Source organism: Cyclopterus lumpus, chromosome 3 (assembly GCF_009769545.1).
Source record: "Cyclopterus lumpus isolate fCycLum1 chromosome 3, fCycLum1.pri, whole genome shotgun sequence".
NCBI classification, from domain to species: domain Eukaryota; kingdom Metazoa; phylum Chordata; class Actinopteri; order Perciformes; family Cyclopteridae; genus Cyclopterus; species Cyclopterus lumpus.
Window position 1 is genome coordinate 7,428,107 of NC_046968.1, and position 121,896 is coordinate 7,550,002.

Here is a 121,896-nt window from a genome sequence, read left to right on the forward strand (position 1 = left end):
TCTCTGCAGCAATCTGTTACTATTTCTTTTACAATCCAGCAATCAACTTCACCCGATGACAAAACAAAGATTTTTTTTTCTCAATGAAATCTAATTAGGAAGTGATTTTCATTTTGTTAAAAAAAAAAAAAAACACCCACAAAGGCCCCCACGGGGGTTCAAATGATATGTAATTGAAGTTTAATGGGTCTCGGTGACAATAACAAGCAGCAATGAATATTCATATTTTAATAAAGACAATAGCGGTCTGTATGGGTTTTAAAATCCTAAGTGTTGCTACAGTTTAGCTCACAAGAGACTGGGGGGGAAAAAAAGAAGGCATCCGCAAGCAGCAGTGTGGACTGCTGAGTGGGAGCCGGAGCACGCAGGTTTATTCAGGCTCAGTGTCACAGTTCAGCCAAACTCAATGGAGAACCAGATGGTGCACTTAGGAGTAGAGGCGGCACGGGGAGACGCGGATCAGCCATTGCGGCAGCCTCGCACTCGCATGCCTTTCAGAGCGGGCTGTAATTACACAGGGAGAGGCTGCTGAGCCCCGTGCAGTTTGTCAGCTCGCTTCACGTTCACACACTTCCACACATTCACGCCGCTAGATGCTCAGTAACAACCCTGAGCTGCTGCTGTCAGCCGTAGAGCCGCCTGACCGGAGGGTCTGGGCTTCGAGGGCCTTGAGGGGACGCCGAGTGTTGACTCTCCGAGCTCGAAGCTCTCCAAACCGGCTACCTAGGCGAACATTTCCAATCTCTTGATTAGTGATTCCATAACAGGGGCAGTTGTACGCCAGGGGATACTTCTGGAGTTGCATGGAGTACTTGATATGAAATATTATAAATTAAATACACAAAAAGAAATCATCGATCTCATAACACCCAGAGTTGCAATTGAAAGTGTGTGTGTTGTGATAGGGAATGCTTTTTGGGAAGTTGAACAATAGAACGAAAAATAATAGATAAATTGTTAAAATATAGAACGAAAAGTAATGTATGAAATGGTTGAAATATGTATAACTAAAAGTTATGTATAAATGGTTGAAATCAAGTTATGTATACATTTTTGAAATATATATAACTAAAAGTAATGGATAGATGGTCAAAATATATAACTTAAAGTAGTGGATAAATGGTTAAACTATATATTACGAAACATATTGGATGAATGGTTGAAATGTCCAATTTCTTCTAAAACATTGACACTTGACCTTAATTGTAGATAGGTTGCTTTATTCTGCCCAGAATGTATTATAAGTTCCCTCAATATTAGGATCACTTGAATACTTTGAAATATAGGGAAAGATTTGCCAAGACACTTCAAAACTTGCCTTTAAAAAAAAAAAAGTAATTCTCTATCCCCTCCACCTTCTTCTAGGCAGCAGCACCCTCACATGCACCGAACTCAATCAACATGCCCCTGACCCACTTCCCTAGCAATGAGCTCGAGAAGTGTCTGACAAATGCACGTCTGGCTGTGCCGGGAGGATTGCGGCTTCAAGGAGAACACCAAGATCACAGCTCTGAGGGAAGCATGATCAGATGCAAACGTCTTACTGCAACAAGCTCAAAGAGACAGCGAGAAGACCCTTTTCTATAATATAATAAAGTCAAAACCACAGGCTAATCACCACTTAAATCAATTGCTTAAATCAAACACATGTATACTGATTAATAAGACAATAACTTGCACCGGCAGAACCTCTCCTCGTAGAGAAAGCAGGCTTCAAAGAGAATCTATTAGCAGATGAAGCGGTAACGATTTTTAGGACGCGCGTCCATTAAAAGCCATTTTCTTTAAAGCGCCGTAGAGAAAGCTCATGGGGTCTGCGGAGTCCAGTCCGGCTCCCATCGGCGCCCCGTGTGGACAAAACAAGAGCACTGGGCCACTGGGACATTCCCGCGAGCGTCATCAGCCCTCCTTAACTAGTCTACACTGACATCAAGTGCTGTGCCGGCTTGATCCCGGCGGACCTTGTTAGCGCTATTTAATGGCAAAATGAGCCAACTTCTAAGTCCTGCTCCGGCACCGGGAGCCGGACTGTTCTGTTAGGTAGAGGATGTAAAAAGATATCACACTGATTACTAGAGGGACACGTGTGGGCTTGGGAAGGCTAAACATTTGTACATTTGTTGGGGCGCATGGAGTTCTCCTCACAGAAAGACATTCCCACGAAGATGCTATAGCTGTCATCTGATATCATTTTGATCATGCATCACCCATGATTATTATATATGGTGCACGTCTGACTGTCTAAACGGCATTAACGCGTATGTCTTAATCATGAGCTTGTGTAAGGTGGTGAAGGAATTGAAGACACTTAACCTGATGCATTATACAATACTAGTATTGATAGTGTAACGTACACGTTACGCCTGCATCCTGCAATTATGTATTCAATGCTCCGAAGAGATTATGATGCTGTAACCAAAGGCCTCTCCTCGGAAAGAATCAAGTGGAGGGGAGTCATAAAGTCAGCAGAGTGCCTCAGTGATATAAGTAACATTACCCCTTTGAAGCTACTGGTCGCACAGGACCACGTTTTAGGTGATTTAGCAGATTTTGTGAAGGCAGAGGACCGACTAGCAGGATCCTATTGACCCGGAGCAGCGTCTGGCTAAACTGTTGTACAGCCTCAGCTACCATACGCTATCTTAATATCCAAGTGATATTGGTGTTCTGTGTCAAAGTATTGTGAAAATGCAGCAGTTTAAAAAAAATATACATTGTCTCGCCACGGAATGTTAAAATCGCCGTCCGAAGTGTGCAAGAGGCCTTGAGGTTGTAAAAAGACGATACACATGGTTCAGTCCACAATGGCGAGCAATGAGCCTCAGGCTAGCGTCGACGGATTAATCATATTTTCATCGCAATCACAATATCAACATTTTGCGATGAAGATTTTTGCATTAAGACTATGACTAACAACACGTTATTTGATTTAGGCGTGGTCAAGTAATCAAAAAAAATCAGTCAAGTTGACGACAACTTCGCTCGTTGCTGTTTGGAAGGGCAATAAAAAAAGTATAAAGCCAATGATTTATCAACACACCTGTTTTCCTCATATCGTGCGCCATAGAAAAGCAATGGAAAAAAAAACAGCAAAGAATGTGGGCAGTGTTACCGTTTGCTGTTGACCCTAAGAGTGCAGAACCGTGAAGAGTAACACGTTAATATGCGATAGTTCACAGACGTTTTCAAGCCCCTGAGTTCAAGACAACTCCGTGCTGTTACGCGGGAGACAAAGGCGGAGATGGTTGAGAATATAATGACAATTTGAGGAAGTGAACTCATTGCTGCCCTTTCCTCTGAGAGGCTGGCTGACATTTCCTCCATTTTGCCAATTGGATCAGCACAAATGTCCTGAGGGTGGCGGCTTCTGCACTTCAGTCAGCTTCAGTTTGAAGGATGCGATCCCCAAGCAGACGCTTTTTTTTCTTAAATCAGGCACTTTGTCTTCACAAAGTATGCGTGTGAACTAGGGGGCAGGAGCTATTTATCATAAAACTCAAATCACGGTTAACTTTCTCCTCCCTCTGCATCTGCTGTTGACGTGTCTTTGAGCAAGGCACCCTACCCACCAGCTGCACCAGTGCAGCTTCGATAACAGCGACGGTACTGGACCGCTCCAAGTTTGACTGGAAATTATGAGAAAATAGGTTATTGCGGAAGTGGAGTGAAGCAATAATGTCCGTAAAGATATAAATCTCACAAAAGACTTATATTGATATATATATATATATATATATTAATAACTGTGACTGTCGTCTTGGTAAACTCTATCGGTAAAAATATCAATGAAGATATTTATTTTAATTATTCCTGCCTCCATCCCTGGCTTCTCTCTGGTGAAACCTGTGGGGAGCCGAGGGGACTTTAAATAGAGCTCAACAGTGAAGTCAAAATGCCCTTCATGTTCACCCCATGTCATAACCATCCATGGGAGACTGATAACCATGGTGTGTGCTCCTGTAGAAGCCCCAAATATGTATGCAATCAACCTTGCTATGTGGGAAACATGTTTATTTGCGACGTGATGGATAAATACTACACTACCCACGATCCTTCAGTGTCACAGCGACATCTCTTGACTGGTCGAGCTCGGTGTTACCGTGGAAATGTTTTACCGTCTGCTCCCGGATTTGAAAAGAATTGGACCAATAAGGCAGCTAGTTTGGAAACTCTCTCTCTATGTATAAGAATCTATATATAATATTAGAAAAGAAAGTTCACATAAAATGTGTTCCTGAAAACGAGAAATAAAGCATGCAGTTGCTAAATCTTAATCTTTACATATGAGATCAAGAGTTATTTAAAATAAAAATGTTGGGGAGTTTCCAGAGCCGATGATTGCCATTCTCAGTGGTTTATGGTATGAGTAGTAAAATACTTAAATATGCAGTCTTGTACCGTTGCCTTTAACTTAAACTGTAACATTACATACACTTTATAATTGCACTTTATCTTACACTGTACATTTTACATTGTATTCTATGTCTCGTCTGCACTTTGTTGATTGTTTATTTGTTGTCTACTGTTGTTGCTTGTTGTTGCTTGTTATGTCTGATGTCCTATGTTGCACCACCCACCACGCTAAGTTCATTGTAGGTGTAAACCTATTAAAAGTTTCTGATTCAGATTCAGATTCTGATAACGCTCCCCGTGTGGACCATCGCGCCAACGTTTGCTAACTAGCACGAGACACAAAGTGGGCTACAGCTGAGGCTTCACTGAACAGATGTTCATTTGGTCACAAACATGGACGCCTGAAGTCTTGTATTCCGGTTCGTGGGGGTAACTTGCCAGCTGGGCCCCCGACGACAGCGCGGTCCTCAAGAGGGCTGGTGGCGTTCTGAACAGTGCGTGAGGCTTCTAAGCGCTGAGAAAAGTGTGTGTGTAGGTGTGTGTGTGTGTGTGTGTGTGTGTGTGCATTAAGGCAGGGTCACCGAGGAGTAATAGGATTGCTCAGCCCCGCTCCCTCTCTCAACACCCTGGCAAAGACAGGCCTCCTAAATCATCCTCACATCTCTGATCAAGATGAAGGACCTGGCATACCCCCCCCCCCCCCCTCCCCCCCTCCATCCCCTACCGTGGTACAGATACTGCTCACGGCCATGATTTCAACTCAAACCTTTCAGAAGGACTGGAATAATATCTACTCAGCATTCTGTAAATATCCACTGGGAGAATGTACTGGAGACCATTGCGGCTGTGCCACCGGCTGCTGATCCTCATCTTCTGCTCTCTGTTCTTGAACTTTTCTTTCCTCGTGCCTCCTAAAAAGGGAAGCAATGTGTGAGGCGGAGGAGATAGTATACATGATTCATCATCTGTGCATGACAGCCATGACAGCCTTTTCTCAGGTTGGAAAACTGAAATAGTGTATTTGTAACTAAGTTACTTTGCAGGACATTAGGCTAGTCCCATCAAATAGTTCAGAGAGTTTAATAGAGGACGTGAGCCACTATATATATATATATTCTTTTTTTTCACTTTTTTTGGAAGGTCCCTGAACACCAAAGTTCACCGAGAACAAGATGGCCATAACTTGCCATAGTAGGTGAACGGGAAAATGTGGTCGGAACCGCCTCCTAAACGCACACGGAAGGACTCACAAATGTATTTTGTGATTTATATAGAAATGTCTCTTTTCTTTTCTTCTTTTCTTTTTACTTGTGAATAAATCGCGCCGCGTGCGGGCCGGCGCACCGCGCCCGTCCTCATGCCAAAGCGTGCCACAGCCCCAACGCTGCCTCCATCACAAGAAGAGTGGTATTGAGAGGACAGACGGAGCTTTCACTGGAGGACGGGGAACAAAAACATTGAAATCACATTGTGACACCATTGTAAACCACTGCAGCACAACGTAACACACTAGTACAGAGAGCGACAACAGCACAGTTAACGAGCTCCAAAACATTTAAAAAAAAACAGCGGGACATTAAATAGCACTACCACACAGAACTAATGGTTTATCACACAAAGGCACAGGGAACCTCACGGTGGGCATGCACAAAGGCAAAAGTAAGCAATCAACACGTACAAAGCACTCGACTGATCACATCTACGTCGGGCCACACTGCCCAGTGCTCACTACGGCTCACTACGCTGAACACGACAACCCCACTGAGAAGAGAGTAGAGTCCAAATGAAAGCATGAGCACTTTGTTCTCAAACTGCCGCTTGCAAATGTTCCAGAAGGACACGACTCTCCAGCCGAGCGCTTACCACGGAAAACTACGGAAAAACAATATTGCTCCAACAGCGAGGTGCGTGAGAAGAACAAAGAGTTCCTCCGCGCGCCTTCACTGGATCAGCTGTTGACATTTCTTACTAGCTTCCCCGGTCATTTCCATCTAACCTCCAACCGTCCCCGTCGGCCACCGCTCCAAAACCACCCCGGTGGTCACTCCAGGACCATGTTGGTGTTGACTCTGGCAGGAGAAAGCTACCTCAGCATCAACAGAGTTTTTTGAGGTCGCTTTTATCAACTTAATTAATTTGACCAAAGAGTGTGACAATTGTACAAATTCATCGATTTTATGAAATTACTCAAAGGCCATAGTTACTTTCTGATCCGAATTGGATTGGCAGAGAGCACCTGACTTGACGGCAGATAGCTTATGAATATTTCCGGTGGCATTTTTCTTGGCTAAGTAGTGTGGAAACATGCCGACGCTTGACATTAATGGGTTTTTACTTTCCACATCACGGTGGATGCCCGGGCTGTGTCAAGTGGATCAACTGGATTGATGTTGACAAGAAAAAAACAAAGTGCAGCGTTCTACAATCCCCACTCCCCCCCAGGATGACTGCAAGACATTCACCTTGGAGAAAACGGAAAATGACCTCTGGAACGATCTGATGAGGTTCATTTCGCGGCGGCAAGAACGTACATATTGTAACGTAGTGGCCGTGTTATGAGGAGGTCATTATTTCGGAACACCTGTAGTTTTCGGACGGCCTTATGGTTGACCTCTCAAATGTATTGTCTATTCCCTGTCATCATGACCAAAATAGAGCTCTCTCTCGCTCTCTCTCTCTCTCTCTCTCTCTCAGCCTGGTGTGTAATGTCCAGAGGCAATAAGCAACGGCCACTGTAAACCACCTCAGGAGTAAATTGTTGGATGTCCACATGAAGTCCAGAAGGCTGGGAAGAAGCGATACTCGCCATTCATCCGCCCATGTAGAGCAGCTGGAGACACAAAGGAGAGAGAGAGAGAGAGAGAGAAAATGACTCAAGCAAACCTTTGAATCCCTGGTGTGAATTGCAAGACACACTCTGGAAGTGAGTTCATTTTATTCTGAGGTATGTTGCTGTAGCAACATAGAGAGGAATAATTACCCCCTTTCATTTAAAGGTGTTGCAACTTGCAAGTCACAGTTTGCCAATAGACAGGAAGCCATGCACATCCCTCGTGCTCTACCCTTTAATGCCTGGCCATATCATACATCAGACACAAAGGTAGTTGTGTGTGTGTGTGTGTGTGTGGGGGGGGGGGAGTTTGGGTCTGAAGATGAGCACAATGTCAATGAGCAGATGACAAGTATGTTGCGTATATTTCAAAAGACAAGAGAAGTTGAAGTGAATACCCACCTCGTTGGGTCACAGTCGACCAAGATGGCCGGCATGTGAATACGGCCGATCTAAGGCGCGTTTGCCTGCGTAGAGACGTGACTTTGGCGGTAAAGAGGAAGTGCTCGGCATGTGGCTGGAAGTGGTCGCCTCAGAGGTTTGCTTTATTTGGAACCCTCTTTAGTACCGCAGGAGGGGTGAACTGTGAAGGGGAAGCAGCCACAACCTGTGAAGCAGTAAAACGTTGCAGCACCTTTCACCAACGCTCTCTCATATTCACGACTTCAACAATCTCTGAATCATACAGTACATTCTCTCCATCCAAAGGTCAGTGAGAGCAAGGCTGCTGTAGAAGGGAAATTATATGTTCAATTGATTTTCATGTGATTTTCATGTCTAATTAAGTTTGCCCGCTTGTTGAATGGGAATATTTTTAAATCAGCGTGTGATGCTTGATAATGTCCATTGACCTTGGCCACTTGATATTATAATGCTCTAAAAGAGTTTGAGCGTCATGGACACTCATTCAAACCCCATGCCATTATTATTAATTCAATGTTTCAAATCTTTGGGCTGCAACTGCATCACTCCAAAAGGATATTCACTCTCAAACGTGCACAGTTTTGTTGGGATGAAAGGAAATATTTCATGTGTGCTGTGTTTCATATTCATTAACTCTGACCCAGTAACATCTGCTAACGCTCACACCTCTGCAGAATCCTCGAAAGGGTATAATTATTATAATACCCAAATTATTCGAAATAGACCCTGTAGTTGCAGAGATACACTCTATTCATTTTGGGCATGTCATTTTCCAGCATTCATTAATACATAATTGTATTTGATGAGACCATGTTTCCTCAGTTATTCTTAGAAACTCTCCCTGCATGTGATGCTTGTGTCTCTAAATCGGTGGAATATGTTGCTATGAGCCGGACGAACGTAACGAGTAATGAGCCCAAATACATTTATGTAATCGTGAGAGCATTATTTAAATTGAAGCTTAGAATTGGTAACACCGAAACTAGCAGAAGGCGCTGCTCCTGTTGCTCCTCAATGGTGGTCAGAGAAGACGCTCCTCAGCACCGAGAAGGGATGCTCTCTCACTTCCCGAGACCATCTGGAGGCTGAAGCTGTGGTCCTCTGACGGTCCTCTGACGCGGCGGTGCTGCAGCTGCCCGGCTAATTAATAATGGCCAAAAACTTTCTTCCTGTTCCAAGCTGGATGTATCTTTTATTTTTGAGCACCTTTATTGTATCCACCCTCACCAGCCCGTACATCAGGCTGCAGTTTGCTGGGCTAGCTCTCAACATTCTCTGCACGCCGCGTTAATCTCGCTGTAACGCACAATAATTAACGACTATTAATCCTAATTTATGCTGCCCAATCCATAATCGCCCAAACTGCTTTTTCTCTGTATAATCTCTAATGTGACCGCAAACGAAAAGCACACACATTTATATGATCTGTTCTTTTTATTAGAATGTGTTGTCGTTTGTTGTATATCAGATTCTGTAGTTTCTGTGCTGGAATGGGACAACGTATTTACTTCAGTACTGTGCTAAAGTAAAACAATTGCACTTGTACTCTACTTGGGTATTTATTATGTTGTGGTATTTTGTATATAGTTACTATTGTTACAAAAACACGACACAAAGTAGATGAAATTAGCCCCAAAATAAAGTAATATATGATTTAATTAGAGGGGCCCCTGCATGAAGCTCCTGGAATCAACATGTTCATATTAACAATGGATCCAATTATTAATGTAAAAGGGAGCATTTAGCAGCTAAAGAAGCATAAACGGCCCTCGGGAGTTGGTGGAGACCAAAAGCGGAGCTAAAAGGAGAGTAGATATTGTACTTACAAGCAGGTGGCCAAATAGACGGCTTGTGTTGCTCCTCAAAGTCTAAATAGGCAACATTTTGCCAACACGACCGCCATATCAATTGAAAAAGGTGATAATATGGCCGCGTTGCATTTACGGCTAGTTTCTGCTGCCCCCAAGTGGCCAAAATCACTTAATGCAGGTGTAAGAAATCTTTAAATGAAGGACTTTTGGCTAGAATTGTGTATTTCTACATTGAGGTATTTCTATTACTTCATCCACCACTAAGTTTATGTCAAGGAGACGGATTTCCGCTACGATGAATCGAGGATTGCGTCACTGTCACCATCGCGGCTCAAATCAATTAGACGGATTTAGTCAATTATGATATGAGAATAATTGGTTCAACAATGTCACATGTTTCTTATCAATGCCAGATAATTGATCAATCTGAGTGTGTGAGCTGATCGTCATTAGTCATTCAAGCTGCAGTGTGTTTTGTTCTTCTAGGACACGACGGGATTTTTTTAATTTGGAATAATTGTACAGTCGTGATTTCATTTCGCTCCCTCTCCGTCTCTCCAGCAAAACCTCACCATCCCCATCGCCATGACGACCAGAAGCCGATGAGACCATCTAGCTTTCTGCCATCGTGGCTCGCCGACAAACTTGCTGCTGCACAACTTTGTGGGAATAATCTGAAAAGAGATGAGATGACTTTTGTAGTGCTTTGCTCCGTTGAACCGGATTCAACCCACCGAGCTATGCTGGCTGTCTGTTTGTCCTCACCAGCTGATGTTTTGTCTCTGGGGTTCATGTGTTAAACGAGCCGAATGGGGAGATGTGTAGAAAGGGCCTGTGAAGAGATCACATGGTACGATCGATAATTAGAAGAGCAAAGAAATGGAGGGGAGAGGGACTGGGATGGGGATGGAACTGGTAACCATATAAGAAAAGTAGTCTTCACAGTCGAGGTTTCCGGAGGCAAAACGGTGTCTGAGGCAGGAGCCATTAAAGCAGCTGGTGCTTTATTTATCAGGAGGGCGGGACGCCGCTGTGCGCTGCTGTCAATCCATCAAGACGACTGTCAGCTTTTCTTTTTTTTTTCCCCTCCGGTGCTGGTGCTCAAACAGCAGTGCCACGACTAAATGGAGACAGGAAATCAAACCATTAACAGGATTTACTGATGGCCATTTTAATTGCGACAGAGACACACGGACAAAAAAAAAAGAAGTGGATTCATTAAAGGAATTGTTTATTAAAAAGTGTCCAAAACAAAACAGACAAAATAAAGAACGAAGGTGTTTAATCGCTGGAGTTATGGATGGGATCACAGATCAGACCGGAAAGCTCAATGTGCGGCAGTGGGTTTGGGTTTGTGGTCAAAGTCTCGCTTTTTGTCTGTTGGTATTGTGCTTGTGTGGTCAAAATATTTTTTTTATTAATCTGTTCCTATCAATGTGACAGAGAACTTGGGTGCTCTTGACTCACGGGCAGAGCGAGTGGTTTTGTAAAGAAGACTGGGAAATCCAGATGTGCAAAGCTTCAAAGAAAATCATCATCGATTCGTCTGCTGATGCAATTTGTGAATCGGTCGAGATGTGTGAGAGAAAAATAAGTAGAATAAATAGCCATAAAATCTTTTTAAATGAGTCCGTTGCACTTTTGAGTTTCTCATTTTTGTTGCAATTTGTTTTTTTTTTTTAAAAGCAATTGACAGACAACCAACACTCAAAATGTCCATTATGATTTTGTTTTTCTTTATTATGAGAGAAATGTGACTTTACATCACCCCATGGGTGAGAATAAAACATAAATAAAACATTCTTACAAAATGTTGAAATAGATCACAAATGAAACTTCTTTTTTTTTCCTGTTTTTGTACATTTGATTTGTTTTATACATGAATCATATTTACATATTTGTCTTTGCCCTTTTTTTCTCTTGTTTACATTGTTGGGAACCAACACAAACCTTCGTTTCAAAGCAGAGGTACAAATGATCTCCTCTCTCTCCTGAGAAGATGCTCGGCTCTACTCTAGTGCATTTTATCGTTTAAGATTTAAGGCTACGCAGGGTTCACCTGATGGACACACTGGCCTCATGGACAGCCCTCATCATCCTCATCATCCTCATCATCCTCGTCGGGGCTGGAGTTTCCAGTCTCGTGTCTGCTGATTGTCCTTTACAGAGAGAGGTTTGTGGTTCTGCCCGGTCGCTCCCTCCGACCGCAACGTCTTCCTTTGCTTTGATTTTTCTTTCCCCACATTAAAGCTGCCGCTGACTGGTTTCACCGAATAACCGATTTACAATCTCCGACAACGTCTTCGTGTTTCGGCAGTCAATTACAAATGCAGTGGCAGAAATGTCACAGAGCGTGAGCGCCCACACTCTCAGCACGTTATCTCTGTACGCCGATGACCTGCTGAGAAAACTGTGTCAATTCCTCACAGCAGGGAGAATATGTAAAAAAAAAAAAAAAAGAAAGAAAAACATTGTTTCTTACTTTCTAGTTATTGTTGTTATTGTGTGAGTGATAGATGCAGTGCTCCCTAGTGGTCAAAACACACCTAAAGCAACCGAGACTCAAAACAAGAGGCCGGTTCCTCTCCACAAACAAGCGACATGGAGCCCCTAATTGGCCGTCCCCCGTTAGCCTCTTGGAAGACACACTATAATAAAAGCCTGGACATAGAGCACAGTTCACAGAGCAGACCAAAGAGGCAGCCAGAAAAGCAGTTCGGTGGCGCTGCTCTCTGTTCACTATTTCTATGTTGCTGTTTTTTAAACTTCGTCTTCCGTTTCTTACGTCCTACCTGTCCAGCAGGTAGCGTGTGCGGCCCACAATCTGGGCTTGGATTAGTGGGGATAGAACACAGGCTTCAAAAAAAGGTCAGACAGGTCACCGTGGAAACCTTACATAGAAGCTACGCCCCGCCCCTCCTTTCCGTTCCAGCGCTAACAAAACGTAGCGTCTGTTATGTACGTCAACACGTTATCTCGCTTTGGATCATCGTTGCTTTCCGTGAGCATCTGTGCCCTCGATTTAAAAATAATAATAATAATAATAATAATAATTTCACAGAATACAAAGATCTCCTTGATTGATATCTCACACTGATAACAAAAAATAAAAAAGCGTGAACATATTTTGGACCAAAGTGCCTCCCAACACCGCTGTTGTCGGGTTCATTTGAAATGATCAGACACTGAGCCGCCATCCCCGATCAGGTGTCCAAACAGAGCGTCATTTCGGTGTTTATTTCCTCTAGGCAGCTGCTTTGTCCCCAGATTAACACACTCCTTTAGTCTCAAAGCGCCAGCTGCGTGCATCCACAGTCTATCATCGGAGCCGCTGAACTCTCTAACACACAGAAGCCATTAGTATGCTACCTGCAGAGTTACACGCAATAAAAATAATAAAAAAACGCCGAAGGAAGGCTCCACTCGTGGGCGCCGGGATGAGCGATGAGGGCCGCATAAAAGCCCATTGACGGGGAGATAAAGCAAGGATCAAGCTAATATCTATCCACGGCTCTAAAACACACTAAAGGATATGAATTGATCCATTAGACGCCTGGAAGATATGTCTCAGTCCTTTCTTTTTTATCACGGCCGCGTCTGGAAACGGAGACGCACGCATCTGAAGCGCTTCACTCACAAATGGAGAAATCCATTCTTCAAAGAAATTAAAACCGAGCCGGGGAACAAGATTGATGGCATAACGTCTCTGTAGAAGATTGCCCAACGTATTTGAATTCCAGGAGGCAACATCTGCTTTTCAAGTAGTCAGTAAAGGAATGTTTTCTTTCAGTTTGGATCCATACAGTAGCATTTTGGACTGAAAGCACTTCTTGGTTTGGGCTTCAGTCCTCTGATTAATTGTCGAGAGTAAATGAGCGGGAGTGATGTGTCTCCAGTGGCCTTCTGGGTATTGTCTGAGTCTTTGTGTGTGCTGGTGTGACACTTTACACCCGAACACCAGTAGGGCAGTGGACCCGGAGACGTACCTGGCAGAGCTTGTGAGGGCGGCCTGCCGTGAAGCGCTTTCGATTCGACGCGCACAAACTCAGAATTCTCCCAAACGAAGAGATGAATCGCCGAACCGTGGTGGCTTTGGAAAAGGAAACCGAATACCCCGAAATGTGCTGTTACTCCCCCGTTGCCTATTTTTTTCACGTACTGCAAGTATGCACGTCTACTTGAGCACAGAATCCCTAAAACATTTGACTTTCCAGAGACTAAAAGCAATGCATGTCTACCGTACAATTCAGAGAATAAAAGTATTTTCAAGGTGATGTTAAAGGTCCCAAAAAGCGTATGGAGATGAATGTATTACTACTTGGCAGTAACACATTCCTCCTGAATGGCTGTGACTGGTTGAGGAGGAGGAGGAGGAGGAGGGCCACGTCTCTCAGCAGAAGAAGATCTCTCCATCCAGAGGAGGCTCCGGGAGGTCTGAAAGGGAGGAGGAGAGGAGTCAGTGTCAGTGTCACAGCAGGGGGTTCTGACGGCCCACTTGTTGTACCTTTTGTTTTCCAGGGAGAGTCAGTGAGTGGGCGGCATCAGCCCGCTTCGGCGTCTTTGAGGTGCGTTCAAGGACTGAACAAAACAAAAAAGAAAAGCTGCCTCGGGGGGGAAAGCCCGATGCTCTGGATATTCGCGCCCCCCCCCCCCCCCCCCCCCCCTGCAGCCGCCACTTCCTACCTGGACGTGTCGATGCGTTTCATTCTTTTAAAATGTGCTTTGTATGCATCCTCTCTTCGTGTATTGTCGCACTCAAAAGGTTGATGTTCTACATCTACAAATACACGGAGACGCGCAGAAAGAACAATAAACGTACTCGACAGCTCAGCTGGGTACCGCTTAACAAAAAGTGACGATACCGTCATCAATAACAGAACCCTCAAAAGGGACACCGACACCAAGAGTGCGTCATGCGATAATTCTAATAACTAATCAAATGACGCAAAGACAAAATCTTAACTGCATCTCAAAGTCAGTTTTGAGTATGTAATAACAAAAAAAGTACATGCATGTTGAAAACAGTTCTACGATTACTAAAAGAATAAAAACACGAGGATACTGACGGCAATGACATTTCAAAATTGCAGTTTGATTGAAGTACATTTCACATGAGACTGAACAGTACGCTATAGAGCATAGAGTTTAGTACACAATGTGTATAGTGTTAGTATGTACTATGTATTCACACTATGTATTAAACCAGAGCCTCCCAGGACGTAAACTCAGCTGGTGCTAGGACCCGGCGGAGGCGGCCCCTTGTGACCCGGGGGAAAATGGTGAAAGTACAGCCCGGTGGACTGAGTCTGATAAAGGAGAAGCAGAAGATAAAGAGGAAGCCTGATGCAAGCTGACACTTAAAAGCTAAATTTCTTTCAAATGCACCACCAGACGCCCATGACAGGCTGAACCGACACTGCCGAGTACTTTTTATGGAATTGTTAAAGATGAGGGTCAGTTTCATTGGGTAACAAATGTCTGTATATTTCACACGCTGCCGCTGTGTCTCGTGTGACTTTAATACAGTCGGTTTATTGGGGATGTTATACTGATTTTATGACTTTTGTCATTGGCAGTTATTCAGAAATATAACAATCGCAAAGTGTATTATTCAGTTGGTGTGCGAGCATTGGCTATATAAAAGTTGGATTATCGAACACAGAGTATGCTCATGTGCTCTTTAAAAAAAGATGGGATACACATACCATTTGCACACTTTTATAGGTAACAACAGTCAAATTTGACAGCAAACAGAAAGCCATTTTTTTCCCCTGGTTATTTGAAAGGCTTTCACTGGGAACGCCACTGGGCTGAAGACTTTTCTCTGTACAGTCCCTGGTCATACATCATCCTATAACTACAGTGGATTCATCATCCCAGCATGCACTGCAACATTAAACACAAAGAGAGACCGTGACAGTTTGTGCAGTTCGATCTCTCGCTCGGAAATAAAACTGAAACTGGACGCAGCTATTCTTCCAATCTGAAGAGTCGTTGACAACAGCGACACTTAACTGCAGCCTGCTGAGCCCCTGTGAGACGCTTAGTAACTCAACTCAATGTAAATCCATCCACTCCCTCATATTCACCATTCTCTACCTGCTTCCGGTGTGCTCCCCCCTTTGCCCTTCTCCTTCTTCTTCTTCTTCTCCTTCTCCTTCTCCTCTTTGCTCTTGTTCTTGGCCAGCTGCAGCATGCTCTTTGAGAGCTGGTTGTTGGCTTCGCCGCCTTTGAGGTTGATGGAGGATGAGGTGAAGGGATTGAGGCCTTTCCCTTTGGGCTTAGACCGCTGGGGCTGCAGCCTCAGCAGGGTGGAAGAGGAGGAAGAGGAGGAGGAGGAGGAGGAGGGCTCCGGCAGGTCCAGCTCCAGAGACTGGGAGCTGCTGGGGATCTGGGATTCATCCCACGTGGTGGAGGGAGTCCCCTGGAGGGAAAGGTAGAAGAGATGCACAGCTGTTGTCAACATCTGTGAGCACATGCGTGTGAAAGGTGCATATTTCAATGTGTTTCAAAGCTTAACGACCAGTTTAACATTTTCTGTGATGCCCATGTTTATAATGCATTATAAACATACGTTTAATGCATTGTATAAAATAAAGATATATATAAAGCATTATATAATGACTTATACGGTTAAGTGATAACTGGGGACACTGACATTTCTTTGGGCTAGGATTATAATGTATTATAAATCCCATAGTTATGATACATTCTACTCTATATAATGCATGATAGTCACTGTTGCATTATGCATCATTATGTGATAAGTCAATATAAGTGCTAATAATTACTCCGAGAACGTTTTGTGTGTTGATCTAGATTTAATGATATTATTTCACTTCACTCAAAGTAAACAATGACCCCCAAAAGTAACTTATACATAGCTTACAACTATATTTGGCTAAAAGCAGATTTGTATGCAGTATGATGAGTGTGTTGGTAATGAATTATTGACTTCACAGAAAGTGCTACCAAAAACCCACTTTGGCATAAAAACCTGGGGCTATAACTTGTTATGGTTGTTTACTCATCAACGAGAGTCCCAAGAGCGTTTTTGAAGAGGAGCCGGGTTCAAGCCTCCAACGCGCCTGACCCCGCTGAAGTGTCATCGAGCGGAGCGCGGCATCCCACACAACCCACCGAGTGTCGGGCCGTGGCCGCGGGGGAAAAGCGTCACGTTGCCATTGGCTCACCTCAGACAGGCGCAGCTCCTCCATCTTGTCGAGCTGCCGCTGCACGGCCTCTCTGTCCCTCTCCAGCTTCCTCTGGGCGTCCCTCAGCCTCTCCAGGTCCTTCTGGTACTCCTCCTTCCTACTCTGCAGCCCGTGCTTCTCCTCCTCCAGCTCCTTCTGCCGCTTCAGGACCTCCTCCTCCTGCAGTGGTTGGAGAGGCGCGGTGACGGATTTATTGAAATGGTAGAGGGCAACTTGATCGCAGAGCACGCTGACATTACATTCAGTCCTCGGCAGAGAGTGAATCTAAAAACACGTTCTATTAAAGTAATACATGATTTGATGTTAACGGCTCAAAAAACTGTCAGCTGATTGATGCCCATTCAAGCTCACGTTACATATACATGTAGAGTGAGACTCTTTCACTGAAGGATCTGTATTATCTATAAATCAAAAAGTCTCAAATGTGGCTTGTCACAAATTCGTACAAAAGCTAAATATGATCGTGACTGTATTCACTGCATCCCTTTACCTTGTTTTTCTTGTATATTAAACATCACAAAGTGAGTTTCTGGTGCTAAACCTGATTTAAATGCGCTCCAGTGACACTGTGAAGCCCGGAAAGCACACGGAACCACAATCCACACGGTGGCACTTTGATTACCGTCAACGTTTTAAAAGTAATCAAAAAAGGGGAGAAAGTGCTTTTCTATTGTAGCGAGTGAGTTCTGCTCCAGGCATTAAAAAAACGGAGCCAAGGCAATTATAAAAAATTAAAAAAAAAGAGCTGCAAACACGGTTCGTCTGACAGCGGTTCAGAAAACCAAACGGAAATAATGAAACGTTGAGGGTGCGGCCTGGAAAAGCCTCCACCTGTTGTCGTTTAGCCGTTGACAAGTCATCGGCAAATTCCAAAACAAAGCATGTGAGTAAGCCGTCATAGCATGCTAACTTTAAGCTCAGCTTAGTCCACTGGGATGAACCCTTCCCCTGTCTTGACATCCGCCTCAGCTTTTTACTTTGTTTTTTAATGTTATTTTGGTCCAAGATGTGTTTGAAGGCAGCCGGCCGGCCCTGCACGTCTCGCTTAATCCCACATTGTGCTCCACCAGGTGAAATACAGTACGACGTGAAGGACGACAGCAGCACACAAACAGGGTTACCATGAGAACCAAAGCAACGAAAACACAGAAGTCAGAGTCACCTGCACGTGAACCTGCCCCTCCCTCTCCGTCAGCCGCTGTTCCCTCGTCTCCCACTCCTTCTCGCGCCTCCTCTTCTCCTCGGCGTGGGCCGCCTGCTGCCTCTGCAGGGACGCCAGCTCCTGCCGCTGCTTCTCCAGGCTGCGCTGCTTCTCCTGTTCAATCAGCGAGCTGGGCCGCGAGGAGGGCCGCGGCAGCGACGCGCAGGACGAGGAGGAGCGCTCGCTCAGGGCCTGCCGCTGGTCCTCGATGAAGCTGTCCTGCTGGACCACCACCGCCTGAGAGGGGAGGGCGCTCGCGTCAGAGCCATCGCAACCCGCCTACTCTCTTAAACACAAGCTTCCCAGAGTTGTATGCACGGCGTGCAGGCCAGGTCTTACCTGCAGGGTGCTGAGCAGGAGATGCAGATTGGAGACACGGTGGAGGACCTGCTGTTGGAGAGGAGACATCTCTGAGCAAACTCAACTCAGAACATGCGTTTGATGTTTGTTGGGCTTCTCGGTGCACTTGACTCTGCTTGTTCTATCGGAGACGCTACAGAGGATTTCACGTAATGTGACTTGACCCGCTGGACTCTGAGACAAAGCCGGGATTAAACCCGACTCGGTGTGCCGGAGTGAAGTGACCTTTTCTCCATTCAAACGCACGACAAAGAGACAAGGCCACGGAGCTTTCAGCTGCCAGCGATGTTTACTCGGACACAAAGCGCTCCAATTACCGATCCCTGGGAACTGCAGAGAGACGCATTTAAAAGCGAGGAACATCTGCGGAAAAAAGGTTGTCGCATCAAATATGAATGCAGCCGTAGCTGTCTGTGTAACAAGTAGAGGGTAGGAGAAGTGATCAGAATGTACCGGGGCAGCTTATTAGTACTGCAACTTTTCAGAACGTCGACATTGTTTATTTCCTCTTAGTGTTAAATATTTAGAACATGGAGTCCTTTTTTTTTTTTTTTTTTTTCCCGTAAATGCGGATCTTGAGAGAAATATCGTCACAGCATCCGGATGGAGTGCCAAGAAATGTCACATAACGTTGGATGAATCTTAAGGACTCAAGAGGTTATGGCGTTTTCCTCGAGCACGCCAGGCATTCAACGTTTTATCTCTGAAGTACTGAAGTATCTTTACATCTACTGGCTGGATTTTGTACACACATTCGGGGTATTTTTCTAATACTTTAGGTTATGACTGTTGCAAACACACTTAACTTAAATGATAAATAAGATAAATGATTCAGCTGCTACTTTACTTGCGCTAGTTCGCATGTGCGCATTATTCTCATGAATAATTCATTATAATTATTTTAAAAATGTGTCTTTAAGCTTGCTCTCAAAAGACACTTCTTCCTTTTTACAGTTTACGATGCCGGCCACATGCTTTGCTACCAACTAATGCCACTGGTAACACAAACATCCACAGTGCAACCTCTGCTAGCGCTGCTGCCATTACTGCCGTTTCAGCCGATACATTCATGATGATGGAAACGCACAGTTTGCACGGCCCCCCCCATGTAAGCAGCAGCTGTAATTGAGTTAGAGACAGGAAGTGGCTGTTACCTCACTGTTCCTCTTCAGCAGCAGCAGCATGTTGGCGTTTCCTCCCTGCACACGAGCACAAACACACACTTAAGTACTCTACTGCCAGAACACAGCGATGCCACCACATATACACACACACACACACACACACACACACACACACACACACACACACACCATCTTGTGTGTGTACATCTTCTGGACAGTGCAGACTGTACAGTGTATAGGAGTGAATGTGTACATCTGCACATGTGGGTGTGCTCTACCCGGGTATGATTATGCACGACTGATACGGGAACACAGCGGTCTCACACTTACTGTGTTTCCAATAAGGAGGGCTTATTATAACAATGTATTTTCCATTTACAAAGACAACCCGAAACTGATGCGATTATAATAGAAAGCTTTGATGAACTCTACATTGTGTCTTTAATGATCATTGAGACTTCTGCAAACACTCCTTTACTGCCGAGCCGCCCCTCTGAACTTTGGCTCTCAGGACGAAATGTAAATGAAAATCAAGCCCGACTCTTTTGTTTCAGACAGCAGGACGAACATGGAACGGCAGCACAGCAGACGCACTCATGTGCAGTCCAGCTGCTGGATATTTGCAGGACAAACGAATACGGAGGCTAGCATCCGGGGAGGAGGAGCAGCAGCAGCCGCCGCCCATTCGCTTTCGGCCACTATTCAAGTCTCATGCAACCGATGGTCGCCAATAGCAACAGGCCCTTTGCAGCACGAGTCAAGAGGCTAATTGGCTGAGGGGGAGACGTGGCTAAATTCATCTTAATGGCATTGTTAATGTTGGAGGACAAATGCACCCCTGCACACACACACACACACACACACACACATGGCCTACGGGTTCTCATTGAGGCGCAGGGGAGTTGCGGGATTTCGGTGTCAAGAGTAATTGAGATGCCGACCTTCTTTAAAACGCTGTCGGACTCCGTCCTGCGCAGATCTCCCGCCGTGTCGTCGCTCTCGTCGCCGTCTCCACCTGGCAGAAGGGGAAGTCACAAGAGAGTCCGTGAACCAGGCGGCAGGTTAAGCCACGTTCAGGTCTGCTGAAGGCTGTACACAACGCATTATCTTTTAATTAAGAAAATAAACATATAGTGCCGATTTTGTTTCGTCTCATCTAGAAATGATGCCTATCATGTTTTTATGTATTAATTTATTAATCGTGTTTCTGTTCCTTGCTCTTTGTTTGCCATTTCTCTACTCAAACAAATCATATCGCCTCTGCTGAGCCATCCTTTTCCTTTTTGAACCAAATGTATACTACTTACAGTATCTCTGACATTAGCTTTTATAATGTATTGATTGTTTGACACAATTAATAATTGTAAATAAAGGGTAAAATGTGCTTTTAAAGCATGCCACTGATAAAAAGTAGTTCTGCAGGTGCTGCTACTGATGTGAAAGTCTGGCCCGCTTATGGCTCAATATCTGCCACAGCGTCCCACTCTGAGCTCCCAGGCCACCAGTTCAGAGGGATCGCCCCGGGCATCGGCTCTGCTGCCTTGTCGAGAAGACTGCACTGAACAGAGGCATTGTGGGGAAGAGTGCTGGGTGTGGTGCCCTGTTGCACTAAAACTCGGTGGCGCACGTTTCAGCCGCTCAGTCACTGAGTCGATGAGGTTCTCGAGGTTCAGGCCACTTGTCCGCGCAATCTCAACCCAAAAAACAAGCATTCAGCGGCGCACTTACCCTTACTGCTGTGCATCTGGTGGCTGTCGAAGCCTCCGAAGGTCTCGGCTCGCCGGGGCAAACACACCGGCCCCGCTGCCCCTCCCCCTCCCTCTTGGACGCTGGCCATGGCCCCGCCCAGGCTGCCGTTCACCAGGCCCTGCAGCGTCTCCACTGTCACACACACAGAGAGAAAGGGGTTACACATCAATGCCAGTAAGTGAATTATCCCGGCTAACTGCGTTACAGTTCAGCTCTGCACTGATGAATCCTACGAGCCACTTCTGCTTTCAACCTGCTATTGGCTCCTGTTGCTTAGCAACTATTGACAACCTGTTTGAACCACAGAGCTCTGTTGCTGAAAGTTAAAACATCCTAAACATCTGAAATGATATCAACTCTGGCAAGACACAACCGCCTTGGTATCCACGTATGTATGTAGACCAGCGGCTCCGTGACCTCTCCAGGGACGACAACGTTGCTGGTGGCTGTGAATGCGCAGAAGAAATGACATCACTGCCAATTCACATATCACAAAAGTGGTAGTTTCAAAAAGACCATTATAGAAGTTCTCCTTCATACAGCTTCCGTGCATTAGAGCTTAGACCCGTCGTTGAATGCCAGTTGCACAACTTGTGATCGGCTACTTCAGGGGGCGCTGCGTCTCTGCGTCTTTCTCAGTTTATAGTACCAAGTATGAACTGTTTGTTTATATTCAGTGAGTGCGTCTTATTTAGAATGCCAATACAATCCGCCCATATACCAAGAAATAGTGCTTTATTATTGCACAATACCATATAGCAAAAGACTGCCTCTTTTCCTGAGAACAGGAAATGCTGTTCTGACTAAATAAAACCACAACGTATTTTTGTCTAGTGAATCTTTCATGATCCATCTACTGTAACACAGCAGGTTTATTCTTCAGTCAGTCAAACATTTCCAGACCCAATTGTTTAAATTGAATGTAAACTTTTCTCCCACATTTTATTCTCTCTTTGTCAAAATCTACTCCGTTCCCTTCTCGGCTCATGCTGCTTCCCTCTCATACACATTTGATGAACGGGGCCGCCGAATAAAAGCCTAAACGCGACTCCTTTAATGTCTCCCTGACACAGGGGGGTGTGTCTAAAAGGTTTTGGCAAATAAGTCCGTGTGTGGTCGATGACAGAAATGTAATTGTGCACTTAAGTGATGAGAACCTCATGCGCTCATGTGACTATAAGGAAGTTTCCAGCTCCAATCATGTTCCATGAATACATGGATGGAAAAGGAGATGAGGTACAGCCTTTTATGTTCAGTATGATCATTCTGCGTTATTGTTCAGAACGCATCTACAGCACATAAATCATACACACGGTCTTACCTTCCTGCAGGGCGTCCGACATGATGGACGCCCCCCTGGGGGGCTCCAGACTGCAGGCCGACCTGAAGAAAGGCTGGACCTGCCGGTAGACCTCCTCGCCTGGGTTCAGAGGCTCCCACATCCCCCTGAAGAGCTGCACCTTCTCCTCCAGCAGAGACAGGATCTCTGTGTCCTTCTGCCTCAACAGACCTGGCCAGCAGAGAAAAAGAGATTTTAAAAAAAAGAGACGGCCGTTGAGGAGAAAATTGTGGTATTTGGAGCAAGTTTTCCCTTTTTCTTTCCCACGAAACCCAGTACACGTGTTTCCCTCACCTCGCATCTCCTTGGCTTTCGTCTCCAGCTGTCTCTTGTCATCTTCCGTCTCACTGGGAATCCCTTCGTCCTCATCCTTCTCCCTGTCCAAACAAAGAAATGAAACATGATGCATTACATCTGTTAAATAATACAGGAATAAACATCTACAAATCCTTTACATCTTTCTAAATCACTTAGAATATCTACAAGCAGAGATGAAACCATTAAAGTCACAAATGTTTGATTTTGATAACGAAAATGACGCTATTTCTTTACTTTCGGAAATTGTATAGACCGACCAGTTCTTTTAGAAAGGTTTACTGAAAAAATAATAATTGGCCACAGGACAACGCTTTGAGTAGACAGGGATTAGACAACACTGAAAGAGTCAAATATTTGATGAATATGATGTTTCTGGTGGAAAAGACGGCGGCGCATCAGTGGGAAACTGTTTTTGTTTATATCTCCCCCATTCCTGCCAATAGCCCGATCTCAATTTTGTAGTTTGACAGAAGACAGACGGGGGTGTGGGGTGGGTGGGGCGCTAAATCTCTCTCCTTCCCGCTGGCTGCAGTGGAATAATCCTCTGCTTATAGTGAGCTGCCCTTGAAGAAAATCCAGCATTAGACTGTCCCTGAGTACATCCCATCCCCAGGTAGAGTGGCGCTAATCCTCCTGACAGCAAAGTGCTCTGTCGCAGCTTACCGTTTATTACTATCTGGAGAACTGGGCTGGGTCTAACTCCTGGGTTACAACACAGATATGCCGTGGATGAACCCTAAGAGGCCAATAGTCAATGCGAAGCACGTTTTGTGCAGCTGAGGTAACGGGGCCAGTGTATTCTGAGAGAAAACTGAGCAAAACATTTGTTCAATCATCGAAGTTCTAGCGAAATGCCCTTAATGCTTTCACACACACACAGAAATAAATCCCACTTACATGGACTGCATGGCTTCCTGGATGAGCTGCATCCAGGTGTTGCGTTCGTCCTTGGAGCTGGCCAGGACCTCCATCATCTCCGGCTTCTCGATGCCCGCCGTGATGAGGAAGAGGCCGCGCTCTTCGTTGGCCACCTCCCTCACGATCAGCTTCTGGAGGGAGATGACCGTGCAGCGCTGGTCCTACGGGGAAGGAAAGGGTGAGCAAGGCAGGGGAGGGGATTGATGGAGGCAACGATGGAGGAGGAGAATGAAGGGAAAAAAAGGGAAAATATGACAGTGGGAGGGTCGACGAGCAGGGAAGACACATGTTGTGGGTGGGGAAGGCAGGAAGAAGGGTGGGTTGAAGCAGGAGAGAGGGTAAAGGAGGGGGAGAGGGAGAAGAGGAGGATGATTATGGGAGGAGGAGGGTGGGAGAAGGAAATCGGGGGAATAAAAGCATGCCAAAAACAAGTGCAGTGAAGACAGAGGGATAGATAGACATATTAAAAAAAAAAGAGGGTTGCATGGTAACAGGGGAAAGAAGAAGAAGAGAAAATGAGATTCTGGTAATGTTATCATCCACATGGGAGTCCGCTGATCGGCTGTCTTTGCGTCCGTAAGGCTGCAAGAAAGGCAAAGCCCACTTTAATAAACTAACGCCACAAACCGCCGTTTCATTTCTGCTCTATCCAGTAAAACTCCGACGTTGTAAACCACATCCACAAACTTTTTCCAGCAATATCGTCTGAGGTTTAAGGAAAGGTTCTTCATACTGTAACTGTGCTGTGGAATAATGGGAACTCAATCCACAGCTCTCGCTCTGTCAAATCTCTTTTGTGGGTACAAAATCCCATCTTTGTTTTACTGACCTTCAACTGCGCCTCAACAAAAGGAACAAAGACAAACTAAAAAGACCATCTCTGGGTGAAACCCACTCCATTTGGCTAACTCTGACTCACAAATGCTTTCCATCTTCTGTCCAGGTGTTACAGGCTGCTTTGCACCGTTGGTGATCCTCAGAACTGAAGCATGTGAACCTGGTTCACATTCAAAACCACATGCTAGTCCTCTTTTTCAATGTCGACGGCCTCAACTCAAACATTCCAAGCTTTTATATAATGATGGATGTGATTATTGTGCCACAGGCCCGCCTCTGTTTTCATTCCTACTACCGTGTGTGTGTGTGTGTGTGTGTGTGTTGGGTTAGATGCCGAGAGCCAGAGCAGCTTTATTAGGTGCAGCTAACTCGCTAGCCAGGGGCAGGCACTATTAGACAATGGGTATGCTAAGCGGGCCAGCTAATGCTAACAGCAACAACAGTGGGATAGGAAAATATGACACCAGAATCTCTGGCGGGGATTTTTATTACCGGGGCGATGGAAGGGAAAAAGAAAGGAACAGCGGCGGAGAAAGAGACGAGGAAGGCATGAAGAGAGATCCTACCAGCATGGCGAAGACATATTTCTGGTCTTTCTCTTGGAGGAAGACGAAGACGTCCGATAGCAGCAGAGCATGGACATCTGGAGAATGGCCAGGAGCAAAGGAGGTTGGATAAGTGAAAAAAGTTAAGACTACATATTGACAGAGAGAATTTGCGCTCTCCTCACCCTTCAGTCTCCCCTGGCAGTTCTTCAGCTGCAGCACGCCATCGTGGATCAGCCTCCTCCTCAGCAGATCCTCCCTGGCGAAGATCTGACCACTCTTCGTCATCATGATGGACTTGCTGTCCATGCGGCCGTGAAAGTCCTTCAGGCGGCGCCTCTTATCGTGCTCGTTCACCTTGCTGTCGACGGCGGCGATCACCTCCTTCACCAGCCGGACAGCCTCCGTCAGGTCCTCGTGGTCGTCCTCGCTTTCTGCATTACGACGTGTGATGGGAGAGCGAGAGAGAGAGAGAGATAGGTCAACCAGGCAACTTTTTATTCTTTTAGATGGTCGAGTTGGACGCACAAACCTCTAAGTCACCATAACTTATTCATGCGTGTTGACCTTTGGCTCTTTTATTTTGCCACTATGATTTAAAAAAAGGCACACCATATTAAGCAGAATGAGCTATTTCGTTGTATTGCCACATCCACATCCGACAACGCATGCTTTTTGCCTCGAGCATGATAACTGCATCTCAAATTAAGGCGATGCACTGCTTCGTCCGTGTCTGTTCAATACATTTGTACGCAACATTGGCTACACTGTCTCGCCGGACAGTTTCTGCTAAACACAAATGTTCAAAAATGGCTTCCCCACCCCAGACCCCTCACTTTCTTTTACCTTGAAAAGGTCCATTCAACATACCGTAATGGGTTTTTAGGATGTAGGATGGAGTAGATGGGCTTGAGAATGCACACTCATGATTTCAGTTTCTGGCATTTTACCCTTGATTGCTTGTTACATTGCGGATGTGTGATAGTAGTCGTAGTCAGAGAGCACGATTCAGAATATATGGCTTAAACATGGACCCGTATTGTTAACGTTCAGAGACCTGTTTCTAGTCCGCATATCAGAGCTATAGGGTGCTCTTGCATTTCACACATGTCAATCAAACGGTGTAGCCACTTGGCTTTTGACTTAAAATAAGTTTTACTTCAAATATGACACATTTCTATATAATATCGAAATGTACGACTGAACAAGAAAACAGACCGGATCAAGCAAAAGGCGAAGAAAAGCATTTAATTTCTCTGTAGGGGTTTCCATAATGTAATCAGGCACTTAGATAACAAGCTGATTATTTTTTCCAAAATGAAGCGAGAGCAATAAAAAGGAGGTCAGAGTCAGCTGCACATCAGTAACCTTGCAGTCTCCAGAGAGGGACTACTTTTTACATTAATTAATTTAGCGTAGGATTGCAACAATTGAAATCCCCAGTGTTCTGTAGGTCTGCACTCTGAGAAAAGCCCAAAAGTCAATGTCATCACGGCTTGTTTATACTGTGCACTCCTCCCGTGGTAGTTCGTACCTCAGTGCTCCTCATCTGTAAATGTGAGCGTGCCGTGTTATTTCTACTCGGTATATATCAGAGTTGGCAGGAGAGAGTCCTCTTAAAGCACCTTGGGGATTAAGGCAGAGCTCCCCCGTCCCACATAGAACTATAAACAGGCTTTTGGGAGGGATTAGAGTGAATGTACACAGTGGGAGGCCAGCAGACGAGAGGCGCTTTAAATCAGATATAAATAACCTGTGAAACATTTCGGCTCCTCAAAATATATTTGATCTATTATCCTAAAAAAAAAATTAAAAAAAACACCCATCCAACGTAGGTCTCATTTTCCCCTAAAAAAATATATGTGTGAGAAATTCAGGAGCTTTTCCTAAAATCAGTGACACCTTGGCGTGGGTCGTTTTCCAGTACTACGAGTACGGGAGTGCATAGGAGGAAGGAACATTTAAATCATACTGAAAGAAATAGAAAATGTTTAGCTAAATTCATCTGTTCTCAGAAACATGATGCGACGAATAAGACAATTATTTCCTCAGAATTGTGTGAATGTGGAATGTGTATTTCTTTATGCAACGTATTTGTAGTGACTTAAGCCTAGACAATGCTTCCCACTAGCTGGCCTTTAAATCTGGATTCCACAAACACATATTCTGGGCTGTGCAAACATGTGCATCTCCACAGGTCTTGAAACTTCACTTTCCTAAAAGAGAACCATCCTGCCTACATGTTTAGAGGCGGTTCGAACAGATCTGGTTCTCTAATGATTACATTACACGTCATTTAGCTGACGCTTTTATCCAAAGCGATTTACAATAAGTGCAACTCAGAACAATAAGAATCAAGAAAGCAACATTTCTTCATGAGCCAGCAACATGTTCTTGGTACTACTGCAGTGATTTGCCTTATTCTGTTTCGCCTTCTGCCACTTGTTTTGGGGGAAATCCTCCAGATCCAAGCATCATTAACGCAGCCCACTTGCAGAGAGTTTCAAGTGGAAGAGAAACTCCTTCACCACTTCCAAATCCCTCTTTTGCTATAGATTGAGGGTTAGAAATGATGTGTTCTGAATCGTGAAGCAATGTTTAGTATTGCATATCTTATGCAGAGTGATCACGGGTCGATCAAAGACTTGAATGTCTCCAGTAGAGACTACCCAGTAGAACTATTTACGGAAACAACCGGGAACAATTCAAACAGGTGATCTCCCTACATAGGCCATCTGATTATGTTATGAATCCTGGTGTGGTATTACAGTATATTTTGTATTTTGTCTGTAAAACAAACCCCCTCCTTCCACTTTCCCCAATCCATATTCTAATGTAAACAGTAAAGGCCGGCAGGAAGCTAACCTTTCGTGTGCTGCAGCATTCTCTGAATTAGCACCGGGTACTTTGTTATCCTCTGCGTCACCAGCAAGATGCATTCTGGGATACCAAGCCTCCGCACAATGCTGCTACTCATCTTTTTCTGGAAAAGAGAACGAACAACGAGCGCTTCTGTGAAACATGCCCACGCAACAGGTGGCTCTAAACAATCAACAGAAACGTAGAACTCATTGGCTGGAGAACAATACAGTGATATTACTTCAGAAGGTCTTTGCTGTGATGATGGATATGACAGTCACACAACTTCTCTGAAAATGAACACTATCTGCGATAAACATATGACTTGCTGAAAGAGTCTTACTTTGATAAAGGCCTTGAAGCGTTTGTCTTTGGTCAGCAGGTCCTTGTAGAAGTTCACGGCCTCGTTGTGGCGGCTGCAGAATCTTCCGTAAACCCTCTTCATGCTTTCCCCGTTGCACCCCGAGAACTGGAGCAGAATTTCACAGGCATGAATCCACGAAACCAATATTGGTAGAGCAGAACAAAAAAATGTTACATTTAAAAAAAAGGCCAAGCCAGAAAGCCGACACTAAGTAGTATGGCTCTAACTTTGATTCCGAGTTTGAACTTGAAGGGGTTTTAAAACTTTAAAAAGGAAAGCTGCCAGGACAAAAAAGAATGTGCAACTTGACACGAGAGGTGCATGTAACCATGCAGAATACTAAAACATGGGCATTAGCTAAGGATTCAAACCATTGATAGTATTTTCTCCAGAGCTCAGGACTGCTACCTTTTCCAGCGGCCCTAAAACCTGGAAACAGGAGTGTCCAGCCAAGCTGTGTGAGGCTGGATGTGCTTTGAGCTCAATGCATCCTCAGGGGACCATGATTGTGTGTACACAACACCATGGCAATCCATCCAATAGTAGTTTCAGCCTGTGAACCAACCTACCAGCACACGGACATGGACTGGTTCATTGGATGCGTTTCTAAAGCACATCTTGTGTTTCTAATCGTCTTTTCATATAAAATAAGGAATATTTGCAGCGCAAATGCCTTTAAAAAGAGAAAAATAAGGAATTCTTCGTGCGGCATTACATTTCCCCGTCACATCAGCCCCTCCCCTCCTCTAACCTGGCCGACTAGGATGTCCCCTATCCTGTTGATGATGAAGCCTCCCTCTGAGCTCCCCCCCTCCAGCTGGCTCTCCCTCTTCCTCTCCAGGAGGCGGAGGAGGTGCTGCGAGTGGAGCTCCAGGAGCTCGTCGAGAGCGGGGAACAGCTTCTCCACCGTCTGCAGCTCCAGCTGTACCTCCTTCTGCAGGCCTTTGCTGAAGACCTCGGACATGATGCGCAACGTCCGGATGTGGTGCATCTCCGTCTGCATCAGCTCTGAAGGACACACGGGGAAGCGAAGGCTGAGTCAAAGAATTATATAAGCAGCGCTCTTTATACCCTTCCTCTGATCTATGCCTCTGCATAAGTTCTACCTCGAAGGTCTTCAGGCAGTTTCAATGGCGTGAATGTGTGCACGTCACTGAATGTAGAAATACGCTTTTCAGAATCCCCAAATAGATTCTAATCAAAAGAGACATCTCACACACTATGTAACTCAATGAATATTGTAAACTCTTCAGTCTCAAGAGACCACTAAGACTTGTAGATGCAACTAAAACAAACTAAAGTAAAATATATTAAGACATGCTAATGCCAATCGTATTTTTACACTGCAGACCTCTGGCCAGAATACATTAACCCGTTTCTCAAGCTATTCTTCTACTTAAAGTTAAACATTTCCATTCCTTTGATTACAGAATAGCAGCAGTAGAGACTGAATTGCAGAAACACTTCACAGCTGCACTTTCTTTTCCTTCCTTAACATTTCCCTTTATTTTCCATGCATTTCCTCAGATCCAAATCGAAAGCGTATATGCGAGTTAATCCGATGTACCGTAGATGACGTCCTGTCTCTTCGCCAGGTCCTTGTCCAGCTGCTGCAGGTACTGCTGCTCGGCACATAAACTCCACGAGTCAGCTTCCAGCTCCTTGGCCTCGGCCTCAAACTCCCCCATCAGCTGGCCGTCCATCATCTCCGTCCCTGCGCCAAACAAAACACAACTTGTACTCACAACTTGAAGCTCAAGTTATATTTCCTAATCGCATTTTTTTATTTTTTTTATATTAATTTTTAAATGCGTTTTTTTTTTTTACGTTGCTCTAGTTCCTGTTTAAAATATTTCTTGACAGAATCTGGTAAGTAAAGCTACTACATGAACATTTGCTCTATCACGTTCCTATATGGACTACATTAAGTCTACTTTATTTACTCACGCTTACAATGCAGTGTTCTGATTATTTTATTCCTTCACATGAGAAAGATTTGACATACTGTTACTGTAGTACAAACACAATAGGAAAATTCATTATCTTTAATATCAGATTTTGTTTAAACTTTGTTAGTTATTAGATTCTTCGATCCCAGCTGACCAGTAGGTGTGTGTGTGTGTGTGTGTGTGTGTGTGTGAGTATTAACCTTCATCAGTGAGTGACTCCATGGACTCCGTGACCTGGTTGGTTCTGTTGAGGGAGTCAGTAGACTGGGAGAGATACCGCAGGCCTTTAATGGGCATGTCGTCAAACACCGGACTGAATATAGAGATAAAAATGATTTAAAAAAATTATAAAACACAAAATGACAACCACAAACACCCAACGAGCTGATTAAACACATGTGGTGACCTTTAGATGCAGTGGTCAAATAAAATATCAACTAATTAAAAGAAAAAAGGCCACCCACAAAACGGCTTCAATGCAGAAGCAACAGCAACATTGCATTTCATTTGGAGGGGAAGGGGAAGATCCTCGCTTCATTACATACGCTGACAAACACACACAGCAGCTCACCCAGCGATGTTGCTGATGGAGAGACTCTTGGAGAGGTTGTTGCCATGGAAAGCCATCATGCTGGTGTGTCTCCGTGACGGGAGCATCAGGGAAGAATGGTCCTCGGGGGACAAGATGGCAGACCAGGGGCGCTCCCTTGTCCCACCAGCTGGACCAGAGACAGACACGTTACAGGAGATGAATATTGTGCTCATCACACTGTGCACTATCCGGGCGGCAACGAAAGTTAAGAAGTGCCTTAAACCGGCATTATTTCTAATCGCCAGCAGGGGGCGACTCCTCTGGTTGCAAAGAGAACTTGGATCGTACAGAAGCCTATGCGTCTACGAGGAAATGACCGTCGCCTTCAGAGAATTGGTTTAGGGAAGATCTCGTAATCATTGAACGGATCAAAAACATAAAGACATAATACTTGATCTACTTGATAGTGGCAATGTTTCTCTGGTAACTGCGCCCAGATATAGTTCCTGTTCCTGTTCACTCTTAATAATTGAAATAAATCTAACAGATGTAAACGGCAGAGTTTGGTTTGACACTCACATTTGTTCCTCATCGTGACCGTCGGAAAAGAGCTTGAATCGTGTACTGCAAACTGCTGTTTGGGCAGCTGGCCAGAAAAACAGAGAACAAGAGCATAAACGAGGAGTTCATATCAATATTGGCTGCAGGACAGCAGGATACTACGGCAGGTGTGGTGGTGGGTTACTCTCGGGGAACTTTTACCTTCATCTTCACCTTGGCACAAACGGGCAGGCTGTCCCTGCAGCTCTTGTGGACGGAGGCATTACAGTCTGAAAGAAGAAAGAAGAAGAAAAGCATGAGAACGCTGTGTAGTGAGCACTGTGTGTGTGTGTGTGTGTGTGTGTGTGTGTGTGTGTGTGCGTGTGTGGGGGGGGGGGGGGGGGGGGGGCAAGGGTGTGTGGAAAAGGTGGGGGCTCGAAATTCTGACTGGTTTTTTTTTCATAGCCGGCCAGGAAACTCCACCAGCCCACTAATGAAAGCCAGACTGGAGGAGAGCAAGTGATGCAATCGAGGGGTAACACTGCTCGCGGCCGAAGGAGAACATTTATTTTGTAAAAAGGAGGGAGAGATAGGCTGAGGAATGACACACACACACACACACACACATTAACATTGCATGGGAACATTTCAATTATATAAACATTCCCAAAGCCCCATTTAGAAACAAAGGTCATCATTTCAGATTGCTAAAATAAGATCTTCCCTGAAATTTGCTGCGTCTATGAAAGACTTTCACTCCCCAGTGCCACGCTGACTTTGAAAACAGAGATCGATCAAGAACAGAGGGAGGAACTACCAACTCTGCTTCACAACAAGTTTCCCCTGACTTTAATGGAGGCGTGTTTTCTGACAGATGGAAGTGGTTTAACCTTCATCCTCCCAACATGTTTAACACGAGAGGACAATTGACCGGGGACCTGCTGTGAGAAACAACCAGCATCGCACAATATTAACTTAATTCTTCTTAAACCATTATTAGAAATGTAGGTATAAACAAACAAACAGGTAATTGTTACTTTAGCAAAGTAAGAGTTCATTTGCATATTGTGCAAAACTAAAATAGACTGAACAACTGTGTCCGTCTCCCTCATATTGACTGACACAGTGCTTCTACCCCCCTTGACAGTGTGTGTTACTTCATCTATTAAAACAGCACAGGCTGCAATTAGGTGCTTTGACTTGGGGTCCCCAAGACCATCATTTGGTATTTCAAATTGTCACTGATAAAAAAGTAAAAAAAAAAAAAAACAAGGATATGAAATCATAAGAATCAAACTGATTGACAAAGTCATGCCGCTTTGGAATGATAGAATAAAGCACCCTTGAGATATGATGAAAGGTGCACGTCTGGGCCCTTTTCCGGACTTCGGAGTGGTTAAAGGGACATGTTGCACAAGTGAAGCCCAACAAACCCGCTGACGGACCTCGACATACGCGCTAACTTGCCAGCAACATTTCCGCTCTCAGGGATTACGCCAACGAAGTTACGCTCTTGCACTCGGAGTCAGGGTGAGAAAATAATCCTGTGTAAGCGGTGGGGCAGGGGCGGAAAAAAACAAACAACATTGAACCAGCGTGCAGAATGTGCTTCTTTTTTTATTTATTTTAAAGCATGGAGCAAAGATGTCACTGCATCGAGTCTTCTACATTTTAAGGCCCAACATCACGTTTTCTCCACTCTGCAGAGCATTTGATCACATTGTCTCCGTTGTAGCTCACACCTACAAATTAGCTCCTAAATGGACCATCCCGTGTGTGTGTGTGTGTGTGTGTGTGTGTGTGTGTGTGTGTGTGTGTGTGTGTGTGCAAAAGAAACACTATTTACATCCACCTATCACCTGAGAAGTGGAAACACTTGTTAATGTAAAAGACATTTGGGTCAGAGTGGATTATGTGATAAATATCTCATTATGACTCGCACAGTAAGACCAGCTCAAATTCCTGCCGTGTTTTTCGCCTCTTAAATGGTTTTATTGGGTATTTTACTGCTTTTTGTGGACGTCTTAACCGATTCCAGCTAATCTCAGACAAAGGATAACTGTCTGCTGAATGGACAGCAGCCAGACATCTGCGAGTAAGAAAACGCACCCTGAGAACCATCAGTGGCTCCAAGGAATCCCAACCAGACCAACTTAATGCACAAGAGCTGCTTTTGCCAGAAGTCTCCGAGGCCGATTGTGACCATTGAGAGGATCGCTGTGATCCATCGCAGAACGCGTTTCTCCTTTTTTAAAAGGGGTTGCGCCAAAGGCTTGTGCAATGAACTACATCCTCTTTAGGGCTGCTGCTGCTGCCGTTTCAGTGGAAAACAATGCAACAGAAGAAGAAAAAAAAGGTGCCGTTGTCTGTACTGAAAGCCAGAGTGTGTTACATAGAAGGAGCCCTTCAGAGAGTTTCACTCCTTCAAACAAATCATGAAGCTGGCTCAGCCAAGTAGGAGTGATTCTGCTGCGTCGACTCCGTCTGGTTTCATTTGGGTTTTCAGACCCTTTTAAAAGTGAAATAACATCAGCTAAACAAACCTATATTTCTATTATAATCAATTGACACAAAATACATAAATAAATAAAGTAGCAGGAGCAACCGGCTCCTTTTCCCAATATGCTTCACACTCTCCTTTACACTTCATTCATTGTATGCGACTATTACTGATGCTGTTATCATCTGCATACGGTTTACCCACATTGACATGTACACTTTGTTTTTATGATCAGATGAAAGTCATTTAAAAAAAAAAAAGAAGAAACAGACGGACGGAGGAGGGACTTACGCGTGCACTGGAAAGCCTCCTTGCTGTTGAAAGCCTTATTGCACTGGAAGCACTGGGCTGCCGGTCCCGAGCTGACTGGTGTGAACAGATGACCGTTGATCGCCTTCTTGTCCTTCTCCTTGCCCTCCTTGTCCTTCTCCTTTTTCTCGCGGTCTTTTTCCTGCACGGGCGAAAGCATCGCCGCTTAGAAGTCAACCTCACCAGGAGAGGACGGTCATTACTTTACCCTTTTATTCCAGCCGATTCGATGTTCAGAAAGAAAATAAATAAATAAGAGAAGCAAAAACTGTGCCGAGTTAAGCTGGAGGGACAAAACAACGGACACAATTTCTCACGTGTGGCCGGTGGCTCGTGTTAAATTCCAATCTGAATCCAGCAGAGCAATTATTACCTTGATGTATTACACAGCAGGGGGCTTTGCATATTAAGTGATGCATTATTTATGCTGACAACTAATTGTCTCATTAGGAGGCTAATTTAAATGCAGTGCGTCTTTGTTTTCGGGGCGCATTTGCTTTTTTTCCCCAAAAACAATTGTGTGTTAAAACCCATAATTTTATGTATTTGTTTTTTTTACAGGACTACTGTTGGGGGTTTATAAAACGGGAGATGATGCCAAGCAGTACATACCGACTGTGATAAACAGTTACCAACTACAGTTGTGCTATTAATATAATAATATTCCATGTTTTCCCAGCTACTGTGAAGCTCCTACTCAAACCAGCAGGGAGGACTCAAAACTCAAACACTCTTCTGCGGGATGCGTGGCCGCTGACGGAGACACGCTGTCTGGGAATCAAACCGTTGACCTTTTCGGAACGGGGCGGTCTCTCTGCTGCGGTAATGGACGAGGTCATCCTCAGCTATTGGTTATCTCTGTACAGCTGAATCACAATTCCCCGAAAGCAATGGCGAGCAAAACAGAGCTCTTATTCTCTTGGACTTGCATCACAGCGCCTCCACCCAAACCCAGAGGAAATGATGGGAGTAGAGAGAGAGAGAGAGAGAGAGAGAGAGAGAGAGAGAGAGAGAGAGAGAGAGAGAGAGAGAGAGATGGAGTTTCCAGCTCGTTTTTTTTAATGGCCGGCCCCTGGGCCTCTCGGTTTGAGGGGACCACAAAGCTCCGACACACTATAGCTCTTTTTTTCCAGCCTCTTCAAGACCCCGTACGGCTGACTGGAACACTCACGCCTGCATGCGTCATTACAACATTCATTGTCACTTCCTGCAACAGCCGTCTAACCGCGGTGAGACACATCAACAGACTGCTGATGAACATTCTGCACCACAGTAACTTTATTAAGAATCTCTTCTCTTTGTTTTGAATGACACTTGATAATATATATATATATATATATATATATATATATATATATATATATATTGAACAACACAATATAAAAACAGGTTAACTTATTGGAAAAAAAAGTCAAAGCCTTAAGCGCAGTTCTTTTGTCTGCAAAAGGTTCACAGCAGGAGAAGTGATCGAAATCACAGATTCAAACAAAAAGCTATTCTGTAACAGGCAAAGACATCAGCCCCAGAACAGCAGGTCAGCCTCTTTCACTACAATTATGACTGGGGGGGGGGGGGGGGGGGGGGGGAGAAAAAAGAGCAGAAAACTCTCTTAGCCTACCTGCAGCCAACCTTTCCATCTCTTTGAGAAGCCATGGCTCCCCGTGAATCTCCTGCATAACATCACTGGCTGGCGGCCGAAGCTACTGGCTTCATCGGGGAAAGTCGCAATGAGGAAGTGGCCGTCGCGCTACAGAAGGCGCTTGTTCTTGCATCTGGTACAGACGCTATGTCAAAACACCACGGTCTACATCCCCTTTGCAGAACATTCAGACTGTTGGTATTGTACAGGAACTGTGTGTAGGGCAACGCGTATATTAAATAATTAGGACATTCCGATGTTTTTAGGGCATTTAAAAGAAAAAAAGGTAATTTATTAATGGACAATTCCCTGCTCTTTTTTTTTTTTTTTTTTTTAATCTCTGGCCTAAAAAGCCTCATCTAGTTGAATTAAATGAAGACATTTGAAGTTTGCATGTGGTGTGTGACAGGTCCCCTGTGGCTGAGGTTGCAGTTTTGGTTGTCACCGACAACAAACATACAGCATTTCACGGACGCAAAACAAATAACCGGTTCGCCAATTTGAGCATCAGAGCTTCGCTAATTGTCTTGGAGTCCAAAAACCACGGTCGATAATTTTGACCTTTGACAGGCTCTGATCTCCTTCAGAATCCTGTCCCTTTAAAAGCAAAGCGACTGAGGTTAGAGATGAGATTATACAACCACCGCCAACCCCGTCTTCCTGTTTTACTTCCTTTTCACCCTTCTGTGTCTCTCTGCAAGGGCTGCACAATGACAGGCTGCAAACAAAAGCTGAAGTTACTTTAAATAGTTTATTTTATTTCCAAATAGGACTAATTTTAAACTTGAAATATTGACTTTTCTTTTTGCAAATTGGATTAGTGGATGTCAAATTACAGTGCGTCACTCCTGGCGCTCCTCTGTGCTTTAATTGTGTGTGACTGAGTTTCTGAATTTGCAGAACTGCAGAGAGGGAGAGCTGTTTTTTTCTGTCTCGAAATTATTTTACCCATTTGGATCAGGATTTTCACTGCTCATAATGTACCGGGGAAAAAAGGTTTTTGGCTGTTCAAAGCAGGACAAAGAGATCACTTTGACCACATGTTTTACACCAGAGATTCCCGTCCGCGACAATGTTGGGGGCTAAAATACAAAATGTGCTGAGGGAAATCTGAAAAGAGACACCGACTTGCCCTGAAGCAAGACACGACAAATAGAAGAAAAAAACCCCGATGGCCAGCAGGAGGAGATGCACAGCTCCCAGTGTGAGTGTGTGCAAACGTACGAACGTGGAGCGGTGTGAGGCTTAAAAGCAGTGTGCTGCTGAGTCTTGAAGGAATAAATGTTTAAAAAAAAAAAAGGAGAAGCTGAATGACAAACAGTACAATGAAGTATCCACGTTCCCTCACCCTGGTCTTTTTGTACATCTTGTTCTTGAGGTAGCTGAAAGTCCGACTGACTTTCGTTGTGCTCTTTCCATCGGTGTCGCTCCGCAGAGGGCCCGGCTCCTCCTCTGATATACTGTTACACACACACACACACACATTTTATCCTCAGAGAGCTGCATTCACAAGGCTTACTTGTTAACACATTCCAAACATGGTTCTTCACAACACTGTAGAGCAGTAAAAGCCTTTAGGATCTGTGTTTTCTGGTAATGTGTACGTGAAGAGTTGAACTCACCTGTACGCTAGTGACCCTGAGGCGCTGGAGAACGATCTCATACCTAGAAGGAAAAGAAGAAGAAAGAAAAGAAAGAAAGTCAAAGGTAGGACAAATAATTGTTGCGTTTTTCCTCAGGTGGAAATTCTCTGAGTGACCCACAACTCAGAACTGTTGCTGAAAGTGTCCTGTGTGCCGACCACACACACACACACACACACACACACACACTCACGCACACACACTCACACACACTCCAGTCCTGGCTAGAGAGGATCGGGCTGAGAATTGAATAACCCACGCCTCCCCTGTACTACGGCAGCTACCTTTAATATCCTTGAGCAAGGTATTGAGGTATTAAACATTTAAGCTACTCCGTTGGAAGCTGAGGAGAAAGCCAGAAACTAAATGACTCTGGCACTGATGAGGGCGGCCAGCGCTGAGGAGCTGAAGCTGAAGTGCTGCCTTTTGATCCAGCGCCATTAATGCTAAAAAAAAAATCCCTGAACTCTCAAAATACAAAGTCTTTTTCTTTTCCCACAAGACACGAGGGTCCTGATATCTGATCAAGTCTCACATCACAAAAAGCCGTGATGGTGGTAGCTAGCTTGTTTTACCCAAACTCCACCCAGGCTCCTCCATCTATCAAAGTGGGATTTCCTGACTCCAGACTAGCAAACTGAATTGTTTGTATTAATCTCTGACCTAGTTGTATTTCTTATTGCCACCTCACAGTTGTGTGCATCCGTCAACCACCGCAAGTTGCAGTTTTACACCCACGTCTGTCCAAAATGTCATCACCACTTTATGTTATCCGATCAGACATTTCTGTGAAATGATCATAATTAATGGCCCAAGAATGTGAGGTTAGTGAGCTCACAGTGACCTTTGACTTTTTACGCGTTCCTCTTTGGGTAAACGTGGACATCTGGGCCCGATTTTAAAAGGTGTTAATGAGATATCATTACAAAAATCGACTAAACGGCCACGGCAATCGTCGGCCCGCAGGCATCCATAAAAACAATATAAAAATAAAAATATGCAATTAAAGCATAGTCCACACACACATCTTTGATAAATCATCATCACCACAGAGTCACTTATATCTGCTATGAGTTAAACGCAGACGTGCATCTTTTCCCGGGGAAACCACTCTGCTTCCTTCCTGACAATCATCCCCCCCCCCGTCCCCCCCGTCCCCCCACACACACAATATTCTCGAGCGCATGCAAATATGCAAAACCTGTTCTGCATCAGAAAGTCACACCTGGAGCAGGATAACGAGGGCAGAGTTTTGTCCTGAAGCAGACAGGGAACACTAATGGGAAAAAACCTCACAGATAAGAGAAGGGAGGGCTCAGTGTCTTTGACTAAAGGGCACTTCACCTGCGGAGCTGGTGATTATTACTCGTCCTCTTCCTCTGCTGATTGCGTTTCAAAGACTAATCTAAGCAAAGGTCAGCTACATTCCGGGCAGGGCAGGGGACAGGAGAAGCCCGGCTTTTATTCAATGTCCACAGCAGGTGTTATTATTTTTTGTATTCTAATTGCACATTCACAATGCAAACGGCCTAATGTCCGCAGTAAGTCGTGCATTCCTTCAAACAAAGTGTGCTGCAGCTGAACCCTGGGGCCCTTCAGCATCTAGTTGTGTTCAGGGTGAAGCGTGCACACTACGGCCAGCACTCACTTTAAAAAGAGAGAGTTTAAAGGCTGAATGTTTTTTACATGAATTTCTCAGGATATTCAACATAATTCATCATGCACGTTTATGATTGAATGGTATAACATTAGTTTTTTCTCGAAGATTGTTAATGTATTCCTTGATCAAAACACAACTTTTTGTTTTTCGTCTGTACTGCTTATCTCAGTGGAAAGTAAAAGGCCCTCTTGACTGTGGGTTAGAGTCCATTGAGGGAGATCCAGGGCTGCAACAGCAACAACTACTGCTTCTGACATCACAGCTACTTTCTACTGCGGCTACGTTTACAGCGCTTTACTTACTCAAGTTATCCTCTTCATCGCTAGATGAGGAGTCCCCATAAACGAACTGAGACTTAGATTTGGTGAGGATGGGGGAAAGGCTGAAAGAGAAGGAAATTCGCCTCTTACGTCTCAGGTGTCCCACTGCTGGGGGTGTGGGGGGGGGCGGGCAGGAAGGAAAGAACCACAGCAGGAACTTATTACAATTGTATGAAATAAAACTGCATCATAACAGAGAGGAAGGAGGATAGGAGGTAGTAATGTCAAGATAGACAGAAACCTTCATAGAGCGTTGTAGGAATAAGTGTCAAAACCCGGAAATGAGTCAGCCTCTTTGGGCGTCATGTCGTGTTCCCTCGTCTCCAAGTCAATGTTTATTTTGAGTGTTTATTTGATTAGCTGCCATCAATAAGGTTAACACGGAAAAAGAGACTTTGCAATAGAGATTACCTTCTGCAATAATCAAAAATCCAATGCAAAAAAATCCAATGCAAAAAACCCATGTTGTGCGACGCTGACTTTGGAGTTGACCGACAAAAGCACGTCATCCCTGCAGCGCTCACCAAAGTGCTTCCACTTAGTGTGACTAATTAGACCTTGGCTCAGTCGGATGGTGGGTGGAGCTGTGCTACAACTGCATCACTGAACCTATTGACCCTATAAGAATGAGAAAGGCGTAACCTCTCCCACCCAGGTGCAACAAAAGCTGCGTAATGGGTGTGTCGGGCCTTTAAATGATTGAGACAATGGCTCTCTTTAACTACCTTTTAATCGTGTTCATCCAGAAAACTCGTGAACCTGCTCTCCTCGCCTACCAAGAGAATTTCCATCTACTCGCTTGTTCTCCGTCATTGAATCGAGAATCAAAACATCTACATTTTGTGTCTCGTTTCTCATTGCAGTACAAAAAAATAAATGAAAAGCTGTGCTCCTTCTGCACACTTGGCCTTCGGCACTTAGAAATACAAGCATATGAGGTACACTTTGAAATCCAGACTCATTTGACTTGCCCCGCTTTGAATATATTACGACTTCTAAAGCGTTACAATGGAAAGGGGGTTTTCTTGATAAAGGAGGTCAAAGATGTCCAGAGTTATAAATACTGGGCATAATCTGGATCTGTAACCGTGATCGCAGAGGGTGAAAAACAGATAAGCAGCCTCACGACTTGTCACTCACCATCAATGTCTCTCTGGCTGATGGCGAGCATGGATACAGACTTGGTGAGGGGCAGGGTCATGGGAGGACAGCTGTTTCGCAGAGGCCGATACCGCCTTGACTTCTGTGGGTGAGAGACACACGCTTTAGAGAAACACAGGGCAAGACGTTGTAAAGAAATAAAAGAAATAAAATATTCAAATAAAGGACACTAAACCGGGCAGCGATAACGTGGAACTAAACATTACCAGTCACTGAACTGGAAACGCGAACGATAAACACAAATGGGGAACTACACAAATGGGTCGCAGAGTTGTGTTCACAATTTGTATTAAATCCAGCAATGAGAGCGGGGAGATGGCCCCTGAGGAAAGCAATGTTTATTAATTCTTGCTAATCCCCCAAACTGCCAAAGTTTGCCCGACTGTTTATATGCAAGCTTTTTGCAAATCCATTTCTCCTCTAATGTGTATTAGGCTGAGAATGTTTTTGAGGCTCCCTTTTGGAGCCAACTGTGTCACAGTATGAAGATATGACCTCTAAAGGACAAATAGAGGGCCACTGTGATACAGTGTGTGTGTGTGTGTGTGTGTGTGTGTGTGTGTGTGTGTGTGTTAGCTGACCAGGTCATGCAGTCTGCCATGCTGCCCCAGCACCTCCTGCTCCACTGTCAGGGACACCAGGGAGCCCCTGTCATCGCTGTCATGCCGGGGCATCCTGGAAGGCTCCAGGATTCGGGGCCCCTGAGTGGCGGGGCCCCTCAGCTCTTCCTGGGCCCCACTGAGCCCCTCCAGGCTGTAGCTGTGTGGACAAACAGAAAGCAGAGGTGACCTCGGAGAAGGAGGGATGACTGTACCCGTTCACACGCACACGGACGTGCACACACACACACACACACGTGCACACACACACGCATGCACCTGTTGACAGACAGAGCCGGCCCTGCAGTGCTCAGCCCGCTGAGGTATCGCTGGGCTGAGCGCGGGGAAACATCTTGCGACATCAGCATCGGCACCGAGAGCATTTACAAACCCAATTACATCGATCTATGACTGGAAATAAGAGGCCTTAAAAGAATAAAAATATATCAAATCCAATGATTATGGAGAGAAAAACTCCAGCTACATTTCAGGTTGAGATATGTGCTGCTGTTGGCGGCTCCATTCGCTCCAGGACAAGACTCTGTGATGAGTAAGGCTCCAGCGGTAAATCTCTCTTATCTCCGGCTCTTGGGTTTGTGAGGCACTCCATTAGCCAGCAAATCATCAGTGCAACACATTCAGACGTCTCGAACCTAAACTGGGCCAAAATAATCACCACTCGGCGATTACCGGTGACCAGCGTAGAGCAGCACTCACCTAGTCCTTAGGGCAGTGAATGTAAATGACTACGTCGGTCATATTAAGGCTTGCTTCCTGCCAGTGTCCTCACATACTATCCACCAGAGCCACAAGGTCCTCGGTGCCGGGACATGAATAACAGCAGCAGCTGTTGCAGCTCTCCGCTGCAGGAAGCTACTGGCTGACTGGGCAGGGCATTCAAACACTCACAACACCACATGCACGCAGGCACACACGCCCACAAAAAAGAAACGGCAAATGCAAATAGAGCAGCATGTAAATACACCCTATTCAAGGCGCACACAAACACACTGCACCTGAGGGAAATAACTACTTCCGCGCTGTGGGGAGCATCGGGAGGGTGTGAAGTGGATGGGAGGATTAGTTAGGGTACTGGGGAAGAGAAGAGAACTACTGCGCCATGTACGACTTCCCATTGGCGAGCATACACACTGTAAAAGGAAATCAAGTTCATACCCTGCTGCAGTGTTGTGGTAACATCGTTAGCAGTACAGGAAATAAACTTGAAGCGAAGCCGCTTCCCAGAACTGCAATACTGTCAGAATAGCCTGGTTGCTATCAACGCTACTGAAACCACGACAGTCTTCATTGTGAAAGTGCTCCCTGACCATTAGAGCCGTGTCGAAGTTTGAGCCTTACAGATACACAGGTGGAGGCAGGGCTGACATTATTGGCTATTATCAACTAATCAAAGATGCAGCTGTATCTGCATATAAAACACAGGACTTTGAAGCAAATAAATGCTACGATACAGTATGTTTAAGGACTGACAACATATTACAGAAATGGCTTAATGGCCTCAATATCCAATATCTAGTGATCTACTCCTTCGCATTGGCCCATCCAGAACCAGTGGCATTGATTGCAGTGAAAAGATCAATGCCGTGTGTATACAATAATAGTCATTCTGGTCTTGAACTTCTCCAGGACCTTACAGAACTTATAGCAGAATCCCCCACCCCGACCCCAATTTTAATTGTTTCATTACATTGGTTGAAATGTCACCTGGCATTCTATTGGTTGGGAACTTGTGATGGCGTCATAGCACAAAAATGAAATCCATGCACAGAGCAGACGCTTCATGAGCAGACAGAAGCAGATTGAGTGTATGAGAAGGGCTGAAGCCGGACAACGGGGAATCTGTTTGGTGCGAGCAACAATATATCCGAGGGCAAGCACACAGTTTGAGCAGAAGCAGAGTGAAAACAGGGGTTTAAAATGGTAAATGGACCTGTACTTGTACAGCGCTGTTCTTGTCTTCCGACCACTCAAAGCGCTTTAACACCACATGACATCTTTCACCCATTCACACCCATTCAGACACTGATGGGAGGAGCTAAGGATCCACCTGCACATCAGTGACTAACATTCATACACATTCAAACACCGTAGGCACAGCTACGGGAGCAATTTTGGGGTTACGTGTCCAAATTTTGCCCAAGGACACAACGACATGGGCTAGCGGAGCAGGGGATCGAACCACCGATCCTCCCACGACCCCCTGCTCTACCACTGAGCCACAGTCGCCCAACTTAAAAAGGAAAGCATTACAAAATCTGAACGAGTCATGCCCTCAAATTCAAAGACCACACTTCTGAATAAAGGCAGGAGAAAGAGAAAAAAAAAGCTCCTTATCAACCTGAAAGTGGCATGTCGTTTAGGTCCCAGCCCAACGATCCGCATTACACTTGTGGCTGCCACCATCCACCCTAACTGAAGATGCCTTCATGGTCCAGGATGAGGGTTTTGTCTACACTCAGGGTCCTAAAAGATCACGTGATGGTGAAACATGTGTGATTCTTCACATCTGATACTTCAAAGCCATTCTTCCAGCTTCGAGAACACTTCTGCACAACACAACACCTCCTACTGTTACTGCTGTGGCACACTGTCTTCTTTACACATTTGAAATGTTCCCTACAAGAACTTATTACACACACAAAATATAATCTCTGTTCTCAATCTCTCACCAGTACAGTCCTCCGAGCCTCCAGACCTAAACTCCCCTCTTTCTGTGTAGCTGTGCGTTACGACCACTGCAATACAAAACACCAGCGTGTCTCAACCACCGATTTGCTACAGTATTTCTTGCACAATCCAACGAGGTGAAAAGAAAGCAAGCTCAGTTGCCTGCAGCGATGGAGAACAATGCAGCAGTAGTTCAGCAAGCATACATATAAAAAAAAAAAAAAAAGTGTGTGTGTGTGTGTGTGTGGGGGGGGGGAGAAAGAGTCAAAAAAAGGCTGCGTCTACAGAAAATGTGTCAATGCGCGTCACCTAGCAACAAGTCAATCTTAACATGATCTGATGAATGGAATGTATTAGTACCTTCTCCTGTGAAAGGTCGGCTTCCCCTCACCAGGGCTACGGATGGAGCTGGAGGTGATGGATGAGAAAGGGAGACGGGGGAGTGGTGCATGATGGGTAAGATGGCAGGTCACAAAGAACATAATGAATGGATGAATGAAGTACTTGCTGATGGGGCCATCATCTTTTTAGTAGGTTGGATATCTATGGACACTATATGTGTGTGTGTGTGTGTGTGTGTGTGTGTGTGTGTGTGTGTGTGTGTGTGTGTGTGTGTGTATGCAGCTCTGAGGCACAGGCCACCGCGGTGGATGACTGATGTCATCGGCATTTCTTCAGAATAATGATCTTAAAAGGAATAGTAGTAATATCTGTCTGGAACCAAGAGATGGTAAACTCAGCTTAGCACAACAACGGGTCACAAAGGGGAAACGGCGAGCTTGGCTCCGTCCTTAGGCTACAAAATCTAACCACCAGCACATCCAAAGGTCGGCAATAAAAAATTAAAAAAGGTTTAAAACTGACACCTCGCTGTTTTACAGGGCTTTATGTGCCAAACTATTCCTTTGCCGGGAGCAGTGACCTCCTTGATTCTCACAGTGCCGCCAAAACTGCATCCGACCAATAAACGTAACCCCATTAAAAACCCTTGTTAAAAAAAATATATATATACACCAATATACAAATTTTTACACTTTTTGTACAACGTATTTCCTAGTGAGCTTTTGAGGCGCTCGTAGGTAGATTGTCTTATTTCTACATAACCCAGCTTGCTGTTTCCCTGTGTTTAACGTACGCTGTTGGCCAGAGCTTCATCTTTACCACACAGACGCCATCAGCAAGTATTTCCAAAATGGCAAACTGTTCCTTTGTAATGTGCCAATAGCAGTAGAAATGGGAACATCAAGCAGGAAGTGGTTGCAACACTGTGTTACTCTTAACTAATCGCTAAGTGACTGCAATCCTTTTCTCACTTTATATGAATAAGATTAGTCACGGAAACGTCACTCCAGACGCAGCATGTACGATTAGCAGCCGTAAGAGCCTTTCTATAACAGTTAACATGCTTCTTATGTGCTCAACTTTTGTAATTTTCTTTTTTCTGTCAGTTACACTGTAAAGAAAGACTGCAGAACGCTTGGTGGTAGCGACTGCTTGTGCCTGGCCTGGGTATAATAAAAAGAGTTGATTTTGCTGCTCTCACTCCAACATTGCGTCACAGTCCTTTTAAAGCCTGGCGACCAGACAAGGTCCTGATGTCAATGAGTGTTCTTTGAGTGCTTCACACTACTTCACTTCACTGTCACTACTGGACAGGTTGCTGCGTCTGTCTGTGTGTGTGTGTGTGTGTGTGTGTGTGTGTGTCTGTGTGTGTGTGTCAGAGTCTTTGCGTGTGTACACATCTTGTGTGCGTACAACAACAGACAAATGGCAACACAGCTGCTCGCAGCAGCAGGAGGAAACACTCGACACACAGCACAGAGGGAGTGACATCAACCAGCTCTCATGACACTGACATGCGCACACATCAGGTCTGCTGACATCTGCTGGCAAACACCGCCGGGCGAACACCGGCAGACAGTGTCGAGGACGAAGGAGGAACAGTCCCGTCTCGCCATCGGTTCAACTCCAGTTGAAGAATCAAGTATAAAAATAGAGCCCTCTTCCCCGTCTCACCTCCTCTGGTTCATCTCTGCGTCTCCTCCGTTGTTCTTTCCGGGTCCCCAGCTGTGGCGGCGAAGGGGCGACAGCGAGCGGATGCTGTTCCGGAGGATACTGGAGCGCCGCGGCACCTCCGTCACCCTGTCTTTAGCTTCTTCTTCAGCGTCCCCAGCTCCTCCGTCTCCAACGCTGTCCAGTCCTGCAGTGATCGGAGCCCCGGCCTCCTCTGGGCTCCAGCTGCATTCAAGGACCCGGCTGCCCTCGGGACTGGAGCTGGACGGGCCGACGCTGGCGGCGTCGTCTGTGGAGGAACAGGAGACGGAGACCTCGCTGGCGCTGTCTCTTCCCGTCACTGGTTCATCGTTCTGCAGCCAGGAAACATGAATATACATGTTATTGTCATCGGAGAGCCTCATTGGTCCGCATCATGTGCTTATGGGGAGCTGCCAAAGTAAAAAGAAGCGCCACCTGAGCCACAAGAATGGCTTCGTCAAATACAAAAAAAAGTAGCTGCTTTCACTTCACTTCCATGTTTAAGAGCACTCCGATCGGTGGCGCTCGGGCCTAATGCTCACAGAGTCCGAGGAAGTGGAACCCTTCACCCTGAAACATGACTGTTTCTTGTCATCTAGCTTCAGTAACTGGGGAACATTAAACAAATACATGAGCCGATTTCACTTTTTTACCAGCCGCAAGGATGAAGAACATATTGTGATAGAAGAGAACCAAATAGAATAGAAAGCCGCATAATTAAATGCATAGAAAAGAACAGAACAGAAAAAACAAGACAGGATGCACATAACTGACTAGAATAGAATAGAAAAATAATAAAATAGAATGTAACGGAAAGTGATGAAATATAACAAAATAGAATACAGATCTGAACAAAATGGAACAGAAGATAATCAAAAATAGCAGTGGAACAGAATAGAGCAGCATTCAATATGGTAGGATTGAACAGAACAGATGTCCTTCAAATTATTGCAATTAGCAAGCATATCACATTGTGAATCCATCAGCATTTCATCACTGAAAATGCAGGAGAGCTATTTACTCCACAGGAATGGAGAATAATTAGGAGCAAATGGCAAAGCTTAGAGATAATGAGCCAGAGCCACTTTATAGCAACACTGATATTAAGATAAACACCAATAAATGACGGCAACCCTATATATATATATATATATATATATATATATATATATATATATATATATATATATATACATACATACATACATACATACATACATACATACATACATACATACATATATGTGTGTGTGTGTGTGTATGCATGTATGTGTATATATATGTATGTGTATATATATAAACATGGAAAAGAACAAATAAGACAGGATTAAATACAGTGGGTTTAAAAGAAAGAAAATAAATATTTATTTTGTTGTTGTTTAGTGCTTATATTACAGCCTAATCGGTTAGGTACCACACACACACACACACACACACACAGACACACACACACACGGGATGGTCCATTTAGGAGCTAATTTGTAGGTGTGAGCTTTAACTGGGCCTATTGTACTGCCAGCTGCAGCGAGCGAGCTCGAGCACAGAGCTGCTTCTGTTGGAGAGCTGGGAATGAAAGATCCGCTTCATGCTGCCGACAACTTCCTGTGGGAGCGAGAGGGTGTGTGTGTGTGTGTGTGTGTGTGTACATTCAGGGGCATGTGACTGCAGCGTATATTTGTGAGTCACATGACTCACAGCTTTCAAGTTTAGAAAAGGATTCAGCTGGGTTTTCACGATTTAGGCTCGTAGAAGATGCTCGTATCCTTACAATTAGTGAGCATGGAAAAGAGACACTGTCTTGCTCAAGTGCACGTGGGCGCCACGGCTGCTCAGCTGATGAGTTACCCGGATTCCTGAGTGTTATGAAACAGGTATTGCGTCTTGCAATTGAAAGACAATTTCCCTTCAGAGTGCAGTGAGGATATTACTCTCCTCTTACTGAAGCTGTATTAAGAGCCCCTAACCCTCAGCATCATACTGTATACCACAGGGCGGCTGATATTTTCAGAGCTGACTTTTTCCACTGTTGTCTACAACAAACGGGACATTCGGCTGACATTACCATCAGCATGTTTCAGAAGAACTGAGAGACACAAGTTTTGCAACGTGAACCAAAAGGCCGCCTGGCTTCAAACAGACTTTCAACCGCAGCGGAGTGACAGCAGGGACCACGGCTTGCACTTCCCCAGTAGCAGTGTATAGCTGCTGGCTGAGGGAGTAAAAAAAAAAGAAAAAAAGATGCTTAGTAGGTGTTTGGCATCTCAGCCTCGGGCCGCTGATAGATGAAAAGCCAGGCACAGACTGACAAAATAGCGAAATATATTCCTTACAGGGCTGGTTGCAGGAAAAAAAAAAAAAAAACTAGGTTCTTGCTGCTGAGTGTGGGCGAACTTGGATGTTTGGATCGCAGGCCGTGGAGGATTTGATGAAAGTGGTTGAAACCTGAATGCACGGTATTATTTTAACATTTATTTATTGATCGTTTTGCGGGTTTGGTGAGCGCCCGCATACGGAGAGAAAGACGACGAGTCTGACCTTTCTGAAGACGCTGTCGTATCCTGGCTCTGCGTTCAGGAGGCCTTCGATGTCGCTGCCAGAGTCTCTGTGAGCTGCGGAGGGACAGCTGGTGGCACTGCTGGTTCTACTGGGCAAACTGGGGAGAGCTGGAGGCCGCGAGGGTTCTGGAAGACACAACAACGGCGCGTTAACGCTGAAATACAGCAGGTTAAAAAAACAAAAACAGAGACAAATAGAGCCCTCTTAATCTTAAAACGGTTTGCCTAATGTAGACATGAAGGTACCAGGAGAAATCTGGACATTCCAATGATTGGAGTGAGATGCCATTCGACGAGTCTCAGCTGTGAAATAATGTGTTTTCATTCCCTCCTCTGAAACACAAGCAGGTCTGTTAGACATCAGTGAAAAGACTTCTGGGAATCTGAGAAGGTGTGAAAAGGGCTAGCGGATCAATGGCTGACTGTCCCGACTACAGCCTCCGTTTGTGCGTTTTAAAAAGGTCTGGGAGCAGAGCTGAAGTTCAAATCTCATTCGGGGGAAAATGACAACTGGAAAATGCTATTGATGGGCCGCAAAAAAAAACCACCAAAAGAAATAACAGCTTTCATGGGAGAGCATTAGTCACCCTGGGCCTCAACTGGACAACTGAAGACCTTCTGCAGCATTCTGTATACATCCTAAAGTTAGAAGTCCTTTTTCATGTCAGTCAACAGGTGTTTGATCAGAGATCAGCGTGCAGACAGATTCAAGCCCAGTGTGTGCAAACATCCGCTCTCCCCCCAACTGAATCGAACACATTAAATATCTTGCACAAAAAAAGATCCCAGAACTTCTCTTAAAGTCACAGTGCTCCTCGACCATAAACGTGTTCAGCTCAACCCAGCACGAGCCATTTGGGGGTTTCAACACACAGATTGCGTCTTTTTTTCAAGCCCCCCCATCTTTGAATAACACGCAATCCACGCAGAGGTCTGCTCAACACTTCTGTTTTTTTTGTACATGTAGGGACATGTACAGATAGTGTTCCAGTCCGAGCTAATAGGGGAAGATCGCACCCAACTACAGATGTAGCTTACTTTAGATGCCAGATGCCAAGAACAACTGGATGAAATCATTCGCCGGGTTTGTGTATTTTCGCCTCACTCCCGGTGTCTATTTTCCGCCAGAGAAAAGCGGAAGTTGTTCTTCATCCCTCAGGAACATTGTCCCCACTCTCATATGAGAAAGAGGAAGTTCCCAGTGTGCGCTGCAGGAGAAAGAAGGTTTGCACCAATGGCTGTCGCGAGCACTGTAGGAATGAGGCTGAGCACTCAGCTGCTCGGAGGACCGGGTCGCCAAGGGGTCGGGGAGACGAGAGAAAGGGTCGCCCTGGGAGTGCCCCTTCATTTTAGCAAGAATCTGTGACACTGCAATAAAAAACGACTTGGGGGGGGGAGGGGGGGCACAGCCACAGACTTCCTGCGGATGATTAACTGCTGACCACATGCATGCAAACGTCGGTTGGGTTGGAGGGGTGGCGCCCTCCGATCCGGCCGGGTCCTCCTAATGTGAGGCCTGCTCACTGAATCGGGGACTGCCGAGTCCGGAGAGTCAAGAAGGCCGGCGAACCACAGGCGGCCGGGCGCACTACCAAACTGTGGCTTCTACACAATCACATTAACCAGCTATATAATGGGATGCACATCCAGGTCCATCATACACCGCAGACAGAACACAAAATGCGCTGAGGCCCAGGTGCTCCTGGGTCCCCCATCTTTGTTGCCGTTTCCACTCTTTGCAAAGGCAACTTTGTACATCGGTTAATATTCTAAGCAGACGATTACACGTTTTATATTTTAACATCCAGAGAAAACACGCAAGAAGGAATTGACCAACCAGTATGGTCAAACACTCAATCAGAACAGAAGGTCACAACCCTGACCTTGAGCTGGCTAGCTGTGCAAGTCCATGTTCTGGGTCAACCCATTTGCAATGACCTTTGACACTGACTGAATGACAGATGAGACATTTAACAGCCAGCCAATCTGTTTCAGACCTGGTGTTGCTTCCCTGACTAAATAAACCAAAGAGAGAGAGAGAGAGAGAGAGACGGAGGCTGACGGAGTTGGATGGGTTTGGTGAAGGAGAGGGAGAGAGAGACGGAAGCTGACGGAGTTGGATGGGTTTGGTGAAGGAGAGGGGGAGAGAGAGAGAGAGAGAGAGAGAGACGGAGGCTGACGGAGTTGGATGGGTTTGGTGAAGGAGAGGGAGACAGAGAGAGAGAGAGAGACGGAAGCGAGTCAAGAAGGATCGAGGCGGTCAGGATCACAATATCGGTCACTGCAGTAGCACGGCACTCCCACTGAGGTTACACAAATCAAAGGGGATGTCGTATGTGTTGTTTGTAAAGCCCTCTGAGGCAAATTTGTAATTTGTGATTTTGGGCTATAGAAAAGAAACTGAATTGAATTGAATTGAAATAAAACACACGGGGACATTACTTCAATCAGCAGCTCTCAAGTGCCTGAGTTCTGTAAACTTCCACACATTTGCTCAGACGTTGAGTGGTGGATTCCACTCATTAACACACTCTTAACCTGGGAGGATGAACCAATAAGCAATCATTTTGATTAAAAATGAAAACGGGCTCTTTTTTCCCCCCCCAAAAGTGTTTCACACATCCGAGAACCGGCGGTATAATATATCAATCGTTTCTAATTACGCGGCTTGAAAGAGCTGCGGAGCAGACTATAATTCAAGTCGGAATCTGCAATTATGAATCAGAGGTGTCAGCGGTTTAAAGGCTTATTTAGGGAATTAATGTCTCTTAATGTTTGCATCCGATGCTCTTGAGTAGTTTGAAGCGGCGGAGGAAGCTGGCAGGGGGTTATACCCGTTTCTATTTCTGCAGAACAAAAAAGGTCATGCGATTGATTTCTGGACCGACAGTTGTGCCTGTACAGGGGGTCTGGTAAAGGGGGGCTGGTACACGGGGTCTGGTAAAGGGGGGCTGGTAAAGGGGGTCTGGTACAGGGGGTCTGGTACAGGGGGTCTGGTAAAGGGGGTCTGGTACAGGGGGTCTGGTACAGGGGGTCTGGTAAAGGGGGTCTGGTACAGGGGGTCTGGTACAGGGGGTCTGGTAAAGGGGGGCTGGTACACGGGGTCTGGTACAGGGGGCCTGGTACAGGGGGTCTGGTACAGGGGGTCTGGTACAGGGGGCTGGTACACGGGGCCTGGTACAGGGGGACTGGTACAGGGAGCTGGTACAGGTGGTCTGGTACACGGGGTCTGGTACACGGGGTCTGGTACACGGGGTCTGGTACACGGGGTCTGGTACACGGGGTCTGGTACACGGGGTCTGGTACAGGTGGTCTGGTACACGGGGTCTGGTACAGGGGGCCTGGTACACGGGGTCTGGTACACGGGGTCTGGTACACAGGGTCTGGTACACGGGGTCTGGTAAAGGGGGCCTGGTACAGGGGGTCTAGTACAGGGCGATGGCATACGTAAGGCCGCTTCATGATCAAAAGTGGGTTTACTTTTAAACAAAGCGGACATGACAACACACTAAACATAAAAACTACACTGACCTTCGACCCCGAGTGCTGCGGCGGACCTTAGAGGCGTTTTTGGAAGTTGATGCAAAACATTTTGCCCTTTGTTCTTCACATTCTTTGACGCCACAAGCCCACCATGAACTGGAGAACCCCAAGATGTAAACGCGAAATGTGTGCAAGCGTATGTGTGTGTGTTGGGGGAGGGGTAAATGTCAAATTGGATGCTGGGAGATTTTTCTCAGACTCCACCCCCTGGCACCTGTCCACCAAAACTAGCAGGAGACTGTGAGCTTTGACAGCTGTCTTACACACACACACACACACACACACACACACACAAACACACACAAACACACACACACACACACACACACAGCCCTCTGATGGGTCGGTGGGTGGTTGAGGTTGTTGGTCGGATGTGAATCAGCTCATGCACCTGTGGATTACTCAGACTGATATGCAATGGCGTATATTTTTTTCCCCCATCATTCGTTTGACTTCAAATCAAGAAAGAAAATATTGCTTGCAATCCAAACAGCTGCTGGCGTTGGGTTTTCAGTAAGTAAAAAAATAAATAATAATAATAAAAAAATCTATGACAAGAAAAATAACATAGCAAGACAGACTGAACACAGGAGAAGAAATGTGTGTTGTTAGATGATTGGGGCAGAAAAAAAAAAAACTCTGAGGGAGATATGATCCAAACAAATCATCCAGTCTGAAAGTAATGAATGCGGCGAGAAATAAGACACACCACACTGGATGCACTTTGAGGATTGAGCAGTGCTGAAGCCCGTAGTAGAGCAGCCTGATCCGTCGCCTGCTGCCTTTCTTGCATTCGCTTCACAGAGTACACTACTTAACCAAACTGTAATTTAAGCCTTCACTGTGATTCACTCAAACCCACCATTTACTCCAATACCTTTGTTGTCTCTTTTCAATGTATTATTTTTGCTTTGAATCAAAAAAGGCACACCCAGCACGTCTCCTCTTATAAATAAGGGTTTCTGAGTCGAGTTGAGCTAAACAGGACGTGGCTTCGCTCATGATGAGTGTAATATCACGCAGCATTACAAACAACACTTTAAAAGCGGCAGCAGCAGCAGAGGCCGGCGAACCACAGGCGGCCGGGCGCACTACCAAACTGTGGCTTCTACACAATCACATTAACCAGCTATATAATGGGATGCACATCCAGGTCCATCATACACCGCAGACAGAACACAACATGCTCAGAGGCCCAGGTGCTTCTGGGTCCCCCATCTTTGTTGCCGTTTCCACTCTTTGCAAAGGCAAACTTTGTACATCGGTTAATATTCTAAGCAGACGATTACACGTTTTATATTTTAACATCCAGAGAAAACACGCAAGAAGGAATTGACCACCCAGTATGGTCAAACACTCAATCAGAATAGAAGGTCACAACCCTGACCTTGAGCTGGCTAGCTGTGCAAGTCCATGTTCTGGGTCAACCCATTTGCAATGACCTTTGACACTGACTGAATGACAGATGAGACATTTAACAGCCAGCCAATCCGTTTCAGACCTGGTGTTGCTTCCCTGACTAAATAAACCAAAGAGAGAGAGAGAGAGAGAGACGGAGGCTGACGGAGTTGGATGGGTTTGGTGAAGGAGAGGGAGAGAGAGACGGAAGCTGACGGAGTTGGATGGGTTTGGTGAAGGAGAGGGGGAGAGAGAGAGAGAGAGAGAGAGACGGAGGCTGACGGAGTTGGATGGGTTTGGTGAAGGAGAGGGAGCGAGAGAGAGAAAGAGAGAGAGAGAGACGGAGGCTGACGGAGTTGGATGGGTTTGGTGAAGGAGAGGGAGAGAGAGAGAGAGAGAAGGAAGCTGACGGAGTTGGATGGGTTTGGTGAAGGAGAGGGAGAGAGAGAGAGAGAGAGACGGAAGCTGACGGAGTTGGATGGGTTTGGTGAAGGAGAGGGAGAGAGAGAGAGAGAGAGAGAGAGAGAGACATTTCCACCAAAAAAGGAAGTGATGTCAACTTCTCCCAGCTGCTGCAGAGGAAATCCCACCCTCACCCTCCCTTCTATTTCATTTCCCTTTGGCACTCCTGTTTTTTCTTTCTTCGTCAGTCTCTTTCCATCTTTGTGTTTCCTCTGTATTTCTTCACCTCATCCATTAAAACCTTCTTTTTTGTTTACTCTCTTCCTCCATCTGACAGAATGATTTCTGTTTTCCACCACAGGAAAAAAAAAAAAGCAGTGTCTTCTCATCGATGTATTGGTCGTGTTTTATTGAGACTGGTCTAACCGCAGACAGTCTCATTTAACAGAGTTCATAGGATCCCGTTTTCCCATCTTTCTGTGGCCCCATACATACATATCCGTCAACCTCTTATTTATCTTATTTCTTTTGGTCATTTCTCATATACTGACTGAAAAATATTCACAGCTGCAACAATTATCCATTTGCTGCAGGGACGAGCGAGCTAATGCTGTTTTTAGCCACGCGAGCAGCGTGGCTCTAGGGACGGTACAGAGGGTTGATGTGATTAGTTATTATTTGGGGATTTAAAAAAAAAAAAACTCAGTGAAGGCTTACCTAGTCTGACCCAGAGGTTAGCATGTAAAGGCATGTCTAATTATAAATATATATTATAAATATAACCTGCATGTTAACATTTTCATTGCAATCATGTTAGCACGCTCATATTGGCATTTAGCCCCACTTCAAAGCCTTTTTTAAGGCCTTTAAACACCGGGGGTGTGATGCAACAAATAAACAACACGAAAAAGCAACAGTTGCAGCACGGTTTCAATAAAAGGTAGGAATAGATTTACACAGGCAGGGGACCAACTCCCAGAGCAGTGTCTGGTAGTCGGTCTGAGGGAAACTGTTGTGTCGCCTAAGCATACGATAAGTAACTTGTTCTACACTATCGTATACGTTTTGAATATGTGCCATATTGATATGCACAAGCGAACAAGCTAAAAAAAGCATCAACATCATTTTTTAGCGTTGCGAAAGCTTGTTCACTCTGAAAGATTATCATTTATGACAAAACAACAGTTATAAACAAAATGGATATTCATGTCTTTGGTGTGTAAAGGCTGTTAAAGAGCTGCTTTCTTGATTGTAGCTAACAGTAGTCTTAGCATTGCTATAGACTAAAATACATACAAAACCAATCATAATGAACTGAAACTTAAATAAAAACTGGGGTGAAGCCAGGCTGCTTGGAAGGCCCACATAAAAAGCCACGGTAATGTCTCGACTGTTCAGAGGTAACGTCACTCCTCTGACCACCAGGTTTCTGCAGTCCATCCTGCCGTTTCTCTGACACCGACAGTAATTAGCTCTGTCACAAGTACTGGGCCACTATCCAAAGACGCGATGAGGTCAACTGGAACACAATAAGGGTCAACAGGAATAACTGTCACCGCCCCTGCGAAGTTGGAAGAGACGCGTTAAACACACCGTCATGGGGCGTGTGTCCACCTCCTTGTGTACATGCTGTTTGAGCACGAGATACAAAACGAAGGTCCCGCTCATCAGAACGCTGCTCCACCGGTCCAGCAAAGGGCCAAAATCCCCACACAGAACCGGTAGTCATTCACTCACACTAAAGACATTTCTGCCCTTACATCGTGTGTACAGTGTGCGTCTGTGTTGGTCGAGCGCGATGGTTTTGTTTTCAGAAACTCTCCTCCGGGACGAAACCGCAAATTTACTGCGAGGCAAAATATCGGACGCTTCAAATTCTTTTGGCCAAACAATCACAGATATTAAATACAGACACAAGAATGCAATCAGAGACTGTGAGGCTTCACAAATAGACCAGTACGTGGCTGCAAAGTCGTGACTTGGCATTTCAGACCAACTAAATGATTTCTCACAGCCTCAATTTCCTCTTTTGAGCAGAAAAGGAAAAGAAAATGGCAGACAGAGCTGTTTTATTTAATCCCAAAAGAAAAGAAAAAAGCTGTTGCCAAATGCTCAGTCTCAAATGGAGCGAGTGTTTCTGTGTCAGTCAAACTAGACGGATACAGCATCTTCCAGCTTCCACATTTGTCCTACACTGGGACTTAGAGCAGTAGACGCAAATCCTGTTGAATCCCCTCTAAAAAATAAATAAAGCAAAGTAACATGCACAAAAGGCGATCATTAGCGGCCAAGAGTATCTCTTACCTGAGTGCTGAGTGTTGCAGGGCTGATGGAACGACGCCTCTCTGTCTCGGTGGATCTACAGAGAAACAGGAAGACACTGAATCAGCCTCAGCAACATGTGACCGTCACCCCGCAAGAGAAATAATGATGCAGACCAGCGTCACAGTTGGGAAGTGTTGCTCGCCGCGCACAGGATGGGAGGCACCGATAAGGCGCTCTTTATAGCAGCAGACTTCAGAGTATTCATCAGGTTTTAGTCGCCGTGCCTGGGGGAATCCGTTGGGGAAGATCTGAATCCGGTCTGTTTTCACAGTTAAACTGGCAGAAACTTAGGACACACATGATTCCTACATGCTTGCATTCATGCGCGCACACACACACACACACACACACACACACACACACACACACACACACACACAGACAGCCTGTCAGAGATGTGCTGTTTGGCTGTACACACACACAACGCTGGGGATCTACTTCCTCTGTGGTCTGAGTGTATATACAACAGCTGTGTGTGTGTGTGTGCGTGTGTGCGTGTGTGTGTGTGTGAGAGAGAGAGAAAAGAGAGGGTTAGTTTTAGCTGCCACAGGCCACCCCCCTCCTCGCAGGCAACACTAAAGCTTCGACAGTTTGGCCGGAGCTTCGTCGATCTGACTTGGGATGTGAAGCTCAACGGAGGCTCAGAGGAAGCTCGCTGTGTTTTTACCGAAACTCCGTCGTCGACGCGTAGATTACGCTTGGCGGGCTTTGACCGATAAGAGAGGCGCAAGCAGAGCGAAGTAAAAGCAGACGTATAATCCGTGAGCAAGACAGATTGCCAAGACCTAAGCTCTCCCCAGCGGAGACCCTGAAAACATGTCGCCTTTCAGGGGGGGTGAGGGGGGGTCAAGTGATTTCTGAACTGAGCCGCAGCTACTGCCATGGAGGAGAGATGATGCCTCAATAAAAAGATGTTTATGGCATGTCCTCCTTCAAAGGTTTGTTCCTTGCTTTCCTCCTACTGTAGCTTGTTTCCTCCCCTCCTTAATTCTTCCCATTTAACTCCCAACCCCAGTTAACCCAGCTTAAGCCTGGCTCAGATCAACAGGCGTTGGTGCGGCCCCTTAAACTTGGCTGCGTAGGGCTGGTAGAAAAGGAACCTCCAGACGCAGGTCTAATATGAACAGGTCCCGGATCTAAAGGCCACAGCCTTCAATCTGGAACATGCTGCTCCAACGTGACCCGCCAAGGCCGGGGCCACTGTGTGGATCCTTAAGCTTTTACTGGACAGGTAAGCAAGAAAAGTCATTTGGGGTCAACAACACAGTTGACCTCGTTTCTGAGATGCAGAGACGTACTTGAATGAAAACAGAGATGTCCTGGTGTGAAGTGAGGAGCGTGACTGTTAGCACCGTTGGCTGCTAACCGCCGGCTCAGCTCAATGTATTTAAGTTCCGTAATTATTTTTTGTTATAGTAGTTTTCACTATAGGCGGCGGTGTCTGCCATTTCTACACGGGACTCAGAGTTGCCGTCCTACGCTCTTTAAGACAATGTCAGAGACGGCTACAAATAGAAAGGGGAAAAGCAACGGAACAGAAACCGGAGCGCACACACACCGCAGGGAATGAGTGAAATGGGGAAGAGAGACCAAAAACAGAAGGGGTTAAAAACAAATGGAGAATCTTGACAGAGGAGGATGAGAGGGTCTCAACCAACCAGCAAGGTCGACCCTCCCAAAATGCTCTGAGAGTGCGGGGGACACTTTTTATTTCTAAACGACTAACCCCTCAACTGTCCCAGAGCACACTGTTGAGAAGCCTGCTGGGAACAAGTGAAACACTGGGCTCTGTTGTCCAGGCCTGGGAGGGGCAAGTGTGTGTGTGTGTGTGCGTGTGTGTGTGCATTCTGCTTTTGCATTCCTACAAACAGTGACAGGCACTTGCATATCAACTGGCATCGTCTACATGCACCTCCATCAGCCAACAGCGGTGCATGTTGATACAAACAATCAAGCTACTTTTGTCTCACTCGTCAAGTCTCCCATGCACACGATGAAAATCACACACGATGAAACACACACCCCCACACACACACACCCCCCCCCACACAGGCCGTTTCTTTTCTCACAGCTGTGTTCAAATATCAAACAGAGCCCACTGAGAGAGAACAAACACGCTGACGAGGAAAGATTAGCTGGTCACAGAGGGCGCCGGCACACACACACACACACACACACACACACACACACACACACACACACACACACACACACACAGGTTCCACTCAGATGTGAGATGATTGCCAGTGACTGCAACAAATTACAAAAGGCTACATGGCTTGACCTCAAAGCAGCGCAGTGGCAAACAGAACTTCACATCGAAACAAAGGGTGCTGAATAAAAACAGAGATTAAAGCCAAAGTAAAGGAAATGGCAGCTTTAAGTGTTTTTAATAGACTGTTAATAGACTGTGCACCAGCTGAAGTGCTTCTGTGCTGTGGCACCGATTATCGAAGGAGGTGAACTCTGAAGTGGACATGCCGTTAATGCAAGCTATGCAGTTATTCAACACGCGTTTCCTCTATTTTAGAAGGGTGTTGCGGTTTATAATGGTTGGTAAAAAGGTGACCACATGGGTACGGCTCCAGTCCTGTCCTATGTTCCTGAAGGTTGGACACGCAGTAACATCAGCAGTGGTGAGGCGAGAAGTACGCATGCTTTTTTTTTTTTGGTCCAGTGCAAACCAAGAGGCCCAAGGTGACGGGCTGCCCGTCATTTAACTAATCAGCCACCCGACCCTTCATCAAACAAGTTCCAGCCAGTTAGCAGGCCTGCAAAAATCAGGCAGGGTGAGGAACCGGCATATTTGTAGCGTCGGGGGAATCGAAACTGTACCCAGTGAAAACACATCTGGTTTAAAAATATGACTGGTCTATGTATGGGCAGAACTTGGCTGACTGAGTGACTGTTTCCAGCCGGCTACGTATACACATGGCCCGGTGTCGGCGCCCCTCTGTGGCACCTTGGAACTGCACGGAACTCAACTCACCAGCCGCTTTAAGAGAGGAGGAGAAGAATGATAAACCAGATGATAAACCCATCTGCTGCACGGGATTTGTTTCGGAGGTTATATTTAACATTCCTATTGTCCACTCTCCCTTCGCAAGGAGGTCAGAGGTCACGGTCACAAGTGGAGCTGATGGGGACGGGGTTTCAGCCCGGTGGACGGCTTTTCAACCACTAGACTACTTGAGGAGTTCCTTTGAGATCAACAGTAGAATAATCTTCCCACCGATGACACAAGCAGACGAGTCATGAGCACTGTCTGGCGACGGAGGGGCCGACTAGTCCTGCAATCATAATCATCGTCTAGAATGCTAGAAATGCTGCGCGTACCATGTAAGTTCCTATAAAAGGGCCCTATTCACAGTGGCTGTGCTGATGATGTGTTCTGGGACTCCAGGCCAGCAGAGATGCTGCGATGTGAAACGCTGGTTGGAATGAAGTCATTTGGCCAGATGCCTGTTTCCATCTCAGGCCAGAGGAAACCGTTAGCCTGCCGCTGCCTTTTTCTCTTTTCCCACCATCGTATCGCTCTCTCACTTTCTCAGACACACACACACGCACACACGCACACACACACGCACACTCGTCCTTGTTGTTTCGTCCCCTCTGGTGAAAAGAAGAGCTGACATCAGGTACAAGTTTAGAATGTGACAATGGCCTAAAGAGGGGTGTTACATACACCAGAGCAATCCACTTCATAAATATTTTCCTCTCGGTACCTCCCGCTCTGCTCTGCTTCTGGGAGTCACAGCCGGCAGACAGCACGGCGGCCGGCTGTACTGTAGGATGTTGGTACGGTGTTGGTCACAGAGTTTATGCATCGTACTTTATCGTCCATCTTTCAGTCAGTGGTTAGGTAATTAGTTTAATACTAAAGCAATAGGAAATAGCTCCGTTTTGAGTCCTTCGAGTCGGACTAAAAGGGAGGGAGTCTCCGTCTGTCTTGTACATATTCTCAACAACCGTTCATCAGATCTACTTCACACTTCGCGGGAGTGATGCCGGGGACCCGGGGAGGCGCAGTGTCGAGAGCAGTCGGCGGGTCCCGTTCAGAACAGTCGTGGATCGAACGTGGACCCGGGAGGAGGTCAGGCAGCTTCAGGGTGCCGCCAAGAGGAAAGTTTATATGAATTCCACTGCTTTTCTCGGCAAGGCCCGCCCTGTGTAGCATCCAAGTGCTAGGATTGGCCAGGCGTCCAGGCTCGCTGAGGTAGCGGTAACCTGATTTGATTGGGCCCTACACCCTGACCAATGGGCTGACCTGAGCCTTGAGGTCAATGCCTAAGCGTAAACAATCGTTTCTGCCTCAACCAGTTACACAGGGCTGGTCCTGCCCCCCCCCCCCCCCCCCCCCCCCCCCAAAAAAAAGCAGTGAGTTTCATAATAACGCTTATTTTACTAATCTCATTGCTGTTTAGTTTCACATGACTTCTCTGTATTTGCTACAAAGACAACACGACTTAGAGTCAGGGCTTTGAGCTTAATGCTTAACGCCAGCATCACGCAAGCAATTATAATTCATCCTGTGTGGGGCATGACTGTTTGTACCAACTCTTATGGTGCTCCATTAAATTGTTGTTGAGATATTTCAGTCTGGACCAAAGTGGTGGAATAACTGATTTCCATTTCCATCCTTAAAGTAAATGACTAATAATGACTAAAAGGGCCCTTAACATCTGTAGATCTCTTATGATGTTAAGATATGAAACATTTTAATTATAGCACTAAATTTACCAAACAGACTGGTTATGTTGCAGATTCAGATTTGACTCGCAAAATATTAAACTGTTAAAACATGATGCATTGGTATATTCATGAAACTCCCCAGCTCCACCTCGAACAGACCTCAACCCGAACCCTTCAGGCCACGGGAGCAGAGCTTCCCAGAACCCCAAAACGGTTTGAGGAACGTTAGAAAAACTATTTAAATGCAGGACTTTAACTGGGCGGTATCAATATTTGTACTAATAAGTTAATAGTTTCATGTTAAAAACATTTTAGAGTACTTCCTCTACCACTGCCAAAACCAACATGCCCAGTTCGAGAAAGGGTGGAACGTAAAGCAAGACATAGGCGTTTGCCTAGAAAATAAAATGCCCTAAAATTGCCAAACATATGTGTAATTCATGACACAATTCAAACATGTTAAAAACGTCATCGACTACCGCAGATATATTTTTCTGAAATAAGTTCCCATGGGGGACACCAAAAGGGGGTGGGGTGGGGGGGCACTTTGCCTCTCTACTGGAAGGAAACTTCATACGATGAAAAAACCCGTTTACCAACAACCAACAGGACCGACTGCTGTCCAAAAGCCAAAAAAGGCATTGTGGGAAAAAAAATGACCTGACTGTTTGTATTGAATATGTGTGTTGAGCCATTTGGGCTTCAAATAGCACTTTTGTGTGCCCTAAAGATCCCATTTACAAAGAGTCCAAAGAACATCCAGTTCAACTGGTTTCACACATAACCTTTGTGGTACAGTAACACGACCTTTGAGAGAGAGAGAGAGAGAGAAAGAGAGAGAGAGAGAATTGTCCCAACTCTACACTGTGACAGGACATCAGTGGACTTTCTGTTCTGCTTTTTACTTTTTCAGCACTAGTTCGCCGAGTACCCACTACCGGGACCAAGTAGTCTGCAAAATAGAGCCCGTAAACTGTGCGACCCTCGTTAAGTTTCATACACTTATTCCCCAGAGACGGACCGAGCGCAGGCATCCGTCCTGGCCCCTGCAGCACAGAGCCACGCGCCCGTGCATCCAGAAAACCGCATTCCGCCCCAAAATAATCAGCACTCTGTGTCAGGGCCGCTACCAACAACCATGTAATCATCTCCCAAGGTGCAACACGGCTGGAGCCCGTCACAACATCCCCGGCGGTCAAGTACAGGTTTGTGAGAGAGAGAGAGAGAAAAAAAAAAAAAAAAAAAACACGCACAGAACTTTTTATGTTTTCCCTCCTCTGGTCGGGTTTTAAAGAATCTGAAATCAGGGCTTCAAACACAAACAGTCATGATGAGCTTTGAGCTGCTGAACCGCTTCAGGAATCTCTCTAACTCTTTAACTCTCTAATGAATGCGTCGGTGTCGTTAATTAGCGCTGACCTCGCTTTTTTGGGAGTTACTTTCGCGCTTTTACTGGTTTTCCCATGAGCAGTTGGATCCCCTTCAAGCACTTAACAACTGTGTTTTTTCAAGTGCTGCTGCAGTTGGCGGTACCATCGTGCCGAGCAACTTTCTTTCTGAACGTGCGGATGAGGTGGCCTACCTTTATCAAAACCACGTCCACGGCTCTCTCCCCTTTGGAGCGGAGGCTGTACCGACGCTTGTGTCGCTCGTACATTTTTCCCTTAAATATCCAGAGCGGATTGAACCGAACGACAGAAAGAAAGAAATCCGTCAGGAGCTCTGTGTCGAGGAGAGCCGAAGCCGTCTGCTGAGAAGCTTCACATCTGGCCACAGTAGCAGCCCTCCACCAGACTCCAGCTCGACTCCCTCCTTCTCCTCTTCCCTCCCTCCCTTTTCCTTCCCTCTCAACTTCTCTCCTGACTTGTGCCTTTGCTCTCTCTCCCTCTCTCCCTCCCTCTCTCTCCCTCCCTCCCTACCTCCCTCCCTCCCTGTAAACCAGCCAGCCAAGGCAGTACATTGTTAAGAGTGTGACAGATGACAATGGGGCATTATTACTTACCACTTAATGGACCATCAGATTTCATGCTGTTGAGATTCAACTCCCCCCCACCACCACCCCCACCCCCCCACCCCCTGCTGGAGGTGGACGTGCACAAGGACACCCCCCCCCCCCCCCCCCCTGTGAGGCGCCCCTCTGGGTGTGATTTGCACCTCTCTCAGATGATGGATATGGCAGTGCTTGCCTATTCCTACACATGGGGCAGAGCCAGAATGGGTCAGTTACTCACCAGCCCAGATTGCACTTCAGTTTGTTTTTTTACACCCCCACCCCCGCCCCAACATATTGTGTTGTGTTGTTCAACAATCATCCGCACATGTACGCTCTAAAGCGGATATATTCAAATACGAACACAGCAAGGTGCGGGAGGGGCAGACACGCACATGTTTGTATCTACAGCTGTGCAGAAAGGTGTTCCACACGCACACACACAGTGAAGTGCACACAGTACACTTTCATTTCCTTTATTACATTTTGTAATTCTTAAATCTTATATGTCTTGCCCTGCTATTTTATTTTATTGTATTGTATATATGTAAACATGGTTGCATGAATAAAGTAATATCCTATCCTATTCCAAAAATAATAACAAACATGTGTTTGAAACTGTGGAAACTGTGGTTGAGCATCGCTCAGCATATCTTCACTGGGGGGGGAAGCAAAGGAACTGAGCGGTGCAAGTGAGGAAAGCCAGCACACGCATCTTATTGAGCTCCGGGTGTTGTGGTTTTTAAAAATGAGAAAAATGTTTTTTTTCGACAGATTACTCGCCCTCATGGCGAGTAATGCAGAAAAGAAATCCGGAGGCGCTCCATATGGCGGTTTGTCTGCTGCGTTCGTCTCTTACGGTAGGTGCTGCTACGACTGCCCCGTGTTCCTGTTCGCTTACATCAATTCCACTCCACCAATGGGATACGTCTCTGGCTTTTGTCCAGGACTCCCAGCTGCTGATGGAGGCCGGAGCATCAAGTTGGTGCGATGCGGGCCTGCTAACTACAGGTCATTTTAGTTCTGAGGATGCATCTCAAGTGTGTGAACCGGCCACTTCACCTCAACTGCAGCTCGTTCAACACCAGCCAGACTCCAAACTGCTCATCGTAGAAACGACAGAGCGATTTCAACAGGCATCAAATGGCAGGTCATTAAATTGTCTCCCTACAAGGCCATTGAGGCTACAGCGCCCTCTGCTGGCGACCCCTGCGTCCTGCAGACTGTGCCTCTATCCTTCTGCAGTCACACATCTGGCATTCAAAACAAGCCGCTGGCCCCGACCGCAGACCAGGAATAAGCAGAGCCACTCCAGTCTATGGCTGCTGAGGAATCTGTCAGTCAGCAACATTTCGGAGTACAAGCCTCGTGTGCTGAACATCGCATCTGCGTGTGCTCAGTGAGCTGCATAACAATGGCTCCCGCAGAATGAGGGAATGGGAGGTTAGAAAAACCAGAGGTCACACTTAAGGACACTCCTAACAGGTGATAGTGTGACACACACACACACACACACACAACAACAACAACAACAACAACAAAACAGGCTGCAAAAGTCTCACATTTCACTCAGCAGGGAAAAATGGTTCCAGGCAGCTTCATTACTGAACCCTCAGCTAATCTCTTGCTGGCACATCAAGCGGCTCGTAAGCCAGTTCCGCCTTTCCGTCTCCCCCCAAAATTGTCTGCGTACCTTTGGAGATAGTGAGATAGTAATGCTAAATGTTCCCGTTTAAGCAAACAGAAAAAACCTGAGCATGAGCATACCGGGGAGAAGAATGTATGGATGCTTCTTTTGTGTGCATTTTTGGTCATTTAGATTCTGCAGGAGAAAAAGTGAGAGTTGGACTTTGCCTTAAATCTACAGAGGCAGGGCTATTACAAACCAGACAGTTATCAATGAGTCATATTCAGACTCTCACCAGGAACTGGTCCTGTAACAAGCTCAGCATGTATACTTACTGTAACCGCCTGATGAAACTCACTGCACGTTAATATTAAGTCTACAAAGGGATTTAACTAGACACCATTTTCAACGGATCCATCTTTGATCATTTACTATCACTGTTTCATCATATTTGTATTCTTTTATTGAAATATGGACATATAGAAAAAATACAGACACACACACACACACACACACAATAACTCTGGCACAAAGATGTGAACAAACTGGCAACCAAGCTCCGTTCCAAAGGTTACTTAGGGTGTTTCAAAGAGTTTGGCAAACAATGACTCATCGGAATCAAACCTACGTCCAAGCAAAAGTGGCAAAGCAAAGATATCAGACAACAACAGTAGAGACTTACCATGGAGACGGCCGTTTCCTCGAGGGAGGCATGTTCTTCCTCCTCTGCACCAATTACTGCTCCACCAGACACGATGACTTCCACCTCTGGAGGAATGCACACGACACAATGCAATCAGTCCAACGGCAAATCCTCCAAATACAGGAATCAATAGCAAGTGGTCAGAGTGAAAGGAAGTGAGACATCCTCGCTGCAGATACACTGAGGAGCTGGACTGTGTGCAATGGGGAAGTCTCTCGGTGTTATGCACCATTTAAACTTGTATTATTATTTATTTATTATTGTTATTTAAATGTATTTTATGCATTTTATCTATTTATGGTATTATATTCAGGTGTGTGGAAGGGATAATGAGGTTGCATTTGTAAATGGAAAAACTACAAATAAAGCTGTTGTTATTTTGGACTTTCCAGAGAGTAACTTTTGCCATCGGGACCATAACCATTCGTATGGTTAAGTAATCAATTTTGGATGATAAAAACAGAAACAAAATAGCCCAGTGATGGTATCTTGGAAGGCTTGTGTCTGCGAACATCACTCGATGAATGCTCGGGGGAAAACTCTCGGCAACAACTCTGGAATCCGGATTGAACATTTCCAAATGTACGACACAGCAGAAAAGCTTGCACTCTGATCGCCTGTGATGTGAGCCGACAGCGGCCTGTAAACATATCCCCTTCATGACGACACCCCCGGTCTCTGAGCGACGCACGGCATAAACCTTGGCCTTGACCCCTCTTTATTGGACTTCACTGGACTCCGGCACAATTATTCCTGCCGAGTGAAAATTGACGACAGAGGAGTGCTGGAAGTTTACTTAGAGAAGAGAGAGAGAGACTCTTGCCGGCCTCACTTCCTGCTCCACACACACACACACACACACACACACACACACTCACACTCATCAGCTGGCTCTCGTATGTTTGTTTTAAAAGAGAAGCCGGCCTCCTGACTCTGAGACTCAGTCACATGCCCCGGCAATGTGACTGTTTACGCACATGCAGTGTAGTGTGTTCTCATCTCATGAGCGCAGCCAGAACGCTGCGTGGCTGTGTGCATGAGATGAGAACTAACAGGGAACATATGAATATAAAAAAGGAACATGCCTGAGGTATCAAAGACATAAACCGTCTTCCTGTCACGTAACATGTCACAATTCATCCTGACATTGTTGTGCTGAAGTCGCATTTCAGGGGGAAAGGGTTTTAAAAAGTATTGCTCAGCTAAATCCTGGCATGTGTTCACAACAGCAATATATCACAACAGGACGTCAAAGGAAAAGCTCCATTATGGCGAACTACATTGCATTTAGCTTCGCAGAGCTATCGCCATTAATCACCAGAGGACGACTGGATTTGATTAAGCATATTTGTTTAGGAATACTAAGACTTTGACAAACATAATGGACCCGTGGTGAATGCAAGTGGGTGCAGCTAGAACAAACCTGAATTGTGACTGAAGTAAATCAGTGTTTGCCCACTTCGGTCTGCACCGCTGTGGCCTTGCAATGCTCCGTCCACCGCATCCACCGCGTCCACCGCATCCACCGCGTCCACCGTGTCGGGAGTCTTCAGGTTTTCGGTCACTTCGTTCTCAGCGCGCGGAGAAGGTGGCGCTCCTTCCGTGGCCTGATCCTCATTGGGTGACCTCTCCTCCGCTGTCATCTTGGAATTATCCTGCTCGGGCTGCGCGGCAACGCTTGTTTCAGCCGAGGCCAGTGCAGATTCGTCACATGTCTCTTTTGACTGACGGCGAATCGCTTCACTTCCTCCTGCAACAGGCGGACCGGGTTCAAACAAAACCCCACTGGCGACCTCCGATGCCGACCGCTCAGTGCCTGTGCTCGACTCAGAGTCGCTGGCGTCCCCGCTCTCCGACAACGCCGGACCTAGCGACAGATCCTCATTCAAAGCCTCCATTGTGTTGATGCTCGGAGACGGCTGTGATTCAGGCTCAATGCCAGCCTGGCCTGTCACTGTCGGTGCACCGGGCGGGGAAAGCCCTGCGTCCACGGTCGGTGCACATTCGTCGCTTTGCCTCGGGTTCAAATCGTTTGGTTCCTCCATCGTGAATCTTGCTGATGAGAGATCTGCCATCGCGGTTTGAAGCGCGTCCTCGTCCTCCATAAGAGCGCTGTCCAGAGTGGGGTGGAATATTTCTGTCGTGGAGCTTCCGACTGAGCGGAAACTGCCGTCGTCGTCGCTGGAGACGCCTTGGGTCGTCCCCGGGTCGTGATCGGCGAGTCTACTGCCGGAGCTGGTTGTCATCCCGGGTGATTGATCTTCCGTGCAGTTAACAGCAGTCCGGTTATCAGCTGTAACGTCCGGTTCCTCCATGGGCAAACAGGTGCTTTCGATACTGTATCCGGGTCCAGGTTCAGCTGCGTCTTCACCATCGAGCTCTTCACCATCGAGCTCTTCACCGTCGAGCTCTTCACCGCTCACTGTTCTCGTACCGTTCCCAGTTTCTGGAGCCGAGCCCCACGGCTGATCTGTGGCGTAATCCCCGCCAGCTGTTTCCTGGTTTTGTTCCAGGCTGTTTATGTCTGGCGGAGGTTCCCCCTCGTGGAGGCCTTCTATCAGGAGACTTGGAACAGCGGATTCAGGCCCCCCAATGACATCACCGTGCGCTATCGGCGGTGGGTCGGGGAGGCCCCCTGGGTGTGACACAGGTTCTGTTAACCCCTCACTCACCGCCTTCTCCTCCTGGAAAAAGAGTCCGTCGCAGGGCTCCGGGCTAAGTCTCCCACCAGTCCCTTCTTCCTGAGAGCACTCCTTCATTTCAGAATCAGAGGTGTCGGATACCCCTGAGCCCTCTGATGACGGCGACTGACCCATGACCGACGCCTTTGTGTCTTCGCAGTGCTTTATTAGATCGGTCGCCTCCTCCCTCCTTGTAGCTGTGCAGTCCTCTGCTTCCTGCTCTGATCTGTCCTCTCCCTTCTTGGCCTCCTGTCCTTCCCAGATCACGGCCTCTCCTCTATCAGTTTCCTCTGCCCGCTTATCTCTGCTGGCCGGCGGTGGGATTCCCACAGTGAGGCTCGGCCCTTCTTCCCCGCTCTGCGCTCCTTCACTCCTGTCACACGGACTCAAACTCCGCGGGGAAAAGACGGGCTGCTCCGTCTGGCAGCAATCTCTCCCAGTGTTTGAGCCGAGACACACCCATTCCACTGGGGGGCCGAGGCCATGCTCCCGAGGCTCTTCTGACGTTGGAGCACTCACAGACAAACTCCAGTCCCTCTCCGCCTTCCCAGTCCCACCATGTCCACAATCAACACCACCGCGGCTTTCCACGGAGCAGTTCTCCACCCAGCTCCCTCCTCTTGTTGTATCCAGGCACTCGGAGGCCGCGGCAGGCCGCTGTAGTCGCCCCACACAGGTTAGCTCCGTTTCTGCGCCATCACAACACTCGGCAGCCGTGTGCAGGGACTCAAACTTCAGCTCCAGTGCAGGAACTCCCTGCGGATTATAGAAGAAAAAAAAAGAGAAGACGACGATAAACTTTAGCGTCAGAGAAACCAACAGAACTGCTGCTCTCTAGTTTCTTATCAACCGCCAACTTTGTGATTGCACAAGGTGTTCCACCGGTTATACAAACTTGAAGCTTGAAGGTTAGAAAAAAACGAGGGCAGAATGAAAAGACAAACAATGTTCAGCAGCCCAGAAGCGCTCCTGGATGAAGCCAACGCCAGTACAGATAGCACGCTGAAAAGGGCAGCGCGACTCACCTCGGCATGGAGACGGCGTATCAAGTGCAGCAGCTGCTCCACGCTCCTCCGGAGGGTCGGGGGGTCGTGGCCGGGGCGGTTGCTCAGCGTCAGAGTGTGCGTGTTCAGCCTGGGGAGGTGGCAGGCGACCCGGGCGTCCGTGGACACCAGCTGGACAGTCTCAGTCCTGTTGTCCGTCTCGGCCCTGCAGATAAACACTTAGGTCAACCCGAGCGATGTCAACCTCCCCGCTCTCTTAGGAGAATCCACAGACATTGCCGCCAGCCTCTTTTTTTTTAATTATCTCCAGAACGGTAAAGCCCATCCGTCAAAAAAGCTGTGGTTGTTGCGTTTGTCTACTCTAACCATCCTATAGAAACTGAAACCAGTTACAAAAAGTCCAGACTCTGAGGCCAGTCAATCAAAACTGTTACTTCCCTTCCCTGTAGCAAAATACGCCGTGCAATAACCAACGTGAAGACCACTCCTCCTCCATGAGCTTTCCGAGAACTCCACTCCCCCTTGCTGCATTTGCTCCGAATGTTTGATGGTGAAAAAATGTGAAGTGGTTTTTTTTGTGTTCATAAAGACGGTGCTGTAAAAGGGGAGACACCTCCCAGTCAGGCAGATCCGTTTGCGTAATCCTGGGTGGATTGCTGTAGCTGCGAGGCCCCGGCGGCTGAGGTCACCAGCCGGGCTGCCGGTGACTTCACTCCTCGTGAGTGGAAATGTAATTACCGACACATAAAGAGGGAGCAGCGCACCGCAAATGCCCGCCCGGCACAATGTGCACAGCTGGCTAAGTGGGAGACGTCTTTCAGCTTGTGGCGTCCTCATTTTGAGTTAAGTGAAAACTATTTTGCAGCAGATAAGCAAAGTGCTTTAAAAGACAGTTTATAAAAATTAAAAAAAAGGAGATCCATTTACACAGCCATGTCTCCGTCCATTTTTTCTCCCTCAGTTTAATGTGACGCTAGAAAGGGATGAGAGGAATCTGACCTCACAAAAAGGCATGATTCGGGATAACACCCGGCAACTGCAAACAGAACGCACACATCCTCTCGCCACTAAACTAGACAACACTGCAGTGTGTGTGGATTAAAGTATAGTGCGATGCTGTGGAGGGGTACTACAAGCAATGCTTTTGTGTTGCAGAACCGCTTCTAGGGCTGCCGCCTCGATTTAGTCTTAGTCGACAAAGATTTCTTTCTTGAAGTGGTGCTTTTGGAGGATCTTTACAGATCTGTTGATTAATAAGCAACTAATCGATTAGTCAACAGACTTTCTTAAGTGCGGGGACGGACAAAATACTTTCCAATCCCTCTGTATTCTCCTGGAACAATATACTGGCAGCCCAACACCTTTTCTGTTTGCCCTTAACTATCTGGCTGCAGCTGAGAGAGTGAAAGCTGGGCTCCAGTGGGCGTTGTGGATACTTCCTTTTTTTTTTTCTCTCTCTGTGACACAACATACAAACAAGGGTTGCCCCATAGGGCCTGGAGGAACATCGCCATCTGCCCTGTGATATATTAACATGAGACTGTTTGTACAGGGAGATGGAGATCTCTTATCACAGTGTTCTCTTTTATAGACTTTGCTCCTCTACTTTTATTGTTTTTGAATGCTTACACTGGAAAGCACCATTTACTTTTGGCCCTCGACTGCCAGTGAACAAAGAGCGCTTACTGCGTGAGGAGCTCGTGCAGGCGTTCGTGTCCTCGCAGGGCCGCGACGGCGGAGGGGGTGTGGCCCTGCCGGTTGGCCAATCGCAGCGCCTCCCCGGCTCCGGCCTGCTGCAGCAAGAAGCGCGTCACCCGGAGGAGGCCTCGACGCGCTGAGAAGTGCAGCAGGGTCTCCTGAGGATTCGGGCCTGAGGGCGAGAAATGCAGCAAATCAATAGAAACGTTCGGAGGCAATCAAACAAGCAAACAGAGGAGGAGGAAACGGAGGAGGGGCGGCGGCAGTGCAGGCGGACAATTTGTGGCGCAGTCGCTGGCATGCCATCACTCGCCGCACCCCGTCGTTGCCTAATTTAAACCAGTACAGGGTCCATGGTGACCCAGCAAACAGACCGTTACATGTTTACGGAAGGATGAAAGCACAGCCCCCCTCGCCCCCCCTCGCCCCACCATTTCAAACGGTGGACCAACGCACATATTTGGATACTGCAATTTCTGGATTAAAGCCAACGCACCAATTGACCTTTGCTCTTTTGTGCTTCCGTAATAAAGCGCTGTGCGGGAAAGGCCTCCGACGCGGCATCTAATACGCAATAATGAATTGATCACAGCGGCCAAAACAACAATTATGCATGTGACTAAAACAGCCCAGTTCATGTCAGCAGAGGTGAGCAACACTAAGTGCATATCACGCTCCCATTTTTAATTAGAGTCCATTATTGGGCCCATGTATCAACTGAATTCTTATTAACGCCATCAAACACTGGAGACCCTTTTCCCTTTCCACGCACACGCACACATACACACACACACACACGCGCACGCACGCACACACACGCACGCACGCACACACACGCACGCACGCACGCACACACACCTTTCTGCCAAGGCAACAGGAACTCAGACAGGAACCATCTCAAATTTAATCTGTGTAATTAAATCTCTCTCTACGTTTACTGTGAGAGAGTATTAAACCGTTTCTGGGTCTACAGGAGTTGCCCAATCCTTTCTGGTGAAAATATCTTACTGCCTGACCCACTTGCAAATGTATTGTGAATTTATGAAAGTGCATCCTCAGATGAAAAGGGGGGCACGCTTGTTTAAAAGAGTAAGGGAAAGAGAGTCCTAGAGTTCAATAAAGGGGGATTTTACAGTGTGGAACACGGAGATCATCGGTGAGAAATAGAAAAACCTTCACACGTTAAAACGGGTACGTCAGACAACTGTTTATGTTGGAGGGTGCGAAAAACCTCCACCTCAGTGCCCAGATGTCTTGTATTGCAGAGTCAGTACACTGCAAACAGAACGCAGCTGGTCCGTGGTTATTTATAACGGCGGAAAGTGCAGGAATGAGAGAGATAAAACCGTTGCCCAGTCCAGATTTCTTCTCCGTTATGAGAGAGATGGCGTTCTGCTCTTTATCTTTCATTTGTCACTGCATTGCACTGAGGATTTTCTTCCTCCAGAGTCTACACACTAAAAGCCTGATATTTAGACGAGCCAACGGGGACAATTCATGACAAGCAGTTCTATAATTCAACTTCTCTCTGATTTCTTCTACGACTTCAGAACTGTGCCTTGCATATATTTTAACTGTAAGATGAAATAAGTAGAAAGAAAAGTTAAACATTTGAAAAAGAAAACTCCGTTCCGTTATCAGCACCATTACGGGAACACGTACAATGCCGGCTGTGTCTGCTGATGAGAGGTTTCACTCCATTTAACAGTCTGAACCAGCCCATTTGATGGATCTCCAGCAAATGGGTCAAACACTACGCTCCACTTGGCCGAGCTGGAATGTGATGTGCCGAACGGCAGTGGGAAATGCTTTGGTGTTGGGGTTGTGCGGCGAGGCGGTTCTTCAAAACTGTCGGCTGCCATAAACATCCCCAAATATGTTTTAGCACTAAAAAAAAAAATGTCGGCTGGGATTTACATCCAGGTACAGCTACTTGCTGCAGTGCAGGAACCCCCGACAAGCCTAAAGTGGCTCTAGGAATGGCAACGTCAGACTGCCAGTGGGTGCAGACTGAAATGTCTCCAGAAATATTGTCACGATTGCCATTTAATAATTCGGTGGAGGACCTCACTAATCATTGAGCACCATCATCAGGTCGAAGTGCACCGTGATATTAACATTCAGCACAAAGCACTGCGTGGCTGTAGTCGGAATTGATGAATGATGTAAAGAGAGACATGCAGAAAAAGTCACCGAACCACCAATCAAATTGAAAAGAGACATTTCATGACACGGTTAGGAACTAAGATACAAAGTATCTTATAGTTCTCACATGAAACTGCTCACAAAAAGGTCTGTGGGTTATCTTGAGTAACCGGGTCATGACTTCTGGAAGGACGCATTGCTTGTTGCCTTGAGCAGCAAGCACACTGGTTGTTCTCCTGCGGGCTTAATAATCATAGTCCCGCAAAAAACTTTGGACCGTAACTCTGGACCGTAACGCACATGCGTCAAAATACATCAAAATGTGCAGTCTGATCGGGAATCGTGTGCTGTGACTTATTTAAGAGATTCGATTGGGCGTTTGCCCAAGAAACGCGAAAAATGCAGAGCCGAAAAGCTTTCGGCGTGAAGAGCGGAAAAAAGACTGTTTGTGTGTGCGTGCGTCACGTGTGTGTGTGTGTGTGTGTGTGTGTGTGTGTGTGTCACTTTAAATACAGAGATGAGAGGAGCAACAGTCTTGAGACGCTCACGGTCACATTTTAAACTACACAAACATAACAAGGATATCAACGTGTTCCTCTCTGTTGATTGAATATTTTGTCGATTTGATCATGTGTTTTTGCCTTGTAAGCCAGGGTTTAACAGATGGTTTTGTAGAAGATCCACTCCCAGTCTTAAGATCTCATTTGCCCCAATCACCATGGCAACCAGTGACCTGTGTCTATGAAGCAATAGCAGCTCTCAAGTCCATCACAAATACAGAAATGGTACCTCAATAACCTCAATAATCTTACTACTGGTAATGTTGGCGTATATATATATTTTGCAACGTCTTACGGCAGTAGCTGCCACACCATCGAAATTGCAAAATGTTCTAGTTTGTATGTGTATGCTTCGAGCACCACAAGCAGAGTGCCATTTAGTCCCATATTACACGGGAGAGAGGCCAGACATCTCTCAGGTTGATATCTCTAAAACTAAGCAACTTACACCAAAACAATCTGGATAGAAAGATAGCACGACAAGCGAGAGGAAAGATCAGGATTTCGGATTTTTGAGGTGAACTGCTCCTTTAAAAACTGAATCCACTACATAATAATTAAGATGACAAACCATAGGGTGCAGATGATTTGACACTGAATGTTGAACATCTACGGTTCTTTCCTGGTAAAGTGATGCCTCCCCAGAGAACAATAAACAGCTGGCTACGACAAGAGCCGTGACTGCCGCGTGTCCACGGCGTGAAGGATGACGGAGATTAACCACCGCCACCTCCACCTGTAGTCCGCTGCTATCCATCAGCTGACGGGTCGGATAAATGGGGAGCAGAGTTGGACTCCTCTTACCACTAACGGCAGTTTACCGCGGCCGAGCGTCTCCTGTTGAAGCGGTGACACATTGCGAAGCGGAGCCCATTAGAGCGCACATCACTCACCCGCAGCAGGCAGCCAGCCGCCTTCCACATCAACAACTTGACAACTGACTTAAATGCAAAGGAGCCCCAGTGTGTGTGCGTGCGTGGGTGCGTGTGTGTGTGCGTGTGTGTGTGTGTGTGTGTGTGTGTGTGTGTGTGTGTGTGTGTGTGTGTGTGTGTGTGTGTGTGTGTGTGTGTGTGTGTGTGTGTGTGTGCGTGCGTGCGTGTGTGTGTGTCTCTAAAAGGCTTTGAGGCTTCTCACAACAGTAACAAGCAGATCTTACCAAACCGGTAGGCAGGGCACTGCCGAAGATTCGATGACTTTTTCTTTTTCCGGCCCCAAACAGAACAAATAATTTGTATCGAGTGTGCAGGCTTTCAATCTCCGCGACACACTTCCCGAGTCGTCGTCTATTTTCGTCAGAGACCCTGCTGGTTCTGCTGGTTTCGATCTAATATGCTAGTTCAAGATTAAATAGCCTGAGGCAGAGGCGGCGCTAAAACTACTCCCCAAAAAGTATTGTTCATGTTGCTTCACAGAAAGCAATTACATCGCAGGGTCATCAGCTCGTCTGGCTTCCTTTAACCGACCGAAGTCGTCGGAGTCGATGGCTGGAGAAAATTGCCACTTTGATGTTAATATAAAATGTGCGTTTGTTTGCGCCGACATAGCCGTTTCACAGAGATGCTCCGTTTGATCACACCGACACCGGAGTCAGATCACTGCCCATGTGGAGACGTGCGTTCATGTCCATGTCTGTTAATATAAGCTGCCAACCAGCACCACGTTGACACACGCCAGCTGTCTATTTGGGATTGAAGAGAGATGCGTTTGCCCTCCGTTATAGTGTCAAGCGGTGCTTAGTAAAAGATTACAAGAGAATATGTATCACTCATTTATCAGGTTAAAAAAAAGACCAGGATATGCTGGTTGCAGCTTCACAGGCGCTATGATTTTGATACCTAGCGACAGCAGTGCAATCGTCTCTATCGGTTAATGACCGGTCATTCAAAATACTATATTTTCTTAGAGTGGAAGAAGTCTCTAGAATCTCAAACCGTACTTGTAAACCTGCTTATAACATTATAACGTGTGTAAAATGTTTCATCTTAAATCGCCTTTGCCAAGACATCTGTTCATGTTGAACAGTCATCAAATGTCATAAAAAAGGAAAAGAATCTATAAAATCCAGTCTAAGCAGACGGCTCGACAGGTTCCTGGGCTAGGTTGTTATCAGCTGCTTCAACAACAAACTAAGACTGCTCCATGAAATCAATATTTCTTTCAAAAATCTTCAACAAATCTTGATGTTTCCACTGCGTTTAAAGAAGCCTGCAGACAGAGCACCAACCAGGAACCACCAGAAACTGAGCAGCCTGTGCACACGGGCCCAATGGTGAGGCCCCTCCCAGAGCATCGCTTGCCAACTTGGTGCTACGCTAGCTAGCGTTAGCTATCGAAAGATGCATTTCTTCAGATTTTGACACGGGAAATCGTGGAGTTTGAGAATTTAAATCATAAAACTTGCAGGTAATTCCTGCTGCGTTTCGGTTGGCTAGCCTTCTCTTTATTTCCTGAACTGTGGAGGTCAGACAGACTTAAAGTCAGAGTGAAATGTTCCACTTGCTTGAGAGCACGTCACATAAATCAGCTGCCAGATTAGTCTATAAAAAGGTAGAAGCTAAACAGGAGGCACTTCTTATAATAAACACACACACACACACACACACACACACAATCCAGGTCCCAATGTCTTGTTTCATAGGGACAGGGTCAGCACTGTCAAATATATTACATGCGACAGGGGTCACAGCAGGTGTGTCATTATGTGCCGTACAGCTATAATTGGCCTGCATGTTTGTGCATCACTGATGTCTGTCAGTCTGATGTTGTGTTTATGAGGAAACGGCATGTTTTCCGGAGCCCGTCAGCCTCACCATTGCTGTTGGGTAGCTTGTTCCCCAGTAGGCTCCATCCCGGAGGCAGCGCGAGGTGGTGGAGGGCCAGCGCCAGGCTCTCATCCAAGCGCTCGCACTCCTGCAGGGGAATCTGACACTCGTCCAGCAGCAGAGCCCCGTCCAGGCCATCCGCCCGGCCCGCTGTGCTCACCTGCATGGAGGGCAATTACAGCGATGAGTCACGATTGTTTAGTTTTTTTACGGAGGAGGCTTAGTCCACTGGGAGCACTCACTTTAAGACGCTCAGCATAAGAGCATTAAACCTCGTGCCTAAAAGGTAAGATGTAAATGCAGGAGGACACATCTACGTGCATTTATCAGCGCTGAGCTCAATTTGGGGGCCAAAAAACAGATTCAAATGACATTTTGAGTGCGCAACACAGTTACATTATCTTGGCCTCCTCCTTTTGCAAAGCAGATTCTGTATTATTCTTCTATATGGGATGATAAATTGCACTGAAAGGAATTCATTAATTGAATGTCTCGAACTGTGAGGCATCAAGCACTGTCAGGCACTGTCTTGCCTGACAGTAAACACAATAACATGGCAGTCTTTTGTCTTACCGTCACTCTGCCCACATTGCTGTATCACTCGTCGCCAATGGAAACTACTGTCCTCTCGCCCAGCGACAAGCCTCAGTCTGTGTGGTTATGTTACTGCTCACTTGGAAATGCTCACCAGAAACTGGGCCATGTCAAAAGCCAGATCCTGGACAAAGCTGAATCGATGCTCGGCCAATGGAGCCACGCGACCCAGACAGGGCTTTAGGTTCTCGGGGGACTCGGGGACGCCTCGGCTGGCTGAACACAAGGTGACCGAAACCACCTCGCAACAGTCATGAGCTACAAGGCAACACAAGGAAAGCAAAAGAAAGGCAGGGTGAGGAGGAGAAAAAAAACTGTTGGAAGTTGCTGTTTATTAGCATTTCTGTCTTACATATACACAATATTGTCCAATCTATCTGTTCACATGTAGCTACGGTGTTTGTATATGCATAATGCGTTGTTATCAACTGGCATTGCTTTACGATGGCTAACGATGGCCAACAACGGCTACAGAGGCTGGAGTAAACCCCATGGAGTTTTGGCTTGACCACAGCTTTAGCTAGTTGTGGCTGCAACACATTAAGTCACAGAAAGTATAACAGCAATATTAGTTGTGACCCGTTGAAACAAAAACAAAAAAAACAATTGGGAAGCAAAAGTAGACACTAGGGTAATCACCGTATTTGTGACTAGCTAGTAGCTAGTATCCTAGCTACCATGCTAGCAGAGCAAAATCTTACAGGATTCAATCAACAAACTTAGTGAGTCTAAGATGTTTGGTTCAAAGACAAAACTTGTTTGCGTGAATCTATTTCAGCCAGGTTTATCAGTCAGAGGCTAAAGGCTAAAGATAAGCAATACAAATTGTTGTCATTTGACATTGCAAAATTGTCTAATGAGAATCGCTCATTAACAATAATCAGCTATAATACAGTTGTACCGCTGGCTTCGATCATATATTCATACCCTAATTATTACCAATAAATCTGAATATGATTTACCTAATGAAATGTGCTTCAGTTTATCACACCGATACCTATTCATCAGTCCCACATTTACACTCGAACAACCAACAAATGAGCAACACAACATGTTATCAGTTAAATGAAAATGTTTTCAGCTGTCACACTAACAAAGTTAGTCAACATACGGTGTCACAACACAACTGAGAGGCTCTGATTGATGCCTTACATGCGGTGCTGACATCCCTGCCTCTAATTTACACGGCACATGGCCTTCTGCATCAATTCACTTCTCCTCCCCAAATGCCAAGTCATATGCAGTGGATGCAGGTTTCCTTGTCATTCTTCTCTCTAAAGACAAATGAGCATGAGCTAACCCCATGATCCATTCTCAGTATCTAGGACCACCATTTAGGACCCATATAGCCAACACAGCACCTTGTTACACTGGCAGAAACTTAGGACACACATGATTCCTACATGCACACGCATGCACACACACACACACACAGTCAGAAACGTGCGGTTTGGCTGTACACACACTTCCTCTGTGGTCTGAGTGTATATACAACAGCTGTGTGTGTGTGTGTGTGTGTGTGTGTGTGTGTGTGTGTGTGTGTGTGTGTGTGTGCGTGTGTGCGTGTCTGTCTATCCACAGCTAATTTCGCATACTGCTGGACCAATCAGCTTATTATTTTTTGTGCTCATTTATTACTGTATGCTATTTTATACCGCATTTGACTGCCGACTGCTGACTCATTAGGCTACTCTTACACGGCCGCAACTGACAACTGCTTCAGTTTGGACACCTCTGCCAGCTAATTGCAGGCGTATGTATGTGTAACAAGCGCTGAGCTCCGTGAATAAATATTATCTAATTTTTTGAAAAAAAAATCATATCCAGGATGTCAAAGGTTACGGTCTTAAGATAAAGATATTAGCTAACGCATATAGATCACAGTTTAAAAGTGATCCACCACATCGCGAGGCAATCAAGACAGACGACAATGAAATTAAGGAAAAGAAAACCCTCTTAAAAGTCTCTTAAAATGTAAAGTTTTAGAAGTATCACGATTACACAACATGTAACCATTACTAGCTCCAAATCCACAAAACCAGCCTGAAAATGAAGAAAATCGGAGACGAGCAGAGCAGCGCCGGATAGCTGTCGCAGCAGACAGACGGAGCGCTTTGTTCTAGTTTACTTGGTGTTGCTACAAACATTGCGCCGCTTGAGTATTACGGTTCAAACGGCGTTCAAACGGAGTGCTCTGGAGCCGAAGCAGCGATTCAGTGCGTCTGCAGCCATTTTCCCAGGCCACTTGGGAATTCTATCCCACTAGCTGCTGCTCGGTCACAGGACAAGTCCTTCGGAGCTGATGGAGGGAGCAGTGAAGCGGCGCTAATCTGGTAGAGAGTAACACCTCCTCCTGCCCCCCTCAGATGGCTCAAATTCAGCCGAGCTCTTAACAAGATAATGCCGTCTTTTTCTTTCTTTTTTTCCTCTCTGGAACGCCGACACTTAAAGAAAACAAGAGTTTGCCCCTTATCTTTCATATTTGTCCATTGAGCGCATATCTTCTGTCTCTCAACATTCTGCTTCCAACCATGTCCATTAACCCATTTTCTGTGTACCACCTTTGACCCTTCATTCCCGTGCTGCCTGTCGTTGCTCACCCGCCTCACAGGAAGCCATCGCTGACTTCAGCTCTGCAAAATACGTTCAATTCTGCAAGTGGATTAAATGGAATGAGCTCCAAGAGGAGTGATAAATGAGCTAGGCGCTAGAAAAAGTCAAACGAGGTGATTTCTCTCTCTCTCCAACACGCAGCATTAGTTTAAAAACCAGGACAGCAGGGGTGGATGATTAATCATTTATTACCTTGACTATCTTCCACAGCTATAATTACTCCTGACTGCCCTATGCTTTCTGTGTGTGATGTGAGGGGAGAATAATACCATCCCCTTCTTAAATATAATATATGTTGTGCGACATTTTGAGGTGCTTTAGCAGCCCTTCATGTTAATTTGGGCTTTAGCACATGAGACCCATACAGGAGGTTTGTTGTTATTTACCAACATAATCTAAAAGGGTATCTGCAACAAGGTCCCATGCTATCGGTTTACACAGACGATAGATTTAACACGCATCAAATACTGGAGGCGGAGCTGCCTCCCCCCACGGGTTCAATCCGAGGGGAACAGGGACGCCTGCAAGGCATTGTGGGCCGGGGCAGCTTACCGGGACACAGCGCCTGCAAGGTGTCGTGACTGCTCCTGAGGGTGCTGGTCAGGTGCCTCTGTGTGCTGCCAGCGAACAGCAGGAAGAAGTCGACGCCCTCCTCCTCCTCCTCCTCCTCCTTCTCCTCCGCAGCCGCATCCAGCTCTTCGTCGGCGAGCTGCACCGTGATTACACAGCGCCCCTGCAGAGAGGGGGAGAGAGAGAGGGAGACGGGAGGATGATGGAAGAGAAAAGAAGGAACAAGAAAAACAACAACAAATATTTAGAGAGCAGTCAAAGTAAGTCTGCATGAATTTCGTCATAAGAAAAAGAAAAAAATCCTAATTACTATTGTTTAATCTATTGATTTGCCTTGATGCGGTACTGATAAATTGAACCTCTATGTGAAAGAAGCTAACAGTGCCAAATCAGGGCCATGGTGTAAAAACTCTTTTTGCCGACAATTACACAAAAGCCTCAAAAGTAAATATGGTAATGATGTATTGATTTAAAGCGCTGCTCCACACATCATTAACAAAACAGGGAGGCGACGGGGCGGCGACGGGACACAGAGGAGCAGCTTGACTTTCTGCCGACTCGGTGAGCGAGCGTCATCGGGTTCAGACTACGGAGGAGGAGGATGAAGCCGTTTTACAAATGGAGGAGGCGACATGATTAACAGCCTCTGTATTAGCGCTGTTTATCAACTCGTCCAGCTTTCTCACTCTTGTGCATCCTTGGCATATAAATCAAGGTCGTTCCAGAGCCCCACTACACACTGGGAGTATTAAAAAAAAATGATTTGTTCGCTGACAACTTAGTAGCTGGTTTTGAGTCTAGCAGTTCACTCACCAGTTTGGGGAAAAGGCCCAAACTGGTGAGTGACCTGCATGAGGATCGAGAAGGAGACGCATATATAGAGGTTGGACGATTGTTTGTTTTTGCCTTAGCGACATCGAAAACACAGGAAAAAGTGGAGGAAATGGATGTAATTAGTGCGTTTGATAGATTAAATGAGTGGTTGTGAAAGTGCCTGCCGTTATATTTCAAACAAAACAATTAGGAGGCTGTATATCAGAGCAGATATATTGAAATATGCCAATTCTGATACAGTATGTTCACGCTCAAAGCCCATGAAGTAGAAATGAGGGGGAGTTTCTTTTCTTTTTTATATCCCGGCAAGAATGCGTTTATCAACCGATCCCAAGCCTTCAAATGCCAACTTTAGGCATTATAGTAGAACGATTGTCAGGCCTGAGACAAAAGACGGACACGGAGGGTGTGTGTGTGTGTGTGCGTGTGTGTCTCTCACATTGTCTCTCTCACACAAGATTCCCTGCTCTGAAAATAATGGATTCTTTTCTTATTTAAGAAACACCAGCCAGACAGATGAGAGCATGTCGACCGATCGACCAGGAGGTGTCAGCCGTATGGGGAAAAATGTCAGTTTTTTAACATTAATTTGATCTCTGCATGCAGACAAAATGCTTATTTAGGATCCCTTTTAGAACAACACCGATACCATGAAAACGTCTGCCACAGTAAAAATCAATGGTCGCCTGCAAGAATCTAGAGTGGTAAATCTGTCACCTTGATCTTTGTAAACAAGAGACCTGTCAGGTTTAGAGCCACTGCAGGGAGTCCGAAAACACAACTGAAAATCAACACTATACGTATCTCGTCTGTACTGTGTCCACTAGATAATATTGTGTGTCCAAAATGCAGTCTGCCACAACAAGCCAATTGTCCAAAGTGACAATTGGTTTGTTGTGGCTGGATTATTGTGGGCCGACGTCATGTCATCTGAGGACTCACCGAAGGAGGAGGAGGAGGAGGAGGGAAAAGAAAATAGAGATATTGTTCAAAATGAGCTGTTTTTCCACTGGGGGACTGCAGCTTGTTGACACTAAGGAGGGTCAATGAGACAGTTCGTCCCACTTAATCTGACCAGTGTTGCAATCTTTCTCTTTTCACCAGCCGAACGGTGTCAAGGAGAGTTAAACATGTGAAGAAGAGGTGGCCTCTGGTCACGTAGCCCAGAGGCCCCAGGAAGAGAAACCGCGTGCAGTGACCTTTGTAGAGCTGGGACTAAATACATTGACTTGCAGCAGTAGGGATGGAGAGAGCCTCGGCTTTAACAAGCAGAGTGTGGGGGAGGGGGGCACTGGCATCAATGAGTTGTGGAAGGGCGGAAGCCAACAGGCATGACACTCTCTCCATTAAAAACTCCTCCTTTACCCGAGCGGAGCGGCACCTCGGTGGGTTTGTAAGAATGGAAACGGTTTACGGTTATTATGCGAAAGGAAGTCCAGCGTTCTCGCTATACAGATAAAAGAAAAGCAAAAGGAGAAATAGTTTGAGTTTTAGTTTTTTTTCTACCACTCGAGGCCGGTGGTGAATCCCTTTAATCAACCTGCTGCGTCTGGCGCATTAGCAGGTACATTTTTGATGGCTCCGCCGCGGCATATTTAGTCTCCCATTCGTAAATAACGTTGCGTGCTGCCGATTGTTTTTCAACCGAAGTCATGAAAGCACGTATACATTATACATGTTCACTCTCTCGCGCTCTTACCTCCTGCCTCCTCGGCTACGACTGCTTGTAATCAATCTGCCGAATTCAACCGTATTTGAATGGAAAAAGTGAGCCGTGAGTCGGAATAATGCATCAGCTGAATAAGATCATTGTCAGTCCTTTTGGAGGGAGGATGGGGGGCTCGGAGGTGGAGAAACAAAGATGTGAAACATCTGCCGCAGTCTGCAGGACGCACAGCTGCACAGAGCGAAACAAAGAACCCCCCCCACACACACACACACACACACACGAAAAGTCAAGCTACTGACAAACAAGGCTCACAATAACAATATTGAAAATGCTCAACAATTCTCTCGAGTGTCCGGCTTTAAATCAGAGGAGCAAGCCAGCGCCTTTAAAGCCGCGTGACGTGCACAAATGGATGTCTCACTGAGTGACTGTGCACTCTGCTGGTAGTAAGTACTTAACGAAGTGACCTGCTGGGGTATTGACCTGCTAATCACATCGCTTCAGCTGGGGAACAGGCGACTATTAAGCAACATCAAAAGAACAGCTGGAGGCTCCACACACACACACACACACACACACACACACACACACACACACACACACACACACACACACACACACACACACACACACACACACACACACACACACACACACACACACACACACACACACACACACACACACACACACACACACACACACACACACACACACACACACACACACACACACACACACACACACACACACACACACACACACACACACACACACACACACACACACACACACACACACACACACACACACACACACACACACACACACATCTTAAAGATGCATGAGCGGATTCGTAGGCCTCACCAAAACTACTTTTAATGATTCATCTTCATGAGAAGGTATTATGCCGTCTAAATTAAGGTGCATCCCTCCTGGCTGCAGTTCTGACGATGGCCAGCACAATGTGGAAGTTCTGTTCCACTCAAACTAATTGTGAAGGCGTCCCACGGCACCCCTCAGATTCTCTCTGGTCATTGATGACTGTGCATGCAATACCTTTCTAGCTTTTAATCAGTCCGGTTGCATGGAAACTGTTATAATAACAATAACACACATATATATATAAATAAATATCCATATCCATAAAGAGCTGCCGTGATTAAAAATGAAAAATCTGCATGGTTTTCATGGAAAAGACGCTGCTGCTGGACAATTTAGGAGACAATTGATGAAAAACCTTACGAGCTCGTCGGCAGGTTTCATGAGACGGACGTCCATTAAATGGTTCCCTTGACGCATGATAAAACTTCCAGAGCGTTTACCAAATCAAGCTTCACACGCATCCTCCGATTTACAAAGGCGGCCGACATCTGGAGAACCCTTCCACTGCAGCCACAGACCATCAGGTAGCAGAGAAGACACAGGATCCCATCAGCACCACGGCTGCCACAGTCCCGTGTTTAGAGGCCCTATAATGCTCATCAAATTGTCAAAGACACTCTGGAGAACACCACCAAACGCCAAAAGATTGAAATGGTGCTCACTGTTAATAATTCTAAGCCTCCACAAGTCATCCTCCGTTGACCAACAAATCATTTAACCCTCTACTAGTTTCTTTGCCAATCACTTCCTCATTAAAATATGTGTTGGTCAAAGTAATGTTGAGGTCTTGACCTCTGTACTAGCGGTTGTTTAGGACGTTTTCAATCTTTCTGGATGGTGTTTCCTTTTTAAGAGCTTCAATTAAAGGCCGACTACTTAACCCCTGTGAGCTTTCTCACTGCGAGCGGCTGTGATAAATGTCCTAAGGCCTGATGTCTAATGAGGCCCGACTGCCTGCCCGGTTACACTGACCGGTCTGGGTGTAAATCACAGATAAGGTTGTCTGGGTGGTTAATGTGTGCGAGCCACTCTAGCCTGGAGAGACGCAAACACACATCTCTGACCGGTCTCATTTCCTGAGCACACACACACACACACACACACACACTTCACGCCCACCAGCAATGTTTACAAATGTACCTCCAGGCTTTCCGTGGAATTTGAGGTTCACAACAGATGGCAAGTGGTTCATTTTAACCGGGCAAAGATGCATTAAACTTAAATCCTCATCAATGGGAAATATGATTACCAATACCCATGCTGATTGGCTACTGTGCAACAAGGCAAGGCAAGTTTATTTATAGAGCACAATTCGTACACAAGGCAATTCAAAGTGCTTTACAGCTACATAAAATTACAAAAAGGCAAATAAAAATCAGTGGGTCATACTACTCTATTGTTTAGTTTACACACCATCAGATGGTGGATGATACTCCGGCGAGCAATGAAGGCAACACAGTTGATTCAATCGTTCATTAAATGTTCCTTTCTTTATCCGAGTCAACATTGACTCTGTCATATAATTGTGAAAAAAAACTAATTAGTCGCCTGAGCAAGGACATTTTATGACATTATTGGTTGAGTTATTAAATTATTGGGTTACATTTTGGATCAGGTTAATCGCAAATTTGATTACATTTTCTCAGGACATTATTACTTTATTGGGTGCTACAAGGAGGCCTTGGTTTATTCCAGAAAAGAAAAATGTAAAAGCTTGTTCTATCTAACTGAAGAGGAAATCAGGCATATTTGGGCTTTATTCACAATTTAAGGGAAGAGGGATGAGAAGATTGACTCCTCGTTAAGGGGGCAGCGATAACCTGTGATGACAACCAGGAAGAGGAGCCACAAAGCAGGACGCGTAATCAGAACATTTAACATCCAGCAATCAAGAGGTCACGCGTCCCCTTTGGCGCCAATATCTTTGCTATAATTGCCTGCTCACAGATTGATTTGGACAAATGGCACGTGTCCAAGTAAACCGAGCCTCAATTTGTCTTTTTCAAAATCATTATTTAAGAAGGCCAGCACCTATTCTCAGATGGAAACCGTGATGGGTCGCTATTTAATCCAGAAATCTGAGCCGTGACTAAAGCTGGCGTAGCTTTGACAACGTAGTTGTTTTTTTGAGTTTGGTGGGTAAGAAAAATCACATGAATGGGCGGAGCAACACGCAGACACAAATTATATAGAACTGGAACCAGCATGCTTAGAAAGAAAAGTGCTTTGGATGAACAGATCAGCAGTCTTGTTTTTAGTCACTTCCTATTATCCAGTCCTATTTCTGTAATGTCAATTTGAATTTCCCTAATAACATGTAAAAGATGATGACACGTGACACGATAGAGGGCAATAGGCCGAGCGTGCACCGTTAGAAACGTTTGCTAGTCAGCGTTAAACAGCCACTTGATTTGCATGACGTCTAATGTCGTGTTTTCCGTTTCCTACACACACACACACACACACACCAGCTTATTAGACCTGTCCTCGGGTTGGCGCAGCCAATTTCTAGGAATTACACGAGAGCATCGCCCTCTGTATTAAAATCACTAATAAAGTATGATAAAAGGTTCAAATTGTACCGCCCCAACAGGCGCAATAAACGAACCGCGAGGAGCCCACCTACAGCACAGTCCTGAGAAGAGGTCTGGTGGCGCTGTGTCGAAACAGCTGTGTGGGCGGACTGACGGAGTGCCGGAGCAATCAATAGCTTCTGAGGCAGTTCTAGTGGGAGTAATAGAACCGACCAGGTCAGTCTCATATTTCCGTCTTCGGTGTACGTTCTTCAGCGCAAGTGAAGAGGACTTAAAGCTCGCAAAGTAGTATTTTGCAAGCTTTATGTGTTTAAAACATTTAGAGCAACTAACTTATTCACTTTTTATATTTTGCAAATTCATTCAGCAATATTACAATAGATATTAGAGAGGGAATTACGACATGTTTAGTGTCCTAACACTGGCTATGAGCATCTTATAAAATCTAATTAAAACTATTAATACCAAGATTATTTTGGTTATCAAGTAAGTAAATAAATAAAAATATATATATTTATTTCCTAAACATTTGAATTGTGGGTTTTTATGCAAACAACCACTATGGATGACAATAACAAAGTAAAAGGAGATATTTCTGATTATTTTTCACCGACTTCACAACGGCAAAAATAATTTTTCAGGACGGTGGGAAAACAGTTTTTTATGTTAATCTGGAGCCTTGGTGTCATTTATGATACTTAGAAAATACAAATCAGGAGGCCGACGGAAACACGCCGAGAAGATTGCAATGGGTGGCTCTCTAATAAAACAGAGATACTTACATAGAGTGGCGCTTGCTGTGGATTGAGTTTCATGACCCTGGGCACTGTAAAGACAAGAATAAATCAGAGGTTATAGCTTTGCGGAATGTTAATAAACCGTAAACACAAACAAGGTGACGCTGTCAACAACGTTACCATATGAAAACACGATAAGGCTGTGCGATACTCATGTAGCAGCAGACGTGGAGCAACATTTCATTTGGAGCCGTGTTTCAAGCGCCAAGCCCAATACTCTCTCTCTCCTTTTAGCTCTGGGAAATGTGAAACATGTGAGCCAGTATTGTGTTTAGCTGGAATAAAAACCCTGCAAACAAATTGCCTTGAATAACACACAACACTTGACCTCTGGGGGGTTTTTTTGGGGGGGGGGGGGGGTTCCCGTCCCACCAAATGCACGAGTATCAGCTGTAGTGGTGTCAGAACATTGTTGCCAACAAGGTCACAGTTAAGCGCGACCCTGACCGTCCTCCCAACACTCAGTGGGAAGTTAATAGTGCACACACGCACACACACACACACACACACACACACTCTCTCTATTTGTGCTCATTTATTCAAAGACAGGCTGCGGCAAATGATGACAATTTATTGGTGCGATCCTGCCTTCTCCGATCACCCGTAATTTCTTCAGCAAGCAAACTAAATAAAAAAAGGGGAGGTTCAGGCGACCCCCCCCCAAAAAAAAAAACACTCTGCATCTCCTCTACATTGGTTCATGCCAGGGAAGATCAGTTAGCGGGATTTACCGGCTCACGTTCACGTTTGATTCCCTGCCTTGAATGTCAGGCCTCAAAGCTGTTTTCTGGGCACAAAGTCAGAAGCGTCCAATTGCATCCCAGAAACAAAAAAAAACAAATTATAGCTATCGGCTTGAGTAAAAACGGTTTGGCAACATTTTTTTATTGACTTTTTGGTTGTTGAACTTTCTTGAAGAGACATCGGCCTGCTTGCATTCATCAACGGGTCAAGGGGATCTGGCTTTTTGAGAGAAACCACGTTCACCCCGGATTTTTGGAGACAATTCTTTAGTTTAAAACAAGTCCTTGCTGCCGGCCACAGTAGTCAGCGGCAGTGCACATGAACCCCGCAGGACCTAATGAGTTCAGTAGAAAGGAAAAGCCCAAAAGAGTCGAAACTCAACGGAGCGGCGAGGCCAATTCACTTTCCCCCGCCACCCAATCCAAAAGTTTTTTTTTCTTCTTTTCTGCTAAATAAACAGGCTCGGGCTGGAATTAGGCGCATCAGGTAAGGGGATAATCGGCGGCTCTAATAATACTCTAATCCTCTTGCCTTAAGTGCAATGGGCCAGGGACTAGCTTATTCACCACATGCATGACTTCGACTGATAAGACTCTCACATTATGTCCCCATCGGACTCACCGCCTCTTTTATATTTGCATATTTTTGAAAATCCGTTGACGCTCTTTTTCTTCTTTTCACAGGTCTTACTCAAGAGTGCCTCGGCTGTCGGCTGACCTTATTCATTTTGTGTGACACCGTATTGACCGTCGGGGGGTGACCTAACCTCTTATTGCACAATGAGAACATATTTGCCTGGAAGTAGGTGTGTTGCTATGAGTCACATACCCGCTGAGGAGTTGATAACTTCTCTTGATCAGGTTTTATCCGTGACCTCGTTCAGCCGAGCGCAGCTTTGCGGCCTCTACACAGTCACACCTGCTCAGTCTGCCAGCGCAGTGGACACCGGTGTTATTGTCGTATCTATTAGGAATTATTACATTTACAGTTCCATCTATTGCACAATGAAAACATGTAAAAAGAGTCACACAAAAAGGAAGCTGATTCACTATGCCGCTTCATCACAGGGTGGACATTGCTCCAATGCTTCATGGAGGGGGCCGTGAGCGACATTACCACATCCCTCTGAAACTTCCTCTTTAGTGTGGCTGTCGAGCTAAGCTAGTTAGCCGCTATGAGGTAGCAAACGTGTCATCAAGCGAATCATGTTGGAAAGGTCCTATTAAGTTTAAATACCAACGTTAATACTAACGCCGAGTGGAGAAACACAACAAATGTTTTTCCAATATTTAGTTCTCTACAAACCCCAGAGAAAGAAAATGCCTCCATGTTTTTTACTCTTGTTTCGCTGTTTTGTGCTGGCACTCTTTTGGCTCGCCTGAACTTTGAAACAATTAATAAAAACAAAACGGCGCCACGCTGCATGAAGGGTAAAATATCCCTCGGTGCAGCGATTGAGATCCGTTCACCAGGCTGCCATGAATCAGTTTTCTGTGGCTGACCCACACCGTGGTACAGTTTGGTGGGTGTAATCTGGTCGTCATTCAGAAAGGACACGCCGGGGGATTTTTGAAACAGCAGTCATTTCTAACTGCAACTCCTGGAAAGTACAACAATGTCACAGAAACACTGCAGTATTTCCTCAGAGGGACATACGCTCCAGGCAATTTCCTGCAACTAGGTATTTTGGTGCCGCCTGTGGATAATACCTGGACTTGTGGGTGAAGTGAGAGTGAACATGTCAGGTAAGGCATTGGCGCAATGGTAGAACTGGAAAAGACATTGGAAACCAACCGTTCTACCAGTTTTTAAAAAAAACATAATCCTACAATTGTACTGTCTTTCACAAAATGAAATTAAACCTTAATGACACTAAACAAGCGTTTTTTACTATCCTCAGACAATAATTGACTCAAAGTCTGCACCAAGTCACACCATCAAACAGATATTCTACAATCTGTTTTCTTCAAACGAGATGGGTAGATAAAGAAACCTGCGTGTCGGCCGTGTAGTTCAGCAAAAAGAAAAACACGCGTCCAAACCAAACTCTATTTTTCCTTCTCTGGTAACAGAAGAACCTTGAGAAATGACATCCCCCTAAACTCACCCTACGGCCATCTGACACCTGCTTATAGAGATTACACAATCCATTAACTCCACCTTAAAACACCGGGGGGCAGCCAGCCTTCAGGCCAGCTCCTTCACAGACTCCATTATGTCCCAAACTGCTTTTGAACTGCCGTTGAAACCGAATGTTCTTCTTTTTTTTAACAGCGGGAAGGCCACAAGAGAGTGCACGGCAACCACAAATGAACCGATAAATCCAGAGACAAAAGCCCCTCGAAGCTGGGATAGGAGCAGCGATGCTCCGATTTGGGCTTGTGAATGGCCCTCGTTATGGCTTTCCACGGGGTGCCCCGGCTATCGAAATAAGCCGTAACAGCCATGTGACTGCAGCGTGAATGAGGGGGGATGAACGGGATTAGCTTCACAACTCAGTAATCGGACTACGCCCTTCACAATCAACAGCTGACGACTTACCCGGCACAATGTGCACGCGTCTGGGCGGACCACCACTGCGGCGTGTGACCGAACTGTAAATGCGTCGCTATCTTTTCCGTCAGTGACAAGGAGGTCTCCCTCTTGGGGAGAGGGACGCTCATTCTCAGTGGGACGATTCTATAATCCTCCCTGGATGGAAGGTGCATCCGATGTCAATGTCACAGTCAAGTAAAAGCCGACTTGGGTCCAATGTAAAAAAGGCACGGGAGCAGCTTCGCCGAGTCCAGTTAATGGGATGAGCCGTCTTCATGACGGACCGGATGGTATTCTGGCAAAAAGTTAAAAAGGCGCCCAGTGGAGTTGTCTTTTACACAAGCTAAAGTTGTGTTTACATTCAGTGGAGTTCACTAAAAGCCACCATGTGTATCCTTGAGGTCTAAAACGTTTGCAAAAGCTTATTTCTTTTCTTTTGTTTTTAAAATACAGTCTACATTCAGAACTAGCTTGCAGTCCCTCTTCTTTCCCATCTTTGCTCGTGCATTATCTTGGGATGTCACAGCCACCTGTAGATCGTTGGTAAAAAAGTCCAACCATTGGTGGAAATGTGTATTACATCACACACTAAACCGACAAACAGACAAATAAAGAAATTAAATAAATGGCACGACTATAGGTCAAAACGTCCCCGGTAAACCTTTACGTCGGAGATTTTCAGCTTTAGAAATTAAATTACTTCAAAAGGTTTAAGCTTAAGCACGCACGCTTGGAATCAAACAGAAATCCAAATTTATGGCAATAATCAGGTGGTGTCTTTTGCCATGCCTATACTTGTCCTACGTGCTCCCCTTCTCTTTGGCATTATCCTGTAAAGACATGCAATCTTCTTGAACGTTTTCTAAATCCTCCAGATCAAAGGGAATCTACTATGAATGGGATGACATTAGAACATGCAAGCGAGCAAAGCATTGATGGCAAGAACGGTAAACAGTGAGGTTCAGAGGTGACTGGAGGCCCGTGACGGCGTCAACACAATCTTCTTCTTGTCAGCGCCGCTCCCTCAGAGGCTTTCTTCTCTCAACCTCCCAGTCCTCCTGTCCAAAGGCCACGTCTCTTTAGTCCACTAAAACAAACTCACGTGCGAGCTGCAGGTCAGGGTTTCTTCAGTTGCTAGGAGACCATTAGGCGTTTCAAAACCAAAACACTCCAGCAAATAAAAGCCACGTGGTTTTGCGCGTGATCCTAATAGTGCAAACCTAACTCCACCCTGCAACCACCGATCTACATGCCGATCTGCAGCTTTGATTCATGTATGTGGTCATTATCACACCTGTGGCGCATGGCTAATATATATAATCAACAAAATGCAATCAATGTTGATAAAAGTTCATAAAGGCTATGTTCAGCAATGGATCTTATTGTACTTGTTGCATTTTGTCAATATTATGCACTTTCAACAAACCCAGCTTGTAATTCAGAAGTGAAAAATCACACAATTTTAGATAAACAAATAATAATGCTTTTCCTCAACAACTGGCCTTGAGCCATGCATTTAATGTGAATTTACAGACAAGCCACTAGTTTTAAATCTTAACATCAGCAAAGAAGAAGAAGAAGAAGAAGCAGGAAGTGGAAGCCAGTAGCTCAAAATTCAGTGCAGCTCCTTTAAATAAAACGGGCCACATCAATCATTTGAACTCAATGCACAAATTTACATCCACGTTTTATCGCCTCAAAGCTTCATGCTGCCGTCTTCCTGGGTAAAAAACCCAATTGGCTATTAATTAACTTGTTGAATGTCAATGCAGATAAGAGATACTAATTTAGATTTTCTATTTATTTTTCTGACCAACAGCAGACCCTCGTTAACCGCTAACCGCTAACCGAGCCGCACAGCTGCGATCAGATCCATAGCACAAAGACGGCTTAAATCCATAAATGTATCACCATCTTCGGGGTATGCATATATATTTTTAATCAGTGAATGAATGCCAAAACTCCTCAAGACACGAGCCAGGTTCTTGTGACTCGCTTGTCACTTTAAAGGGAAGGGGGTTCGCCCCTGTTCTATATTATATTTGTATGTGTTCTTCTTATATCCTTTTATTTTCATACTCCCTTTTCAAGTTCCCTTTTGTGAGCTTTCAGGTGGACCGGCTATTCAAGCTCAGCTTTATTTTTTACATTTCTTTTACCTGATTAGCATTAAACTGCCACGGTTCCTATTCCTGGTTAAAGTTTCATCATAAACATCCCTAATTACCCACTCTAGTCTAAACCAAACAAGGACAACCTGGCCTGGATACCGTCTCCATCCTGCCTGTTTTGTCTATTTTTCCACAGATACACATGCATATGACAAACGTTAAAAAAAAACATCACCTCAAGGCATATTTGTCCAGTGGACCAGTGTTTGTCAATTGGGAGCAACAACACACAGGTTTAGGGGTTCAAGGACCCACATGGGCATCTTGCTCTTGATGTAAGGTACAGTAAGGAGCTTTGAATATAAAAGCCTGCGGATGAAGAGTGCCAGGGAGAGCTTCCGTGCTGATTTAAGCCTGAGGAGAGTTCATTCTTAACCCCTCTTAACTTCCCTTTATGCTCGTATTATCAACCCGTCTTTTTTCCAGGTCGGATACTTTAATTAGCACTGGAAGTGCTGGAGCATCAAATCCTATTTTAAATGCATTTATTTGTTTCGGCTTGTTGTTTTCTGTCCGCATAAAAGTCTCAATCGCAAAACGCGAGCGACGTCTTGACTCACAACACCGGGACTTCTACAACCCTTGACGACCATATCACTCAAATGAATGACGAATTCACCGCTACATTCCTTTGTCAACCGCTCGTAATCAAAGCCTTCACATGTGTCACATTGAGGGAGGATTAAGGCTCTGTGTGGCTCAGTTGGGTTTGATGTTTAACTCAGACGTTTGTTTAACCTCTCGTGCTTTCTCCCCCCCAGGTTAACCACTAGGTACTGGCCTACCGCTACGACGCTGAATGCACGAGAGAGCAAAGTGCGTCCGCCTCTGTGTTGAACCTCATGTGCGTTTCTTTTTTCCCTTTTCTTTTTACGGTTTACTATCAGCCCCTGCTCTACTGTGGCACGGATAAATTAGTCCGGCCTACGTCACCTCCTCAACCGGCACGCCACAGTAACTCGGACGCACGATGTTGACTGCCATTTAGATAGTCACGGCTGTTTGATTTAATCAAACCTCGCCACTGTCCCCGCGGACAGATATGAGGGCCGTCGTGGTGACGTGACCTCAGCCCGCCACACAAACGCAGCCTCTGTGCGGGGGGGACTGCACACAAGCGCTGGCCGACAACACGAGGCTGGGGGATGAAAGGTCTCCTCAGTGTTTGGTGACAGTTATTACCTTCTCCACTGAAACCAAATACCTGTGGGCCCAGATAGCATTATCTTATTGTGAGGCGCACCGGGGGCCGGCCTGTAATCAGGGCCCGGGCCTTGAACAGCGCTCCTCCCCAGGGTTTGATGGTGCTTCCCCCCCCCTCGGTTTTCACAGCCATCAGGCGCTCTGTACACATCTTTTTAAAAAATAAAGAAGAAAAAAAAGGTGTAGTTTGACATTTTGGGAAATCTGCTCGTTCACTTTTTTTTGTGCCCGAGAGTTAGGCCGATACCTGCGTCACGCCAGCATGGTATGGTTGAGGCTACCAAATAGCTAGCTGAGCTTAGCATAAAGACTCTGTCCAAAGCACCTAAAGCCCACTTAAAGTGTAAAAATTACAATTTGTAGTTTCACGGAGGATTATATGCCAAACTATTTCTTGGCCAGGACCAGTTGCCAAGCAACCAGAGACTCCAGGAAGTTAGTTGTCCCAGCCAAGAAAAAAAAGCTGTTACATTACAGACAACAGGGAAATAAAGACTCGTAAAGACAGAAACAAACGAGATACAAAGTCTTAGAAAGGCTAACTGTTTCAGTCTTTATGCTAAGCTAGCTTCATAGTGTATAAACGTGCGAGTTGTATCTATCTTCTTGTCGAACTCTCGGCAAGAAGGTACATAAATAAAACAGATTTCCCAAAAAATTCCAACGTTTCCTTGAAGCAAACAAAAGGGCTGCCGCTGAGTATTAGGCGCGACGACCCATTCTGGAAAGGACAGGCTCAGGCTAACGTTTAGAGGCACGTCAGAAGGATGTTGTGGCTTCCTGATGAAATGTTTGCGTTGGTAAATTCAATAAGGACCGGAAACCCGCAGAAGGATTAATATGCTGTTCACCTTTGCACGTTCGGTAAATGTTCAACACATTACACAATCAACAGGGCAATTTTCCGTTACTTGACTTCAGCTGCACTTGGCAGTCCAATTTCTCACCGGATCCTGACGGGCGATAGCCAGGTGAGTGATGTGAATTTCAATTTATTTACGGGAGCAGACGCTGGTGCAAAACCTCTCAAAATGATCAATAGGACATTTCACCGGCAACTTACTGAGCTTACTCATTTCTACCGCGGCGCGTGGAAAAACAAACTGATGTTGGAAAGAAGACGAAACGGGGAGGGGGGGGGGGCAAAGAAAACACAGACAGGGAGAAAAGGAAAGTGGATGTTGGTCTTGTTGGAGAGGTAAGAGGTTTAGCCTGGAGAATCCTGAGCAAAGCGAGCCTGATGAGATTAAGGTCACCCGCTCTGCAGTAATGGTTGATACATCTTTTCAATTACCAAACCAGTCAACATGTGCGATTAAAGGATGTACGACCCCAAAACTTTGCCTCGTAATGGCATTTTGGTTTGTGCTATTTTCTCACTGCAAGAAGGTCCTGGGCTCGACTCTCAGCTCCAAGTTCGGTCAGTCACAAACTCTTAATTGCCCACAAATATGTATGTATGTGTGTGTGTGTGTGTGTGTCTCTTTACCCCTGCAATACACTACTGAACTCTACGAGGGTCTTTCCAACATGATACACTCCAACCAGATGACACATTTCAACCCCCGCTCTTGTTCTTTGGAAGCCAGAAAAGTGCGAAACTAAAAACCGCCGCAGTGGTTTTGGGAACTGGATTGTGCACAGAGTCACTCACTTCCCCACTGGTTCGCAAGAACGCTTGGTTTCTTAAACAGGAAACTAATAAATAGGTTGGACTTCTAACTGATTGTGCAAGAACATCAACTTAAGTATTGCATTAAACCACAAAAGCGTTGAATAGAAGATCCTGCCTTATTATATAAGCACTACAGACGCGTGCTTCAGGAATTGTTTCTTTTAAAAAGGGACACTTTTAACCAAATTTGACTGAATATTTAAAAGGCCAACATTCAGTTTCTAAATTCAGGTCCATTTACACAATGCAAACCTGTTACCAAAGGGACCAATCAAATCACGGCCTTTAAATGCCCCAAGTGACCAGAAATTAAGCTGAGAAGCAAACAAAGCAGGGGTAAAACAGGCTCAATACTACAGAATTTAACGGCAGTCACAAATTATTGTTATCAAGACCATTAAGCGTTATCCCGAGACAGACGTTTCTAGGCGCTGTGGGGGAAGTCGCAGTCAAACTTTGCCCTGTGAAATATATCAATGTGTCACTCTATAATGCTTTGGTTCAGCTGACCACCTACAACATAAGAGCCGCTGCTGAGCTGTTGTTTCGACTGTCACCTCAAACTAAAGAGACACTTTGTTCGTCACACAAAGGCATCAACGGAAACCTTACCCTCGGTCTTGTCTGATGACGACGGCTGCGAGCTGACTCCTTCAGGTGCACATTAAAGTCATTGGCAAGTCCACCGGGGGAGAGCAGGTGTGTTTATACTAGGCATGCATCCCTGAGTAGCGGACATGTGAGCTCTCGACCGCGCTGATTACACTGAGCTAAATATGGCTTTGTGCGAACACAGACAGTAGGCAGATCAAAGTGCTGATGTCAGAGGGGAGAGGCGGAGCCGGCGGGCCACGGGTCAGGTGTCTGCTGCAACCTTGCACTGGTGGGACGGCAGATATCCTGCCTCTGCTTTCTACACATTAAGATGTTGTTGTTGTTGTTGTTGTCGTTGTCCTCTCACATCTCTTTATCAGTAAATTAGACACTAAAAATAAGCTGCAGAAATGAGAGCTAGGAGAAAATACAGAGTGGGGTTTCGTGGATGGTGGCAATGTTTTTGTTTTGATTGGATAAAATCCATGAAACAGCCACTCAACCACAGCTATATAATTATAGGGAAACTCTGAAATATGTTAAATATTGTTAATGACTTTCATATATTTATGTGTTGTTTTTCTGAAATGGCACCAGAGCCACTGTTGCTGTTTTCTAATGTTTTGCAGACTTTTCAGCAATTAATTAATTGAGATAATAATGTGCAGATTACCATAAATAATAATTAGTTACGGTCTTAAATACCGCTGCAGCATAAGATACTTTTCAAATGTGAAAGTGCTCACAGCTTAATGTTGCAGCTGGTCGAGCTGATTTTAACTGCTTTTTAAAGTGTATATTCACTCACAATGTATCACATTTTTTAAATGAAACATCTTAATCTGCAAAAGTAACTAGTGGCGATAGCTGCAGAAACCACCACAGGCACAGTAAGTCTGCCTGATAAGTCCCAGGAGTAGAGAGACTCCACCCCAATGTGTAGCAGAGGTGGCTGCTGTTTAGGAACAGCGAGTGCCCGCTGCCGTTCGGCGTGCCGAGAGGATCCCAGCCTTAACACAAAAACAAGAGTCAAGGCCTCATTGCGGATATCAGCGGTCGCCCTCCCAGGCATACAAAACCCCATCCCGCGTCGCCAACGAGTACCTGTAAGACTTCCTCTAATGCTTCCATTCTATAGTAAATACGGTGTAATTACAAGGCTGACACCGTGCATATCCTCCATCATCATTAAATTAGGGGGTTTGTGAGGATGAGAAATGGCTGGGTTCAGCTTGGAGCCAGCAGAATCCTCCTAGTAATTTACGGCGCTCTCAATGGGGACGCCAACTCCTCTTTTATGCGTCTCTTGTGCCGGAGCTGAATATTTACTCGTGACTGGGGGCGGCCATCAAAACTTGGCCTGAGGTTTTCTAGGAAGCGACACATATAAGAGGGTACACCAATACGTATTTTGTTTCTTTCAGTGGAACCGTTGTTTAGTCCTCTGCCGATAGCCTTGTGAGGAAAAATGAAAACTCAACTGTAGCCTCGTCTGCGGCTGCTGCTTCCTGATGCTTGGAATCAGTAGGATGCGTTCATATCTCATTTTGGAATTTACATTCTTCCTTATGTATTTATTTGCATATCAGGATTGTCATTACTGTCTTATATTTCCACTGATTCAAAATAACTACCGTGACAACACGGTGGCTCTGAAGTTCAAGACATTTAAGACTATATGGATTGCTTTAAAAAGACAGGCTCTAACTTGGTATTTAGCATTTTACAATTAAAATTAAAAACACGTTTCAGTAGTTGTACTATGAAAAACATTCGGAGACTTTTGTTCATTTGAAAAGCTAACATCACATGATGTGGGTGGTTGGAACTCACTGGACGCTCTTCACTCTACAACGTGCTAATACGAGAAAAGCCAACAATGCCCCAGTGAAGCCCGCCAGTAGAACACTGCACTTGTAATGGCCAGTTCCCAGTGTGTTACTGTAAAGCAGGAGAAAATTCCCTTTCAGGAATGAAACGTGTTTTTTTTAAATGAGCAAAGTACTTAAAGTGATGCTGTAAATCGGACACACCTTCTAGGGAGAGTATCCTTATATATGAGGACGGTGAATGACATTTCAAAAAGGCAGACGCTCAGATTTAGAGGCCAGTCCCACCGTGGAGAGCCTCCACACAGAGACACAAGTAAGGCAGGTGACTAGACTGCCTATAAAATGCGTCAACGCTGACTATGAAAAGCCTCTGCAGTGGCAGCAAGAGGAACAGAAACTCAAAGCATTTGAGGGGTCAAAACCAGTGACTACGTGGGCCGTGCTGGGGGAGGGACCAACCACTGTCGGGCAGAATGTAAAGATCCATTTTTGTGAGTTGGGAGGTAATAAAACAGGTTATAGATCCTTTAAATCTCTCCGGCTGTTCTTCCCCATTCTGCGAGTTCTCCTCAGGTTACAAAACATGAGATCATTATCGCAGGCTATTAAAGCAGCGTAATGGCAAGTAATCAATCAATGTTGATTGTTTTGGGACTTTTAACAGTGAGAACGTTATGTTTCCGACTTTAACATAAGCGTAAACCAGCGCGTCGGTTTCCGCTGGAGCGGGATAACAGGTGCCAAGGTGCACCCAGGAAGTGAGCAGGATGCCTTTCACCCTAAGGGGGTGTGTTCCAACATGGGGGTAACCAGAGGGCGGCCATGTTTTGCCCTTGTCCTTTTGAGCGCCTTTAAGTGGTTGAGGTCAAACGGGTGTTAATTAATTAGTAGACTATTTTTTTTTCTTGACATGGGTGCAGCCCCTCCTTCGAGCATGAAACACGGGAAAGGTGGGGGTGGGGGGGGGGGGGGCTCCGGCAACTCGGGGAGTAAAAATAGTCCCACATGAGGTGTCTGTGTTTATGATGACCTCATCGTGCTATGGCATGTTCGACCTCACTCATGTCGACCTCATCGCCAAACAGTGACTCAACGTCACGTGGGACTTTTCCAATCATGTTCAATAGATGAATATCAACATATCGTCTTCAATTCCGTTATTTTCATATTCATATCTTATCAAATCGTATTTCATCATGCTAAGTTGTGTATATATATATTACATACTCCGTAATGCCCTTAACGTCTCCGGTGGGCTGTGTGTACGTTAGCTTACTTCACTTGTAACTGCTGTACTTTAAATATGACGTATCCCCGTTTCATTTGACATGTGGGGGAACCGGGTTCGTCCTCGCTGCAGAGTGCACAGAAACGTGAGAAGTCCCCACACTGAACCCCTCGGGGGGCTCCGGGTGAGGATGTCATGGCTACCAAGCAACAAGTTACACCCCCCCCCCCCCCCATCCCCAACTCGCCCTCGTCCCCTCCGGCGGCCACCAGCCATTAAACTCCTCCGCCGAGGAAAGACACAGAGCAACGCGACATTGTCTTTTCATGAGAGACGGGCTACTTAGTGAGTGACCCCTCTTACCTCGAGCAGACCAGGCTCAGTGAGAAGAAGAAGACATACTCTTCCTCCTGATGGACGGACCCGCGCTGTTTGGAGCTGGGCCCAATTTAAGAAGAAGTTTGAGGTGTGGGTAGAAATGGATGCGCGGCGGTGCGGCTCTCCCTCCGAAGTGTCCAGAAGCAGGAGGCTCGAGTGCACTTTCTTACAGTTGTTAGTGTTTCCCAGGACAACTCGGGGGGGGGGGGGGGAGGGAGGAGTCTGTTATGAGCCCTCTTCGCGTCGGCTTGCTCTCGACGACTTCAGTTTCACACTACAGGAAGTACATTTTCGTTTCAGTCGCGAGGGAGGCCAACACGAACTTAGGGGATTTAAAAAAGAATAATGTACAGACAACTTGAGCTGTAGTGTCACTGGGGTGACTGTTCTTGATTGGTCTCGTGGTCGCCCTTCGTTGGCAGGATGAAGCTAGCAAAGATGTGTTGTCGTACTGTGTGGGGTTTTCACAATAAAATAAATGACTTCAGACAAGTTTACGTTGGGTTGATACTTTATTGTCAGAAAAACAATGTTTTCATCTTCTTTGTGCTAACTTGTTGGACTTTTAACTCATTCCCGTTCTCTTATTTAGTACTTAACAGTAGTTTTGGAGCATATAGTATGTGGGTGTGTGTATGTGTGTGTGTAACCGTTGACTCCATATTACACTGGCAGCTACACTAACCAAACTGTTGCCATTAAAACTTTGCTTTTATTTTGAAGGCGAGGCTCCAATCCACAAAAGATCTAGCCACCAACTGCTGCAGGTTTGACAGCAACCTTGCCATGTTTCCAGTAATAAATAAATAAGTAAGACAGCGGCGTGACTAACGTGTTTTTGCTCCATCTATTCCCTTCTATGATCACCTTGAAGTGCCTGCGCATGCCATCTCCGGCATCACTTTAAACAGTTTCCATCGGCTCTGTACTTTCTCCACCGCCGTAACTACCATGAACTATTCTGAAAGAGCAACTATACACATTCTCCTGCAGAAGCTATAGTAATACTATGCAAAGGAATACAATGCATTAACTAATTCAGTGCAGATGCTGTGTCTGACTATGGTCTTTGCATGGCATACAGTAAGGTCACTGGCTTTCTTCCTTCCTTCCTTACTTGCAAGTGGTCATACCTGTAACCAACTGTCATTAAAGTGTGAATCACACATGTTCGGATTGTCCTCTGGTGCAAACATGAGGTGTTTACATGGAGGTGTCATTGCTGTCTCATGGTGATTGCATACAGTACATAACTTTTTAGGCAGAGGAGAAAGAGAGAAACACTGCCCTGTGGTTGGAACTGCCCTCTGCTGGTTCAGAGGGCCTTCTGCAATGATCTCTGAAAGTAGGGATGTGCAGATCCGGGGATGTGGTTTGCAGTTTGTTTTTTTTAAAGAAAGAAAAAACACTGACATCTTTAGGGCGTTTGCAGCATTTTTAACTGGTGGTGCAAATACGTGTTGTTAAATAGTAGTGAACTGGTGTGAGGTGTGAAGGAAAATGCTCCACTGGATGTTGGCTTTGTTTGCTTTTTTGTATCATCATACAGACACTTAAAACATTGGAAAAAGCAGAGAACAACAATGGTTTCCTTTCAGTCAGAAGGGATTTCCCACCTCTGATGTTGGTTTAGCATTCAAATTCATCAGCGGCCCTCGTGCAGATTGTTGTACACACACACACACACACACACACACACACACCTGCTGAGCATAAGCTTTACTTTTCATCAGGAGTCTGCGCAGAATTGTTTCCATACAACTTAAAAAAAGATCTATAGAATTTATTAAAGCTTGTAAATAACATTACACGGGGAGAAAGTGCGTAAGATGCCATTATAAATCCTTCCTTTCCAGAGCACAGGCTCATCTGATTGCCGTCCTCTTTTTTTAATTTGAGCGATGTGAATTGAACAGTGATTTTATTATGCGGTTATGAAAACAAACAAAAAACAGTGGCTGAGCTTTTATCTAGCACGTGGGCCCACACTTCTGGATGAAATCACTGTCAGACTGGCCCCTGAAACACAGGGAGTCTTGATGACCATTTCCAACAGGGCGTATTTCCATCATTCGACGGGTCCACGTGGAAGCATGTGACGCTCATGAACTCGAGATTGGAGTCCGTTTCGCTCCACTCTGAGTGTCGCCGGGTCACGGGGTCATAACTGTGACAAAAGCGTCGCTGGTGAATCCCAAATAATTTCTAAATAAAGGCCTGTTGCAAGGAAAGAGAGAGAGTGAGGAAAAATGACTAAAACACAATAAATGTCCTGTATGACTGAACAAAAACATATTCTTTGTTTTATGTAGACAAAACAAAATGAATTCATGCACGTTTGAGGTTATAGGTTTTACTATTGGAACCCAGAGATTGAACAAGTAACGCTAAACTTGCGTCGACCTATTCCGAACAGTGATATTGGTACATTTCACATCCTGTGGCAGCTGAAGCAGGGCGGTCCGCGAGACTGCCAGAACACAAGCGAGACGGGGGGAGACAAGCGTGACACAAAGAAGTACATAGCTGCCTTTGTGCGGCGGTAAAAAAGGAGGTTTTTGTAAGTTGGAGGACTCGGATGGAAGAGATAAAAAAAATTTAAAAAACAGTAAACACTTGGAGGGAGAGACAAAAAGGAGCGAGAGGCATATCATTTGGCTGAAGGGCCTTCAGAGTGCAGCACACACTGTCACACTGTTCAGTGGGAAGCTTCTTACACTCAACAGCGCCGTCCACATTTCCTCTCCGGGCCTTGAGCATTTTGTTTTGGTTTTTTCGCCCCGAGCTCAAACAAAATGATGATTTTATTTGATGTTTTTCAAACCGACGACCACACCAAAAGGCGTGAATAATAGCTGCATGATTTAGTCGCGGTTCTGGAGCTTTCAAGCTAACCCACGCGTTCTTCGTCGGCAGACGGGCAAACAGTGTTATTTTGTCTTCTCGACCCTGTCGGCTTCAAAAGTCGAGGTTCAACATTCGCTTTTTTCTTCTTTTTTTTTACCTTGACCGACATAAATAATGAAAAATAAAGAACATTCTCGTCTGGTGCTTTTGCTGACACGGCGTGACCTTCCTCAGATCCCCTGGAGGCGGAGGTCGTGGTGTCAGCTGCTGTTTCCGAGGCTGAGCGTTGGCTCTGAGTGATGAACTGAGAGACAAGCGCAATTAGCAATCAGTGATGATGAGACACTCTCGTCTGCATGCGGCGCGTCGCTGAGCATTCACTCTGTACGAGTGTGAAATCATCCAGAGGCAGCAGCAGGTGTCCATTTCTTTTTCAAGTCAATGTGATGAGGTGAAAACAAGTGATTCTTTTGACTGTTATTATCATCTTGGATGATCTCGGGCGGCCTATTTCGGAGGCTGAACAGAAAGTATACAATTCCTTTCCGCTGCTGCCTCTATACCCCGCACTGTTTGGATGGAGACAAAACAGAGAGTGACTTGTTTCATTTGATCCATAGCAGCTTGATTTCAAGCAGCAATAGTTAACTTTTTGTTTGGGAGAACGCTCCATTGAGCTAAAGGGAAATGGAAAAGATAATTATCTGGGGGTTCAACGCTGTGAGCGATTTCAGTCATTTGATCCATTGTAAATAATGATTAGTACAGCTTTACATGAACTGAAACCGGCTGTTTGAAAAATGTATGGAGGCTAAAGCCTAAAATCTGTGTGTAAATAATACAAAATGTAAAAAAAAAAGAAAAAAAAAAAGATCACAACACAAGATGCCCTGGCGGTTTTGCTTTTAAAGTTTCTCGTCATTGGTATTTTGGCAAAGTTGACAAAATATCAAAAGAAGTTCTGACAGCGCAAAGACCAAACAGATGTCTAAAAAGCTTCCTCTGGGTTGAGGCTGCCTGCTTCGCTGGCAACACAGTTCATTCAACTGACACCCGCCGTTTGTTTTAGTGAGCCTTTCAACACGCTCACCCGAGAGGTAAAACAATTCTCACGCTATTTCACACAAATCCTCTCCAACTGTCGGATTTAAATTGACTCTGGATGTGTGATTTTCCGGCAGCTCCTCACTTTTCTTGTCTCCCCCCCCCCCAACCCCCCCTCTCCATCTCATGTGTCTCATCACAACACACCTCAGAATGATCTGGATACTGTGCGGTGTAATTGCACAGATATGAATGTACCAGTCATGCGGCTGTCATTCAGCCGCTCGCATCGGGTTATATCCGACGTTGCCATCCCACAGCCACATCCTGTACATAACGCTGGTCATATTCGACTTTTTGTTTTCTAAATTGTTAACATTTTAAAAGAAAACTACAATCCCACTAACAAGCATCCCTCAGTCTATTCCTCTCTGCCATTGCCCTCAATTGAAAAAACATATACAAAAAAAAGAAGTTCATGTGATCGCGTTTGTTGCAGACGTTGACAGTTTACGGCAGTTAACAATGGCAATATTTAATATTTAATATGAAATGTGGCTTATTGAACTTGTGTTTACATTTTTTCATTAAACTTAATTATGTTAGGAATAACTGCTATTTTTCTTTTATAAGTAGTAAGGCTGGGCGATAAACCAAAGTCTTTTAGGCATCGATGATGATACGTTTCCTACAACATTTCTGGTGATTCAATGAATAATTGATCTTACTGATATGACCTAATTATGCTGTAAACTCTTATGTGAATTAAATAGGTGGCAAATGAAAAGTACAGAGTATTTTTTTCATTTAATAAACTGAAAAACTTCAACTTTTGGACCGAATAATCAGATTTTATGAGAAAGTTGAGTTAGTATGTTCTCTTTATTATGATCCGTAGAGATGAGGCACTAGTGTATCCTGATGTCTCCATATATGAATTCATCACGCTGTATTTCCACTGAAAAATGATAAATGATCACATTAGATGATGCAAAGAATCCCTATGGGGTTTTCGGGCACCCATTTGAGAAACATTGCTCTCGAGCACACAAATGTGTATTAATCCGATAGCAATGTGTATTAGTATTAGATTTACAATCTACTCCTGTTTCAGTCACATTTTTTGAAAACAACAGTGCCAAGCTGTAGATACCTGAACCTTTTTGTGGTTTACGTCTTCAGTACGAACCAACGGGCTTTGTGTGTGTGTCACAGACGAGGTGGCGGAAAAGTATGAGGACATCTTTTTGTTTGGGGTTTTATTTACAAGATTTATTGACAGAAGGACATTGTTGTTGCCACTGATGTGTGTGCGTCAAGGTGAGGGACGGTGCAGCTTTTAAGCTTTTATCATCTTGTCCACAAGATGTCAGTGTCCGTGGTGCTGGGGTCGGTAAGTCCATCTGATCCCATCAGCTGGGATTTAGTGTCTTTGTGGAGTCCACACACACCAACTCTCTTTCTCTACGGTGTGTGTGTGTCTGTGTGTGTGTGATCCACCAGTCATCCCGGGTGAAGACATTCTTCAGATCTAAGAATGGAGCGTTCCAATTATTTTCAAAATTGTAAAACTGTGACTGAATGTTGTTTGTTTCCTTCATAAGGTGTTTAGGTCAAAGTTTATACACGCGTGTGTGTGTGTGTGTGTCCCGGATGCGCACTAGAGACCCTGGTGACTTAAACCGAGCTAGGACGCGTCCAACGTGGGACCCCACGCTGCCCTTTTGTCTTTTTTTAAACATCCACCGACTCAATTAAGGCCCCAGTCAGCGGAGGAAAAATAGCAGGAAACAATATTGCAGTAATTGTACCAGCGGGGGTTTTGTTTTCTGCGTCTCTCCGCTGCCTTGTTATCTTAAAGTTATTGGGCGCACACGTACAGAGGATGAGGTACTGAAAGAAAACAGAACCCGGATCATGAGTAGGTGACACAGAAACCCACAGGGGCTTCAAAACAATATCTCGTGTTCGACGAAGTTAATCATGCGAAGTTAATCATTTCCCGAGTCGGTACAACCCGGACTGTATTTTAAATGTGGCTCATCAACAAGCAGCTAATTGGAAGGAGGGGGGGAAACAAGAGTTTATATGACCCAGGACTTATCATGGAGTTCGCTGGAGGAACGTCATAAAAGCAGCATTGGTTTTAAACCAGTATTAAAAGGGACACAGGGACAAGGTTTTTGATCACTTCCCCCGCAGAAGCTATTCATATCCCGGATGTGTGCATGAGACGCCGCTGTGATCCAGCTGGCCACGCCACCGCAGGGATTGTGTGGGCTACAGGCCCCTCCTCACGCAGCCACCGTCGGCCGTAATCCCGACGCGTCCCCCAGAGGACGAAGCTCCTCGGACGAATTGGCACGAGGCATCGTAGGGAGATTGGCATGCCGGCGGCCCCTTCTCCTCTCAGGGTGACTCCACGGTTTCACACTTTATCAAGAACAGGAACAGGGTTCAGGGTTCAGGGTTCAAAGTGTTGGGCCTGCAGATGCCGGATTATTGGAGAAATGTCACGAATGCGTTATGGTGAACCGCGGCATGTGATTGGTGGACAGCACGTCTGGGTAGAGAAGAGTCGTGGGCGGGGCTTAGTGGAGGGGTTATATGGAGACTGAGAGTATGGGGGCTAAATTTAGCCAATGGCTCTGCTGGGGTGGAGCTAATCCTCTTTGCACTCGAATTATCTGGCCTTCGGATTAGAGGGCTTTGCCTCTATGCAAGACATCTACTCTCTATAATGATGTCCCATAGCAGGGCCGTACCATTTTCACTGGTGGGGGTGGGGTGTGGGGGACTTGCCAGACTGGCCGCGGTAATGAACGAAGAACTTGTTTTTAATGGGCCAAAATAATTCCCGATTTGCTATACAGTGTGCTGGTGTGATCTCCATTTCATCTCCATGTAGTGGCAATTATGCAATGGAGAGAAACTGTAATAGAGCCTTTTTGTTGTTGTGGTAACAGACACACAGTTTGTAATACTGCAAATATACAAATATTACAATTTTATTAGTGGGCCGTGGGCTTAATCAACATCGTGTCACCCCATTCGTCCAGAGATAGTGACTTAACTGACTGTTATGTCACTATCTTTCTGTCGAAGTAGAATCACCACTATGTACAAAAGTAAAAGTATCAGCCAGTAAAAAACAACAACATGAAGGCTTTTTTGCCGAGCGAGACTGCAGCCGGAAAGTGGCGACGGCCTCCCGGGGCCCAAAGTAATCCCTCCGCATATTAAAAAGCTTTTAATGTCATATAATGTACTATCATTCGGGACGAGCCGGGCACCGATCCACCGTATCAATCCAACATGTATAACTGCTGCTCTTCTCTTCTCCACTCCCCACTCCGTATGTGTTCTGTATGTAAACCCCAGGGATGATGTGTGGTGCAGGGGAGCTATGATTATCCATCCCCCGGCACTATAGGTGCCACTCAGACACGTCCATTATCACATCTGCTCTCATCCACGCCCGGCCAAACGAACCGCCGGGCCTTCCTTGCTGCTTCAAGGGAAGAGGGATATTTCAGCCTTTCTTTTTTTTTTTCGTCGCCGATGTGCTTATCAGGAGCTACTTCGGGATGGATGAGCAGCTGCAGAGAGGTGATGTCTCACTCGAGGACACTTTGACGGGACATGCAGCTATTGCGGGGACGTGCTTTTCTGGGAACAGTGGGGCTCATCTCGGCTGGTGTAACCGGTGATGACACTACACCTGGCGTGGCGCTTACCTGGAAATCTGAAACGAGCACACTCTTGGAGAGCACTTGACTGTGACTGCAGGCCGCTGAACGTCTCCAGGGCTGCTTGTTCTGCCCAGATGACAGTGACCTCTGACCTCCCCGTAGAGCAGCGTCTGCACGGATCAGGTGTATGGCTAAAAAAAACTGTCGAGAGTCTCCACAGTTTGCTGTCTCTATCTGTAGAGCCTGTTGCTCTTTACACTTGAAGGGCTGTACCACTGGGTCCTAGGGGCGGGTGTTGGGGGGGAGTTCCTGTGGGGATGAGCCCTGATGAGGGAGGGGCTGGTGGTGGCGGGGGATCGTGAGGTTGGATCCTAATCCCTCAGCCTTGGCTGCAGCTCGGCCTTAGGATAAACCGACATGTAGGCTTGGGACATTTGGAAAATGCTACTTGGACGTTTGCACATTTTTATTTATGTTTGTTTTGTTCAGAAGTCATTTTTACATTAAGGAAATACCCAACTCTGGTAAGACAACAACTTTGTTTTATCTTCATAATGCTGCTGTTCAGATGCGTTGTGCTATTTAATTTGACAGTTTGCTGAGGGTGTGAGGAATAATTTAGACTGAAAAGATACCTGTGGTGCCATCCTTTATTTTTCAAGTTTTATCTGCTGCGGAGACATCAAAATGTAGTCGTTGTAGTTGAGCTAATAACAAGTGTGCAACCAAATCCTTTCATCTAAATAGAAAAAGTTCCAATCCGTGAATACATTTTTTATTTTGCCAAGCTCAAGTCCCCCTGATGTTTTGCTACACATTGAATTTATCTCATTCATCAGCTTTCATTTGGAGCTGATGTGTCGAGAGAGGGAAGAGGATATTGAACGAAGGAATCAGGGTCTATTCAACGTAGCATTTCTCGGTAGCAAAGGTATTGGCATGCAAACATCAAGTGACATATTTAAAAATGCCCAAAATGCCAACTCCTGCTCCTCAACTGACCTGGTGACATTATGTGACTCAGAGACATGTTGCTAATAAACATAAGTTGACAGGTTAGCGGACACGCACGCGGTCCCCTGAATTCAGGTAGGATCTTACTTTGACCTCTCGAGGTCACACGGGAGCCGAGATTAAAAGGAACTCACTGCTTTGACAGTTGAGTTTCACCACTGACATACAAAGCGTGCAGTAGATAGATCTTAGATGTTTTCTTTTGTTGTTTTTAAAGAAACAGTACGTGTGTGTCTAATACCTCTGGCTTCAGTGGTATTCAAACCCCTTCACCTTGATGTTTAGTGGAACCCTGGTGGGGAAAACTGGAAGAAAGGTCTCAGCCATTTGTTGTACCAGGACAAATGGAAATCATGTTATGCGTTTGTTTCATCCGATCAATAACTGTTCACATGCATTATTTCACCACGCACATATGACAAAGAAAATCAGCTGTCAGGTTCAGAATCAAATACTGTAGCAGCGGTGAGGGATTTTTCTTTTAAATCAACTCTCTGGGTTGAGTTCCAGGTTTGATACAGATCAAAAGCAAATTGAGGGGAAACAATATAAACTGTGCACGTGCAATGGAGTCACCCAGAGATTGAAACACCTCGTGCAAAAGAAAGAAATAAAAGAAGAGAAAGATAGAAAAACAAGGACGAAGATGACAAAATGCAAAGCGCATCCATAACGACTGACGCATCCGTGGCTAAAAATAATAGTTATAACCCCGACCGTGACAGACAGAACAAAAAACAAGTCAAGATTTAATTATTTTATCCCTTCTTTTTTTTGCACAAGTGAATAAATAAGTACTTTCCCCAACTGTCTGTAAACACTGATGGGAAAGCAGAGCGAGAAACTTGGAGCTGCTCTGTGGCCAGCGGTGCAAGATGGTGGCTGAGTGAATTCCAGGTGACTGGAACGCTATCCTTCCAAAAGTCTGTTACCGTGGCATTAATACGCAACTTCGCTAGCGTGTACGGCTCAGTTGCTCTCCGGAGGACCAGCAACAGCAACTGAGGAAACAAAGTCGACAGAGTTTGGCTGAGGCAAACTAATAAATGATCTCAATGGCAGAAGGTCAATTGTGAAATTGAGATAGGTTCTGGAAAATTACACAGTGACCTATCTGCTTCCTGTTAAAGCTCAGACGCACATTGATTTTCATGATTCAAAGGAGCTCTTTGAATTCTCAACCCTGGTGCATGCTCCCGAAGGAAGGCCGATCGTGACCTATTCAAACTCTGCACAGGCGAATAATGCTGATTTGACATCTGAATTAATGTGCATGCGTTGGGGGTGAGGGCGGTCGACTTGATACATTCATAAACTCAAACGCAGATCGATAGGATGAAAGAGAAGGGTGAGGGATGGAGACAGAGGTGGGGGGTCGGGAGGCGGGGAGTACAAGCAGCTGTACTCTGTTATGTAAGTGCCAGCTGTGTGAGTAAAGGCGCTGCAGCAGCAGGATGATGAAAGCGCCACCGCTTCCCTCGACCAGAGGGAGCATCCAACCTCTCACTTTCTGAATCGTTCATGTATTATTCAGGTTACTGAAGGAAACGACAAATAATAAACAACAACAACAACAGCAGCGGCAGGCGTGACGCTCTCAGGTGATCTTGCTCAAATCACGATCGAGCAAGAAATGATCAGCGCAGACTCAGAAGCTACACATCCAAGAGCAGCAGACGCATTTCAGTGCGTCAATCCAGACTCCATAATCTACCGTCAGCCACCTCAATGACTTCCGTGATGAAACAATACTGTGAGGCAACGAGGGCAAAATGAAAAAAAATAAATAAATCTGCAGTCTTAATCTGGATTAAATTACAGTGTTCGTCATGCTGGCTCCAAACCAGGACAGACCAACCCAAACCGGCCATCCACTTGTCAGACGATAAGACTGCAATTGTTTCTGAAGTATTTCATATATCCAATGAAAAAAAGGTAGACAAATATAACAAGTTATACCCATATAACGAGTCACATCCAACAAGTAATAATACACATATAACAAGTAATATCCAACAAGTAATAATACACATACAACAGGTAATACCCAACAAGCAATACCCATTTAACAAGAAATACCCATATAACAAGTAATTCCCAACAAGTAATAATACCCACAAATCATATCCAACAAGTAATAATACCCAACAATACCCATATAAGTAATCCCCTTGTAACAAATAATACACCTCTAACATGTTCCACATTTAGAACGAAACAAAACATAAAGCTATGTGTACAATAGACAAGATTGCAATGACTGACATATTCTCATAAAGCCTTTGGGGGTTGTCCTGCTCCACCCTTAGCTATGTGGTTGCTACCTTCTACTGGTATGACCATTAGCTTCTGGAGGCTAATTTTGGTGTACACTGACTTTTAGAAAGATAATGTTATGTAAATGTGTCAGTTGCCTCTTCCAGACTTGTGCTACTATTGCTACTGCTATGTTTTAGCATTTACCATTATTAGCATTGTAGTTTTTTAGGTTTGACCTTTTATTCAGTATTTTCCACAGTGACAAGTATTGCTTTAAAGTTAGTGCAGTACTAGCAGGATGCACGTGAGCACGAGACTGATGAATGTAGTTGCAGCACAAGTAAAAAAAAAAAAGTATAGTTTAAGAAAGTGATTCATTTCTCATTAATTGCCTGCTTTACTTTTTGCTATGCTGCTCGGGTTGTCTGTCACGAAACGTTGCGCGTCATCTTTTTTTTAATCTGTAAAAATCCAGAGGAGCCAGCCTCAGGCTGACAGATGCTTGATTTGTAAGAATATGTGCCCGACCTCACTGTGCAAGTCACTTAATCATGACAATAAAGCATGTGACGGCCAACTTTCCCGAAAATGATAGATCATTTGTGTTACTGTCATCCTATCGTTGCCCCTGGTCTCTGTCACTATGAAAATCAAGACAGATCTGAATGTGTCACCGTTGCAGCAGCGCTACGCGATGGATCAAAATGGCGTCACAGCATCTGAGGGTGGAGGGACAGTGAGATTATCTGGCTGTGTGGAAGGACACGCAGCCTGCAAGGGAGGCTGGGAGTCCTGAACTGCTCTGTCCTGCCACATTACACTTTTCATTTCTGACAAGAATAACAGCCTGTATTTATGTATGACTTTAAGTCCTTTCCAAGAAGTAATGAATAGCGTAACACGGATTCATTTGACAGGTTAGGGAACTAAAGCAAAGAAACTAAAAGCGAGACAAAAAAGTGAACATGTGGGAGGGAAATTAAATACAAGGAAATGTCTCCCCCTTCTATGATTACATGACATGTAGTCGGCAAATCACGTAGCTGCTTCTGTATTTTCAAGGACTTAGAGAGAGTCAAAGGTCGTGATGTAGCCTACTCCCTGTGCATGTATCCACAGTATACATGTTGTGAAGCCCTTTGAGACTGTAATTGCGACTTGACTCGGCAGGTCACACATGTTGCATGGCGACGTCGTTCTGCTGACAGATCATTTGCAACGTGTGGCGTGTGCTTTGTGTTTTAGGTTCAGCATGCAGCGCTGTGCACGTCAAGGAAGGTAAAAGTCTTTCAAGGCAGCCATTGAGGCCTTCCATCTGAGCCCGAGACTCCCCAGAAGACATCGCACAGAATTCCTGCACTAACACCGAGAGCAACTCACAGCTCCTGAGGAGGATTATGCCATTATAGCTGACAACTTGAGCTTCCTCAGAGTACGACGGCGACAAGGCAAAGTCAGTCCTGCTCCCGCTAGCACCCAGCAGGAACCATGGATGACCCCTACCACAACAACGTGAGCCAGCAGGTGACAGAAGGTGGGGAATACACCTACACCCAGGATGGGAGCGGTCAAGATGGCTACCCCTACCAGGCCGATTACCCTCCGCAGGACGAAGACGCTCGCAGCGACGCCACGGAGGGCGCGGACGACGATGAGCAGATGTACGAGGGGGAGTACCAAGGCGTCCCCCACCCCGACGAGATCAAGGAGGCACGGCGGGCGGCTCGGACGGAGGCCAGGAGGAAAGCCCGTCAGGCCGCCCAGCAGGAAGAGGAGGAGGACAACCTGCCAGAGCAGTACGAGACCATCATGGAGGACTGCGGCCACGGGCGCTTCCAGTGGATGCTGTTCTTCGTGCTGGGCTTGGCGCTGATGGCCGACGGAGTGGACGGCTTCGTGGTGGGCTTCGTACTGCCCAGTGCTGAGAAGGACATGTGCATATCCAACTCCGACAAAGGACTGCTGGGTAAGTGACAGCAGAGGGAGGGAAGGTGGGAAAACTGAGGTTGAAAATATATATATATATATATTCACCCTCTTTGTACCATTAATGTCTGTACACAGTCTCACGGCAATCGATTGAAAGGTTGCTGGCATAATTCAGTCCAAAGTGGTGAATGCATGGCTAAAAACCTGTTTAGCAAACACATTTCTCCAACCCAGCTAATTACAAGTCCAGCTAATTATAATGATATGTTAATGGGTTCTACATTTTACCCAGAGAGGAGGAATCCCATCAGCGAAATTATCTGCTGTTGTGCTTGGCTGAGACAAAATACTGCATATGTTTGGCTCTTGATGGCACATGGTTGCAGACCACAGACAGAAAAATCCCCCAGGCGCTGGGACCAATTAATAAAAAAGAAAAAAAAAGCTTGGCTCAATTGGAGTGAATGCAAGAAATCCAGAAAATTAAGCAACATTGTGCATCCTCATAAGCTTTTAGGTCAGACTGAGTCACTGGATGAGCCTTGGCACTGGTCCCTAAAGTCTGAAAGTTGACGCCATATTTGTTTAAATATATCAGATACCAGACACAGAAATAAGCTGCTACTTGGATAGTATTTCCGTTTCCTGCCAGCTTTAATATTTCTCCAAATATTGTACCAGAACTGTAAACACGGCAAAAAAAAACATGGATTCTTACATTTGTATGCAGCATAGACCCAACTTACTGGGAAATGCACCTTGAAAGCGTCTGTTCCTCACTTTCCGTGCAGACAACCAAACTGCAAATACAAGCCCCTCACCTTATTTCCCAGGCCTCGCATTGCGCATAGCTCATTTCGCCTTAACAACCGGCTCCTGGGATGAGGAATTGCGAGAGATTGATGAGGCTCCCGGCAGTGATTGTATTCAGTGTGCGTTCCCAGGCTAATATGGAGCATGTTGCAGCAGTCAGGGAGCCTGGCGGCCTGCAGCGCCCGGTGCAGAGCTGTCAGATACGCTTCAGGCCTCTGACAGGCTGTGGTAGCAGGAGGAGGGCCCCGGTGAAAAAATGAAATCACAGCGTCTGTTTGGGCAGAGCGAGAGGGGAGCGCCGATCATCAGCTGAGAATATGAAGTAGATCGGCAGATTGATCCCTTTTTTAAAATGTTCATCCTCGCTCGTGCTCTGTTCACCAGGCTCACCGGGGCAGAAATGTATTAATCTTAACCGTAGTCTTGGATAGCAGATAAGAGGAGGATTGCCGGTGCACTCGCCCTGCATGGCGGTTTTATTGCTTAATCCATAGAGTGTAAACATAAGAGGTTAATAGCGAGGAGACACAATGCTGGAGACAACGAAGGGAAGCTTTGGCAGGTTTTAAATCTCAGACTCGATGTGGTTGCAGATATTTAACCAGTTATCTTAAGGAAATTGTTAAACTTGCAATGCAGCTAATGCGTATTTGGAATCGAGCTGGAACTGCAATTATATAGATCTTTTAGGATGCTTCCCGGCTGCTGTTCAAGGGATAATGGAGACTACATTTGGTGAATAGCATTTATTTATGTGAACCAAACAAAATGTAAAGTTCCATCTTTTTAAATTTGATCAACTTTTATTTTATTTTTTTTACTGGATTGTCGATTTTCTTTGTCCGTTTACACAACACTTATGTTAAGTTAGTGCATAAATGGAGATCTCCATTTCAGAGTTAGCATTCATGTGAGTAGTATTAGATGATGCTAACGTATTAGATGATGCTAACGTAACTAACATCATTTGAGACATTTATATATATATATATTTATATATAGATATAGCATTGAAATATTAAAAAAAACAGACCTTTGATTAATTGTCAGGTAAAATATTTCCCATTAAGTTACCTCCTCTAAACAAGTCAGATATCAGCAAGCTAACGTTGCGTAGCACAAATGCTACACCTGGCTGTGTGACAAGCGGCTGTATATAAAAAGTGGACATAGTCACTGTTTCATGAACTGAAAACAAACTGTGAAAGGGTCCACAGGTCGGTCACCAGAAATATAAACTAGAAGCTCACAAAGGGAAAAAAAAGAAAAGTAAAGCACTGCTAAAAAGGAGCGCTAATGGACTGACAATGAAACGGGAAACAGACAAACTGAATACACATGGAGAGCACAGACGCAAAGGCAGGAAGTAATATTACGCAAAAGGGTGAATATATCAAAATAAAACAGGAAACAAACTACGAATAACCCTAGGACCATGATCGGCCGTAAATACTACCAGCTATAACTACTGTCTAGATAAGAAGTAGTTTGTGCAGTGCAACCTGGCATGTCATATAGGCTAAGTCTGATTTTGCGAACAGCTGCTTCAAACAATTGTAACTTTAATTCACTGGATACAAATTCAATCAGTCCCGTTTTTAGGACATCAAGGGAAAATGTAGCAGATTATTACTTAAAGGCTTTTCACTGCTCGCACGCTGCCAGGTGTCCGAATGTTGTGTGTTCAGAATTCATAAAACTCACGCCTAGTTTCTACAATGGGAAAAGCAGGTTGACTGTCAATCACAAAGTAAGAGGTTCATTCCCCGGTTCTGCAGGTCAAAGTGCCCCTGAGCAAGGCATTGACGTTTATGTATGTGATGAATGAAATCAAGTTTTAATTACAGGAATGGAGCTAATGCTACAGAATCGGTAATGAGTTTAATTTCTCATCACAAAGTCATCTGCATGCTGAAAAGCCTCATCTGTTGAATCATGGACACGGGGTTCGCATATGTTTCTTTCATCGGAACATATTGCATCGTTGGAAAACGCATGCTCCGCTGGTGTCTGCCGTTGTTTTTCCTCCAGAGAAGGATAATAGTCACTTCATCAAGATGCACTAAGTGCTTTCACTTTTTATACTGTAAGAAAAAGGGGAAATTGTTCTTTGCCCTTCAGGGATTCAGTGTCTCCGCTGTGCTCAAGGACACTTAAACAGACAGGTAGAGGCTTGTTGCTGCAGGGCTTGATCCTGGGCCTCCACATGAAGGACAGGCTTTCTAATCACAAGGGCATTCCTGTCACCCGGTCCATGTGCGTGTACGTAAGTAAGGCGCACGCCTCGCCTTGAGCCACAACTTGGCCAAGATATTATGTGACATATTAGCCCTGACTCCTCGTCTCCCGGTGCCCTCAGCGAAGTCTCTCGTTGAATGATTTAGGGCCGTGCAGCGTGGCGCGTGGAAGAGCCAGAGCGTTCGGATGGCCTCGTAATCCACAGGGGAAGGTGCACACTACGGCTCCACGTGCCGTTAAGCTGCTTAGTCCCACTGTAATTAGGCCTGTGCATAGTAAAAACACAGAGCAGGCAGGAGGTATATGGATCTGGAGGGTTGAACAACACGGTGAGGTGGATGGCCCAGGTTGTAGGTTACAGCATAATATTCTCCCTACAGACACACACACACACAAAGGAAGCAATCATTGTTATCTCTAATGGGCGGCACAGCGCTGTTGCTTTGCAACAAAAAATTAAATGGCTGTCTGGTGCATGCTGGGATATGCTCCGGGTTGCCGTTACTCAGGAATCGGCTGATAAAATGCGACAGAATGAATTATGCATTGTTAGAGCGTTTAATAAAAGTTAACAATAAAATGTCAGACTTTAAGAGGGGGTACAAAAATAATAATTATATTTATATATATATATATATATATATATATATATATATATATATATATATCTATATGTATGTATAGATATATATATATATATATTTTTATTTTTATTTTTTAATGTAAAGAATTACATTTTCTTTATATATATATATATATATATATATATATATATTTGTATATGGAGGGTGAATATTGTGGAAGTGATGCACAAATCATTATGACCTTTGTTGCTCAGTCATAAATCTTGGGAGCGTCGTTATCAGTCTTGGTGCGTTTCTTTCTACGTTGATCAGTGTGCTGATCAGAGTGTGCGTGTGAGAGGACGCGTCACACTGAATCACGATGCAAAGTTTCCATACGAGGGGGAAGGGAGCCCCCTAGTGGAGATCATGGCTCTTTTTCGTCATCTTTTTTTTAATAACAGATCTACCACAGTTATTCCTCCCAAGTGATGTTTCTCTGTTTGAGTGTGAGTGTGTTAATGCAGAGCCTGCACCGTGGGCTTCAATGACATCAAGTGTGCATCAAGAGAGCCAAACATGTGTCTTGACCTGTGAGTGTAAAGGTCAAATGGGGTTTTGTGTGTGTGTGTGTGTGTGTGTGTGTGTGTGTGTGTATTTCGCAGGTCTGCTGGTGTACGTGGCCATGATGGTGGGGGCGCTGGTGTGGGGCGGTCTGTGTGACAAGATGGGGCGGAGGAAGTGTCTGATCTACGTCCTGACCATCGACCTGGTCTTCTCCTTCCTGTCCTGCTTCGCTCAGAGCTACGGCTTCTTCCTCTTCTTCCGGTTCTGCTCCGGCTTCGGGTGAGACACGTTCACTTCTGTACAGACGTTCGCCTGAGAGTCAGACGCCTCGACTGGCTTTTAAATTTTTTTTATAACGACTGACCTTTACCATCAATAATCTTTTTTTAGTGGAAAAGTTCGAAACTTTTTCTTTTTTTTTTCTTTCCCCGCGTTTGTATTTGACAGGCGTCTGTTCCGAAAATAAGACACCTGACATTTAGGTGAGATGAGTGATGGGAAGCACTTCCATTAAAACAAACCGGGGCCCTTTGAGAACAGTGAGGCCCGTAAATCAGGAACTCCCCCCCGGTCAAAACAATTGTTAGTTTATTTCCCCTCGTAAATAAAACACATTTACATTGTACGCCGCACACAGGAAGATGTCTGTTTGTTTACTCCATTAGAGCATTTCTTACTTAAGCCAATAAAAACAAGTGAACAATGCTCTTTGCTTGTTTTTAATGTACGTTTTTATCACTGACTTCCCGCCGGCCCCTTGGGTGGTGAAGCTTTTTGTTCCTATACACATTTCTATTGATAATGATCGCGGCCTGAGCGGAGCCAGACCTGCAATATGAATGTTTGAGCTTTTTGCACAGCGATAATGAGGCCCATGTCAGTCAAGAGCCAACGAGCAGGAGGGCTCAAGAGAAAGCCAACGGTTGTCTTGATGTTGAAATTACGGTGTCGCTAGAAGTTTTTCAGTTCTTAGTTTAAACTAATTATAAATGTTTAGTATTGTCATTTTTTTTAACACTGAGCATAGTATATGCGTTATTTCACAACATACTGATTAATTTGAACTTGTAGGTTTTGATTGCATTACATGAATGGTTACATGTAATGTGTGTTAGACTTAAATGTTTTTTGTGAACATTTAGTCTCGAGCCGTTGGTTATTTATATGATCAGTACACCCAAATAACAGTTCTTGTAGGAAGTATTTATCCAGCAGAAAGTAGTCCCAAACGACAAGGGCTCCAAAAACGCATTGCTGTTGCGTGTTTGAGTGTTTAAATGTAATATTCAACGTTTTGAGCATTACAAATTTAATTCCATGCACCTCCGATGGGTGGGGTTGGAGTTAGAGAGAGACAAATAAAAGTATCTGTATAGCTGGACAAAAAAAAAGATAGAAAAAAAGATTCCTGCAGTAAAGCCTTCGGGACAAATGAGCTCACAATCACTAACAGGAATCGCAGCAAATTATCCTCCGAATCCTCGGAGAATGATGGACACGTTTGGTTGTGTTATTTTGCGATTCCTCCCCCAGAATCGGCGGCTCCATCCCGATAGTGTACACCTACTACACCGAGTTCCTGCAGATGGACAAACGCGGGGAGCATCTCAGCTGGCTCTGCATGTTCTGGATGCTGGGAGGCCTGTACGCCTCCTTCACCGCCTGGGGAATCATCCCTCACTATGGTAACGGACGCACGCGCTGACTCGACAGAACCAGACACATTTCAATTCACCGGAGGTGCATTTTGCCGTATGACATGTGTAACTCTTTTTTCTTCTTCTCAGTCTGTTGTTGTGCTTGAGCCTCACCTAAATAATTTCTCCCAGGAAATAAATACGAATAACTCACGTTAAAAAAAAGATGTCAACATTTTGCCCCCATGGAAAAATGCTTATAATAAAAAAATTTAAAAAATCCATGAGTCCAACGGGTTGTCAGAGTTTTAAAATCCACCCCAGAATGGATTAATCGGTGCATAAAAATAGATTGTTCAAACAAAAAGGTGTGTTAAATATAACGTGCTCCTTACTGGATGCTTTCCCAGGCTGGGGCTTCGCCATCGGCTCCGAGTTCCAGATCCACAGTTGGAGGTTGTTCATCCTGGTGTGCCTCTTCCCTGCCCTGGCTGCACTCGTCGGGGTCGTCTTCATGCCGGAGAGCCCCCGTTTCCTCCTGGAGGTCAGAGCCAATGTGGCTGGATGAAAACAAGATTACAATATGGGGTTTTATTATCTGCAAATTATGGTTTTTTTGTTAAAAAACACATTTATCTGCACTGAGGGGACGGCTTAAGATTCTTAAGATTCATTACACTCATTATGTCCAGTATTAAACATCATGCTGTGATTGGCTAAGAATGTTGAGTCATCATCGGCCACCAGTGCAACATCCCACTGCTGTGCAAAGGTAGCGAAAGGCTGCTAAGGCGCCACCAGAACACCACCCACCCCTGCTTTCTCACCCGGGCTCATTGTCAGCCCTCTAACCACATGTGGTATTGTGTTTGTATGTTAGAGCGGGGCCGCTCCAACATATCACACAGACACACAAATTATCACACGGCCCCCCCCCCCCCTCCCCCACCCACCCATCTGATAAGAGGCAGACAGAACGCTCTCGAGATGTGGACATTCATTGATGATGCATTCATATATGTGTGTGTGTGTTTCTTTTTTCTCCCAGAGTGCCCGACATGATGAGGCGTGGATGATCCTGCGACGAGTTCACGACACCAACTGGAAGGCCAAGGGGGAGCCGGAGAGAGTGTTCACTGTGAGCGCCGCTTGTACTCGATCGCCCGGCATTCAGTTATCGAATTTAGCGGTTTGTTAACGGCGTAAATGCACAACGTGATCAACTGTAGGCAACGACAGGGAGCCAGACCGATAGTGGATTTTTAAAGGCCGATATGACAACGATTGTTTTGAGCAGGGTAAAGCCGACGCATAGTTCAAATTTCAAATTGGCAGTAACATGTTTCGATAGATAAAAACATTACCGTGCATGAACGTCTTGAACAGGTGGAACTCTTTAAGCCAGATGAGCGCAGGTCTAAATATAATAATGAATGAAGGCTGAATTCCATTTAGCTGCTTCGGTTTCAGGGTCCAGTTATTGTGCATTGTGTCATGTCGTACTGGGACACATACTGTGTGAACTGTAGACACACACACACACACACACACACTAAAAATAAGCTCCACTTCTGGCTTATTATCAGGTGGTCTAATGGTCTACACGTGTTCGAATATCAGTGAGAATGTTACACAGATGTCCTGATAAAGACAGACAAAAAAAAAGAAGCAAATTGGTCCTTTTTTCTGAAGCGTTTCTTTAAAAATGAAATGATCTGACATCTGAAATTTCCGTTGACATCTTTAATATGTCCAAACTCCTCCCTCTTTGTGAAGGCGACCAACATTAAGACACCCCAGACCCAGGAGGACGATTTCATAGAGATCCAGAGTGACACCGGGACGGCCTTCCAGCGCTGGACCGTCAGACACACGACCATGCTGCAGCAGGTCCGTGGACCAGCGCTACGCTAAAATGCTAAAATACGAAGAATTAAACAAACAAAAACGTTGCATTTGTTTCTCTGTGTATTTTAATGATCTGTCCCTCTTTCAGGTGATGTCTAACATCATGTCCCTATCAGCCCCAGAGCTCAGACTGCAAGGCCTCTTCCTGGTTATTGTCTGGTTCTGCTTGGCTTTCAGGTAGCAACAATTATATATAGCCTGTAGGCACAGCTATCTTAAGAGAGAAGACATGCCACTGTTAATGTTAAAGGCTCAAATCACACACCAAAAAAACATGCTTTCTCATTTACCCCCCTGTGATAATGATCTATGCAGATCCTTGAGTTTTATGCACTCAGGTTTGTATGTTTCTGTGTATCAGCTACCACGGGCTGGGAGTGTGGTTTCCGGACATGATCAAATACATGCAGTATGAGGAGTACGAGTCCAAGGTCAAAGTGTTCCACCGAGAACGGGTCGAGCACTTCCACTTCAACTTCTCTCTGGTCAACCAGATCCACCGCGAGGGAGAGTACATCCATGACAAGTACATTTTCTCGACACTGCCCCTCACACACACACACACACACACATATACATTATTGTTTATTCTGCCGCCTAATGAGATTCATCTCCTTTCATTTAGGTTTGAAAACATTGAGATAAAGTCTGTCAAATTCGAGGATTCTCTGTTTGAAAACTGCTACTTTGAGGACGTCAGGTCAACCAACACCTTCTTTGAGAATTGCACCATCAAGAACACTGTCTTCTATAACACAGGTATCGTAAAGAATTACTAGGCTAATGAATGATTGTAATGAAAAAATGTAAAGACCTTTTACACTGTTGGCTCCTTTAAATCTAGGGCTCAATGAACTCAACTAATTCCCCAATAAAGGGATCAATGAAGGATACATTCGTATTCTTATTCTTATTAATTAGTGGTGTAAAATACTAAAACATTGATGCCGCCCTAAGACGGCCATCTCAGTCAAAGCATTAACACTTTGCAATACGTTCATCCTCCAGCACCGAGAGGAGAAAAGGATGTTCGCAGCCTAATGTGATCCCTGTGTTCTCTCCAGACCTCTGGCACGAGAAGTTCAAAGACTGTCGAATGGAGAACACCACCTTCCTCCACCCGAAAAAGGGCTGCCATCTGAACTTCCTGGAGGAGAACGACATCGTCATCTACATGGTCAGCTTCCTGGGCAGTTTGGCTGTGTTGCCTGGCAACATCATCTCCGCACTGTTCATGGACAAGATAGGAAGAATCAAGATAATAGGTGAGATCAGCAGAAAGTGGAATAGTATTAGTACGGTAACCTCCGGACAGGTGGGATTTTAGTACGGTTTTGACCCAACCTGTTTTTCCATCTGTCGTTCCAGGTGGTTCTATGTTGGCGTCGTCTGCCTGCACTTTCCTGTTGCTGCTTAGTTTCAGTCAAGGAGCTGTGATATGTTGGCAGTGTCTCTTCTATGCCACCAGCGTGGCGGCCTGGAATGGATTAGAGGTCATTTCTGTGGAACTCTACCCCTCCTCTAAAAGGTACAGTCCAAATATCCCTCCCTACCACACCTCTGTTCATCTCTACCCTTTCTCTGTCAAGTTTGTTCCGATAGCTGTTCGCTAAACTCCTCAGCCATAGAAAAAGAATAGGAGTAGAACGGACATTGAACTGTTTTCCGTGGTCATTTGAAGAGGACAAAAGACCTTGCAGATTGTTGTCACGGTGACAACCGTCTTGGCTGTCTTGTTTGCTTGTCCATCTTGGGAGCATCAAAATCGTCATTGTCAATTGTCATTATAAGCCCGTTGACTTTTGTATTAAAAGCTACATAATTTAACCTCTCCCCTCAAAAGTTTGGTCCAACAAAGCACCCAAGGGTTCAGGAAAAGTTGGCCTCCCAGCTTAGAATTAAAGCTGTGGACCAACCAGGAGCAGGAGCACACCCATTTACACCCTGCCCATGGCTTTGTATTTGATCCCATCTGATTTTAAGATAGTCTCTAGCCCTATATATATATAAAAAAAAGTACTTGCATTGTCAAAACATAATTAAATTAATCTGGGTGTGACACAATCTTTATCTGTCTTTGTGTCTTTGCAGAGGTACAGCGTTTGGTGTCCTGAATGGAATCTGTAAGTTCGCCGCAATCCTTGCCAGCTCCATCTTTGCAGCCTTCATCGGCATCACTAAGATCGTCCCCATCTTCCTGGCCTTCATCGCCCTCGTCTGCGGAGGTCTGGTAGCTCTCAAGCTGCCCGAAACCCGGGAGAAAGTCCTCTCCTGAACAGCCAAACTCCTGCAGCCTCCGGCCCTCCACCACTGTGTAGCTACGGGGATAGCTGAGTATCAGCTTAAACTTAAATGGAAAGACAAGGAAGAACGTCCATGCTGTGCTAACTGTGTTTCTGAGTTATGATTAAAAATGTTTTTAAAAACGGTCTGATTGCCTACGTGAACCTGTGGTTGCTTTCTATTCCCTCTGTGAGCTCCTCAGGCTGCCCAGCATTTATGTCACGTCATATAAAACTAGTGTTTGTCCTTTTCTTTTGAATATTTACTGAACCATCCTCTACA

At 45.4% G+C, this 121,896-nt stretch overlaps 2 protein-coding genes across 8 annotated transcripts; one reads left to right on the forward strand and one right to left on the reverse strand.

Moving 5' to 3' along the window:
• Positions 1 to 11,132: 11,132 nt before the first annotated feature.
• LOC117728760 (A-kinase anchor protein 13-like) lies at positions 11,133 to 99,236 on the reverse strand. 7 transcript variants are annotated; one of them, XM_034529597.1, is made up of 39 exons: positions 98,806 to 99,236; positions 86,446 to 86,489; positions 79,724 to 79,904; positions 76,653 to 76,816; positions 75,953 to 76,124; positions 70,426 to 70,609; positions 68,761 to 68,944; positions 66,478 to 68,491; positions 65,034 to 65,119; positions 56,022 to 56,076; positions 48,355 to 48,500; positions 45,802 to 46,151; positions 44,146 to 44,193; positions 41,080 to 41,257; positions 40,478 to 40,580; positions 37,337 to 37,379; positions 37,063 to 37,174; positions 34,058 to 34,217; positions 31,489 to 31,556; positions 31,306 to 31,372; positions 30,766 to 30,913; positions 30,395 to 30,507; positions 29,813 to 29,959; positions 28,997 to 29,253; positions 28,225 to 28,350; positions 27,888 to 28,005; positions 25,208 to 25,456; positions 25,044 to 25,120; positions 23,620 to 23,801; positions 22,699 to 22,781; positions 22,387 to 22,575; positions 21,045 to 21,197; positions 20,258 to 20,331; positions 19,347 to 19,391; positions 18,172 to 18,219; positions 17,794 to 18,069; positions 16,611 to 16,790; positions 15,517 to 15,841; positions 11,133 to 13,851 (listed from the first exon to the last, which is right to left on the reverse strand). In XM_034529597.1, exons 2-39 carry the CDS (start codon positions 86,476 to 86,478, stop codon positions 13,808 to 13,810), a joined length of 7,182 nt encoding a protein of 2,393 aa, XP_034385488.1. In that variant the 5' UTR covers positions 86,479 to 86,489; positions 98,806 to 99,236; the 3' UTR covers positions 11,133 to 13,807. The 7 variants fall into 7 exon arrangements, with proteins under 7 accessions (XP_034385488.1, XP_034385487.1, XP_034385486.1 ...); XM_034529596.1 differs by having other exon boundaries at positions 16,611 to 16,793; XM_034529595.1 differs by having other exon boundaries at positions 18,172 to 18,222.
• Positions 99,237 to 111,164: 11,928 nt separating this feature from the next.
• sv2ba (synaptic vesicle glycoprotein 2Ba) lies at positions 111,165 to 121,606 on the forward strand. The gene is made up of 12 exons (XM_034526968.1): positions 111,165 to 111,642; positions 115,885 to 116,065; positions 117,320 to 117,471; positions 117,834 to 117,967; positions 118,472 to 118,561; positions 119,200 to 119,313; positions 119,420 to 119,508; positions 119,693 to 119,857; positions 119,957 to 120,090; positions 120,396 to 120,596; positions 120,700 to 120,859; positions 121,423 to 121,606. Exons 1-12 carry the CDS (start codon positions 111,165 to 111,167, stop codon positions 121,604 to 121,606), a joined length of 2,082 nt encoding a protein of 693 aa, XP_034382859.1.
• The last annotated feature ends 290 nt before the right edge of the window (positions 121,607 to 121,896 follow it).

Coding starts and splice junctions, on each gene's coding strand:
- LOC117728760 (XM_034529594.1), bottom strand. CDS start 86,478: ATGAAACTCAATCCACAGCAAGCGCCACTCTAT. Junction 76,817..79,723: donor CTTGCAGGCGCTGTGTCCCG/GTAAGCTGCCCC, acceptor GTTGCCTTGTAG/CTCATGACTGTTGCGAGGTG. Junction 28,351..28,996: donor GGGACATCCTAGTCGGCCAG/GTTAGAGGAGGG, acceptor ATTCTGCTCCAG/TTCTCGGGGTGCAACGGGGA.
- sv2ba (XM_034526968.1), top strand. CDS start 111,165: ATGGATGACCCCTACCACAACAACGTGAGCCAGCAGGTGACAGAAGGT. Junction 117,472..117,833: donor GGGAATCATCCCTCACTATG/GTAACGGACGCA, acceptor ATGCTTTCCCAG/GCTGGGGCTTCGCCATCGGC. Junction 119,314..119,419: donor ACACGACCATGCTGCAGCAG/GTCCGTGGACCA, acceptor TCCCTCTTTCAG/GTGATGTCTAACATCATGTC.